This window comes from Megalobrama amblycephala, linkage group LG1 (assembly GCF_018812025.1).
Source record: "Megalobrama amblycephala isolate DHTTF-2021 linkage group LG1, ASM1881202v1, whole genome shotgun sequence".
In the NCBI taxonomy this organism is placed as follows: Eukaryota; Metazoa; Chordata; class Actinopteri; order Cypriniformes; family Xenocyprididae; genus Megalobrama; species Megalobrama amblycephala.
Genome location: NC_063044.1, coordinates 22,838,363 through 22,957,121, shown reverse-complemented (window position 1 = coordinate 22,957,121; position 118,759 = coordinate 22,838,363). Strand labels below are relative to the sequence as shown.

Sequence of the window (118,759 nt, the reverse complement as noted above, 5' to 3'; positions counted from 1 at the left end):
CAACTTGAAAAAAACACATCAAGCTTAGTCAGATTCATGTACTGTCACGGTTTCAGTCAGTTCCGGACTACAATTCCCAGCATCCTCCCTGTCTATCACCTGCAATCACTCCACCAATTCGTAATCATCACATACAGCTGAGCTCCCTGCCTGTTCTGACATGGCCCCTGTGGACAAGTCAAGTCACCTTTATTTATATAGCACTTTTTACAATGTAGATTGTTTCAAAGCAGCTTTACATTGATAACTGGTACATTATTTTGGATGCACAGCAGCTCTTAAAGAATAGTGTCAATGCGGGCAGATCAAAGCACTGTTGAATATCAAATGTCAAGTGTCCCCAACTAAGCAAGACAAAGGCTTGAAAACGTGGTTAACATTAACCTCTTTAAGCACTGATTCAGTTCTACCTGATCCACCGTGGTGGTCGTCTGCTCTGCCGTGGGGGTCTTCAAGCCCATTTGTGCTGCTGTGATGGTTGTCTGCTCCACAGTGGGGGTCCTCAAGCCCTGCTCAGCCCTGACCACCAGCTCTGCCTCAGTCCCACCCCCTGGTTCACCTCCCTCCTGGACTTTTCTAGCCATGATAGGAGCGTCTGGAAGCTCCTTAGGAGAGGGGCTATCACCTGCGAGAGTGCCCGTAATTGCCACTAGAGGGATACTCCACCCTGGACTACTGCCACACCATTCATTAAGGACTTAATTTACCATAATTCATTGCCTGGTCTAATCATCCATGAGTGATTACAGCTGTTTCTCATTAGCTCATTACCTCACCCTATTTAAGCCTGGTTCACTCATTCCCAGTGAAATCTTGTACATGTAACACTGCATTTCTGAGTGTTCCTAGTTTATCTGTTTTATGGCCTTGACCAGGGCTGGGCGATATATTGAACATTAGCGATAATATCACAATATTTTTGATGACGATGTAAAATTTGAAAATATCATGAATATCGAATATTTCAAATTCAAGCATATTTTCCCAAAAGAATGTGCTGAACGTCCAATGTTACGTCCCCTTAAGGCCTTTTCACACAGGCGCAGAAAAAGCTGTGCTATGATTTCAATGGTTTGGGCTGCGTGTTGACACTTTGTTGCTGCGTTGACCAAAGTGCACGGGCTTTCGTCAACAAAAATTATGACTAAATATCATCGTCAACGAACCTTTATCACGTGACGAAAACGAGACGTAACATAAATGCTGTTCATGTGACGATGACTATAATTAAATGTATAACGCAATATTGTTGACAAATAAAAACGAGACTAAATGTGGTTTACAAAATAAAAACTATGCTAAAATGTCTCTTCATTTGCGTTGACCAAAACAAGACCAGACGAATTTTGCAGTATATCTATTTCTCACTTCAGGGGCCGCATCAAGCCACACTGCGCAGACGCAGGCGACGTCACTTCCTCAAGCCCCACTCGTGGCATTACTTAGAAGATGCAGCTGCAGTGAGTTAGAGTAAATGACAACAAACAAAGTTAAATCTGACACAGAGAAAGGGACCGATGGCCAGCCAGCTGGCCAGCCAGGGCTTGTCTTTGGTAAAAAAGAAGAAAACAAATTTGGAAAAACTTTCATTACTTTCATTAAGTGGAAAAGAAAACGGAATGTGTTGTGGAAAAAGATGGGGAGAAATGCGGCCACAAAATCACAGGAAAAAACACCACAAGCCTTAAGAAACATCTCAAGGCATTCCATAATGAAAGTAAGGTAAGTCAAGGCATTAACGTAACGTTACTTTCTATTTTAGAAAGCTCATGCCAACTCATGAGGCTGTGGTTAATGTGTCTCATTTTAACGTTAGCTTTAAACATTAGCCACTGGAGCTGAAAACGGCTGAGACGTGTGTGTGTGTGTGTGTGTGTGTGTGTGTGTATATTTGATTGTGTGAGAGAGTGTAAAGTGGCTTAATGTATGTATGTGTGTGTATTTGTGTGAGACCGTGTAAAGTGGCTTCTTAGTTCCTACCTGACTGACTGACTCCATGTCAGCATCCCTTAAGCATCCCTTGTTGGCCAAATACTGTAGCTAGTTTTGTCATTCACATAGAAATCAAACTGAACTGAATTTGCCATCAACAACATGACTTTGAATACCTTATTCTAGACCAATACATACATTTAAACAAATGGTATTGGCATTAACATGCCTGCCAAGACTACTGCTTAGACTACTTCTGTTTTGATCATGTAGACACTATTTTCTTTTACGGACAGTCAAGTCACTCAATCAGACGTTGATTTACTATGGTAAAAATCATAGCAAGGATTTATGCTACTTAATATTTACAACAGATTTTCCAGAGGCTGAATCTGTCCTGAGACAGGACTCGCAGCACAAATTGTCAAAGATGAGGAGTACATTGCCATGATGGTAAATGTGATTGAACCGATTTGGTTCAGTAGTAGGCATAATTCAGTACTGTTTGTTCTTTTCTGTCAACAAATTCCACTGTATGCAGCCAGTACTTCCCATCCCATTATATCTCTCTAAGGTCCAAACCATTTGTAGTGTTATATCTTTTAATAGATTTTATGATTCAAAATCTGACTTCAGTTTACAAGCAATACAAGTAACAGACACACACATTTTATTTTCACTTTTTAGTATGTTATTGTAGCTCAAGCATTCAAGCACCTTGTTTCTCTCTGTTAAACTTGAATGTATTTTTTTTCTGGCATTGTCATGTGATGCTATTTTATTTATTTTATTTAAATTTATGTCTTCCATGTCTGGAATGGATGTATTGAGTCTATAAGGTAACAAAAATATAATAAGATAACCTTGTTTGAAATGGGTTTAGCTAAAAGAAAATGTTGGTTTTGTCTATACTAGGTACTTGTACTATATTGACTGGGTTAAATAGAATTCCATTACTAAAAAGAAACTAAAATACAATTTTCATTGACTAAAACTAGACTAAAATGTCATCAGTTTTTGTCGAATAAAACTAGACGAAAATAGTCATGATAATTCTGACTAAAATAAGACTAAAATGCTTAGACTTTGTTGACTGAAACTTGACTAGACTAAAAAGAGTATGAACGTGACTAAAACTAATAAAAACTAAAATGACAGCTTGACACAAAGACTAGACTAAAACTAAAATTAAAACAGGCTGCCAAAAACAACACTAGCGGAGCTTACCCGAGCGGCCAATAGAAACGGAGGGTTTCCTGCTTGATTGTTGTTCCACCTTTCGGTCAGCAGCAAAATATGTATATGTCTCATGCTAAAATTAAGTAAGCGATAGCACTAGCCCTGCTAGTAAGAAGACAGAGAGCAGCAAGGAAGAAGAGGCTGTGGGTGCATGAAACCCTCAGGTCCAGAAAACAGTTTGAGAATTCAGGCTTGCAAAGGAGCTTTTAAGTGCTTAAATTTGCACTGAACATTTTGTATTTACTTTGTAACAATAGCTGTTCTATCTAAATAGTTTTTCTTAATGGGGGCAAAGAAAATATTTTTTATTATTATTTAAAAGCAAATGCAAACATATTGAGGTATATATTGAATATCGTAAAAATTGTGACAATATCGAAATATAAAATGTTTATATATATCGCCCAGCCTTAGACTTGACCCGGTTGCCTGTTTTTTTTGCTTATCCCTATTCACCTGTCTCTTGGATTACCATGTTTACCTGGTGTATGACCTTGTGGCTGTTTTTGACTACAATTGTGGATTACCCTTTCAATAAAACTGCATTTGGATCCACAACCTTTAAGTCTCTGAGCCGCACGTTACACTAACATTTCAAATGATCATGGGGATTTTTTTTATGGTGTTCTCCTTAGCAGATACTACCCATCATCCAGCATCCCTTGTCAAGTGCCCTGTTGAAAAAAGGAAAATAAATCTCACACAACAGCCCTCAAAACACACAATCCTCAACCCCCTTCCATGCAGTCAGTGTCAAGAAACCCAACACGGTATGTACTATTTCAAAATGTACTATCCACTATCTGTAAAAAGTTAATCTCTCACAATTATAAACTGTTGTTTTCACAGATTTGACAACACTGCTGCTGCTTGACCTCACACAAATGTATCTGCATCTGTACTACAGAAATGTAATGTTTACAGTCAGCCACAGGCTGTATCTCTGTAATGATGCATCATTGCAAATATGGGCTTCAGCTGGATATGGGTCATCCTCCATATCATCCTTCTGCTGATCCTCCTCTAGGTGGTCTTTGGATTCTAGGCAGATGTTATGAAGAATGCAACAGGCTGTGACTGTGGAAGAAATGTTCATGTGCAGACATTTGAGTCTCCAGAATTTTGATTTTAATGTACCAAATGCCTGGCAGTCAAGTGGCCGTTCTCTCTGTATGGCTTCATTAGCTGAAGCAAAGAGTCACCAAATATATGCATGCCCTCTGGAACAAGGGAATGTGGATCTTCCTCAAGAAGTCGGCCTACCTCTGACAAACAAAACGCCCTTAAAACTACCAGGGTGACCCACGCTGACAAGACAGAACAGCTGCTGACTGTCACAGAAACATGGAAGGCAAGGCAAGGCAAGGCAATTTTATTTGTATAGCACATTTCTTACACAATGGTAATTCAAAGTGCTTTACATAAAGAATAATAATAAAAATAGAACATAAGGAATAGAAATAACAGTAAAACAGAGAATTTTACCGCAATATTTAAAATGCATTAAAAGTCAGAATCAAGATGATACATAAAAGATATAAAATACATTAAAAATGAAATAAAAACAGGAAAAGGAATTTAAAGAATAAAAAGATAATACGTATAAAATAAAGTGCAAACAGTTCGGACATAGCACAGTGCTCAATCAGCAAATGCATACATAAAAAGATGTGTTTTGAGTCTGGATTTGAATGTGGCTACTGTAGGAGCACACCTGATCTCTTCTTGAAGCTGGTTCCAGCTGCGGCTGGTGTAACAACTAAAAGCAGACTCTCCCTGCTTTGAGTGAACCCTTGGTATTTTTAAGTGACTTGATCCTGATGATCTGAGTGATCTGTTAGGTTTATATTCTATGGGCATATCTGCAATGTATTGGGGTCCTAGGCCATTGAGTGATTTATAAACGAGTAACAGTACTTTAAAATCAATTCTAAATGCAACTGGAAGCCAGTGCAAGGACCTGAGGACTGGTGTGATGTGTTCATGTTTTCGGGTTCTGCTCAGTATCCTGGCAGCAGCGTTCTGTACGAGCTGCAGTTGTCTTATGGTCTTTTTGGGAAGGCCAGTGAGGAGCCCATTACAGTAATCCACCCTGCTGGTGATGAAAGCATGAACAAGTTTCTCTAAGTCTTGACTGGAGACAAAGCATCTAATTCTTGCAATATTTTTGAGATGATAATATGCTGATTAAGTTATTGTCTTTACATGACTACTGAAACTCAGGTCTGACTCCAGAATCACACCAAGATTCCTGACTTGATTTTTAGTTGTTTGACCCCTAGAGTGAAGGTACGTGTTCACTTTGAGAACTTCGTCTTTGTTTCCAAACGCAATGACTTCAGTTTTGTCTTTGTTTAACTGAAGGAAGTTTAGGCACATTCAATTTTTAATTTCATCAATGCATTGGCACAGGGAGTCAATGGGGCTGTAGTCGTTAGGTGAGAGGGCTAGGTAAATCTGGGTGTCATCTGCATAGCTGTGATATGCAATTTGGTTCTTTCTCATTATTTGGCTCAGTGGCAGCATATATAGGTTGAACAGGAGGGGTACAAGTATTGAACCTTGAGGGACTCCGCATGTCATGGATGTCCACTCAGACTTATGGTCACCGATACTCACATAATAACCTCTCCCTTCTAAGTATGACCTGAACCATTTAAGGACCATCCCAGAAAGCCCAACCCAGTTTTCGAGCCTGTCAAGAAGAATGTTGTGATCAACAGTGTCAAACGCAGCACTGAGGTCGAGTAGAACCAGCACTGATAATTTACCTGAATCTGTGTTTAGGCGAATATCATTTATTATCTTTATGAGTGCTGTCTCTGTGCTGTGATGCGATCGGAAACCAGATTGAAAGTTGTCAAAGTATCCATTCAAGCTTAAGAACTTGTTCAGCTGATTGAAAACAACTTTTTCAATGATCTTGCCTATGAAAGGAAGATTTGAGATTGGCCTGTAGTTGCTCAATATGGTGTTATCCAGGTTGCTCTTTTTCAGGAGGGGCTTAACAACTGCAGTTTTCAGGGATTTTGGAAAAGTCCCAGAGAGAAGTGAGGCATTTACCACTTCTAGGAGATCTGCTTCTAAACAGTTAAACACTCTTTTGAAAAAAGATGTGGGAAGTGTGTCAAGGGCGCAGGTTGATGTTTTAAGGTGCTGTGCTGTTTCTTCCAAAATTTTTACCATCAATTGCTTCGAAATCAGACATAATAGCTACTTTCTGAGGTTGTGATCTGATCTGTTTTACCCCAGTGCAGCTCAAGGATGTGCTGATCGCCTTTCTGATATTATTCATTTTCTCAGAGAAGAAGGAAGCAAACTCGCAACATTTGCTGTCTGAGAGCATTTCACTAGGAATCTGACTTGGGGGGGTTGTTAGTCTCTCTACAGTAGCAAAAAGAGTGCGGGTGAAAGCATGAAGAATATCTTTATAGATGTTATAATGAATTTCAAGTTTTGTCTTTCGCCACATGCGCTCAGCTTTTCTGCATTGTCTTTTCATATTTTGCACTGCTGTTGAGTTTCTCCACGGTGCTTTTTGTCTGCCACTTTTCTTCCTGACTTTCACAGGAGCAATGTTATCAATAACATTCTGTACTTTTGAGTTAAAAGAATCAAGGAGAAAATCAACAGAGTCTGCGGATATGCTTGGTGTTAAAGATATAGCCTTCATAAACAGTGCACTAGTATTCTCATTTAAGCATCGCTTTTTGACTGAGACAGATCTAGCTTCAACAGTCGGACAGATCAATATTTCAAAGAAAATACAGAAATGATCAGATAGCGCTACATCCTTAATGACAATGGATGAAATGTTTAGACCCTTACTAATAATTAAATCTAGAGTGTGTCCACGATTGTGTGTAGGTCCATGTACATGCTGAGTCAGATCAAAAGTATTCAGAACAGTTATGATTTCTTTTGCCATATTGGATTCTGCATTTTCTATGTGGATGTTAAAGTCCCCAGTAATAACAAAACAGTCAAACTCTGAGGAAACTGCTGATAACAGTTCTGTAAAATCCTCCACAAAGGCTGGAGAGTATTTTGGAGGCCTGTAAATAACTATAAGTAGAATGCGAGGAGCACCTTTTAACACAATACCTAAATATTCGAAAGACAAGTAATCCCCAAATGACTCTTGCTTGCATTGATAGACATCTTTAAATAGAGCAGCAACACCTCCACCTCTCCTAACAGCTCTGCAGACACTCATAAAAGTAAAGTTAGGAGGGGCTGTTTCATTCAGGATTGTTGCACTGCAGCTGTCTTCAAGCCATGTTTCATTTAGAAGCATAAAATCTAGGTTGTTTGTGGTTATTAAGTCATTGACTAGAAGTGATTTATTTTTAAGTGAGCGGATGTTTAAAAGTGCTAACTTAACAGTCTTACTTTCTGTCTCTACAGTAATCTTAGTTTGACGTGTAATAGGTAGCAGATTAAATGGGTTTGCCAAACGGTTTGAAAAGGCCTTAGGCTTTCTATAACGTAATAAAACAGAAATAGAGAAAGCTACAGGCACACTGGGTTCCCGCTTGTTCTGTAAACAATTGATAAAGTCACTGTTATCGTAGCGGGGACTCGACACACATCACATCACTGGAAGTATAATAGAATAGAACTGTTCTCGCCACTCGCTTCTAACCACTGTACCCCATCTCAAGTCCTAAGGTCAATAAATACGTGAAACTACTAAATGTGACCCGTCACGGAAACCAGGGACACAAGTCGGCAGCACAACTATCGAGCAAAATGAGAAAGAAGCATTTTTTTTCAAAATTGGTGATTTTCGTTTTTATTGCAGAATCTGTTAGTTGAGATCACGAAGAAGTCTCTCCATGTTTGAGATAGCAGTTTTGGTATATTTAAAAGCATACATTTTGAGGTTAAAATCGGCTTGTTTTTCAGAGATTCTAGCACGCAGTAGGGCATTGTCATTGTCTGTGTGTATTTCCATACTGGATAGCCGGTGTTACAATTTATTCGGTTCCTGAAATATTCTGTTCCACTGGGTGGCGCTTACGCGAATATTCATGATATCCTCATTTTGTGGGCGTGTCCTTGAGAGAACACGAAAGCAAATGGAACTGAAAATATTAGTAGACGCTTCTCGTTTTGAATCGGTTTAATGGATTATTTCGAAAAGGTAATAAAATATTCAATGTTAGTCAACAGTTCACATGTTCAAAGTAATACATAGTTTGTATAATATGATAAATCGTCTGAGCTATTTTGCCTGATTGAGTGCAGGCATTCAGATAAACAGAAGGATACAGCAGAGCAAACATGAGCGAATAACCTTGTTTTACACTGATGTGTTTTCTGTTTAGTGTTTTTATTTGTGAGGCTTTAAAAAGTTTTTGAATAATTTCAAATTTTAATTTAAAAATTTTCAGTGTTTACCACCACAGTAGGCCTAACACTTAAGTAGTAGGCTACCTTATCAACACTAAACTACAAATATTTCCTGTTCCCTTTCGATACTTCACTCGTACTGCGTATGGGGAAAAGTCTCCCTTTTTCCCCGTTACTGAAGCCTTTTTCAATAACACAGTGTAACTGCACCGTCATTGGTTCACTCATAGACAAGTTGTTGAACCAATGACGGCGCGGCATAGCTGCGCGACCTATGGCGAGAAAGCGCGCAAACTTTCCCGCCGAAATGGGCGGGGTTAAGGGCTATATAAGCAGGCGTTTCGCCATAGGATTTCAGTCCTTTCTCCTTCAGCGACGACAACGCATCTCCTCGCTGATCTCCGTCTGAAGCCAGAAGAAGCTCGCCACCTTGAAGAAGCTCTCGCCGCCGTCTGAAGAGGCCCCTCAGTGGACCCAGCTGAACTCGCCGGTCGGAGACAGCGCCGGCGCCCTCGCTGACTGCCGCCCCGAGCGCCGTCCTCGAGACGCCCACCTCCCGCTTCCCGCCGCCTTCTCAGCGTGTCTCCTGCCGCCATCCGGCGCGCCCATTGAGAGCTTTTCCCGCGGCTTATTGCCGCTCTAAGAGAGCGTTTCCTCAGCGGTTCAACCGCTCTAAAAGAGCTTCCGCGGCCCTCACCGCTCTAAAAGAGCCCCCCAATCGCCGTTATAACGGCGGCGGCGTTGCTGCAAATGCCGCGCCACTCTTGTGGCACGTGCAGAGCCCCTCTGCACGATGACGACGGACACAGCGAGTGTGTCGCGTGCCTGGGCAAGTCCCACGCCGACGGCGCGCTCGCTGGAGCCTCATGCCCGCACTGCGAGAGCATGAGCCTCGGTTCTCTGCGCTCGCGGGTCGCCTTCTTCACTGAAGGCGATCTCGCCGCTCGCGCCCTCCCGTCTCCTTCCTCCCGCGAGCCGGCCAGGAAGAGACAGCGGGGTAGAGCGACTCAGCGCCCGGAGTTGTGCGAGCTCACGTCGGCCCAGCCCCCGCGTGCCTCGCCTTCTCCCCCAAGAGAACAATCCCCCGTCATGTTCTCCCGTCCCGAGCAGCGTCCCTCTGCAGATGCGAGCGACCTCGTCTCGTTTGGAGGATCTGACAAAGAGCCGGATGACTCCATGTCTCTTGCGGCTTCCGAAGCGGAAGGATGGGCTGGCGAGCCGGACGACCCCGCTCCCCCGCCTCCTCTGGAGCCCATTGATCACGGCCAGGGTATGGATGCCGAGCTCTTCCGCATCCTATCCAGAGCAGTGGAAGAGCTAGACCTCGACTGGGCCCCTCTGGAGGAGCCATCGCGTAGCCGCCTGGATGAGTGGTTCCTGCCAGGCCGCCGCCAGGCCCCTCGCCAGCGTTCCGCTCCATTTTTTCCTGAGGTGCACGAGGAGCTTACGAAGTCTTGGCGCGCTCCGTACTCCGCCCGCCTCCACACAACACACCGTTCTGCCCTCACTGCTGTCGACGGCGTGGAAGAAAAGGGCTACGAGCATTTGCCGCCCCTGGATGAAGCGGTGGCAGCTCACCTCTGTCCTCCCACGGCTGTGGGATGGAAGACCAAAAGAGCTCTACCTTCCAAGCCCTGCAGAACCACCTCTACTCTGGCTGGAAGAGCCTAGACCTCTGCAGGCCAAGCTGCTTCGGCGCTTCACACCATGGCGATCTTCCAGGTGTTCCAGGCCAAACTCCTCCGCTCCTTGGACGAGTCCGGCATTGATGCACCTGCCTTCAAGGATCTCCGCAGCGCCACCGATCTAGCCCTGCGGGCCACAAAGGCCACTGCCCAGGCCATCGGTCGTTCCATGGCCAGCCTGGTTGTGGTTGAGCGCCATCTTTGGCTCAACCTTTACGGAAATCAAGGACCTGGATAAGACGGCCTTTCTGGACGCCCCGGTCTCCCCTTCTGGTCTTTTTGGGTCAGCGGTGGATGGTTTCACCGAGCGCTTCACAGCGGCGCAGAAGTCGTCTCAGGCCATGAGACACTTTCTGCCCAAGCGCTCCAGCTCTGCCTCTGCTTCTAGCCGCCCCAGGACTGCGCCGGCTCAGCAGACCAAACCTGCCCCATCCACCTCTCAAGCAGCACCGCCTAAGGAGCATCGTCAGCGCCCTCGCCCTGCTAAGCGCCAATCCTCCTTCCCGAGACGCCAGGGACCACAGCCCAAGATTGTGCTGGACCCGATGACTCCGAAGACGTCCTGATCCAGCAGGAAGGAAGAGGGTTGGGGAATGTCCCGTTGCGACCGGACCACCCCAAATGCTCCCTCGTGCAGTCTCCCCTCCGCCTCGTTTAATTCCGGGCATGGGAGAAATGCTCTGTGTTGTAGCTGGGCCCACACATGTTGCGCCCAAACAAAACGCTGTTTTCACGGCGAACACTATTTTATTTCCTCAAAAAGAGAGCAAATTTCCTCTTCCACCTCCCTCGGTGTACGGCCCCCTACCCGGCGGCCTGTCATCCGACATCATTCAACCCCTTGTCACTCAGGCCGAGGCCTGGCAGGCCATCCCCGACGTGTCAAGCTGGATCCTCGGGATCATAACGCAGGGCTACTCGCTCCAGTTTGCATGACGGCCCCCTCGCTTCGGCGGGGTGCTTCAAACCTTGGTGAACTCGGGCGACGCTCTCGTCCTCCGGGCCGAGGTAATGACCTTACTGAAGAAAGGGGCTATAGAAATAGTTCCCCCTTCAGAGAGCGAGTCAGGCTTTTACAGCCGTTACTTTCTGGTCCCCAAGAAGGATGGCGGCCTCAGGCCCATCCTAGATCTCAGACTTTTGAATCGCTCCCTCATGAGACGGAAGTTCAAAATGCTGACGCTGAAGCAGATCCTCGCACAGATTTGTCACGAGGACTGGTTCTGCTCGCTGGATCTGAAAGATGCATATTTTCACATCCAGATAGCCCCCCATCACAGATGATTCTTGAGATTCGCGTTCGAGGGGGTGGCATACCAATATACGGTCCTGCCCTTCGGGCTGTCTCTGGCTCCTCGCACTTTTACCAAGTGCATGAACGCAGCGCTTTCCCCTCTGAGACAGATGGGAATCCGGGTTCTGAATTACCTCGACGATTGGCTCATTTTGGCCCATTCGCGAGTCGAGCTGGAACGCCACAGATCCGTGCTCCTCAGCCATCTTCAATGCCTGGGTCTCAGGGTCAACCTAGCCAAGAGCTCGCTGCTCCCCAGCCAACACATTTAGTTTCTGGGGGCAGTTTTCGACTCAGTCCGCATGACGGCAGTGGTCTCGCCAGAGCGCGCCCTGGCAATACAGCAGCTCGCGGCTTCCATCAAGAACAAAGCCTATCTTCCTCTGAAGCTCTTCCAGAGGCTCTTAGGGCTGATGGCTTCCGCCTCCCCAGTTCTACAGCTCGGCCTTCTTCGGATGCGGCCGCTGCAATTCTGGCTGAAGTTCCGGGTCCCTCCACACGCCTGGCGGCACGGCCGCTTGTGTCTCAAGGTCAATCGGGCCTGTCTTTCAGCCCTGAAACCTTGGATGAACCCTGCTTGGTTCAGTCTTGGGGTACCCCTACAGGCGGTCTCACGAAGGACGGTGCTCTCGACGGATGTATCCAACTCAGGTTGGGGGGCTCTGTGTGAGGGCAGACCGGCCTTCGGCTCGTGGTCCCACGAAGAGAGCCATCTTCACATCAACTGCCTCGAAATGTTGGCAGTGATAAAAGCCCTGCAGGCGTTTCAGGTTCACTTGGCGGGACGCCACGTCCTAGTCCAATCGGACAGCATGACTGTGGTGTCGTACATAAATCACACGGGCGGTCTTTCGTCCAGCCGCCTATGCGCTCTGGCGAAACGTCTTCTGGAGTGGGCACTGCCAAGGCTTCAGTCGCTCAGGGCGACTCACATACCTGGCAAGACCAACCTGGGTGCAGATATGCTATCACGGAGCAACGTCCCCTCAGACGAGTGGATGCTCCATCCCCAGACGGTTCTCAAGATTTGGGAGTTCTTCGGGAAGGCAGAGGTAGACCTCTTCGCCTCAGAAGACAACTCTCACTGCCCAACATATTTCTCAAAGGAAGTCGATGCGCTGGCCCACACCTGGCCCAGCACACTCCTTTACGCATTTCCCCCGATCGCACTGATCCCGCAGGTCATCAGGCGAGTCAGGGAAGACAGACACAGAGTCCTTCTAGTGGCCCCGCTCTGGAGGAGCCAGACTTGGTCCTCAGAGCTGTTCAGGCTCTCCACGAGAGCCCCGTGGCCCATTCCTCTGAGACGGGATCTCCTCTCTCAGGTAAACAGAACAATCTGGCACCCCCAGCCAGAGCTCTGGGCTCTACACCTCTGGTCCCTCGATGGGAGCCGACTGACCTCCCCAGGGACGTACTAGATACCATCCACGAGACGCCTCTACGCCCAGAAATGGTCGGTCTTTGTTGATTGGTGTTCCACACGCAACATAGACCCCGTGGAGTGTGAAGTATCTCCGATACTGTCTTTCCTCCAAGAGCGTTTAGACCTGGGGCGCACCCCTTCAACGCTCAAAGTATACGTAGCAGCCATCGCGGCATTTCATGCTCCTATCGCTGGACAGTCAGTGGGTCGAAACAACCTTGTGGTACGTTTCTTAAGGGGTTCTAGGCGGTTAAATCCACTTGGGACCTTTCTTTGGTCCTTAGGGCTCTCAAAGGTAACCCCTTTGAGCCCCTGAGTTCAGCTGACCTCAGGCCTTTAACCCTGAAGACCGCTCTGCTGCTTGCACTAGCATCGGTCAAGCGTGTTGGCGACTTGCAGGCCCTCTCCGTGAGCCCTGCGTGCCTCGAATTTGGGCCTAACGACTCTAAGGTCGTACTGAAATCCAGGCATGGCTACGTCCCCAAAGTGCTCTCTACTCCGTTTAGAGCTCAGGTCATCTCGCTTTCTGCTCTTCCTCCCTCTGCGGATGAACAGGAGCTGGAGTTACTCTGCCCTGTCAGGGCATTGAGGACCTATGTAGAGCGATCACAGCCTTTCAGGCAGTCAGATCAGCTTTTTGTTTGTTTTGGTGGCCGCACCAAAGGGTCTTCGGTCTCAAAGCAACGTCTTTCGCGTTGGATAGTCGACGCGATTAATCTCTGTTACTCCTCCTTGGGCATTGAATGCCCCATAGGAGTTAGGGCCCATTCCACTAGAGGAATGGCTTCCTCCTGGGCCTGGTCTAATGGAGTTTCCATTAAGGACATCTGTGAGGCGGCCGGCTGGTCCTCGCCGTCCACTTTTGTCAGGTTCTATCATCTGGACGTTCCGACCTTACAAGCTCGGGTCCTCTCGGTGTAGTCAGGCGGCCTCTTCGAGTTCCGCCTCTCACCTATTCAGGAGTTATCTCCTCTTGTAGTGTAACAAGGGTTAACGACGGCTTTGGCCTTCTTACTTGCTCTCTTGGTCCCCTCTCGGTGTCCAAAACAAGTTATGTCGTTCCCTGCCGTGGCACGGCGCGGTTGAATTCGTTCCCCATACGCAGTACAAGTGAAGTATCGAAAGGGAACATACTCGGTTACTAACGTAACCTCGGTTCCCTGAGATACGGAACAAGTACTGCGTTACTTGCCGTGCCACGAGGCTGCGGCTTCAGTGTCGTCGCTTCAGTCAATTGGCCTGAAATCCTGAAAATCCTGAAAGCACTCGGGAACAGCCTTCATTATGTCTGGATCACACACTGCCAGAACTATCCAAGACTTCAGCTCTCACATCCAATCTGAAACAGACAGGGACTTTACAAGATGATGAGTATGATGTGGAAACATCACAAAAGCAAAACAAAACCATACGACATTGGTGATAATAACAAGTATAATGTCATCTTGTAAAGTAGCTGTCTATTTTTTTCTGTGCATTTGTGCTGTATTACCTCACAGAAAAAAATGATATTATTATTATCAGAATAATTTTATTTGACTGCTTTTTAAATTGTTTTAAATCAGGTAGGCCTACATAAGGTTGTTTGAGTAGCCTATGTGTTATTTGACACATTTCAGGGTTTTGTGCTGCAATATCCTGCCTTGTCAAACTTTAAATATAATGAAACTAAACTATAATTTTCTATCATAATTATAATATTTTTAACAAAAATAGCATTCTTTAAGTAGCTGCTGGCATGAAGACTGTCATCACAACAAAGTTCCAAAGGTATATTCCAAAGGAATATTTTATTACCTTTTCGAAATAATCCATTAAACCGATTCGATTTGAGAAGCGTGTACTAATATTTTCAGTTCCATTCGCTTGCGCGTTGTCTCAAGGACACGCCCACAACAGGAGGATATCATGAATATTCGCGTAAGCGCCACCCAGTGCAACATAATATTTCAGGAACCGAATATATTGGCTTTTGTTTCTTTTGTTATTGCCCCCGCCCTCCAAGGGAAGCGTGGCTACTTATTGTGCACATTGCAGCAAAACGGACTTAAAATACTCCGTCATTTTTTGTCATAGAGACATAAGTAATATATCAATTGAACCTTTAGAATGTCTTCTTTTATTTGTGTACACTCAGAGTAAAATCAAAAAGTTGTGCTTTTTGCAAAATAAGGAAAACTAACATGATGCGTGATCTCTCATCTCCCTCTGAATGAAGTCCAATCTGATAGTTCTCAGAAAATGAACTGTAACTTAGTGAATACTAATCACAAAAAAATACACTTATGTCTAAAGACACGTTGAAATGTCAGGTTTTAAATCGTGCAAGTCAAATCGAAAACAAACATTATGTGTTTATGTAATCTGTATGAAAAGAGAGCCATGTCAGTAGTCCGTAATTCAGCTTATTATCCGCTAATGCGGCCACGCCCACGGAACCAGCGCTATTCAGACGCAAATTCAGAGGCAATACATGCATTCATTGTCTCAATCATTTATTTATTGTCTTGAAAAGTGTTGATCTGTATGTTAAAGCCATGGTTAGCGACCTCTAGAAGACATGCCGTTAGTTCCTGGTTCCTGTTCTTCTTTGGATGAATTTGTGGACTAAAGGTGTACAGAGCGCCCTCCGGCTGCAAGTATGAATTGAAAACACAGTATCCAGCGCTCATACTATAGCTCATAGTGATGACAATAAATATTGAATAAATATTACTCCTCAGTATAGAAAATTGACATAAATATATAAGAATCCATCAATATTTCTCCAAATGTGCATGCTTTTAAGCTAAAAGCCTATATGAAATGCCACAGAGGTAACATAATTGTTCAGACACTTTGCATCACAGAAATACATTAGGCTATATTTTAAAGTATATAATACCATTATTTGAAATTGTAATAATATTTCACAGTATTGCTGTTTTTTCTGTATGTTTGATATACACCATCACAGAGGGGTTTTTCACAGCCTTCTTGACTGAAAGGCCTCATTATTATGCAAGTCATTTCAGGTCATTATCATGCGATTCTTTTGTCTTCTCAGGTGAGAAAATTTCATTTCATGATTATAGTGACCAAAATGATCACGGTTATCACAGAATCCTGTTCAAAAAGTCCTAATGCTACACAATGAAATCAATTCACCAAGTTTTATGTAGAAAACCAGCAAATAACAAATAAAATTAGCATCAATATGTACTTTTTCTTTACATAAACATTAAAATAATAACGTTAAAAATGATGGCCAGATTTTAAAGGAGTGTCTTGCAACATGTTATCTCTAAATCATTTTCAGCCTCTAAATCATTTTTATAAAAGTCAAAAAAGATAAATTACTGACATTTACAATGCACATTAAACTTTATTATTAATAGTATGCGGTCCATGCAGCTTTACAGAGAGGAGCTTTACAGGAGGTATGGCTCATCTAAATGAGATGTAAATGAGCCCTATTGTCACTCCCAGCAGGTGAGAACAGGTGAGAACTGCAGAAACTTTAAAGGGGTTTTTCTCCCTTTAGAGCTTTTTTGAGTGCCTACCTTCGAATGGCCACAACTTCTCCAAATATTATCAGATTTCCATGTGTTACAAGTCATTGGAAAGCTTGGAGACTGCACTTTCAGAATCTGTGAATAACTCAAAATGCCCCAGAACCGACTTGTGTCCCTACTTTCCGTGACTGGTCACATATGAGTAGACAAAACGTTGTTCTTATCCATAGACGAGACCTGACAGTGAATGGAGTGTGTGAGGACCTTAGGGCTGCATTTACACTGCAAGTCTTAATGCACAGATCCGATCTTTTGACCATATCCGATTTTTTGGCCACTGCGTTTACATTCACTTTAGACGTGACTGGTATCCGATATCTGTGTTTACATTACTTCCAGCCCCAAAATGAGTGGTATTGATAGTTTTAGATGCACATAGTAGATCCTCGGGTTTTGAATGGCCGTGCTATTAAAATTATTTATATATTTCATGTCGAGTGGCCATGATTACCTGTCAGAATAGATAAGTTAACAGCTGTCAGTGTCATGGATATTGCAGCGCAAATTCTGACTGAACGGATATAGAACGGAAAATAAAGGTAATTTGCATTTGATAATTTATCTACAGTTATCGGTTATAGAACTCAATTTTTTTAAATGAATTCAAGCAAGCTAGGGAGAGTGCGAGAGAGAGAAGCTACAGTGAAGGTTTTGACTTATAAGAAAGAGAACATGGCGGTCTCTTTTAAATTAAACAGGCAAAGGTTGAAATTCAGCTGTTGAATGTATGTGTGTGTGCACAACTTCTTTCTGGAAAAATAGATAACGTGACATATAAAGTTCCCACCTCAATAATAAAGCTGCGAATTTTTAGCGCGAGTGCATACAAGCATGTCTGCTTCATAATACAACATTAAAGCTACCTTTTAGTGAGCAAACGTGTCGCCCTCGCCTTGTGGTGGCTTGACATTCCAATGGGAATCGGTTATGCATGTTTAGACGTAGGTCACGTCCACAGATCGGATATGTATCGGATTTAAAACCACATTTGGAAGTGGCTCAGATTGGATGTGAAAAAAATCGGATCTCGTGCGGATTTTTATGTTTACACGTGTGCAACTAATTCCGATCTGTGTCAGATGTGAGCAAAAGATCGGCTTTTTTGTGCCAGTGTAAACGCAGCCTAAGAGATGTGCAGAAGATGAGTGGCAGCTGGTAGTGATCAGTAATTGGAAATGGAGTGCAGGTGAGGAACCAGAGGGATGATGGAAAGTGGAGTCCGGGGAAGGTGAGACAGACGGTGACACCAGCAAGAAGGCAATCACATGCAAAGGGTTAAAAAAAGAGAGATCAACATTACATAACTGCATAGATGTGACCATAGAGATTTATATGATGGAAAAGATGCATCATCTTGTTAATTTAAAGAAGGATGTGCTTCTGGAAAAATGGAGGATATGGATTGAATACGTATCAGAAATAAGGTCTGATTTTGCTGCTATACATAAATAGTAGATTAATATATAAACGTGTAAATCTCAAATGGCATATAATACACACATGCAAATAATGTATGTTTGCATGTGTGAATATATGCCATTTGAGATTATAATAATAATAAGTCATTTGAGGTTATTAAGGATGGAATTTATCTAGGACATGTTATCTCCCTGGATGTGCATTGTTACCTTTTTAACTCTTATTTATTTTGTTTTATTTATTTTTATTTTCTTAAAAAAAAAAACATGAAAAAAGTTTATAATCTGGAGTACAATTTATATTTAAAACACATTAGTTTTTTGTTCATGTTTGTATAGTGTAAAGTTATTTTGTGATTGTGTTGAGCACTATATGTAAACCGAAATATACTATGATTGTACTCATAGAAATGATCAAAATAAAGAAAGTAACAAAAAATAACTAAAGCGTAGAGTAGTTTTTTGTTCATTGTTTTTCTCTTATGTTGTGTGAGAGTTTGATTTCAAAGGAAAAGATCCTCTTGTTCCTGTCATTTCTGCAGGTAAGATATTTTGTTTAAATTGGTTTCCTTTTTGTAATTGTGTTTAGTGATGCAACCTCTTGTCATATTCTGTTGTCTTTATGTATTTAAACTCACTTCTGTAGATGTTTTTTTTATTGAATTAATTTTTGTATCATAAAAAAAAAAAAAAAAAAAGTTTCTATTTTTATACTGGACCCATGTCTGTTACCCTCATTGTAGAAGTGAAATCTGCTTTAGCTAGTGCAGGTTTTAAGTTCTATCAAATATTTCCCTGGATGGAGGAAATCCCAGGGTGTTGTAGTCAATTATTTCTTTAAAGCCTAGAATTTATTTGTGTAACCACATCCTAGTTTCATTCCCTTAAGATTGAAAATGCCCGTTATTTAAGCATGAAGTTTCTGGCAGTGACACACAGGGCAGGTTCCAACAAGGAAGTATATTAGCGAGTAAACTTATTTTGTTAAAAAGTAACAAATGAGTTGTTAGTGATCAGCTCAGACTATAAGTACATTATGACAACACTGTAGAAGGAGGATGTTTCTGGGGCTTTGCAGAAGAGCAAGAGATTCACCGTAAACTGTTGAAGTGTATGGAGGATGGCGAAGTGTAAAACAGACTGCATTGAAAGGCCTCTGACTCTGGCCTTTGAAAAACTTGGTGGTGTTGTTGGTAGACATCCATGTGTGTTTCTTTTATTACCTTTATATGTGGCTGCTGCTCTTGGAGCTGGTTTCATCTTTCTTCAGGATGGGAAGGCCAATGATATTGAAGACCAGTTTACACCCATCAATGGACCTGCCAAGTTGGAGAGGGCGATCGTGGTGGAAAATTTCCCACAATCTGAAGAGTTTTCTCAGTTACGACTTGCGTCTGATGGCACTTATGCCTCTTTGATCATCACAGACTTCCATGGAGGAAATATTTTAAATGAAGCAGCTTTTAACGACATTATAGAGTTAGACAGATAAGTGAAAAATATATCGACAGGAAACACTTTTGAAAAACTCTGTGCCAAAACAAAAGGAAGGTGCATGTCAAATGCAATTTTAGACATTATAAATTGCAGCGTTACTGAAATAGTTTCTTCAAACATAACATATCTGATGAATAATGGCACATTTTTGGGAACAACCATCGGCGGTGTAGAGCCGAATAGCTCAAAGCTCACCAGTGCCAAAGCGGTCAGGCTTTTTTATTTCTTAGACGAGAAGATGACAAAGGAAAACCCTTACTGGCTTGATGGCTTTCTAAAACTCCTCTCAAACTACACACAACAGAAAACGTCAAGTAAGGTAAGTCAAAGAAATGATTCTGAGTTATATCTACGTGCAGATACATAATGACCATTGAAGAACCTTAAAAATCATTAATCAAATCATTTAGAATAACTGTAACTCAAGCACCAAAAGTCATTTGGACAACAAAAATATTTTGATAAAATTACCAAATTAATGTAAATTTGCTTGATTTTTCTGCAGGCTATTCATGTCCTGTCATAAATTGTTCAGTATAGTTACTGTACAGTGCACAGTGAAGAAATAATTAAGACAGTGTTTTGTGTTGAATTTCTACAGGTCCATGTGTCTTACTTCACATCAACATCAAGACAGAATGAGTTTGAGACCAATTCAGACTCTGTGATCCCCCTCTTCTCTATTACGTATATCCTGGCTATTAACATTTCTGTTGTGTCTTGTTTGAGGTATCACAAAGAATTAACATGAATCAAATAGGCACTGTTATTTCTATCACTAGTTAAATAAATTATTCTTTGTATCCTTCCACAGGTTAGACTGTGTCAGAACGAAGGTGTGGGTGGCCATGTTCGGCGTCGTCTCCGCTGGTATGGCCGTGTTGGCCAGCTTTGGACTGCTTCTGTTCTGTGGGATGCCATTTGCCATGACCGTGGCCACAGCCCCCTTTCTGATCCTCGGTAAGTTCATTTATTTCATCACCTAGTAGGTGTCTCACAGCTGATGTTCACAGTCTCTGGATTTCCTCCAGGTATTGGTGTTGATGACATGTTCATGTTCAGTACTGGAACCCAACTGCTCGCGACAGTCTTGACTTGTGTTTGGAAAGTTTTCAAAATCTGCCAGTGGCAGATTCAGGCATTTCGCCTCTTTCTTGGCTGACTAAATACATGCAGTCTGGACTGAACTTGGGTTCAAACAATGAAACTCAATTCAAAAGCCATTTAACTGCATTTCTTAATCAGTCTGGTTTTAGTCAAGATGTTAATTTCACTAACAATACAATTCATGCATCACGCATGTTCATTCAGACTGTGAACATCCGCACAGCGATCGATGAGAAGAATATGCTGGCTGTGTTTAGAGAAATCGCAGAAAATTGTGGGAGGTTGCAGACACCCGTTGATCTGATAGTGTACCACCCTGCATTCATCTATTTCGACCAATATGCCGTCATAATCAGTAATACAATCCAAAACTTAGTGGTTGCTACATGTGCAATGTTAGTCATTTCACTCCTGTTGATCCCAAACCCTCTCTGCTCTCTCTGGGTGACATTTGCCATTGCATCTGTCATTGTGGGAGTGGCCGGGTTCATGGCATTATGGGATGTTAGTTTAGACTCTGTATCTATGATTAATCTTGTTATCTGTATCGGGTTTTCTGTCGACTTCTCTGCTCACATATCCTATGCTTTTGTGTCAAGTGAAAAATCCTCAGCGAATGAGAAAGCCACGGATGTCCACTATTGCAGGTGTGGTGGTGCTTGCAGCTGCAAAAAGCTACATCTTCAGGACCTTCTTCAAAATCATGTTCTTAGTCATTCTGTTTGGGGCCGTCCATGGCATCGTATTCATACCTGTGTTCCTGACCTTCCTCAGCACTTGTAGTAGCAGTCGTGAAAAAAACAAACCAAATTATCCAGAGCCCAGTGACAAAAGCGAACAGCGAGTAAAAGCAGTTGTGATGCAGAATGTGTGGTGTGCTGATCCTGACTGTCCTTAGGCTCTGTGACCCTACATAGGACAAGTGGTTTAGAAAATGAATGGATGAACTTTTTTCTTTTTTGTATGGGCTTAACTCTGTATGACACTGATTTGACCATGCAAGTACATAGCAAATCATTCTATTATGTTCTTATGTATGCACAGCATCTTACATGTTTTTATGTATTTATATTTTAATCAAGTTTATGTTTTTGATGTTTTCTTTTTATCTTTGTCATTAATATGATTTTCAATGCAGTTCTATTTAATATGTACATCTTTTCATTTAAACATGTCCATGCAAACACAACTCCAGTTACATTCATGTACATTGATTACTGGACATTAGGTATTATATGTTTGATATTAAAATAACTTGACCTAGGTATGAGTGAGTAATTCATTGACACAGTATTTGCATGAATTAGCATCTCTGCCGTTAATCTTCTCTCCTGGATGCCATGTTAGACGTGAGCAGAGGCAATATTTCCGGGGCAACATTTCCTTGTTCCTGATCCTGGAAAGATAAAGAGTAATCCATCTATCCTGTGTCTTAAGTTCAATTAAACATTAGCAAATAGATCCAAACTGAAACACTGAACAGATAATAAGGAAATAATGCACTTAACTTGTCTGTAATATGGTCACAGGATCTATATGCAATCAGTTTACAGTATTAAGAAGCAAAAATCAACAAACGCAACCAAAACCAATGAACACATATCAACTTTGAACATCACAAAACAAGCTACTACAAAAACAACCACAAAAATAAAAGGAAATAAAGGAAATACTAAGACAATTTAGCTGCAAAATTTATTCATGCTGCAATGCATACTGGTAGCCATGGATGAGCTTCATACTATACTGGTACCCAGCATGCATTGCGGAATGAAGCTTTCTGTTGATTGTCAGCATTGAGTTTCATTCTGATTGTTGCTGTCTGAATGATACAGCAGATCAAAGCTCTTTGTGCTCAACATGTTTTAAAACTCTTGAATGTCACAAACACTGCTGTAGTATCAGGTTTACTGTTATTAATAAAGTTAATAACACAGATGGCAGACCAACAGTAAACCAACTCTGGATCAATGTTAATCTTGCTTCATGTACAGCAGGATTCTATGCCAGTAAATAATATCCGTATGACTTCTTTCAGTCACAGACCATGTAGGGCAGAAATTAACACAGTTTTGAACCAAAAAGTCACTAACTCAAATAACGTCCTTCAATTTACATGTAAATGTATTAATTTATGCCCCCACACCATTTGAACAAGAAAATAACATCACATTAAGGAAAAAAACAAAAACCTAAAGTACAACTTATATACAGGTTATGTTGAACTGGATGACAAAGTGATTTAAAACAGTTAGATGGAATTGTTAATTCTGAATCAATAAAGCAGAATCTAACTGCCAGAAATCTAAGAGCCTGGAAAACCATGACAACATATAACATATGCAACCTGCATCAGCAAAATGGAAGTAAATGGAAATGGAAACTCAACAACTAAGACAGAAACATCACAGTACTACAAACTGAAACATTACTTCAGTTCACTGTTCAGGAATACATAGAAACTAGTAATTCCCCCAATCAGGGGCACGTTTTTGCACCGTCACAGCTAAGACAAGCTCTGAGGCCTCCTTTTTCTCAGCTTTCAGTTGTTGTAAAATATCTAACGAATAAAAAAGGGCACGGTACAAGACAACCATGCCTAGTGTGAGTACACCCTTAAACGCAGTCAGTTAACATAAGTGAACATAGACAGTTGGAAAAGTAATCGAATTCTAGTCAGTATATTAAATCTGTACATTTGGTCTTAAAGTGACAGCAGCCTAAAAAATCTACTGCTGTCTCTGTCATTTAATGTTAATCAAACAACAAAAGAAACAAGAGAATCATTCACTGCTCTCCACTGATTCACTTTAGTAACTTTAATTAGAATCAATTAATCAATCAATCAATGAACTTTCTGAAAAGTTTCACTAAAACACAGCAGGCTACTTTACCTTTCTAACATCGAATTGTGCACTGATTCTAAATTTTTGAACTTTATAGTTCGAAACATTTCTTTAAACATTGTGTATTTTTCAAAAGTAGGCTACAGTTATGTTTAAGGTTCTTTTTGTCAGATTTTTTTTTTTTTAACCTTTACAAAATATAAAAACAAAGTTTGCGTTTTATGTTTTGTCATATATTTAGTACATCAGGCTTTTTATGGCCCATTAAGTATGATATGGTGAGAATAGGGAGGGGGGGGGGGGGGGGGGGGGAGCTGATTCTAGATCATTAGTTTTCTTCTACATATTAATTTTACAAAGTAATATTTTCACCGTTTACAGCAGGTGAACATATCGCTGATAGTATTCTATGTATTGAAAGCAATCAGATTTGATATTGCTACTTTTATCCAACTTTCCGACCATCCGCTACTAGCTTTAGCCCTAGCACTGTCTCCCCTACCACTCGTCTTGATTAAACTCCTAAAACTCAAAGAAATTACTGTTTATTTGTTCTAATGGTGAATATATCGGATGTGTGTCTACCTTTGAGTGCAGGTGAGGACACATTTGAGTAACTCTACTTTAGGAACAAAATGGCTTTCTATAAAAAAAAACCCCTACAAACTGCGTTCTCACAAAAGGGGTACAACTTGTCAAGTGAAAAAATTCAGGAAAAAAATAGCAAACATGTTAACCAGGCGAGTAAAGGACAGATGCTTTGCAACTGGGGTGGGGATAGCACACCTGGGAGTACAATACAGTAAGTTTAAAACTGCATTATATTGCTTTAAGTATCTGAAATAACATTGCCATCTCTTACAAGACTGAAATATTGGTCATTTTCATTGTACATTTGACAGGGCTACAACTACTACTCTTCCTCAAGACCAGCCAGCAGGTGCTGTTATGGATGAACAGCCTGGAACCTCTGCCATGCAAAATACAAACCTCACAAGCAGGCAGAGACAATCATAACCCTCAGAATTTCTAGATGCTTATAAAGCACATGCAGAGAGAAGGACTGCTGTGCTTGAGTTCCTGCTGAGGCAAGACTTGGAGAGATGGTGGCAACTAAAGGAGAGGTGCAAGGCGATCCTTTGATCTGGTCGTTTTCGAATTTTCTTTAGCTCCTCCACAATTGTTCCCAAACTGGTCAACATCTTTTTTTCAATGTATACAGCTATTACAAAACCCACATGAACCTCAATAAAATGATAATGTAAACTTTCTCTTTTGATTTACACCTTTCCCCAAAATATCCACAACACATTTGACTTCACAGGGTTTTTTTTATGTTCCTAAGTTACACCATTTCTAATGACAACTAATTTGATCAAGAATATACATTTATTCTCATGTTCATTAAAATATATTTTTTCCTTTCTTTTAGCGTAGGGAGATACAGGCATCCAACAACAACAGATTTGGATTAAATGATACACAATCTGATACAAGCGTTTATTCTACCGCAAGGTGTAAATACATTTTCAGTTTAAGAAATGCAGAGTTCAGGCATGAAACTCTAACCGAACGCTGATTGGTTCTTTCTATGCCGTGGCACTAGCCAATCAGAAGTATTTCCAAATCCACGCAACCATATATATCATACCCTAGCCTGGGATCGACACGCTGCGCAATGTGAAAGCTCTGTTAGCCCTCCTCCCTAGCGCCACCTGTAGAGATCTGCTACGGGGGTTCTGTTATTCTTGCAGCAGCCTTTCCTTTGTTTGTTATTATTGACTATGCTGAACAAATAATTGTATTTGCTCAGCAGCAGGAGCAGCGTAGCAGATCTCGTATGGCAAAATCAAGCCATGTATATTTCATGCCCTATTCCAATAAATGCTGGTTGAATTTAATCCACTCCGAGAGTTGAAATGACTGAAATATGATTATGCCACATTAGGTGTGTACTAAAACCTGTGTTCAGTATTGACCTGTCTGCATGTTTAGAACAGTATTTACAACCATTTTCATTATTTTTACTACATACACCCTCTTGCTAACCCCATTTATCCATATATATATATAAAAAAAAATCTATTACATAACAAATGTCAAAGACAAAGTCTCCCAATGAAATGTCCAACCACCACTTAGAATTATCAAATTGTGTCCAATTTGCTTTCTGTGTTCAGCCAGTAAAGGAAAAGTCACCAACTTTCAAAGAGAACAAGAACATTATTACTAAATTAACAAAAATGAATTGGATCAAAATTAATATATATATATATATATATATATATATATATAAATTAAAGCTGCAAGCAGCATTTACCGGGGTTCAGGCACTTAAGGCCTTTAAGTACATTTGCATAAAAAGATATTAAGTTTTATTTAGCAAGCATGTAACCACTTAAATCACAGCATGTAACCACTTAAATCACGGAAGGACCGATCTCCATAAAAGTTAGCATTCTTCTTTAGAGTCATATGCTGCATGTGCTCACATAATTTTGTGAAGTTCTGTGCTTTTGTTTAGGATTTATAGGCTTTTGAGTATATTTTGCCACGCCCATTTTCCAAATGACCCTGTTATAGCGACCCAAAGGGTAAAGTTCAACTTTTTTTTTTTTTTGATAATTATTGATCTAGAGAGAATCCAGAGAATTGTCCTGCACTGGTTTGGTTCGGGCGAATTGCAAAAGTAGGTTTTTCACATTATTAATGAACGATTTGATTGACACCATTAGTTCTTGAGGCAAAGTTGTTCAGTATGATGATGAAAAAAAAAAAAAAAAAAAATGGAAGGGTATCATTTGCCAAATATTTCTTTACATTCAAATATTACTTTTACCAAAAAAAATATATATATACTGACATAAGAACAAAGTTTTAGTTCAGGTAAAAACTAATTTCTTTTCAGCTTTTTATATGATCAATATATACATTCAAGTTAGATCTGGCCACAAATCTGGTCTAATGACATGTGTGAGTCAAGCACAATATTTTATCACCAAGTGGATTTTTTATTCGATAACCAATTGTTAATGGGAGCAATCGAAGCAGATACCAGTTCTGAGCTGCATGTCCTGTCAACTTTCCACCATCAAGTTTTACTTCAAATGGCATATTATTCATGTCACATCCACAGTAATTGAAGCTAGATATTTTTCTGTTCAGCTAAACATAGTTGAAGTGTTTCCCTACAGTGACAAGCTATTTTATGTATAAAGCCAGATCTGTTGAAACAACTCTGTTGCCACACTGTTTTGGTAACTCTGTTTTGTTCTTGTTGGACTTTACTCTGTGCCTTTGCTTTCAAACATGTATCTGTTTTTTTAAGACAGTAACACCAGAAATGTCTACTCTTACTGAAATTCTCAGTAAACCCTCTGATGCTATGTGACCCCAAGTTATCTATTGCGATGGCAATCACTATTTCCCTCACTGTCTCTCCATTCTCCAGTACAATTCCAAATTCCTCCTTGTCCTTGAGATCACTCAGAGTTGTGAAAACTTGTTGCTGCCAAAAAAACCTAAAATCTTCCTCTCCACAAAGCATGACCAATTCCATAGGCTCATTAGATGATCTATTATGAGGACAGATTTCTGAAAGTGTCATGTACACAGCAACTAGTTTGTTTGTTTTTTCTTCCAGAGCCAATTGGATTAACTACATCGAATGCATCTTGATATAAAATCAGAGACATGGACACTTTCAAAAGAGTGTTTTCTTTAGATTTTGTGGTGTTTTGACCCTTGGCATTAAACATGCAGTTATACCACATGCTCTTTAATTGATCTATTTTTCAGAAATCACTTCAGAGTTTCTTTCACTGGTATGTACTGACAATAGCACTCTTTCCCTGATGCATTGCAGCCTAGGTACACCTGCACAGGCTCCACATAATTTAAATGTTTTTTTTTTTTGAAAAAGGACTTCTGGGTCTGATCTGACATGTCATGCTATTTGTATGCATCTCCATGAACTCATCAATTAAAGTCTGAATTGTTGTAGCTGGCAAAATCATTTTTGACTGCATCCTCAAATAAAATAAAGCCAAATTTGTCAGAAATTTGTCTTTGTCAAGCTGAATGGCTGGACCACTGTCTTGAAACCCCACATCATCAAATCCTTCAGTATTCACATCAGGCACAGCAACAGAAATCTCCAGTAGCCCCTCACTGCAGAACACTCGAGATCCAGAGGGCGGAGTCGGGTAGGTTTAGGAATATGTAAAGTGGGAGGAGTTGGATCTAGATCCAACCTCGCCCCCTGGATCTTGTGTTCTGCAGTGAGGACCATCTCGAAATCTCAGTAGCCGCGTCTCCACTGCTGGGCCAAAGGCGGGCGTGCTAGTGCATGCCAGGGCCGGTCGCGTTTCCACTGTCACTTCCGGGGCTTGATCGTGCCTCTTCGGTGCTTCCTCGGTGCCAAAGGCACGGGTTTTTCAGCCCGCCGAAAACCTTGGTCCAAAGCGGGCCAGCTGGGGCTTGAGGCGCGGTCGAGGTGAAAGGCGGAGCTAATCGTAGTCAGGTGATGGTCTACACGCTGAAATGGGTTGGGTTGTGTGACGTTTGATCAAGGGAGGTGTGTTTAAGGGCGGTTTTTAGATCAACGCTGCGGAACTAGCGGACCAACAGTGGAAACGCAACTTGATTTTGGCCTCGGTGCCTAAGGTCTGTGGCCATAGGCCCAGCCCGGCACGCTGTTAGCCCTGGCTCGCACTGGCCCGACAGTGGAAAAGCGGCTATTGATATCTGCACAGACAGACTTCTCAAAAATCACCTTTATGCTTTCTACTGAAGTATTCAGCATTTGTACAATCTCCATCCCTGGACTCTGCTACTGTCAAAGCTGCACTTCTGAATGTGTGGTCAGTGAGAAATAAAACATATACATATACATACTGAAATCCGTATCGTGTCATATGTAACGTTAACCGATCAATCATTGTTTCAACTGCGGAAAAGCACCAATAAAATAGCTTGTAAAAATGTCACATTTACAGTAACATTTACCTCAGAAAAGCCATTCAATATCAAAAAACTCAAAAGCTAAGCTACAAAAATGAACTTAGGAGTATTTTGATATATATCCACTGAGACTGGATGAGACTCCATTGCATATTCATGTACTTAACAAGTGCTTCAATAATAAAACCATTTTATGATGGCCACCATTTAAATGTTTAGGCCGATATTAAAAACAAGTAGAAACATAATTATGTCATTAAAAATGTATTATAACGTTATTATAAAAACTTCTTTGTGTAATTTATATGTAAGTAGCTTACAAATCAGCCTTTATTTTTTGCCATATAAATTTGCCATATACTTGTTACGGTTTGGTGTTCTAGACATGAGGCGTTCACGGAGATCCACAGAACAAGGGTATTTATTAACAACGAAGGAGAGATAAACAGCATCACACACATAGATTAACATTAAGAACAGACAAGGAGTGAAGGGAGTGAGTCCATAATAAAGGCAGTGCTGATGAAGAAGTCCAGGTGCAGATGATGAGTGCTGATGGGGAGATGACGAGGGAAGTGAGTGCAGGTGTGGAAACAGGAGGATCATGGGAAATGGAGTCTGGGAGACACGGGAACTGTGACAGTACCAGGGTGGGTGCCCTGGAGACCTCATGCAGGTGCAGGGAGAGGAGCGGACTGGAGTGGAGGTCTCCAGGGCGGATCCATGAACCATGGCGGGTCAGGAGCCTCGGCAGGCCATGGCTGGTCAGGAGCCTCGGCAGGCCATGGCGGGTCAGGAGCCTCGGCAGGCCATGGTTGGTCAAGGGCCTCGGACAGCCATGGAGGGTCAGGGGTCTTGGCAGGCCATGGTGGGTCAGGAGCTACAGCAGGCCATGGTGGGTCAGGAGCTGTAGCAGGCCATGGTGGGTCAGGTGCTGTAGCAGGCCATGGTGGGTCAGGAGCTGCAGCAGGCCATGGTAGGTCAGGAGCTGCAGCAGGCCATGGTGGGTCAGGAGCTACAGCAGGCCATGGTGGGTCAGGAGCTGTAGCAGGCCATGGTGGGTCAGGTGCTGTAGCAGGCCATGGTGGGTCAGGAGCTGCAGCAGGCCATGGTGGGTCAGGAGCTGGATCTGGAGCCCTGGTGGGCTCTGGCAACCCCGAAACCCCGCCCAGGAGATCCCCACCCACAGGTACTGGGTCCCCCCCCAAAAAAATACTTGGGGAGTTTCAGGGTTGGCTCAACTGGAGTGGATGCATGGGCTGGAGTGGGCTCGTGGACGCCGGCAGTGGGCTCATGACAGGCTGGAGTGGCTTGTTCAGCGGCTGGCTCGGCGGCGGCGGCTGGAGCAGAGGGCTCGGCGGCTGAGACTGGAGACGCTGGCTCGGCGGCTGAGACGGGAGACGCTGGCTCGGCGGCTGAGACGGGAGACGCTGGCTCGGCGGCTGAGACTGGAGACGCTGGCTCGTTGGCAGCTACTGGAGACGCTGGCTCGTTGGCAGCTACTGGAGACGCTTGAAGAGGGGTCCAGTCCATCCCCTCATATTCAATTAATTGCCCCACTGGTTATATCATTATATACAACCAGAAAATACACATTACATTCAAATATATATATTAGTCTATGTGTAAATTGATTTTTTTCTTCACCGTTATTTCTAAATAAAGTGTATCACAGATCACATCAGGTCATCTGTAATGTATCTGCTTGTTTTACACTCTTTGACCACCAGGTGGTATTGTGAGCAAATGAAGCCTCGAGAAATGAACCTTTTTGTGAACCACTTGGCTGAAAAGCTTCAATGCTTCATGAGGCTTCATCTCGCCATCACTACTTCGGGGGCTCAGGAAGCAGGTTAGTACCCATAACTAGGTTGCGGATCTCCGGCGGTATCGGTCTGTTCTTCTGTTACGGTGTGGTGTTGTAGAGATGAGGCGTTCACGGAGATCCACAGAACAAGGGTATTTATTAACAACAAAGGAGAGATAAACAGCATCACACACATAAATTAACATTAAGAACAGACAAGGAGTGAAGGGAGTGAGTCCATAATAAAGGCAGTGCTGATGAGGAAGTCCAGGTGCAGATGATGAGTGCTGATGGGGAGATGACGAGGGAAGTGAGTGCAGGTGTGGAAGTAGAAAAATTATGCTCCTTCTTGCAAAAAAACACTATGAAAAATTTCAGTCAGGATTCAGATCTCATCATAGCACAGAAACTGCGCTCGTTAAAATTACAAATGACTTACTTCTAGCTTCTGACCAAGGCTGTGTCTCAATACTAGTGTTACTTGATCTCAGTGCTGCATTCGACACTATAGATCATAAAATACTCCTAGATCGACTACAAAATTACACTGGTATTCAGGGACAGGCATTACGGTGGTTTAGGTCGTACCTATCAGACAGACACAATTTTGTTTATATAAACGGGGAAAAATCTAAGATCACGATAGTAAACTATGGAGTGCCGCAAGGATCTGTGTTAGGCCCTCTGCTATTTTCAATATACATGCTGCCACTCGGCAATATTATAAGAAAACATGGAATTAGTTTCCACTGCTATGCCGATGATACTCAATTATATATTTCAACACAACCAGATGAAATCTCTAAATTATCCAATCTGACAGAATGTATTAAAGAAGTAAAACATTGGATGACTAGTAATTTTCTTCTATTAAATTCAGATAAGACCAGATAAGGTCCAATATTACTTATTGGACCAAAAACCTGTACACAGAATCTCTCAGACTACAATCTGCATTTAGAAGGATGTACTGTTACACCATCCTCGACAGTTAAAGACCTGGGTGTTATATTAGACAGCAACTTGTCCTTCGAAAATCATATTTCATATGTTAAAAAAACAGCCTTCTTCCACCTCAGAAACATTGCTAAGATATGGAATATGTTATCTATTTCTGATGCAGAAAAGTTAGTTCATGCTTTCATGACGTCTCGACTAGATTACTGTAATGCATTATTAGCTGGTTGTTCTGCTTCCTCAATAAATAAACTACAATTAGTACAAAATGCAGCTGCTAGAGTTCTTACCAGGTCAAGAAAATATGATCATATAACACCAATTTTATCATCTCTACACTGGTTACCTATTAAGTTCCGTATCGATTATAAAGTATTGCTAATGACCTATAAGGCTCTAAATGGTTTAGCTCCTGTGTACTTAACTGATATTCTATCACCCTACAATCCTTCACGCTCTTTAAGATCACAAAACTCTGGACTTCTGGTTGTACCTAGGATATCTAAGTCCACTAAAGGAGGGAGAGCATGTGCACATTTGGCTCCGAAACTCTGGAATAGCCTTCCTGATAATGTTAGGGGCTCAGACTCGCTTACCCAGTTTAAATCTAGATTAAAGACGCATCTCTTTAGCCAAGCATTCACATAATGCATCTCATATCAGATCAATTGCACATGATTATCTTTGCTTAATGTTATGAACAGCAGCTACGCTAATTATTACACCCGTCCCGAGGTGACTAGAGGGGACTTCAGCTTCAGTTTGGATCCAGCCTCTTAAGAAGACTTCAGATGACTAACACCTATGAAGAGACGGCGCCAACTCCTGCGAGGACTTCAGAAGACGCAATCATCTGGATCAACATGCACATTGCACAATTTCTACATCTAATCTATATGTAATTATTTTTTCCAAGAACTCATTGCTTCTACGTTCAGTTAAACTGCTAACAGTGATTGTAAATTAATTGCCTAAATTATTACATTATTTGCTAACTGCATTCTTTAAATTGTAATGTTGACATACATTCTCTGTAAAGCTGCTTTGAAATGATATGTATCGTGAAAAGCGCAATACAAATAAATGTGAATTGAATTGAATTGAATTGAAATGTGAAAAACAGCAGTCCGTTAGAGAGTGCGCACGACTTTGAAAGGTTCGTACGCGCTGAACTGTGCACGAGATGGAGCGGGACACAGAAAATGAAGTAAGGTCTGGCTATAGTCTACCCGCGGCTTAAGACAACTTTTATTTTCTTTCACACACAGCACAGAGAAACATCTTTCTAATAAACCGACCAAACTGCCAAGTGATAGACGAAACTGACAATGATTTTATCTTTTTTAAACAAATGAAAGGCAATGTGGATAAACATTCACAGCCACGTATAGAACACTCTCAAAGATATAGAATAAAATGAATAAAAACATTTTGGATCAATAAACTTTAAAATATATTATAACTGCAGAAAGGCCACACTGCAGATAGATATACATTTCTTATGTTGGCAAATCAAATTACATCGGCTAAATTGCCTGTGCGAGCTTTAAAGCAGAACTAAGTAACTTTTTTTACCTTCATAAATAGTTTTCTAAGTCCTTACGATGGTTAATTGACTTGTAGTGGTGTGTTTGAGGCGAGCACTAACCCCTTCTGGCACGTCTACGCCAGAATACAGCACTTGCAACTTGAGCTGCACCGACCCGAAACAATCTCGCCTCATGTTCACGTTCACGCGAGAGTGACAAAATGCTTTACGGTAATTCAAAAACAATGTATATATTATGTCTTTATAAGACAATTTCGAAAATTACCCACCTCCATCGAGTGTACTGTATTTGCAAATTACCCACCTCCTCTTTCTTGTACTGTATTTGCAAAACTACTGCGCTGGCGAGTGTTGTAGTCGTTGTAGTCCAGAGCTGCGCTTGGAGTATTTATGACAGTGTCATTCACTGAAGGAAACTGTAGGGGGAGCTTCGCGAATCTTGCTTAGTTCTGCTTTAACTAATACAGCGCAACATTGATGCACCAAAAAGTAAAAAAAATAAAAAATAAAAAAATAATTTAATTAAAAAATTATGTTTTTTATCAAACATTAACAGAACAGAATATACCGTTCTAATAAATTAAAATAGCCTACTTAAAAAAATGAAATATGATCAAGTCAAAGTACAAAATGCCTGAAGTGCAGGGGAACATATATTCAAAACACAAGCCAGAAATAGTTAAATTAGATAACCCAGAGTGATCAATAAATAAATTAAAATTAAAGAAATTATTAAAATAACGAAAGTAAAGCTAGAATTGTCAACTTGTCTTTTTAACTGCAGAGACAATGACTGGAGTGGCAGTCTTTTTAGCTAAACATTAACAGCATCCAAAAATCAAATTACATCCGGCTGAAATAGTTTGAAATCACTTGTAGCTACCCTACCTGATTGAGAGACAAAAATCCTCGTCTTTCACACGATCTGCCTGTGTCCGTTTGAGTCTTTTCAAATAGCGCGCTAGTCAGCTAACATTAGCAAAGACTATAGAATAACATTAGTCAGCTCGTTGGCACACTGGGTTTGTCATTGTTGAGTTCTAGGACATGAGCTGTTGGCACAACTTGCATCATACGTTTTTTTAATCATCTTTTACCATTTCAAAGTGCATCCAATTGTACACTTTATCCCAGACATTGTTGAAGATTTAATCCCTGCCGTGAAGATGGATCACGGATCATGGAAGTGAAACTTAAATCGGTCACAATTTGGATTTATTCACGCACATTAAAAAATATTTATTAAAAGCTTCTTTCTTTTCACATTTTTATTTATAGTATTAAAATAATAGGCTGTATATTAACCTACTGGGAAAGAACCGGTAGGTCTATGGAAAATCAGATATTGAGCGCCCCCATATCTCGTCTCATAACACCTCTGCGACGATTCGACTGTATAATTAGGCTATATATAATATTAAACCTGCCAAAGTAGCTAGTAGGAGTAACAGTGTTACACACCACTGCTGAAATCTACGCGGATTTAGCAGGTGTTAATGTCAAACCCTGGTCATACCAGTGTTCCTGACCTCCCTCTGCACTTATTGTAACAGTCATGATAGATGTAAACAGAGGCAATATTTCCTGGTCAACATTTCATTGTTCCTAATCCTGGAAAGATAAAGAGTCATCCATCTATCCTGTGTCTTAAGTTCAATTAAACATTAGCAAATAGTTCCTAACTGAAACACTGAACAGATAATAAGGAAATAATGCACTTAATTTGTCTGTAATATGGTCACAGGCTAATAGCCAAACCGCTAAAACTGTGCAGACCACTCACAAAGTGAATGAGATCTTGGATCGTTTTGCTGGGGACAAAGGAGTGCACTTGAGGTGAGGATCTATGTGCAATCAGTTTACAGTATTAAGAACTCAAAGCAAAAATCAACAAACACAACCAAAACCAATAGACACATACCAACTCTGAACATCACAAAACAAGCTCCAAAAAACTTGCAACAAAAACAACGGGAAAAAATAAAAGTAAAAAATAAGGAAATACTAAGACAAATAGCTGCATAATTTATTCATGCTGAGAGCCATGGATGAGCTTCGTACTATACTGGTACCCAGCATGTATTGTGGAATGAAGCTTTCTGTTGATTGTCAGCATTGAGTTTCATTCTGATTGTTGCTGTCTGAATGATACAGCAGATCAAAGCTCTTTGTGCTCAACATGTTTTAAAGTCCGCGTGAACCGGAAGTTGCAAACGTCTTTTCTCCAGTGCTGTGACGTATTTCCAAGTGAAACGGAATATTGAATAGAGGGCAGAGTTTTACTTTAGCGCTCCTCCTCTCCTTCTCTCACTCATAGCAGACTAACGGTTGGAGGGGAGTGGTTTAAGCGATTTCAAACCAAGCCGTCAAACTGATGTCATCAGAGTAGGTGCACCGTTGCAGAGGGGAGGAGCATTTTCAGATTTTGATTAAATATTATGAAGCCAAACAATTTTTTTGTGTGGATTGAATTGCACGGATGAATTGTTCACCACAAAACTAGCAATTTGAGCTAACAAAATAAATAAGGTCAATTTTGATTTCATGTGTACTTTAAAACTCTTGAATGTCACAAACACTGCTGGATCTCATGCTGTAGTATCAGGATTACTGTCATTAATAAAGTTAACACTAAACCAACTCTGAATCAATGTTAATCTTGCTTTATGTACAGCAGGATTCTATGCCAGTAAATCATATCCGTTTTGACTTTTTTTTTTTTTGTCAGAAACCATATACAGCAGAAAATAACATGACTTTGAACCAAAAAGTCACTAACCAGCCAGTATCTATAAATTTTGATAATTCTTAAAGATAATTCTTAAAGATAATTCTTTTCAACACATTCTTTGTGTGTTACTATGTTACTAAGTTACTATGGTGATTTTAAGTCACTTTCATGGTACCTAAAACCCAGGATTGGTGCAAACTAATCTGAAATTTACCTGGCTAGCCAGCTAATCCAGCTTCATGGTACAGGCCCCAGGCTCCGTGACCAGCAGATTTGATTAGCTGAATTGCCTGGTCAACATCAACCGGAATTGCCTGGTCAACCAGCTCCACATCCGGTTGGTGAGGTCTGATCGCGATCTGACAACGGCAGTGGCTCACTGAAGCAAAGCGTGAGCGATCAGTTCTGTCATCAGAGCGCATTTTTTGACCTCACTAACCGGATGCTGAACGCAGTTGGACATAGTGGTGTTTTAGAGGTAAAAAATGATATAAATACTGTTCGGTTTCTCGCACAAACCGATCGTTTCGTGTCTTAGGACATCAATTTGTCGTCACGAGCCACAGAGTTTAATTTGGATTTGTCTGTGCATGCTTTTTTTACTCTTATAGACGAATTTCCCATTGCCATGCATTATACGACTGACAGACTGCAACGGTTGGAGTTAAAAATCATCATTTGTGTTCTACTGAAGAAACAAATTCACCTACAACTTGGATGCCCTGGGGGTAAGCAGATAAACATCACATTTTAATTTTTGGGTGAACTATCCCTTTAACATTGGCGGAGGTTGGCTGAGGGCTTGGGGAGTTTTGGATTTGAGGGCAAGAGTGGGACTGATAATCGAGCCGATAACCTAACCCTAACCTGCAGATGGCACATGTGATATTGCGGCAGCCCAGAAAAACTCTGTTTGAGTTCTGTAGAGTTCAAAGTCCAGGGCTCCCCAATAGGGGCATTAATTCCAATGCGCGATTCTTGTTGCGCATTTTGCAGAAAATAATTTATGGTATGTGTAGAAGTGCCTGCTGCCGAATGAAAATGAAAAGTCAGCAATTATGGATAGATAATCGTTCAGTTCTTTACGTCTGTTTGGAAAGGCTGAACAAATTACATCAGAATATTTTCCAAAAGCTATAACAAATTCAGCTAGGAAGAGGATGCAATTTGAATTGGAGTGTGAATCTTTGAGGATGACCAAATATTGGGGTGGGGCAAGAGGGCTTGAGCACCTGCCCCTTTGATCGCGAAAGTGAAAGTGCCCATTGCAGTCGCAACGCATTGCCCCCGCGTTCCTTTTTTTTTTTTTGTCCACATAATGCTTTACAATAAGGCAGAGTAAAGCATTCTTGAAATTTCTTGAGCTTTTGATAGCAGTGTCCTTCCTTTTATGGTTAAGTCCCTTTGAAGCCATCCATTGAAAAAAGTCTTAGTTTTCACACGCTTCTTTTCAACATCTTTGCGTCCGACTTGATCTCCTTCGACTTGATCTCCTCTGACACGGACATTGGATCCTGGCTTCACTATTGATAGGGAATTGTGATTGGATGGTAATTTTGTTCTTCAAAATATGCTACGGTGTGATTGGCTATCTTTGATTAGGCTATTTTTTTGCGTGATAGAAGACTAGCTCTGTCACTCAGTACTGAATAAATTTTATGAAAGATGAAATACGGGACAAAACATTGCTTTTGCAGAGCAGAAAATGGCATTTTCTCAACATATACACAAACACGAGCCAGCTACAGGATTTGAGGGCAAGTCAAAGTGGATGCTGTTCACGGGTACCCAATGAAGACCATAGGTGGGCATTATGCAAATGTGTTACATTGTTACGTATGAATGTTACAGAAGTGAGACGAATTACTGACAACTTATTTCGGTAGTTCAGAATCGATTCTTTCTTTTGGGAGACAATAACTTTATTGGGCACTTTGATCTTAAAACTTTTCAGACCTATTGTATTCACAGACAGCGATATTAAGGAAATATTCGAAAAGCATAAATAGGGGTACTTTAAAAGTTATAAAATTTAGTCATATATGCAATGATTTTGAGTAATATAGAATATGGCTTTAGTTTTTAGTCACATATACAGGTGCTGGTCATATAATTAGAATATCATCAAAAAGTTGATTTATTTCACTAATTCTATTCAAAAAGTGAAACTTGTATATTATATTCATTCATTAAACACAGACTGATATATTTCAATTGTTTATTTCTTTTAATTTTTATGATTATAACTGACAACTAAGGAAAATCCCAAATTCAGTATCTCAGAAAATTAGAATATTGTGAAAAGGTTCAATATTGAAGACACCTGGTGCCACACTCTAATCAGCTAATTAACTCAAAACACCTGCAAAAGCCTTTAAATGGTCTCTCAGTCTAGTTCTGTAGGCTACACAATCATGGGGAAGACTGCTGACTTGACAGTTGTCCAAAAGACGACCATTGACACCTTGCACAAGGAGGACAAGACACAAAAGGTCATTGCAAAAGAGGCTGGCTGTTTACAGAGCTCTGTGTCCAAGCACATTAATAGAGAGGCGAAGGGAAGGAAAAGATGTGGTGGAAAAAAAGTGTACAAACAATAGGGATAACCGCACACTGGAGAGGATTGTGAAACAAAACCCATTCAAAAATGTGGGGGAGATTCACAAAGAGTGGACTGCAGCTGGAGTCAGTGCTTCAAGAACCACTACGCACAGACATATGCAAGACATGGGTTTCAGCTGTCGCATTCCTTGTGTCAAGCCACTCTTGAACAACAGACAGCATCAGAAGCGTCTCGCCTGGGCTAAAGACAAAAAGGACTGGACTGCTGCTGAGTGGTCCAAAGTTATGTTCTCTGATGAAAAGTAAATTTTGCAATTCCTTTGGAAATCAGGGTCCCAGAGTCTGGAGGAAGAGAGGAGAGGCACACAGTCCACATTGCTTGAGGTCCAGTGTAAAGTTTCCACAGTCAGTGATGGTTTGGGGTGCCATGTCATCTGCTGGTGTTGGTCCAACTGTGTTTTCTGAGGTCCAAGGTCAACGCAGCCGTACACCAGAAGTTTTAGAGCACTTCATGCTTCCTGCTGCTGACCAACTTTATGGAGATGCAGATTTCATTTTCCAACAGGACTTGGCACCTGCACACAGTGCCAAAGCTACCAGTACCTGGTTTAAGGACCATGGTATCCCTGTTCTTAATTGGCCAGCAAACTCGCCTGACCTTAACCCCATAGAAAATCTAGGAAGATGTGATATGCCAGACCCAACAATGCAGAAGAGCTGAAGGCCACTATCAGAGCAACCTGGGCTCTCATAACACCTGAGCAGTGCCACAGACTGATCGACTCCATGCCACGCCACATTGCTGCAGTAATTCAGGCAAAAGGAGCCCCAACTAAGTATTGAGTGCTGTACATGCTCATACTTTTCATATTCATACTTTTCAGTTGGCCAAGATTTCTAAAAATCCTTTCTTTGTACTGATCTTAAGAAATATTCTAATTTTCTGAGATACTGAATTTGGGATTTTCCTTAGTTGTCAGTTATAATCATCCAAATTAAAAGAAATAAACATTTGAATATATCAGTCTGTGTGTAATGAATGAATATAATATACAAGTTTCACTTTTTGAATGGAATTAGTGAAATAAATCAACTTTTTGATGATATTCTAATTATATGACCAGCACCTGTAGATGCAAAATAAATTTCAGACACAATTTCATGATGTGAACTAAAGTTAATGTGAAGGATTATAGCACAAAAGATGGTAACATAAGTAATTAGGGGCTAGACCATTCAAAGCTTTAATAATTATCAGAATTTTAATACAAAGCCTAACAGGAAGCCAATGTAAAAACTATAGTTTTGGGCTGATATGATCATATTTCTTAGTTTTAGTAAGCACTCTAACAGCTGCATTTTGAAGCTTAATGAGTCTGCAGGACATCCATCTAATAACACATCACAGCAATCTAATGTCATTAATGTCTGTTTTTCAGTATCAGAGACAGACAGCATATGTCAAGTCACCTTTATTTCTATAACACTTTATACAGCACAGATGGTTTCAAAGCAGCTTCACAGTAATAAACAAGAAAAATAAGTCAAAGATGCATATTCAAATTCAGTACTGTAGTATTCAGTACAATACAGACAATGGTGTTATTATTCAGCTCTAGTCAGCACTGCCTCAGTTCAATCACAGAGTCAATGTTTCAAACTTTGTCAATTATGAAGTCAAATTGATAAATGCAGTATTACTCAGTACAATGTGTCTTTACACCTCAACTGATAAAGTCAAAGGCAACAGTGGCAAGAAAGCCAAATTCCATCAGGTGACAAAATAGAGAAAAAAGTCAATCGGCTCAGTTCTCCTCTGCCCTAAAATATTTAGTCTTAGTTTAGCAACATTTCTGAGGTGGAAAAAGCATTCAAACGTATCACCCAGTTTCTTAACTCTAGAAAATGGCATAACAGTAAACCCATAAAAAAAAGTTATATTTACTTATCTAATGTTCTTAGTTTTTTGATGCAACTAATCCTTGAGAAGAAGAAAAATACTAACCATTCAGTCTTTGATACCATTAATACATTATGCTAACTTGGCAAATTGAGAGGTCATTAAGTCTTAAGTGAATTTGCTTAGGTTATATCTAAATATGTGATAAAGAGTCAAGTCAGCTTTATCTATTCCAGTGTAAATGACAGCATCTTCCTTAAAGAGATGCAAAACAGCCAAAGGGATTTTCTTAAGAAATTATTTCATGAGTTTACAGGAAGCCTCCTTCAAAAAGCCTTAAAAACAGGTAATGATTTCCAGCTAAATAAAATGTTGTACTGGGCAATACTAGTCAACACTAGCCAATCATTACCTTTAACTTAATAAATACTGGGTAGACTGAGCCTCATGTAAGCATTTTCAACAAGACAGGATTCAACATGAGCATCCAGGCAAGTCAATGTTTTTCATTTAATTTGCTTTACATTTTTTTTCATTTTTTGAGCCAAAATTGGAAAAAAAAATAATACAAAAGAAAAACAATTTAATAAAAGAAAATTATAGACAGTTTCTTAAAACAAATATAAAAACTTAGAAAAATAATTTTCATATACAGTGAAATCTATATGTACTTTTAAAATGTTTATTTATCTTAGCTATATTTCAAATTAGATTCCATATTTTATCAGATTCTCAGATTGTCTCTACACAATACAGGACATTTTTTTCTGGTTGACCAGTAATAATTGTCCATTCTGTATCAACTCAACCAGAGATCGCTGGCTAAAAATGATTTTTTTTCACCTTTATTTAATTTTTTTTCAGCTGAAAGAAAGCTAAAATATTTAATGCCATGGATGAATATTTAGTTAACTGCCTCAGTGTCTGTTTTTGCTATCTAGATTGTAAAATCAAATGTATTTGCACATTCGGCATATGAAACATAATGGATGATGATACAGAAATCGCTGTTGTTGGCATTGGATGCCATTTTCCTGGAGGTAATTGTTAATAATTTACAGTGTTTCATTATTTGTTCATGTTATGATTTTGACCTAAATTGTATTTACATTGTATGTTCTCATCTATTTTAGGTGAAGGACTTGAAAACTTCTGGCAAGTCCTCCTTCATGGAGAGAACTGTGCAGTTCAGATACCAAACGACAGGTTTAATCTCTCTCAATGGTATGATCCAAATGAGAGTAAGGCAGGAAAGACACACACAGCAAAGGCAGCACTTATTGATGGGTAAGTCTTCGATTAATTTGCCCTCATTAAAAGAACTTATGATATTCACTTATGTTTGACAAGATCAAAAATGGCAAACATCCCTTAACCCAGTGGTTCCCAAAGTGGGGGTTCACTTATATGTAAAGTGTGAGGAGTTGGATCCAGATCCAGGGGGTTGAGGTAGGTTTAGATTTAGGCGGAGATGAGTAGGTTTAGGGATATGTAAAGTGGGAGGAGTTGGATCTAGAAACTTCACCCCCTGGATATCCTGTTCTACAGTGTGGACTATCTCAGATTCCAAGCAAAACGCACTGTGTTCATACTAGCAGCTCATGATTGGCGTCTAAATGCTGGTGCATACATTTTGTTATTGCACTGATGATACATTTGTACTTTGTACTTTGTACAATTTTGTACTTTGACAGACAATTTGAGATATAGGCTATATTTGAGTATTGTGTGTATTGGATAGTTTACAAAATCAAATGATTTGGGACAGTTTTTGCCATTGAAATGACTGGAAAAAAATGTTCCAATCAAGCTGAATTTACCCTACTCTTTCAAATCATAATTACATTGCATTATGTTGTTTTAAATCACTAATATTTTACTTATTCTTCATTAACAATTATTCAGTTACTTGTAACAATGTAATTGTAAAAAAAAAAAAAGAAAAGAAAAGTTTCAATGTAGCTAGCTACTTTTTGATAGTAACTTGTAATTTATTATTTAAAATTTAATGTAATTTAACTACTTTAATGTATAACTACTTTATGCCAACAGTAGAGTTAAACAAATGAAGAAAAGAAAGAAAAAGAAAACACTTGTATAACATCCTATTTGAGCCTTATGTACTGTATATATTGAACTAAAATGACAAATGTTGGTAAAATAACTTGAATGGCAAAAAAGATAAGAAATTGTCATAAAAGGCTATTTTCACTAACTCTGCCCACCATTGCTCAGACAAATACAAATACAAATAACAAATTTATATTTACACTTTATATTCACAGCATCAATCACTATTTGCACTTAAAGGAAACAAGATGCTATTTGTTGCTATTTATACCTGAAAACAGTATCTACCACTATTTACACTCAGAATGAATTGAATGTCTGTTCTTTACACATAGCGTGAATAGCCGCTAGCTTATTGAAATTAGCTGACCTACTGTATGCTTGTGAAGCATTGTAACTGTGATGCCCGAGTTGTGTTTAACCCCTGGGGTCAGAGGGTGTTTTTGTTGGGCCCTGATGCTGTTCCAAAACTTTATGGCTTTCATGTTATTTTGCTTAAAGGGTTAGTTCACCCCAAAAAATAAAATTTCTATTAATTACTCGCACTCATATCGTTCCAAACCCGGAAGACCTTCGTTCATCTTTGGAATACCATTTAAGATATTTTTGATAAAATCCAAGGTTTTTTTTCTCCCATAGAAAGCAGTGGAATTATTACATTCAAGGTCTAGAAAAGCAGTATAGACATTGTTACAATAGTCAACGTGACTAGAGAGGTTCAACCTTAATGTTACGAATCGACGAGAATATTTTTTGTTTGCTTCCATATTCTACGTCCGGACGCCTACTCATTATTGGCCGGCTCCTACGTCAACATCACACGCATGATTCATGCTGCTCCTGTGTACAGCATCAGCCAATACTAATCAGGTGTTCAGACATAATGCATTCACTGCATTCACTACGTCAACTGTGTTTGACAGTTCAAATTATTAAATAAAGTCTTTTTTTTTTCTTATTTTTGCACACAAAAAGTATTCTTACTGATTCATAACATTGAGGTTGTACCATTGTAGTCACACTGACTATTTTAACAATGTCTTTACCGCCTCTCTGGACCTTGAATGTGGTAATTTTGTTGTTTTCTATGGGAGATTAAAAAAAACCCTCTCTGATTTCATTAAAAATATCTTAATTTGTGTTCTGAAGATGAACAAAGGTCATACGGGTTTGGAATGACACAACGGTGAGTACATAATAACAGAAATTTAATTTTTGGGTGAAGTAACTTTTAATGTGGGTTTTTCCCCATACAGTGAAAGTCAATGAAGTCCAATGTTGTTTGGAGCCCACTGACTTCCAAAGTATCATCTTTCGTTTTCTGCTGAAGAATATAAGTCATACAGATTTAGAATTAGATCATGTGAGGATGAGTGATGATGCAATTGTCCTTTTTGGGTGAACTATCCCTGTAGTATCTGAACTCCAAAAGCAATAATCCCATCATTTACCTTTTATGTTTGTGTAGCTTCAATGAGTTTGACCACAAGTTCTTCGGCATCACTAATGCTGAAACAATCACCATGGACCCTCAGCACAAACTTCTGTTGCAGTGCACCTACAGGGCCCTAGAGGATGCTGGGATACCAATGGAAAAGGCCAGTGGAACGCGAACAGGAGTATTTATGGGTAACATATAAGCTAAATATAAGATAAATGAAAAAAGTAACTATTGGTGTCTTTTAATCCAAGTGAAAAAGTATATGTACTAACTGCATGGAAAGTACCTTCTGAGCAACCTCAGGTTAAGATGCATTGCTAAATAGCACAATCATTTTTTCTGTAATTCCCCAGTTCACTAGAGGGATCTAACTTGTCCTGGCTTCAATATGTGCACTTGTGCTTTAATTCCTTTATGGCACAGAACAAATAGAAATGTTTAAAAGCTGCTTGTCCGAGCCCTGCCGCAGATGTTTCCTTGAGCAAGGCACTTAACCTCAGGTTGCACTGCAATAGGTATACAGTAAATGGCTATGGATAAAAGTATATCGCCAGCTAACATGTTTTTTATTTGCTTGTTTTTCAGGCCTAATGAACAGAGAGTTTGAGCTGGCAAATGTGAGGATGAATCCAAAACACATAGACCACACCAACGCCACTGGTGCTGCTATGAGTATAGCTGCCAACCGCATCTCATACGTATTCAACTTCACTGGCCCCTCACTGTCCATTGACTGTGCCTGCTCCTCATCCCTCGTTGCCCTTCACTTAGCTTGTCAAGCCATAAAACAAGGTAGATATGTATGTAAACCCTGTGGATCAACTTATTTGCACATTTTAAGAAGATTCTCCATATACTTTATATTGTATGTGTACTAATATACACTACAGTAGTGTGCTGAAGACATTAAAAGTTTCATGTATGTTTTGCTTGTGAATTAATCAAACAAATTATTAGCCATTAGGCTGCCCTCACCCCCCCTAAGTTTTGTGGTTCTCTGTATTCCACTCAACAGGAGATTGTGATATGGCCTTGTGTGGTGGTGTGTCCTGTATATTGGAGCCGACACTTTTTGTGACTCTCTCCAAGGCAAAAATGATCTCCTCTGATGGAACAAGTAAACCTTTCAGCAGCAAAGCAGACGGATATGGCAGAGGTGAAGGATGTGGGGTTGTTCTATTAAAGCCTCTGAAAAAACTAAATACAAAGATTGTCTCATATAAACACAGCACTATGACAGCAATAAACATAATGATAAACTACTACAAGAAACACACATATGTTGTCTGTATTTTGACAGGCTTTTGAAGACCATGATCACATTTGGGGCATCATCAGCAAAACTGCAGTAAATCAAGATGGCCACACCGTTAGTCCAATCACCAAACCATCCATGGTACAGCAGGAGGAGCTGCTTAGAAAAATCTACTCAACAGAGACTGACCTGACTAGTGTCCAGTACATTGAGGCTCATGGGACTGGGACTCCAATTGGAGATCCAATAGAGGCAGGTAGCATCTCAAAAGTCATTGCCAAATCAAGACCTCAAAAGTCAGGGCCACTTATTATTGGTTCAGTTAAGAGCAATATTGGACACACAGAATCTGCCGCAGGTGTTGCAGGGCTCATAAAGGTTTTATTGATGATGCAGCATGAAACCATTGTGCCATCATTGTTCTACTCCATTGAAAACTCCAGCATAGACACTGAATCTCTCAATATGAAAATCCCCACCGCAGCAGAAAAATGGATCAGTAACTGCAGAGCAGAGAGATCTGCAGGAATCAATAACTTTGGTTTTGGTGGAACAAATGCACATGCAATTGTCAGACAATATGTGCAGTCAAAAAAGCCAAAAGCTCAGCTGATCAGCAAATCCCGTCAGTATTTTGTGGTCTCTGCAGCCTCAGAAAAATCCATGAAAAATATGATTGAAGATACGGCAGAACAGATCAGTGCAGGGAAAATATCAGATCTACAGTCTTTACTGTACACATCCGCATGTAGAAGAAGTCACTTTAAACACAAATACAGAAAAGTATTTCAAACATCATCATTGGCAGATCTGCAAGATAAACTTTCTTCTGTTGTAAATAAGAAGCTTGTACCTTCAAAGACAGACTCCAAGCTAGTTTTTGTGTTTTGTGGCAATGGTGTTACATATCAGGGTATGTGCAAGCAGCTCTTAAAACAAGAGCCAGTTTTCAGAGAGGAAATTGTGAAGATTGAAACTCTGTTCAAAAGCTATAAAAGTTTGAATCTGATAGAGATGCTGGAGAGTGAATCTGAGAAAAGTACAGAGCTGTCTGATCCAAAAATTGTCCAGCCTCTTCTGTTTGCTATTCAGGTTGCTGTTGCCAAACTTCTGAAACACTGGGGCATCAGTCCTAATGCTGTTTTGGGGCATTCTATTGGAGAAGTTGCTGCAGCTCATTGTTCTGGTTTGCTGTCACTTGAAGATGCAGTGAAAGTCATCCACTATCGCAGTTCTTTGCAAAGCACTGTGACTGGAGGAAAGATGCTGGTAGTCAGTAATATGGCTGTTTCTGAAGTCTTGAAAATTCTTCCATCTCATTCAGGAAGGGTTTGTCTAGCTGCTTATAACAGCCCTCAGTCATGCACCCTCGCAGGAGATGCAGATGACATTGACATGTTGCAAAAGAATTTGATCAACTCAGCCAGTGGAAAAGATTTGTTCCTTCACATTTTAGATGTACCTGCAGCATACCACAGTCACAAGATGGATCCCATTTTATCCAAAGTGAAACAGAGTATAGGCTCATTGCAGGCACATAATTTGGAGGCGGAACTGTTCTCAACAGTGACAGGTGTTACTTTGTGCTCCTCAGATTTTACTACTGGTGAATATTGGGCAAAGAATATCAGAGAACCAGTTGAATTTGAAAAAGCTGTAAAGTCTGCAGCTAAAAATAAAAGGAATGTGATATTTGTTGAAATTGGTCCAAGAAGATCTTTGCAGAGGTACATCACTGAGACTCTGGGAAATGAATTCACTGTGATTCCCTCAGTGCAGCCAGATAAAGATCACGAGACAATGCTTGCAGCTGTTTCCAAACTGTTTGAGCTTGGGGTCAAAGTGGACTGGGAAAAATTCTTCAAAGGTTTTGAGACTGTGCCAATTCCCTACCCACGATACCAGTTTGATGATGTGAAGAGAGATGTCTTTGCTTCAAATTTGCAGTTGATCAGTCCCACTGGCAACCATCCAGTAGTTACACAAATTGGTACAGACAGTTCAGTGTTCAGCTGTGATTTATCCTCTGATTCAATGGCCTTCCTAAAGGACCACAAGCACAGTGGGGTTGCCATCATTCCTGGGGCATTTTATGCAGAGTTAGGTTTAGCAGCTTACATGGCATATGCAAAACCTAAGGTTCCATTAAGTTCTCTGCAGCTCAGCATAACATTCCAGAGTCCATTCGTTTTCACCCAGAATGCCCCAGATATAAAAATACAGCTGGATCATTCAGACCATTTGACTGATAACTCATGTAACTTCAAAATACAGTCTACATCTGCAGTCTATGCATTTGGCACAGTAGAAGCAAAACCAGGTAGAAGTCCTGAAGAACAGTTCATTTCATTAGACTGTATTTCTAAAAGATGCACATTCCACATGAGTACTGAAGAACTCTACAAACTTCTAAGTCAAGCAGGATTTGAGTATGGGTCTGTCTTCAGAAATAAGGCAGATGTTTACTGTGGGGAAGAATTTAGAGAGGCTATATCTGTTGTGAAGGTCCCAAAGGAAATACTGCCTCAGTTACATGACTATCACCTTCACCCTGTGGTCTTGGATTACGTCATGCAACTTGTTCTTGCAACTATAGGGGGTGTATCAACAAGACCCCAATATCCTGTGCAAATAGGACGCCTGACTGTATTTGAACCATTGCAAGAGGAGATGGTTGTATATCTGAGAGCAGTACATGTGGGAGAAGATGATTTTGACATTTGTGGCTGCTTAGCCAACAAACAGGGTAGGGTTTTAGTTGAACTGAAGCATGTGAAGGTTAAAATGCTAGGAAGTCATCCCCAAGTAGTCAAGGAGTACTTCTTTCACAACAATTTCAGTATCATCTCTGAAGTTGCCACTCTTGATACACAGATTAAGGCACTGGTCTTTTCTGACCAGAAGGGAATTTGTAAATCTTTGCAACAGTACTTGGACCCAACATCTAGATATGTGTCTTCTTCAAGTGGTAACATACTGTTAGAAGATGGAGTTGAACTTCTTTTGTCAAAACTGAAAATTTCAAGTGTAAAGAAAAACTTCCAGGAAATTTTGTTCATGTTGGGTGATGCAGACCTAACCTCGTGCAAATCAGAGAAGATCTTGGACTGTATGGTGGGGTGTTGTGAGATTTTCCGAAAGCTTGTCAGATATCTCAAGGCATTACGTTTCCCAGGTGATATCAGAGTAATAACCTATAGGTGCTCTGAGAGCTTAGTGGACCACATAAACCCTGGGTTTGTTCTGTCAGGCATGACAAGAGCATGTGCAGCTGAATTGTCAGAACTTTCCTTCCAGCTGATTGACATGGGCTCTGCCACTTTTGAAGACATCAAAGCTTTGGTTCAGGTCCTCAGGTCTTACCCCTGTAACAAATATCCAGAGCTAGTATTGAAGGAGGGCAAAATTCTCAAACCTGAAGTCACCCACACACCTTTGCCAACCATGGCAATCTCTTCAAGGAACCTCCACATGGTGGATGAAGTCTTCAACTTGCAAACATCTGACCCATATATAATGACAAATCTGTCAGCAACTCAAATGGATAAATCCATTGAACTGATTCAAGGAAAAAATATTGAGCTTCATCTCAGTAAAATTTGTGTTCATTCATCAGATTACTTTCCAGTCAGCATTTCAGGCCTGAATTATGGTCAGACATTGTACTGGAATAAGCACACAACTGGAAACCATAAGCTCTTAGCCCTTGACTTCAGTGGCATTGTCACAGCTGTGGGTAAAGATGTCAGCAAATTTAAAGTTGGAGATTGTGTTGTGTCTTGTTACCCTGTGACTGCCACCTCTAAAGTAGTTCTCCCAGCAGCCGTTTGCTGCAAAGCAAAAAGACTTTCATTCCTGAATGACATACCTTGTGTCTCTTATATGGTACTGGCTTGGGAGATCTTCCATGAGGCTTTACCCAAAGCTAAACAGCAATGGAAATTGGGTATTTTCTCCACTGTTCCTGACTCAGCTTTGATTAATGTGTTAATTGCTATTGCAAACAGATCAGGCTGGAATGTCAGCGTGAGCGCGGAGGCTGATCAGCTGTCTTGTGATTTTAGTGAGGTTGTGGGAGCTGTACTTCTACCTCCTTATAATGTAGAAACCACTAAAATAGCTAGCAGTGTTAGAGGCATCAAAGACATTGTTCTTATCTATGACAACCAGACAGAATTTCCATTCAATACTACAACATTCCAAGGTACAAATGAGGAAGTCCGCTTCCATGCCCTTCTCATGTCCCAAATAATGCAAAAAGGCTCTCTGCAAATGCAAATGCCACACATCTATCATTGGCTGAAATCCATGCATTTGGACAGAAAGTCCTTGTCTTTGGACGCAACAGCTGTTCAAAGAGTAAAATCTCAAGACACTGATCTTCTGTCTGTAAAAGAATCTGAATCATACTTCAGATGCCAGATCCTACCCATTATCATCCTGAACAGTGTAGACAAGAACCAGCTGTCTGACATTCCAGTGATGTCCAAACACAGTCTATTCATGACAAATTCAGTCTATATTGTCACAGGTGGTCTAACAGGGTTGGGCTTTGAGACAGTAAAGTTCATTGCTCAGAAAGGAGGAGGGAACATTGTCATTCTGTCTAGAAGAAATCCAGACCCTCAGATGCAACAAGAGTTAAGTCAATTCAGTAGCCGTTGGGGTTCTGTCATTAAGTGTCTGCCGTGTGATGTTTCTGTATCTAAGCAAGTGGACCAGACAATTGTAAATATTGGAAAACTATTTCCATCCAGTCCCATCAAAGGGATATTTCACAGTGCGGTTGTCCTGCATGATGGGTTGATTGAACATCTTGACAAATCTCTTTATGAGAAAGTTATGAGGCCAAAAGTAAATGGAGTGATTAACCTTCATCGTGCTACCATACAGTGCAATCTGGATTATTTTGTGTGCTATTCCTCCATCTCTGCCTTCGTTGGCAATGCCTCACAAACTAATTATGCTGCGGCTAATACATTCATGGACATTTTCTGTCAGTACCGCAGAAACATTGGGCTTTCTGGACAGTCTATTAATTGGGGAGCTATGAATCTTGGTCTTTTGTTGAACAAAGTCCAAGTCCAAAGATTTCTGGAGGCAAAGGGAATTATGCTTTTGGAAATTCCAGAAATCCATGAAAGTCTTGAGCAGTGCCTCTTGATCAACAAACCTCAACAGGTTGTATGCAAATTCAACTTTAAAAACAACATTCTCAGTCAGAACAAAACACTAGTTGCAGTTGTTCACAAGTTGCGGTTGTTTAAAATAGGACATGAAGCTATTAGTAAAACTGGAGTGGATGTATCTAGACCTGAACAACCCAAGAAATCATCCTCACCACGTGATTATCTGAATTTCATGATTAGTGAAACAACTGGTATTGACATGGATGAGCTGAATGATGATGTTCATCTTTTCGATTTAGGCATTGACTCAATGTTAGCTATGACTCTGCAGAATCGTATTTTAGATGATAGAGGTGTGAATGTCCCTCTAGTGACTCTGCTGGATCCAAATAGCACACTCACAACTCTCATTAAAATCCTGGAGGAGAACTGTGTAGACGGATATCAGGGTGAAGATGAGGGCAGTTCCACATACTTGTGATTTGTAATTTGTATTTCTTTGAAGCACAAGGACTCTGTTGGAAAGTCAAGACATTTTGATGTGAAATGGGGTATATTTAGTAATATAGTATGATTAAACATTGCAATTAACTCAAATTCATATATCTTAAAAGGTTAATATAAATTTCCCTCCTGCCTATTGAAATATTGACATAGAGAGGCAACTCTGTCTAACTAACTACTCTGTGTTAACACCACATATCATTAACGTAGCAGATTGCAGACTTAACATCTTTTGTCATTGTTTTAATTTTATTTTTGTTCTTGAGATTACACTAGGTTTAAACACACATTGAGCACTTCATTTCGGTTTGTAAAATTGCCTTCTATTTTAATGTACTTGAAGCAAATGATTTTAATGTAATGAATCAAAGCTGTATGAGTAAATAATTTTATACTTATAAATGATCATATCATACTGACATCTAATTTTGCACTACTAATTCAACATTTGATTTGTAAATTATCACAATGAAAGGAATAAACTGTAAAATATTGTTGTGATTGGGAATCAGATGTGACTGTAATAGTATATGATGTGTGGGTATATATACATCAACCTTGTTATCCAAGGCAAATATTTGAGAAATAAAGATTGTAATGTTACAAAAAATGTAATGTTACATTTTCATTGTATTCATGATTTTTATGTATTTTCACAGCTCTCTGTATACCTAGTTCTGGGCCCTGTTCTTTGGATGTGGATTACTCAGTTATCTGGATTTTACTGTTGACAATTTGACATGATCCAGGATTATTAGGTTCTTCAAAGCTCATCATGGAGTTAGTGTCATAGCAACAGTGTTAGGTTGTTAGGTTCTTCGAAGCTCATCATTGCATAAACCAATTTTAATTTTCCCTTAAGATCACCCTTATGTTTCCCTTAAACTTAAGTGAGTTGCAGAAAATAGGGTATCTTTAGGTGAAACATCATAAACCCTAAGAATTTTCCTTAAGAATCTATTTTTTCACTTAAGTAATCCCTTAAAAAAGATAAGTGTTGCATGAAACTTTAACCCTTTAACTGCCATGTTCCTAATTAGCACAAAAGGTTTGGAAAATTTCACTTTAAGTTTTAAATGACGTGAGCTGGTTTAATCCAAGTCTTCTAACGAGACACGATCGGCTGCTTTATATGATAAACAAATTTTAATTTAGACATTTATTCACATAAACATTGATCAAAATATATTTGTAACACATATATTATATGGGCAATAGAAGCGCAAACGTGTGCATCACATGCAAGAACAAACCTCATTGGTTCTTGTGCTTTTGTGCACGTTTGAGCTTCTGAAACGGCCTGAATCATATGCATTACTTTATTGTCTTTCAATGAATGGACATAAATGATGAGAGAATATTAAGATATTTTTGTTGAAATTCGATGGCTCAGTTAGGCCTGCATAGCCAGCAATGACATTTCCTCTCTCAAGATCCATTAATGTACTAAAAACATATTTAAATCAGTTCATGTGAGTACAGTGGTTCAATATTAATATTATAAAGTGACGAGAATATTTTTGGTTTGCCAAAAAAACAAAATAATGACTTATGAGTGTAATATGTATAATGGATCTTGAGAGAGGAAATGTCACTTTAAGGTCTCACCGACTTATTTAGTGATGGCGGATTTCCTAACACTGTTTCATGAAGATTCTGAGCGTTATGAATCTTTTGTATCGAATCATGATTCGGATTGTGTGTCAAACCTAAAACTGCTGAAATTGTGTGACTTGCGCTCCAAACCGCTGATTCGTGATAGTGTAACAGGCCACTGGTTTCACAGACAGGTCTTAGATTAAGCTAGGGTTAGACCATTTAAGTAGCTTTTATAAACATGCCTTAGAAAAAAGCATTTCTGTTGACTTGACTATTTTAATAATGTTTTTACTACTTATCTGGACCTTGAATGTGGTAATTTCATTGCTTTCTATGGAAGATGAAAAAACTCTTGGATTTCATCAAAATATCTCAATTTGTGTTCTGAAGATGAACGAAGGTCTTAGGTGTGGAACGACATGAGGGTGAGCAATTAATGACAGAATTTTCATTTTTGGGTGAACTAACCCTTTAAACGCAAGTGAAGGAACAACTCTAGGAAGAGTGTATGCAAAGTCAGGAAGACATTCAGATCATGTCTGTATAACGTCCATAAGTTCAGAGTCAGACCCACTTTTGTACATCTGCTGGATGTGCACTACAGGTTCAATATCTGAACATCTGAGTAGGACCCCTTTTGGATATCTGTGGAAGTGCAAAAGTGGTTCAGTATCTAAACATCTGGGGCCGTGTTCACAAAACATTTTATCTTACCACTGAGAGTTCTCCTAAATAGCAGTAAAAGCTCTTAGCTAAGAGTTTTCTTTTAAAACCTATTCACAAAGCTGCTGAGACCAACTTTTACTAAGGAATAGACTGAAGTCTTAAGCTAAGAGTAAGGGCGGGGTTGACCTCGTTGCTATGGAGTATACACACAGTGATTGGCTGATGGGGGAGGAGTCAGCGATTTAATCATAGAAATATTGTAGAATGAGGTGTCATGTTATCATATTAAAATAAAGGTTTTAAAATACAAATGTTGCCCTATTCAAATAAAGATTTTTTTAATAAAAATGTTGCCATATTCAAAATAAAATGTTGCCATATTGTTACCATAAAGGTTTTAAAATGTAGGCTAAGTTTCACTAATTAAACTAGTATATACACTTAATTGTCCGCCTCTTGGATGTCTGCATCTTAAGAGAATGCAGAATTCAAGTGATACATTTTGTTTTATAAACAAAGTTTGGGAGAAACACATTCAAACGGTCTTTCTAATCAGCTCGAGAGATCTCTCCGCCACCCTGCTCCTCACTCACGGCTGGGGATACAGGGAGAACTTTGGGTTTGGGCTAAATTACAAGCTCGGAGGCCTCGATCTCCACAGCACACCAAATATATATTTGTATATCGTGTAAGTGTGAACTCATGAAAACCATTGCCACAGGTAATCAGACAATATGTATTTATTTGTTAAAGATTTATTTTTGGCGCCTCATCATAGATTCAAATCTATAAATCAAAATGTATTGCATTTATGAAGAAAAGGTTCAGCACCCAAGGCTCTGTCGCTATTGCCTCAATGGTGAACAGTGTCTTTGGGTGGATTAGGACTGTTTGTGATTTGGTCTTAGTGATTTAGGAGTCCTCTTGAATACTCCTAATGTTTCACAGATTTAGGAGCTAGTTTTAGTGCTAAAATGCTTTGTGAAATACTCTTAGAGCAAAAATTTAGGACTCCTAAAATTAGGACTGACACGGCCATTATTTTTAAGAGTTTCTCCTAAATTGGCAATTTAGGAGCTACTTTTAGCCTTAAGGTGTTTTGTGAATACGACCCCTGACTAGGACCCTTTTAGGACATCTGTGGATATGCAAAACTGGTTCAATATCTTGATGTCTGAATAGGGTTGTTGGATGTAGATATGTAGTTATTTGAACGTCCAACTAGGAGTTTTCTTGGATGTCTACAAGACGTGCAAAACAAGTTCAGGAAATCGCTTTTTAATACAAAAGAAAATGACAAGCAGTCCTATGTGTCCTGAGTCAAAAGATGTAAATATCACATGTTCTTTTGTGTCACTCTTTAATATTATTTTTTCCTTACACATACAGAAAGCGTAACGCCGATGTGTGATTTACAAAGCTTTTGGTCAATTTAAACATGCACTCGCACAAGGGGCATTATTATGTTATGACACAGTGATGTAAACGTGAAATATATGTTGATCTCTTTTAGTTATTTAAATTTGTCACTTAACACATAACATCACAATAATATATTTCATATTTTATAAGCTTTATCTGGTGTTCTTTGCACTCACATGAGCCTGTAAAAGGCTGCTTAAAAATATAGCTAATTCAAGAAATACTAAATTTAAAATACATTAAATTGGCATCTTTTGGTAGTGTCTTTGCTTAGTGGGAAGTCACCTATTAGAAGGGGAAGAAATCACAACAGATACTACATTTGTGCTGCGCTGACGCATGGCACTGTTGGGGTTTCAAAGTTCATGATTTGACAGGACTGATGGTTTATTGTACACTATCAACAAGACCATAATCAAAGCTTGTTATCCTGTAGTTTACAGTATCCAGACTAATGTAAGCTTCAGCTATGAGTTCAGACAGTGCTATTTTCACCTCCAGAAGACCAACACCCTCTTAAAATATCAGGTGTAACATTGTCATCTATGACACATCTCCATTTTAAACCAATTTCTGTAGGATGTTAGTCTGTAAATCCGGACTATAATTCAGTGCATTGCCCAGCAAATTTAGATCCTCTGCTGTCTGGCTGCGGAGAACTTGTTTGTTAGTTTTGCACAAACAACAGTCACTATTTGCTCAAAAACTCCCTGAAAAACCAAGAAGAGAATTCAGGGCAAGACTGTCCCCACAAACCTGTGCAACACCAAACTTTATGGTACCACTGAATTGTTCGGTCTCATTTTGAAGGCCATTTTGTTTTAAATCCCTCAAATCTTTAATTATGCAATCAAGAACTGCGCCCATGCCATATGTCTTGATGTCCTCTGACTTTATTACACAAAGCCAACAGAAAGCATGCTGACATGGAAGCTGACATCTCATTTGGAAGTAAATTAGTCCCAGTTTGTGAATTGAAGTCTTAGAACCGATGGGATTTACAGTTTCACAGTCGTCATTACACAGCAACAGTGAAACAGATTTCTTTGGAAAACAGGTGGCTGGTTTTGTACAGCACACCTTCAGTGTGATCAATGAGGGCAACATCTTTATTTTGCTTCTGAGAAAGGATTTTTTCCATGGTACCTGGTCTTTCTTGTGTTTTTTAAGGACAGGCTGCAAAGGAACATATTGAAAGGTGTCCTGGACTGCTTTTGTTCTCAAAAAGTTCTTTTGTTTCCCTTGAAATTCCCTTATTGCACTTGAAACAAGTCAACAAATAAGTGATCAAAAACAGTCATTGTTTAGCTAGTATAAACTTACTTCCAAAAGTTCTGAATGAAATTTCTTGAATTTAACCCTGAGAGCAGTTGCTGTTATTAGCGCAGCAATGCTCGCGTCATCCAGCAGCATAAAGCTTTCTTCATCCACTCCTTCCTCTGTGTTAAGATGAAGCAGAAAAAGAATAATTTAGTCTATGAAAAGTAAACTAGTCTTTAAAAACAGTCAAATTCAGTGGAATTAATGTGTATAGTGTTTTTTCACAATGCATATGTTTTTTTTAATGCAGCTTTACATAAAGTCATAGGCTTGGTTTCACAGACAGACGGACAGATTAAGCTATGATTAGGCCTTAATTAAACTAGGACATTTAAGTAACTTTTATGCACATGCCTTAGAAAAACATTAATGGTGTAACTGGTTCTATCAATGACGGCCATGCATAATCTGCAGTCAGTAGTGGTAAACAGATCAGTTAGTTTCTTTAGTGTGATAGTGGAAAATGAGTGAGTTTGTGGGATAGGGGCGGGGCAGTGGGGGAATAAGTCAGCAGTGGTCAATTGGTCACTTTAGTGGGTAAGTGGACAAATAGTGGGTTTGTGGGATGGGGTGGAGTGCCAAGGGGCGGGGCAGTGGAGGGAGGGGTCAGCAGTGGTCAATGGGACAATCAGTCACTTTATTGGGTAAGTGCGCAAACAGTGGGTTTATATATTTAGGTTTATAGCTGGTCTGGTTCTCACCTTATTGATGAACGGGAATCGTATTTCCAAGTAAAGCTGCAAATTCCTCCATCAACGCAGCTTCCTCTGTAATAATCTTCTGATACGTGCAGCACAATCAAGTGAAAGTAGCTAAATGACATAAATGATAACAATCAAAACATAAAAAGTTGCATTGTAAAGGATGTAAGCATGCTTTGGTTCGGAACATGAAGTGCAATGTGAGTGCAGGCCAGCGTGGAAGAGGGGAGGGGGGATAATCGTGCTCGGGCTTGGTACAAGGGAACCGTGTGAGTACACCCTAAGTCTGCTTCTTTGGGAATGTAACCACTGTACTAGTCACCCTGAGACATTTTGAATAATACCAAACATGACTGTTAAATCACTTGCATTGACTAAAGCCCAATTCGGACGGGACTAGTTTTACATGGGGAGGTGGAGTAAAGTAATTTTACCTCAGGATGTCTGTAATATTAATTGGCCAATTCGCACGGGACAAGACATCTCAGTAAAACTAGCAGAAGTGGGAGGGGTAACTCGATTTACGCACCGCCGTCACCTCCCTGTCGTCATGTGGGTATACGTTGCTTCCTGAAATAATGTGCAAAAACACATATAATCTAAATATATGAACTATAAATAACAGTTAGGTTAATTAAATTCTGATTGGATTATGATGGTAATAGGCACTTAGCTAATGATAAAATTAGTTTTGTGCCTCTGACAATTGCTTCAATCTTCTTTTTGCTCTGAATGGTATGTGGAAAACACTTGAGGTTTGCCACAGACTTGTCCCACCACCTACAACACAAATGAATGTTTCTTTAAATGATTCCATGTTTGAAAAATGCGCAGAAAACTACTTTTAAACAGGAAATGACAGAATTTTACCATACATATTTACAGCGGGTCTATTCGAACGGCATTAGTATTACCTGAATTAATTTTTCCGGACCTTTTTACAGAAGGTAAAAGTCGCCGTAATCTTCATTGTCCATAATGATTACCAAGATGGCACATTCGGACGGGACTAAAATCTCTGAGAAGCTCTGGTAATAATTACTTTACCCCCACCTCCCCATGTAAAACTAATCCCATCCAAATAGGGCTATAGAGTTATAATAAATAAATATTAGGGCTGTCAATCAATTAAAAATTTTAATCTAATTAATTACATACTCTGTGATTAATTAATCTAAATTAATCGCATACATAATTTTTGCTGTGAAAGTATTAGATATTTCAATTCAAATGAATCAATGCAGGGTTTTTCCTGGGTCAAAAATGGTCTTCAGTGGTGACAGACATGGTCATCCACACAAACAGTAAAAAATGCCCTACCCACATCATCTGCAAGCCCGATACTGACAATAAAGTACCCGTCACTCTCACTGTAATAATTCTTTCTTGCCCTCTTTGCAAAAAAAAAAAAAAAAGTGATTTTATAGCTTTGTAAGAGAAGATGCTTTTTTGCTAAACCTGAAAAGTATTAAAAAGTAGAATTTAGAAGTTATATTAACTAATAATATAATTTTCTATCATATACAATTGAATGCACCTAGCTAACAACAACTTGCTTTGTTCTGGTTTCACCTCACTCCAGTCTAAATTAACTGATTTTATAGGTAGGCCTAATTTACTACACATTGTCATTTAAATAACCTGAAGATATTGTGGATTATTAAAGGTGCTAAAGTGGATGTTTTGTTGTATACATTTTTGCAATATTACTTGAAACTGTCTTTACTAACTGATAAAAGACTATTTATTAGGTGCACTGAAAGGAATATTATTAATATACATCATCTGATCATCGCGTAAACGATTGGCCCTCTGGCTTGTCAATCACTGCCATGACGTTCCTTGTGAGAGACGAGCGCGGCTGGGACACGAATTTTGGGAGGCGTTCCTTTGAAATGAGCTGTGAAGGAGGGGGGGCTGTTCTTACGCATGCGCTCATTTCAAAAACTCAGTAACAGTCTTTGGATTCTCAGTCGACAAAAAAATCCTCTCTATCACCTTTAAGGCTAATTTTACTAACCACTCTTGCTAAATGGGGTAAGCACACTTTTGTTCTCATTTCAGAGTTGTTTGAGTAAATGATTCATTATAGACCATGTGGCCAGATCAGTTGTTGTCATGATTCATTAAAATGAATCTGTTCAAATGAGTCATTAGGTCACGAATTGGACATTAGCGGAAGTTGACGCGTTGCGTGCGAATCGCGACTGTTATTAGGACATCGCAAAAGATTTGTAAACACAGAAAACACTTCACCACTGGATAGGATTTCTTTTTGTTTACTGAAAGTGTGGATTATGTCAGCTGCACGTGCAGGGCGCCTATCATTCTCCGAATGCGCCTCGTGAAACATGGATTCGGTCTTATAGCACTGTGTCAGTTGATTTAGATATTATGTGTGAGGTAGAGAGAGTGCAAAGACGGTGCTTACTTTCTCGCGCGCACGAGGAAGGAGCTCTGCTCATTCTGTCATTAGCGCAGCAGTCATCTCCCTCCTTCATTTTACAGTCGAATGGTGGCTAGAACGGCTCCAGGTCCTGCGTTATTTATTTTAATGCGTTATTTTTTCTCAGATTAATTAATCGAAATTAACGTGTTATTTTGACAGCCCTAATATATATATATATATATATATATATATATATATATATATATATATATAGAGAGAGAGAGAGAGAGTTTTCAATAATCATTGTGAGTGAAGAGAAGAATGGGTAAAGGGAAGGAAGTGGGGAAGAAGGAACAAATGTTAAGGAAGGACAGGAGGGAAAGAGCCTGACTCTGTAGGGTGGTGTATAGACAGATCACAGGTTCTTCCAGTCTTACAACAGTCACAATGGTTTGGCTAGTAGTGTAGTATTAACATTTAATAAGGTGCTGTATTGGTAGATTGATAATTTCTTTAATATGGTTGCTGATTATAGAATATTCATGTCCAGAAAAAAAAGGTCCTGGAAAGAATAGTTGCTGTTGATTTCTTACTTTTAAAGGTGCCCTAGAATCAGAATTTGAATTTACCTCAGCATAGTTGAATAACAAGAGTTCAGTACATGGAAAAGACATACATTGAGTTTCAAACCCCATTGTTTCCTCCTTCTTATGTAAATCTCATTTGTTTAAAAGACTTCCGGAAAACACTCGGATCTCAACATAACACCGACTGTTACGTAACAGTCGGGATCATTAATATGTATGACCCCAATATTTGCATAATGCCAGCCCATTCGACGCATTAGACATGGAAAGGCAGTATTAACGGCTGGATCTGTGCACAGACAAGGTAAGGAAGCAAGAACAACAGCGAAAAATGGCAGATGGAGCAATAATAACTGACATGATCCATGATATCATATTTTTAGTTATATTTGTAAATTGTCTTTCTAAATGTTTCATTAGCATGTTGCTAATATACTGTTAAATGTGGTTAAAGTTACCATCGTTTCTTACTGTATTCACGGAGACGAGAGTCGTTGCTATTTTCATTTTTAAACACGTGCAGTCTGTATAATGCATAAACACAACTTCATTCTTTATAAATCTCTCCAACAGTGTGTAATGTTAGCTTTAGCCACAGAGCATAGCCTCAAACTCACACAGAATCAAACGTAACCATCTAAATAAATACTTTACTCACATAATTCGAAGCATGCATACAGCATGCATGACGAACATCTTGTAAAGATCCATTTGAGGGTTATATTAGCTGTGTGAACTTTGTTTATGCAATATATATATAGTCGAGAGCTCGTGGGGCAGAGGAAGCGCATCTCTTAAAGGGGCCGTGCTGAAAAAATCAGTGCATAGTTAATGATGCCCCAAAATAGGCAGTTAAAAAAATTAATAAAAAATTAATTAAATACAGTTTTGTTATTTACCTGCACCAACTGAATGTCTACCACCCTGTTGTCATCCAAGCTCATCATTGTGTAGCTACCATACTTAGATGTACACAATGTCCTTTAGCAGAGAAGGGGGGGAATAATGTGTTTGTTAAAAGTTTATCAAGTTAAATAAGTGACGAGATAATCACCAGCAGCCTTTGGATCTAAAATTCTCTCTAATTTGTCCTATAGAGTCATATTGGCATCATGAATAGTGTTTTCATGTTTCAACAGTTAAATGTCAACAAAAATATCAAACCTGGTGAATCAGCTCTCATATCACCTCCCAGAACTATGGCCTTTCCAGACAGCTTTGCCTGTTCCACAAGTGTTTTTTGCTCAGACCTCCAGTGCCACAAAATGGTTGGTACGAGGAAAGCCTTTTGATGGTTAAAAAATGTCCTTGGACACATACATTCAAGGCGCAGAGCTGAGAGAACCTTAAAAAAAACAACACCAACAACATTACTGACTGCACAAGTAGCATTTCAGAACTATGACCCATAAGATTTGCACACAGCAAGATTAAAAACAGACCTTGTGAACTTGTATATATGATGCCCCAGTGAAAGCTACTGCTGCTGACAAGTGCAGATTGCCAGCTGGGACATTTTTGATGTACGGCTGGCTGTTCCACTGGGTTTTGTGGACACACTGAGAACATATCTGTGCGTGTGCAATAATATTAAAATATTACAAATCTGATATATATATATATATATATATATATATATATATATATATATATATATATATATATATATATATATATATATATATATGAGCGTGTGTGTGTGTGTGTGTGTGTGTGTGTGTCTGTGAGAGAGAGAGTTGTGTGAGTGTTGTGATTACCTGTGTGATTGACACAAAGGTTCCAATCACGAATTTGTTTACGGTGCAGGTGTGCATACACGCCGGACACTTTCTAAATAGGTCCAACAAGTTGTCCTCGTACACCATGTATTTTGCTGCACTGTAGAGGGGTTGGCAAACCCTGTACAGATAGCAGAACACATACATATTAATACTATAAACTAACTAAAGTAAATCACACACACAGCATAACACCAATATGGACTTACTTGTGACTATCCTCTTGAGTGATATCAGGCTCGTATGTGGATTCCAAAGTTGCTGACTCCTTTGTTGTTCCCGACCAGGTGGTGTTGATCTCATCTGTGCTATTCTCCATCCGTGGCCTTTTGATCGGTGTAGATGTTTTAAAAGGAGGATCGAAGCTGAAACCCAAAACCATCACTGACTGCGGAAACTTTACAATGGACTTCAAGCAACGTGGATTGTGTGCCTCTCCTCTCTTCCTCCAGACTCTGGGACCCTGATTTCCAAAGGAAAGGCAAAATTTACTTTCATCAGAGAACATAACTTTGGACCACTCAGCAGCAGTCCAGTCCTTTTTGTCTTTAGACGCTTCTGACGCTGTCTGTTGTTCAAGAGTGGCTTGACACAAGGAATGCGACAGCTGAAACCCATGTCTTGCATACGTCTGTGTGTAGTGGTTCTTGAAGCACTGACTCCAGCTGCAGTCCACTCTTTGTGAATCTCCCCCACATTTTTGAATGGGTTTTGTTTCACAATCCTCTCCAGGGAGCGGTTATCCCTATTGCTTGTACACTTTTTCTGCTACTGCCGAAAACATTTGTGTCAATTTGACACATTTGGCAGCGTCTGCCTGAAGAGCCTATTTTTTTCTCTCACGCAGCCTCTCTGCACCTTCTTTGCGTTTCTTCTCCATGATCACACTGAAACTGCGTGCAGGCAGAAATCCCATAGATGGTGCTGTTCAAAGATATGATTGGGCCAGTCCAGTGTCAATCAAGAAAACAACCAGCTGAGCTACGCGTTTCATGGGCCGTGTCTGTCAGAAGGAAAAAAACCTAGCCTATGTGATATTTTTGACTAAAGTGTTTTGAGCCAACAGCCCAGTGTCAGTTGAAAAAACATTGGGCCGCTGATCTAGGCCTACCACTTTTATGGGCCTGTTCATGGGCCGAGAGAATTTATTTATTTATTTATTTTATTTTTTTTGCAGTCGGCCCACCGGGAAAGTGCCCGGTATGCCAGATGGCCAGTCCGCCTGTGCTGTTCACGATCAGCATTCTCATTGAAATGCATTGCTGCAAGATATAGCCTAGAAAGATAAATTGAAAAATGTTTACAAAAATGTACTGACAAGTACATGTACAAGTTTGAAAATAAGGCGATACATATATTTATTTTTTTGTCTTGACAACACTGGGTGTTGTAATGCTAAGTATTAGAACAATTATTACCTGCATAGCATTCCAATAAAAGGAAAAACAACATTCTTCAGGGCGAATCTCAGAATGACACTGTGGAATGCCTCAAGAGCTGAAGTCTGATATTGGTGGCTCAGCTTTTCCACATCGCAGAGAAGTCATGAGTTCATGAGCAGCTTCTCCACTTTATACAGGACCATGGTACCTATTAGAATAGACAACGAGGAAATGTTAAAAATACTGACATTCAGACCAATAGTAGGTTATTTGTTTTAAACACTAAAAATAACAGTCACAAGCCTGGTTGTAACCATTTACTAGGGTCTCTGGAGACTTTGTCTGCATGAGCGCACTTGGGGAATACGGGATCATCATGAGTCAACCAGTCTTTTAGCTGGCGTTGCACTGAGTCCAGATGTGGATGCCTCCATGTTTCATCCTGTGTAGTCTCAGTACTAACACTTTAAAAGGAAACTGTTACTTGCGTGCCTGACCGAGTAAAATAAATTTGTATTATTTGACTTAGTACATCTTAATATATAAAACAGTGAATTTAAAATGATCTATAAGGTAAATGTAGTAAGAACCATTTCACATATTATATACACTTGTGTTGATACAAGTTTTTTAAAAGTTAAAATGATTTTAACTTGAGTGCAGCGTTTTTGAACGCCATGTCATTTGTCTGTGTTTACTCATGGTTTTTGAGGACATGATTTGGTTTATGGACTATTGTATGTGACTTAGCAGTAGCAAGCAGAATGGTTTTGCACGTCAGACTAGTGCGTTTACATAGAAAAACTATGGAATAGTAGCACATTTGAATGAAGAAGAGCGCTATGGGTGAACGGTCCCTAGGTTTAATATGAAATAATTCATTTAGTTCAACATATTTTCCCACTCTTTGTGTATTGTTGTTTGGAGTGGTTTTACAATAAACAAACAGACACCTATAGTGGTAAACAAACCTACACACACACCATAAATCGCATGCTCCATTGATTAAATTTACTATACGTTCATGTTGTTTACTTTATGTGCATTTATGTGCCTATAGCCAACAACACACAGCCATTTGAAGCAGTTTTACTCACCGCCTGCGGTTCCAACACATGACCATGAACCTTTATCGCTGGGACCGCTTCATCTTCATCAGCATTAGATGATCTGCAAATCCGGAGTTGAACTGGGCTTTGTTTATAAAACAATCATCGCTGAAATGCAGGGAATACACAAAAAAAACGTTCTGCTCCGGAAAATCAAACTCCTTCCACTGTTCCCTTAACGCTGGGTTCTTTGGGAAGCTGTACAGTGTTGTCTTGCCTCTGACAACCAAAAACACACTTCTTTGGTGACAATGTTGATTTCCAGAAGTCCTGTGACCTGTGCAGCGTAGCCGACTTCCCTAAAGCTGAGCAAAGTGCGTTGATGGGCGTGCTTTTGCTCTCTCGTTCTGGTCGATGTGTGCGTGCACCCTTCCGGGAGAAGTGCCTGTACAAGGAAATTCTGCCCTTATTGACATCACACAGGCCCATACTCAAGAAAAAAAAAAAACTGAATCCTGTGATGATTTGGAATAGAATTTTTGGCACAGAAATACTCCGTCATTCGTCCAACTCAGATAGGCCATAGAGAGCAGAGGCCATAGGAAAATCTCATAGCTCTTAAAGCAGACTTTCTCTGAATTAATATATAGACCAGTGGTTCTCAACTCCAGTCCTCGGGACCCACTGCTCTGCACACACTCAGTTCAGTTCATGCAGACTCTCCTAATGAGCTGATGATCTAAATCAGGTGTGTTAAATAAGGGATACATACAAAATGTGCAGAGCAGTGGGTCCCGAGGACTGGAGTTGAGAAACACTGATATAGACAAACTGTTCTATAAATGAACATGCATCATTGTGTGTATGATTATCACTGTCTTGTGTAGTGTCTTTTGTATGGTATTTTGTCTTATGCATGTTAAATCTCACCTAATCCAAATTTGGTGTCTGTGAGTTTGTATTTTGAAGATTTAAATGTTTGTGTATATGATATGTTAATACCTATGTTGTGCAACCTATTAGTATGGCATGCATCTTTAACCCTCTGGAGTCTGAGGCTGATTTGGGGCTTGGAGAAGTTTTGACATGTCCTGACATTTGTGCTTTTTTCAGTTGTTCATAAACATATAAATGACAAAAGTGTCATTACACTGTATTCAGCACAAACTAGGCTACAATAATATGTGAGGAACATGTATGTACATGTTTGTATTTTTGAAGGAATAATGTTTATGCGTGGTTATTGAAAAAACTAAAAACTTAAGTCACTGAAATAAAGCCAAAAAAAGTATATTAAATCTGTGTTCACAAGACTTTTGGGTATTGGAGGTTGTAGACTAAAGTTTTTGCTTCAGAATTATGTAAAAATTATGCTTCCTACTCCTTCATATAAAACAATATATTGATTTAGTTTTTGTAAGACACTTTTTGTCAAGAAACACAGTATGCATGGAGGCGTGAATCTGCATGAATAATGGGCCATTTACACCTGAGAAGACAAAAGAATCGCATAATAATGACCTGAAATGACTTGCATATTAATGAGGCCTTTCAGTCAGGTAGGCTGTGAAAAAACCCCTCTGTAATAATGTCTCAGCTCAATTTAAAATAATGGTATTCTATTATATTCTTTAAAATAAAATGTATTTCTGTGATGCAAAGTGTCTGAACAATTATGTTACCTCTATGGCATTTCATATAGGCTTTTAGCTTAAAAGCATGCACATTTGGAGAAATATTGATGGATTCTTATATATTTATGTCAATTTTCTATACTGAGAAGTAATATTTATTGTCATCACTATGAGTGCTGGATACTGTGTTTTACACAAATGGATACAATTCATACTTGCAGCCGGAGGGCGCTCTCTGTACACCTTTAGTCCACAAATTATTCTAAAGAAGAAGAGGACATTTCAGGAATGGTGTTTTTAATTCATACTTGCAGCCGGAGGGCGCTCTCTGTACACCTTTAGGCCACAAATACATATAAAGAAGAAAAGGAACAAGGAACTAATGGCATGTCTTCTCGAGATCGCTAACCATTGCTTTATCATCCAAATAAACACTTTTCAAGACAATAAATACACGATTGAGACGATGAATGCATGTATTGCCTCTGAATTTGCGTCTGAATAGCGCTCGCTCCGTGGGCGTGGCCGCATAAGCGGATAATGAGCTGAATCACAGACTTCTGACATGGCTCTCTTTTCATACAGATTACATAAACACAGAATGTTTGTTTTCGATTTGACTTGCACGATTTAAAACCTGACATTTCAACGTTTCCTTAGACATAAGTGTCATTTTTTTTGTCATTAGTATTCATAAGTTACAGTTCATTTTCTGAGAACTATCAGATTGGACTTCGTTCAGAGGGAGAGGAGAGATCACACATCATGTTAGTTTTCTTTATTTTACAAAAAGCACAACATTGTGTTTTTACTCTGAGTGTACACAAATAAAAGAAGACATTCTATAGATTCAATTGATATATTACTTATGTCTCTATGACAAGAAATGACGGAGTATTTTAAGTCTGTTTTGCTGCAATGTGAAAAAAATCCTGCAAAACGCGCCGGCGCGTTTTCGGACCTCAGGGAGTTAATAGTTTCTTCTTCAACAACCCAGCCAGTTACATAGGCAAATGCCCTGCTACAAACACAAAAATCCATAAAACCCCCACGGAGGAATTTCCCCCCAGAAATTCCACCTTTCTCATTGGTCAGGTCAACCCTAAGAGGTGTGACTTCGCCCAGACCTTAAAAAGAGACGAACAGCTCTGTCTCCCCCTTTTCCTCCCGACTGATTTTCTGTAGCTCCTGGCTGCTCTGTGGGATCTCTGGCTAGGGCCGGAGGACTCACAGGCCTCGACCTGCACCCCAGCCATGTGCTTACCTAGAAGAGAGAGAGCCTTTTTCCTACTACAAGAGCCAAATTAACCACACAAGTTTGTCATTATTTTCTTTATTCAATGCAGGAGAAATCGATTCCAACTTCAGCACCATCAGACTGAACTTTTAGGACTTTCTACTGCAACAGTATATTTGGACATTCTTCATACAGCTGAGGCATAATGCAAGTATACTATATACTAAATATCTGCTAGTTAATTAAAGTTGTGAACCCCTTTGTTAACAAAAGTTTGTGGTGAGAAACTCATGAGGGACGAAGAGGTCCAGGAACTTGGTTCCAGAATCTAACCACTAGGATAATTCCCCCTGGGAACTAATTTCTCCCCCGGCCATGTCTCTGGTTGTATGCACACTGGGAATAGGAACTGTGAAGCGGAAGACAGCGGCATCTTTAAGCGCGGCATTTACATTATAACGGTAAATGGAGGATGCCGTGATCGGAGCTGTGTTTGTTGTGTGATGTGGGAATGTAAACACATAATCTACATGACAGAAAAAGCAAAAAGTTTGGCTAAGAGACAAAATCTACTATGACAAATTTCAGTGTCGAGGTGGAGAAAAGATCACAACCCTGCAGACAACAGGTAAATTCCATTTTCACTGTTTTCCATTAGTGTGAAGTAAATATGTTTACATGGCTTTTTAAAAATGCCAGGTGCAGTGTTTGACCAATCAATGTACACTTACGTCACTGATAGTTCCTATAGAACTGTTTTAGACCCTACTCTGAAGTAGGAGCTAATTTAGTTTCTGCAAAAGGAGTTTCTAGAACTAAAATCATTCCTAGTCCCCGCGGTGTGAACGCGACAAAATCCGGATACTTCAGCCAATAGTTCTAGAAACTATGAAAAGGTTCCTCTGTTGTGAAAGCCCCTATGGGTTCATTCCTGGTTAATGATTCTTTTCCATAGCTTCATTTACTGGTCCCACTTCTGGTTTCAATGTCACTTTTCATTTTACCTATGTACATGTGATTTGTGTGTACGTATGTGTTTGTTAATTTAGTTATGTTTTTATGATTAATAAAACTTGTGCACAATACTTATTTGGTTCTGACTCCCTGCCTGCAAATAACTGTTACATAAATGATCTTGATCTTGTTACATGCACTAAACGTTGTAAATGCTGAGAAATAATTATTTTTCTATGGACATGAATAATACCCTTTTCTTAGAATTAATTATAGGTGCAAAATGTAAGATTTTATGTCTGCTAGAGGTCACTAGAGGCCTATTCAAAACAAAAGCGTAGCTTGATGATGCCAAGTTTGAGCGCGGAATCTTGTGACATGTCTTCACATCACAACCAGTGGAAATAATCGCCAGTAATAGTCCCCATCATTGTCATCAGAGGGCACTCCACCCGGGACTATCACTGTCAAAGACTCAGTTTCCCATAATCCTCTGCCTAGACTGATTAACCATGATTGCGTACACCTGTGTCTCATCACCTCATTATCCTTGTGTTTCTGGCTATTTAAACCTGGTTCATTCAGTCACTCATCGCTAGGTCTTGCTTTACTGTTTGAACTGCACCTCTAAGCCATTGTTTATTGTTTTCCGGTGTCTTTGATTTTGGTTTTTGTTTCATCTCTGGATTTCCCTGTTCTTGCCTGAGCCCTGGACTCTATCTTTGTTTGGACTGCCCACTCTGTGTTTTGACCTTTTTGCCTGTCTTTGGTAGTGATGGGCAGATCGAGGCTTTGTGAAACACTGAAGCAGTTGAAGCAAATGTGCCGTGATGTGTTGAGGCTTCGAAACAATATGACACCTGTCTCCACGGTGACCCCAAGTGGTCACAACAGTGTAAATGCAACAAAACTCAGGCCAAACATGCATTAAAAATACCGTTTAACAAATGTATTGCAAAAGTTTTATTGAAAGTAAAATCAATCAAATGCAATTAACTAATCATCTAATAAGATTAAATATAGAGTGTCTGTATAATATGTGTTCTCTTATCAATTTTCAAGGCTTGTTTCTCTGTTCAAGCTAAACAGGCCAATAAGAGCTCTTAATAACTACTATTATTCATTTTAATTATTCTAATGTCTAATTAAAACATCTACAAATGTATAAAACTGATCAGAGATCAGGTAAAACCTTAGGGTAAAGCCCTAGACACTTGTTTAATAGTTCTCAGTTAATCTACATGATTCAAGGGTTCACTTTATCATTGCCCTCTACCGGTGAACCATTGAAATTGGTGAAACCATGAATAACTCTTTCGAAACAGTTATGACGTAATGAAGCCTCGTTTACAAAAGTCACATGACTTTGGCAGTTTGATACACGCTCCGAATCACTGATTCGAAACAAAAGATTCATGAAGCTTCGGAGCCTCATGAAGCAGTGTTTCGAAATCGGCCATCACTAGTCTTTGGTTTATGATTGTGGATTACCCTTCAATAAATACACTGCATTTGGATCCTCCGCCATTACTGTCTTGGAGCAGTCATTACAGAAGACCTAGCCCGCTATGGATCCAGCAGAAAAAAATCCTATTGCTGCGTCAAGGTACCAGTGCCACCAAAAATTACACCACTCCGTTCTGTGCCCTGGCTAATTGCGTAAATTGGAAGGATGCTGTTTTGAAGGACTTTTATTGTCATGGATTAAGCGAACCTATAAGATCACTCATGCCAAGTGGGGTAAATGACCTGACTTTAGTACAGTTTATGGACTATGCTGTGCTGTTGGCTGGTTCCTCCTTCACTGTTGGGGAGGTTGAGGAGGACTCCTAAACATTCTTTGGGGGGAGGCACCAAACCCCAAGCTCTGGTGGCCAAAGAGCTTGGCTCATCTTGGTCACCAGCATGTCCAGATTTAATGATTGCCAGTCTTGTGTTTTTGGTATCTTCGTGTCCTGTGGTTTCCTTACCAGAGCCTGTTTACAATGGCCCTGTCCCAAATGGCGCACTTCATGTGGACTTTCGGTCTCGTAGACTTAAATTGTGCATGCTCGCAGAGTCTAATGGAACATTACATATTATTACAACTGTATACATTATTTAAATAAGAATGTATATATTGTCTAATGCCCAGGTGGCATAAGCAAAAGCAGGCTGTGTAGTTGACATGGAGATAATATTTTGCAAAAGAAAAGAAACCTGTTCTTGATGCTAAATATTATCCCCAAACCTGCAGCTCCTGTTAAAAAACAACCAGACCATTATTTCCGGCATGACGATCGAGTCTGTCCCAAAAATACCTCTCAATGCGCCCTCTTGGACTCGCGCCAAGGGCCCTATAGGTCTGCACTACATGACGTCACCAAAGTGTGGACTCTGAGGAAGTCCACAAGTCCGGAGTGTGCCATTTGGGACAGGGCCAATATGCCTGAGCCCTCGGCCAAGATGGCTGCCACGGCTGAGCCCTCAGCCAAAATGGCTGCCACGCTGAGTCCACAGAGATTGCAGTGCTGGCCATTATGGCCACAGCCATTTGGTGTGTGTGGGCTTTGCACATATTGGCTCCAGTCCTTGAGCCTGCTCCAGCCCATGAGTCTGATCCAATGCCTGATCCAGCCCTTGAATTCACTCCTGTTTACTTCCTCACACCACCGGAGGGAGCCATCACCCGAATATTGACTGTTTCCATTCCATATTCCATTCTGTCTTCATTTCCCATAGGCCCTCATTCCTAAGACTGATTGCATGCACCTGCACCACATGGCACAGGCCCTGCGTTCCATTCAGAAGGGCTCATCCCTATGCCCTAATCCCTTGAAAAAGGGTTTACCCTCCGGAGTGAGAGCTTTGAAGGGATGAATGGTGTAGGGGTCAAAAAAAATATTTTTTTGGAACGCACTTCTGTGTCATTTTAACGAGACAATCAAAGAGGCGCTTTAGTCTTCCCCCCCGGTTTACTCTTTGTATTAATACGCATTAATTTACTGTAGTAACATTATAAGCTACTGCCAGTCTTTTACTTAGACATAATATACATTACATTTAATGTATTTGAAACGTTTGAATAGACTGATAAAGGGAGCTGTAAAGAATTTTTGTTGAAGTACAATGTCGTTTTGACCATAATATAGTACTAAATCTAACTTGTATAAATATTGCAGTAGTATAGAAAAATACTATATATACATTTATACGTAAAATCGAACTCCTAACCTCCTGTACCTATTCTGTGACGTCAAACAACTTCCCTGTGCAAAGGATCATGGTGGCCCAAAGTGTCCATCAGTTGTACCCTTCGAAATCTTTCATTCCGAAGGGCCCTTTGAAGTAGCCAGTTTTGAGCACTTCGGTTTGGAACGACCCTTCAATATGGCGGCCATGATTGGTTTCACTCTGAAGTGCCCTTCGGAGGGCGATATATCCCGTTTGGAATGCACTGACACACACTTCATTAGCAGCACACACACACACACACACACACACTGCGAAGTCTTGATTTGCCATGGTGATCATTTCTGAGTGTTTTCATTGTGGACTGTTATGCCTGTTTGAGATGTACGTCTCTCGTACCGGATTCTCTGCTGCCTGTTCCTGGACTTTGTTTGTTTGCCGCCTGTCCTGATCATTGCCTGTCCCTGTTTCTGCTTTTGTCTCGTCCTTGCCATTGTTGTGAATTTGACTTAAATAAAACTGCAGATGGATCCTCACTCCGTTGATTCATCATTGCAATAACAATGGCCTAGTGGTTTTTGGATATTTTACTGCAAAATTCTTACATATTGCACCTTTAATAATAATGAGTGTTCACGGGATGAACTGATATTGATTGTAATGTTAATGTAGCTACATCAAGTAAATCTGATTAACTGATTCAAATATTCATAATTAATCATAATAAGTTATGAATAATTATTAATATTCCCCTTTTGAGCTAACTCGCTAAACTGGGGCCAAGATCATCTTGGGGGACTGCAGGACATGAGAGATAAGGGTACCTCGTAAGGATTAAAACCATGCTGCTCACTGGAACACGCCTATGGGTTTTAGAGACACTAACTCGCAGCAGAATGGCATTCATGCCTATATGGTGGCGGTGAGTATACTACCTCGGGCTAGTTATAGTCAAGCATGTGGTTGGTTCTAACCCAATTTCCATGTGCTGGTGGTATGGGAGACAGGCTTCCTTTGCATGACTGCCTTCCATATTCTTCAAAAAGCTTACGCTGTATGCCCTATGCCTTCAATATACAACTTACAGAACTGACGCGATGCCAGTTCCATTTTTTTCCATAATTTGAATACGGAAGGCAGTCTGGCGGAAGCAACATATTTTACTTCATAACTTATTAAATATGGATATTTCTTTTTACACAAATGAATTGCTTCACTTAAGAAGGCCTTTATTAACCCTCCGGAGCCGTGTGGAATATATTTATGGTGGATGGATGTGGATTGAGACACTTTCTTCAGCTCATACTCATTTGGTAACGCATACTACCATTATAAAGCTTGGATGTGTCAGGATATTTAATAACATTTCTCAGATTATCTTCATCAGAAAGAAGAAAGTCATATGGCTTGAGGGTGAGTAAAGCTTGGGCTAATTTTCATTCGAAAGAAACTAATCCTTTATAGCTGCAATCCCGTCACTTTTGATGCTTCTAGCAGTTAATAAACAGAATGGCAAGCATCTTGTGGAGGAACACTGAAGCTGGAGATACTTCTCTCCATTTATGTCTATGGTGGTTTATGCAGTTACTGTGCTTACTCCGAGGTGGGTCCTACCAGACCGGTCTAAATAGTCCAAATATAAACACTTATTAAGTGTACCATAATGATTCAGGTTTACACAAAATCACAGTTTGGAAAATGGATTCATGCTATACATTGTCATTATATAATTTTTGTAAATTTTGAACACACAAAAAAGTTAGACAGCAGTTTTAAGTACAGTTGAAATCTGATATTCCAAGACTTTTACTCAAGTTGTATTAGAATTGGTGACTTGAAACTTGTAATGGAATTTTTTTGTTTTTTTTTACCTGTAAGGTATCTGTTCTTTTATTTAAGTATGGTTTTCAAGTACACTTTACACCTCTGCTCTTTCCACAGCAACGACTTCTAAAACTTCTAAAACAGTTCTCTTTTGAGTGAATCCTCATGTGGACCTTAAGGTTACCTTTAAATCTGAAACTCTTTCCACACTGTCCACATGTAAATGGCTTCTCTCCAGTGTGAATATTCATGTGTTCCCTAAGGCTTGGTTCCCGTGTGAAGCCATTCCCGCACAGAGAGCAGGTGTAAGGCTTTTCTCTAGTGTGAGTTCTCATGTGGGCTATAAGGTTTCCTTTTTGATTGAAACTCTGTCCACACTGTCGACAGGTGAAAGGTTTCTCTCCAGTGTGAATTCTCGTGTGGACTTCAAGTTTTCCTTTTCCACTGAAACCCTGTCCACACTGTTGGCAGGTGAATGGGCTCTCTCCAGTGTGAATTTTCATGTGGGCTGTAAGGTTTCCCTTCTCATTGAAACTCTTTCCACACTGTTGGCAGGTATACGGCTTTTCTCCAGTATGAGTTCTCATGTGGACTTCAAGTTTTCCTTTTCCACTGAAACTCTTTCCACACTGTTGGCAGGCGAATGGGCTCTCTCCAGTATGAGTTATCATGTGGACTATAAGGCTTCCTTTTTGACTAAAACTCTGTCCACACTGGTGGCAGGTGTAAGGCTTTTCTCCCGTGTGAGTTCTCATGTGGACTTCAAGGCTACCTTTATGTGTGAAACACTTTCCACACTGTTGGCAGGTATTAGGCTTTTCTCCAGTGTGAATTCTCATGTGGACTATAAGGTTTCCTTTATGTGTGAAACTTTTTCCACACTGTTGGCAGGTGAAAGGTTTCTCTCCAGTGTGAATTCTCATGTGGGCTATAAGGTTTCCTTTTACAGTAAAACTCTTTCCACATTGTTGGCAGGTATAAGGTTTTTCTCCAGTGTGAACTCTCAAGTGGACTTGAAGGTTTCTATGTTGATCAAAATTCATTCCACACTGTTGGCAGGTGAAATAACTTTTATTTCCAGTCTTTTGAGCTCTTTTTTGTGAGGAAGTCTTTTTAGCCTGTGTTGATCTTTCCCCAGTCATGAAATCGTTATGTTTATCATAATATTTTTTCTCTTCTTCTCTTTCATTATGTTCATGACTCGCCTCTTTCAGTGCCATTAGGTCTAGGGCAAAAACAATTTTAACATTTAATGCATAACAACAACATGAATCCTCTTTACCAAGGGTGTCCAAACTCGGTCCTGGGGGGCCATTGTCCTGCAAAGTTTAGCTCCAACTTGCCTCCACACACCTAACTGTAAGTTTCTAGTATGCCTAGTAGGCCTTGATTAGCTGGTTCAGATGTGTTTAACTGGGGTTGGAATTAAACTTTGCAGGATGGTGGCCCTCCAGGAGCAGGATTGGACACCCCTGCTCTATACTCTATAATATCCTATGGATCAGGGATGGGCAGCTTTGGTCCTGGAGGGCCACTGTCTTGCAGGGTTAAGTTTTATCCATAATAAAATACACCTAACTGTAATTTTCAAGCAAACCATGCAGAATAGTGTCCCTCCAGGACCAGAGTTGCCCATCCTGTCTATAGATCTTATACTCAATACACCAGTGGTTTTCAAACTTCGTCCAAAGGGACCCACCCCTACACCTTTTATACATCTCCTTTATTTATCACATCTGGTTAAGATCATCATCTTGTTAGAAGAGAGCTGACATTGATGGAGGAATTTGCCGCTTTAATCACAAACTACAATGAACAAAATTATAAATGCAAACACTTGTTTTTGCTACTATTTTTCATGAGCTGAACTCAAAGATCTAAGACTTTTTTTATGTACATAAAAGGCCTATTTCTCTTTAATATTCTTCACAAATCTGTCTAAATCTGTGTTAGTGAGCACTTCTCCTTTGCCAAGATAATCCATCCACCTCCGGTGTGGCATATCAAGATGCTGATTAGACAGTTTTCAGTTTCTTCTTTCTGATGAACATAATTGAAGAAATATTAATAAATATCCTGACGCATCTGGGCTTTATAATGGCAGTGAAAGGCAGTCATTGAGTATGAGCTGAAGAAAAAGCTTCACACATCCATCCATCATAAATATGTGCTCCACACGGCTCCAGGGGGTTAATAAAGGCTTTCTGAAGCAAAGTGTTTGTGTAAAAAAAAAAAAAATCCATATTTAAACAAGTTATGAAGTCAAATATCGAGCTTCCGCCAAAACGCCTTCCGTATTCAACGTATGAATAAGTGTAAAACTCTTGCAGTTCACAAAGCTTACGCTACATCCTACCCCTTCCCTATTCCACTTACGGAAAAAAGTGTAACTGACAAGACGCCAGTTTACACTTTCTTTGTAACTTGAATACGAAAGGCAGTCTGGTGGAAGCGTCAGGACATTTATTAATATTTCTTCGATTCTGTTCATCAGGAACAAGAAAGTCATATACACCTAGGATTAGCTTGATGGCGAGTAAATCTTGGACTAATTTTCATTTGAAAGTGAACTAATCCTTTAAGGAAGTTTGCAATTATGTGTCTGAAGTGAAGCAGAAGAAATTTTAGCAAACGGTGCAGAGTAGACATGACCTGGGAGGATCATATATGAGCTAATTTCAGTATAAAAATCTACCTGCTTCTAAAGATCCTCTTGTACAAGATGATTTTAGACATTTGTACATTATTTTAGGCAAAATGGTTGAAAGATCATTCATTTTGGAGTTAGACATTTATATTTATGAGCACATGTCGAGAAAACGACTTATGTCTGACTTTGATTGCATTTTTTTGACACTTAAAATCAAATTTTTGACATTTGGCTTGAAATATTAATGGGCTAATAATACAAATTCTGTCATCTACTCACCATTATGTTGTTCCAAACCTGTAGGAGTTTCTTTCTTCTGTTGAACACAAATTTTGAAGAATGTTGGTAACCAGACAGCTGACGGTTGTCATTGACTTCCATAGTACTTTTCTTCCTACTGAGGAAGTCAATGGGTGCTTTCAACTGTTTGGTCAAGATTCTTCAAAATATTTTCTTTTGTGTTCAGCAGAAAAAAAAGAAACTCATACAGGTTTGGAACAACATGAGTAAATGATGACAGAATTTTCATTTTTGTGTGAATTATCCCTTTAATGTTTATTCACTCAAAAAATCCATGCTAATTTAATTAGTTTAATACAAAACTTTTGAAATTATTTGTTTGTATTAGTAATTTTTGAACATTTACAGAACATTAGCAAAAACATGAAATGAGAACCATGATAATTTTGTAATTTTCATACCATTAATTTTCACATCTAGCCTCAATCTGCCAATTCTTATTGATTTCCAACCTACACCTGAACCATGATTGACAAGGTAAATATTTTTCACTGATATAATATTATCAGTTCACTCGGTTCTACTTCAAAATGTTTTACACACTTCCCCTGCTGACTTTCCTCCATATGACACACACACACATGAAATGGTTATTGATGTAAAATGTTTCAATCAGGACTTATTTATTGCTTGATTTAAAGGTACAATATGTAATTTTTTTGCAGTAAAATATCCAAAAACCACTAGGCTAGTGTTATATATTTTGTCCAGCTGATTACAAACAGTATCTCTAATGTTTTCAACTACTTGTAAATCATGAGAAAATTCCCATTCTAAACAGTGACACGGGGCAGTGCAGTCGCCTGTCAATGACGTCAGTTACCTTTGTTACCGCCTTTACTGACGTAGAAACCACATGACAACAGTGCCGTGGACAAATGCGGAAGTAGTGTCTACCGTCCAGCAAACCACTAGCTTGCTTCAAGCAGTTCCTTATTTACTTCTTGCACGTTTTATGGTGGATTGTGTTACTTATTTATGGAACATAATTACTGTTTACCATCTGCCGCTGGTTCTGTCGACAAGGACAGCTCCCGTAAACTCATGACCGGAAAAGCGGAAGCGGCGCCGGCGACTGTGTCATAATAAAAGTCCCGCTGCTCGTGAGGCGTGTGTTGATCAATCGCTCCAGCTCCTCGTTCAGCTCCCGCAACACACGGTCCTGCTCTGCTTCATACTACAGTAACGTTAATAATCGCATCCACGAACATGAGTTCTTCCAGACTCCAATCCCTATTCTTTTGCACCGTCCGTTGAGATGGAGACCACATGTCCCAAGTTTCCGCTCTAAAACTTGGCGTCATCAAACTACGCCTTTGTTTTAAATAGGCTTCTAGCGACCTCTAGCGGACAAAAATATCACAAATTGTACCTTTAATGTTCAATTACTGCTATTCATGTTCAGGTATGTTAAAATGTTAGTACAGCACTTTTGAGCATGAACAGAAAAATCTTACTTTTCCATTGTTCGCTATTCAGAAGAAGATATTGGGTTTAATGTTGCAGAAAATAATTGTTTTGTTTTATCTACTTCTGTATATTCTCTATTTCTGTAGAGCTGGACATTTTAATAAGGATCAAATGACTGAGTTCAGCTGTGAGAATAAAACCAACCTGTGTGTTCCTCAGTATCTTCATGTTTCACACTGAATGTTTCTTCAATCTTCATGTCTTCAGTTTCCTCTTTAATTAACGCCATCTTTAAGAAGAGAATAATTAACTAATAATTAACTATTTGATTCAATTGACTCGGAGTTGAAAAGTTCAGTTCCTCCATCATTACTCTCCAGAGACTGAACTCGTGTTCATGATAAACTGATTTATGATATAGAGAGAGAGAGAGAAATGAGACGCAGATATACTGTTTCTCATCAGTGGATGAGTTTTTACTCACACAAATATCCTCCATTACACTTAGATAAAAAGAATCATGTTACATTAAATAGTAAATAAACTCATTTCACATCGCTTGTAAATATATATATATATATATATATATATATATATATATATATATATATATATATATATATATATATTTGTTTTTAACTAACTTTTTTGTCGATTTAAACAGCTTAAATTCTTAAAACAAACCTTTCTTCAGCAGAATCACAACAGATGCAGGAGCGCGGCGCAGTCTTATGACGTCACATCGTTACTCCAAAATAAAAGTCCTGCTCACACGCTGCACTGTCTACAATCACAGAAGTGCATAGAAATCCATTTTTATTAAAATGAGAACAGTGACAAATATTATACAAACACACGTTAATTAAAAAGGTTGTATGACTTCATAAAGCAGAGTTTATTAATATGTCCAAATTAAAACATTTAAAGTTGGTGTGTTTTACCAATATAAAAAATGTGGACAAGTTCATTTGAGTCTAAACATAGGTATAAAATATGTAAAAATTTATCTTTCAAGAATCAGTATAAAAATGACAGAAGCAATGCTCTTAAAAGAGACTTTCAGTTCTCATATATGCTTTTATGTGGTTATCAAGTTTGTTGTTTAGAGAAAATCAAAATGGAAGAAAAAATAAATAATCACCAAATATCTATATTTCATAGGTGTGTTCATTTACTGAGAATTTGGGAGAGTGTGTAAGTTAGTATTGTGTTTACACTCCATAAATCCTCGTTTGTGTTGCTATTTTAGACTTAAAGCTTTTAAAATACATTTAAAAAAATACTGTTCATTGACTGTAATCAGCAATGGAAAATACAATAAATAAAATTGCAAACCCATTTTGTTATAAATGTAAATAAAATGTAGTTAATTATTTCATATTTAAGTTTTAAGTAGTAAATTTCCTCATAAATTTTCATTACTTTACTAACTAATGGAAGAGGCTAGTCAGCCGTTATGTCTGCTAACTGTGAGTTTACATCTGTAACCTGTTGATCATCATTCAATGATTTGATTTGGACTTTCTGCATGACATACTGATATATATGTCGTAGCATCAGTGAAGTATTATTATTCAGCAGCAGATGAATTTTTGAGAGTCTAAATCTGTTGATTTTCTCCACCCAGTTGAACTGCTAACATTAACTCACTGTCCCAATGTTTGGGAACATTTCAGCTCATACTGAGAGCCAGTTTAGTGTCTCTGCGTCTGTCCCATGAAATAGAGGAGCGAGTTTGTTTTTCTCCCCACAGTATTTTAATATTTATACAGGCGAGACTGTTATTTTACTGTTATTGTGGGTCATAATCAGCACATGAGCATTAAAGCTGTGTAACTAATTCAAATCCAGAAGACTGGGAACCATTGGGACATTGCTGGAAATTTCCACATGGGAGGATTGGACTTGGGTAAAGTTGGTTTTATATTTGCACATTCGGACATCCGTATTCAATAGCCTTGTTAATCACACTACATTGGACATTCACAAGTAAATATGCCATTAAGACAATACTTGCCTATTTTGATCGACTGTGAAAAATGTTGTAAGTTGACAATCGTTGGTTGTCAATATCATGCCGCTGCTTAAATTTCGCAAACATTAATTTATTGCACATTTATTGGAAAGTTTGAATTTATCAGAAGTCCGAATGTGCGAATATAAACCAACTTTACCCAAGTGAGGATTGGGAGGATTCACTGTTTTATTTCTTGTTTTAGAAGTATGAACCCGAAAAGGAACCTCATATGAAAATGATTTTGCGCATGTAGGGTAAACGTACCTATTAAGCTCAAGTACCCATTAAAAACACTACCATCTTAAATCTTATATTATAAAAAGAAAAATTAATTTACAATCCTAGATCCTTGATGTCTTAACCAATTGATGTGTTTGTTACTACATCCCTCCTGCAATTTCAAGTCAATCAGACCATTGCACACTGAGATATGGGTATCTATGGCCACATTCACACTGTCAGTTTTTGGGATTGACAACTGCATTTACTTACAGGTGTGAGTCTCGAAATGTCTCGTACACACAGCAACTTACAGTAGCGTCTCAAATACTGTCTGTATCAGTAGTATGAACGTGCAACAAGAGTCAAGCCCATATTCTCTTACTAGTAACCATAACAATAGTGACGAACATAATATTAAAGATGGTGACGTCCATAAAACTGAAAGGTCTCACCACTTTTCACATGACAAGAGACTAACTGTGAGTTCATCCATCAAAACTTTATTAACCAACATTAGCATGTAAACAAGCACTAGCCGTAATCTTTAACCGATGTACATGCGTCACGTCCTTTGCGATGTCTCGTGCATGACATGGCACTTGAATTTGGAAAAGAATCAAAACGGACGGGAGCCGTTTCGGTGTAGAACAGTGACTGTATCTAACACCTTAAGATGACGCACAGCTCATATCTCTGTCGCTGTAAGTTACTGAAAGCGAAACCACACACAAAACACCGGCTCTCTCGCACTGTATGACATGACAGACAACTAGTTGTTCAGTCCGGTTCCGTTCACACAGCGCATATATATTCCGGGAATGCGGTTGTGAGTCCTGAAAATTTACAGGTGCGAGTTCGGTTATAAAATGGTTGTCACACCCGTAAATAACCGTACTGCGTGTGAACGCAACCATATTAAGGACTCAAATACAGGACTGACAACCGTATTCTGCTGCTGTGTGAACATGGCCTATGTGTTTACATTGTATGGTGGCCATTTTGAAAGCTGTCTGAAAACTAGGAGCCTCTTATTTAAACCTTAATTTTTGGTGTAGTTATAACTACTTACTGCAAAATTAAGAGATTAATGTTTACACTTTTGCATATTATAACCTGGAACCTGGATGTGGAAAATAATTACAGTTAGATCCAAAAGATAGTTTTAGCAACATGCTACAGATGCTACAGAACATAGTTAGCTTACTAGCTGTATAAGATTGTTTGTTACACAAACATATTACTTTACAGGCATTAAGGGCTTGTACTTTTAAATCCATAGTATTATAAATGTATAGTTTATTGATGGTCTGTGGGTTTACAATGCTGTAATTTTTAAAGAAATAATATTATTGTTAGGTGAGCTTAAAGGGTGCACTACTATGAAAATCACACTGCTTCAGAGTGACATCTATAAAAAAAAAGTATAATTTCATAGATATTGTCAATAATAGTTGTTCATATTAAAGGTCCTCTAAGCGATGTCACGCGTTTTTAGGCCAAAACATTTTTTGTCACATACAGCAAACATCTCCTCACTATGCGCTAACTGCCTGTCCCCTGAACACACTGTAAAAAAAACGCGGTCTCTGTAGTCGCCACAAGCTCCGAAAACGGCAACAAAAACAAACTGGTGCAGCCTGGACCACAAATCATAATAAACACGCTCCAGCCAATAACCGACAAGAGTGATTTTAAATGCGCGTTCATGACTGTTTCAGGAAGCACGGATGGGAGGGGAGGAGGAGGCGGAGGGAGGGTCTAGCTAGCCTCTGTTTTGTTTGACAACACTTCGAACGTCAACAGGAAGTTACTCCACTCAGGATCGCTTAGAGAACCTTTAAAATATGTACAAACCTAATACATGACCTAGATTATTAAATTTATTAAAATCGTGTCTTGTAATCGTGAATTTAAAGTAATATTTATTAATTAAAAATTGTTGCTGTTCCAATTTAATCTCAGTGTGCTCCCTTTAAGCTCATTCACATTGAACGTCTATGTAAATACTAAATAAACAGACTTTAAATATTAACTGATAGTTCTCACTTTAAGTTAATCTTTATAAAATGATTAACTTATTTTCACAGCCTTAAGATGACAAAATCTAGGAACTATAGTTCCCATTCAGTCAGTCACGTTCGACGTTACATCGATACTGACGTAATGGGGTCTCGCTTGGGAGCCCAGTTACCTCCAATTGGTACAAAACAAGCCAATGGGAATTGAGTGAGATTTACATGCCAGGCCACACCCCCGGCATCCGGGTATAAATAGGACTGCCATACTCATGCTTCAGAGCCAATCGGTTGTGGATCGTTCTCTCACCTTCAAACAAAGAGTGAATTTCTCAAAGAGCAAAAACAGCAATTTTAATTGCTTGGAGTGATCTCCACAAACAGCAATTCTCATTGCTTTTATTGTTTTTGTTCTGGTGGCTGCAGCTTGCGGATCTCTCTCTAGCTGGTGGGAAGGCACATTCAGCTGTGGGTGTGTGACAGCATGCTGGCACAGGACGGTATGGCACTCATCCCTGTGTGCTTCAGCTGGAAGAGCATTCTAAAAGAGCAAAGCATGGGCAATCAGCGTCTTTTTCAAGATGTCTTTTCATCCATGTGTTTCTGGATGCAGTAGTTTCCTGACCTCATCTGACGGCCACGATCGCTCTCTCACTTGTCTGGGTAAGCAGTCAGCGCTCGTGGATGGCACATGCCTTCACTGCGAGGGCATGTCCATGTTGCCGTTGCGATCGCAATTCTCCTTAGCATGATCGCAACACGGAGGCACAAGTCCCCTCTGCTGCTACCCATTCACCCGCAGCTTCAAAAGCTGCCGGTCTGGTTAGCACTCTGGGAGAACTTACTCTGGCGAGTAAGACGACAGGAGCTCTGGCTGCTAAGGCTTACTCTGCCGCTGGACAGGCGGCCTCCGCCTTGCACGCCATGGCCATCTTGCAGGTCCATCAGGCGAAAGCTCTCAAGGAGCTGCACCAGGGTAGTTCTGAGACAGGGCTTCAGCAAGAACTGCGCACGGCGACTGACCTCGCCCTCCAGGCGACGAAAGTCATGGCGCGGGCCCTGGGTCAGACGATGCCCTGGTGGTCCAGGAACTACATCTTTGGTTGGACCTGGCCGAAATGAAGGACGCCGACAAAGTTTGCTTTCTCGACGCCCCCATTTCCCAGGCCGGCCTCATCGGCGACACTGTTGAAGACTTTGCTCAGCAGTTCTTGGCAGTGCAAAAGCAGACGGAGGGCATTAAACACATCTTGTCCCGGTGTGATGTTGCCACCAATCCGCTGCGGGCTAGCCCCCAGTCTGCCCCTTGCCAGTACTTAAAGTACTTTTTCTAGACTCTTAACACAGCAACACATCTACATCACACAATTAGCCAAATAGTTAATTTTCTGCCCAAAACCATATTTTGTTAAATAAACCCAAACTATACATTTCAAAATGATAAAAACCTTTTTCAACACATACTAACTCTATCAAAACACAGCAAACCTGATTAAAATAGAGTCGTTCTGTCAAAACATAGCACTAGTTTTCTGTCCAACATGAACATATAGTCAAAGCGCAATGACTGTCAAAATACTAACAGTTGATGGCATTATGAAAACTGCATTACTGTCATGTTTCAGTTCTACCTGCAGAAAATATAAAATCCATTGTTTTAAAAATTCAGTTTCCTTTTACTGCAGTAATAGTAGAATGCATGTAAGCTACTCTACATTTTTGGTTGAGTGTTGAATGTGTGCATTCTTGGCAACAGAAGTGAGTCATTATTTTATAGAATGTACAGTAGAAAAAAGAGAAGAGGAAAAAAGTAACAGAATTGCTCAGGGCAGCTACTGGTCAAATGAGTCCCTTATGCAGAACTTCAGTGTCCCTTTGGTTGAAATCTCTTTCTGGGGTTAGGTGTGTGGTGTTGAGGTTGCCCCCATAGAGGGAGGGATGGTGTCCCCTTGGTAGTAGACCACATATTTTGTAAATATAGAACAGTAGTAGTGGAATCGTTGTAGTAAAATCGTTGTAGAATAAAGCTTTTACTGAAATGAAAACATGAAATTGCTGCCATTGATCAACAACAAATCCAACATACATGACCTTTGGTTATTATGGAAGCTTTTTTTTCCACCTCAGAAAAAAAAGGTAACTGTCACTTTTTATCAAAAATATTTTTTATTTTGCAATTGTGAGTTTTACAATTCTGACTTTTTTCTCAGAATTGTGATATATAAACTATGAATTGAGAGAAAAAAGTCAGAATTGTGAGATAAATAGTCACAATTACCTTTTTTATTTTCTATTCATGGCAGAAATAAGCACAATCAAACAGATGCACAATCCAGCACACAATCTTGCTCCTCTCCTATACCTCTTCTTCTCCCTTGTCCTGATCCAACTTCTCCTCTCATCCTTCATCTATTCCTCTCCCTTACCCAGATATTATTTTCTCTCTGCTCCTCTGTGTTGTTCTTCATCCACACTGAACAAATCCGATTCAAAGAGTCCTATTTTACTGTGTCTCCATGTAATGAACACTTGACTGTGCCTCCAATTTCTAAATATTTCAGTGATCTGCTAATTAAAAATGCTTATCAATTGTTTCAGTATTTGTTTTATATTTTTCCAGTACTTTTCCAATACTGCTGTTGTTGCAAAAGCATAGGTTTTATCCTATATTTAAAGATTGGAACATTAGGTCTTCATTTCTGACTTGCTGTTTTTAAGCATTTGCAAATAAGATGAGAAAGATCCATGATTTTGGTATGAGGTAAGCTTAAATGAAAAGAAAATGTAAGCATTTTATAAACGAGTTAACTACATTTTGTGTGAAAACGACATGAATTGTGTTAATGGTATGGCCACAACAGACGGATGTTCTGCTAAATGTGTTTAGAGTTTTGAAAATGTGACTACAGAAGTGAAAATTTCTGAAGAATAGTTTACAGTTTCATCAGCAGAAGCCAGCTCCAAGTCTCACAATGAGTTTGTATAGGCCGCTCTGCATACATTCACATTTCCACAGCAATTATACTCTAACAGAGTCTACTAACTATGTCATTACTTGGGTTAAAGTACACAAAATTAGTAATTTTCCATACATTGACAGATAGTTAGAAGTACATGTCTATCCATCATGCCCTCTGGCCTTGTGACCTTCTCCAGCCAAAATGCCTGCACAGAACACTAGCACACACTGGATTCAAGGCTGAAGTTGGCCCAGGCTTTACAACAGGAAACATTCCCAAAACATACTGATAAAACTCTACACACATCCCTTCATTTCTCATTGCACTACAGACCACACCATGTTTCAGTGTTGGGAGCAATGCATTACAAAATTAAATATATTACAGTAATATATTACTGCTTTACAGCAAAAAGTAATGCATTACCAATACATTTTTCATTTAGAGTTTTCTTTGACCTTTTAGGCCTTTGCATTTAGACTGCTGTATGTTTCTAGTATGTAAGTGCTGAATGTACAGACATTTAATACATAATATTCAATATAATACTTTACTTGCAGTACATACAGTATACTATATATTCACATTACATAAAATGTATAAAAATCACAATTAAGTAATGGCAAAATGTGTTTACTGTGTTACAATATACTCTTTGTAACCTCATGCTCTGGATGTTGTGTTTTCCATTAATGTAGTGTCTAATGTATACACACACACACACACACACACACACACACACACCTACCTACATGCATACATACACTCTGTGCATACATGTATATATGTGTGTGTCAGAAACTTTTTTTTACTCCTTTATACTGTTTCACAGCAGCAGGGGCGTGTCTAGAGCATTTTCAGTGGGGGGGCCATGCTGGGGCACTGCCTCCAAATGGGGTGGCCGCCAGTGACCAAAAAAAAAAGCTAAATTCTACAGTATATTACATAAATCCTATTGATTTTATTATTTTTTTAAACTTGAATAAAGTTACTTGTAAACAAATGTAGTAATAAAGCACATTTTTGACTTAGTTTTTTTGTCATCCCTGTATATATCCATTAAGTAAAATTTGAGAGCCAGGGTTTATTATTTTTAGTGTTTTAATAAAACTAACAAGTTTATAAAATAAAAGCAATTTTAATAATGAGCAACTTTAAAAACCCAGAAGCAGAAACGATGTCTACTATTTGCTTTTAATAAGTAGTTTGGCCATTGCAATATACAGTAGTTTTATTCACCATCTCTTTCAAATAATAATAAATAAATTTAAAACAAATTCCCCCCACTGTAATAAATCAAATGGTTTGGCCAAAACATCATAGTGTTTCATTCAACATTTCTTTCAGATTAATTTACAAAAAAGCTGAGTAACACAGAGTTAAAGTTTTAGCACTGTAACAGTTCAAATGAAAACACCACAGTTTAAAAATAAAATATGGAACCATTACATTGTGCTCTGCTAACATATTAAAGAACAGTCTTTAGTTTATCTTTACTTCTTTTCATGGCTTGGCACTGCTCTCTTCCCTGCCTTCAAAAGAAACACTTATGTTTCAAAAATTGTTCAAATTGTGAATGAAATGCACAGAATGCATCCATGTCATTTCACGTGTAAATGACTAACATTAAGTTAGGCCTGACAATTGAACTGACTATCTAACTGACTTACTCTCATGCATTAACAAGTAACGTGTCAACAGACAATTATTATTATTATTATTTTGGAACATTCTGTGCATATTGTCATTTGGTGCAATCTTGCTATGTGGTCACTGTCACAAAATAAACTGATACAAATTATGCAAATCACCATGACAGTGTTTACTGTTTAATAGCGCCCAGCGTATTTTACTTTTATTGTGTTTTATTAAACGTTGACTGAACATTCGATTGAAATCAACCACGACCAACGCGAGCAGAGCTTGACGGGGTAAAAACATTGATCTGAGAAAACCATACAAACATATTAAACCATCTATAAAGGTTACCTACCAGCTCTTTGTTTGGTGTGTGACTTCCCACACTTGATAAACAGTCCCTCCAGAAAAACGCGGAATTTTTTTGTGATTGTTGCGGGCTAAAATGCTTGATTTTGCGGCACGTTTTCTTAAAAAATGCAATGGAATATGCGGGATATTTTTGCAATTTTATGCGATGAAATTGCAGGAACTTGCAAAAACTGCGGTTTGATGTACGCAAGCATACTAAATCACAGAATATATAAGTTCTCATTCTGTTTTATTTCAGACCTTAATTAACACATGGCTCAAACTTAAAAAACATTGAGTCAAACAAGTTCTGTAGCTTTACAAAAGGAATATGTGTTTGTAGAAAGGCGCTATATAAAATAAACGTATTATTATTAATATCCAACAACTTCTATAAAAATGAATAAATAAAATATTTAAAAAAATGTGTGCTTCTTCCTGCCTGCTTCCGCTGCTGCTTTTACCATCCTTGGCGGTGGCAAAGTGAAAGTGGTTTCATGGTTTGCAGATGATGTTCACGTCGCGTAAGTACGTCACTTCACAAGGTTCCCACATAGACAGTAAAAGAAATGGACACAGCGACCCCATTGGAACTCAATTGAGAGAAGTGAAGCCCATTTTTAGCAATTTTTAGCACTTCCGTTTCTGACGCGCAGACTCAAACTAAGCTTGATGACGTCCGCAACCGGTCTGACAGATGTAAATCTTCTAGTAGCTGTGCGTGCAAACTGCCATCGTTAATCTTGCAGAGACGGCGAGCTTGAGCGGGGAGTTCTTTGGCGTGAGTGAGCAGGAGTAAGTATTCTGATTAATTATTTTGTATAGTATTTTAAAATGTAACGCCAGTACGCCATCTCTCTTGACATCTCCCCGATTGCCTGCGAGCTTCTCCTCCTGTCTGTACGGTAATTTCTCTACTGTGCGACAGAGAGTCGAGTGGTTATGACGCAATCGTTAGCCTATTTTTACAAAAACTGTATCTACGGAGCCATAATGTAACATAGAAGGTAATGGAGCCCTTTATACATTGTCGTGTATCTTTAGAAATAAATAATGGACAAATGGAGTCTTTAAACGCCTCAGATGTAAAGTTATTCACTGTCAAAGTGACGCCAAAATGAATGGGAGTCAATGGGGATGCTAATGCAAGTGAAGTTCTGCTACAAGATGGCGGCACCCGGCCGACTTCAACTTCCGGTCGACTTCCTTGGGCACTGGGTTCCCATGGCAATAGGGGGAAAATAATGGCGCTTTACTAGTGTGAAGTAAACGCAACATTTTTCAACTTTCTGCTAAGATATATGTGACTTTTTTGCAACGAAAATGCAGGGATTATGAAATCATGCTAGCCCCGCATATATTTTGCTTGCTGAAATCGGCAATTTATGCGGCGTATTTGAAAAAATGCGACCCCCGCATAAATATGCGGACTTTGGCTGATTATGCATGAAATCAGGCGATCGCATAATCGCGTTTTTCTGGAGGGACTGGATAAAGTAAAAGTCCAAGTCCGCGACGACCGTTGTTTCTCTGACGCTGCACTTCTTTGAATCGCGAACTTCAGTAGAGTCTATAAACTGATTGGCCGTAAAATGAACCAATCACAAGACATCTTATAGGGGGGGCACCTGGGGTGGCCAATCGAATTTCAGGGGGGGCCGGTGCCCACCCTGGCCATCACGTAGACCCGCCCCTGCACAGCAGACACAAAAGCAGCTGTCCCAAGCAAACATGTTGTGTCTTCAGAAAAAGATAACAGCACTTTCCCAGGACAACACTGGTATAAAAATCTGAGTACTGGTCAAATGTATTCGGAATAACCACAGTCTGTGTGCGAAATGGGCAGATTTAAAAAGGGTAGCAAACAAAGAAGATCAAATCTATGGGAAAAGGCAGGAGGAACCCATTCTATAATTGAAAAACTGCAGAAAGCTGATATTTTGAATAGAAACACTGAACGTTCCTCAGATATATGGTCAGAGCTTGCATTGAGTTTTTTTAATGATGACTCACAAACAAATCGCTTTTGGTCATGGAGTATTTGGACCACAAACCGAGAGGGCGTGAGAGAAAACGTAGCTGCGGCCGCAGGTGTGAAATGTCAACAGCATCAAAGAGCGACACAAGAAAAGCCAAGACTTGAAGGTAAACATTTTTTTTTTTTTTTTTTACAGTGGGCTTAGTAGTTATTTGTTTAAGATTACAAATTGTAAGGGAAACAAAAATAATTTACTTAATTAATATTACAGTTTTTTTTTTTATTCACTTTAGTACTATTTTCACAAGTAAGGTGTACATTTTCAAAACTCTTAGTTCAAAACTCCAAACTGATCACACTTTTAACACAGCTAGTCATTCTTTCAAAACCTGTTCTCATGCTTTTGTTCTAGTTGTACGTGTTTTCATTCTACATAATCACCGTTTCAAAACACAAGATCATTGTGATATGCAAAGATAACATTTGGTTTAATCACAGAAACACAACAGTTTGATCTTTCAGTTTAGTACTTGTAACATTCAGTTAATTCAATAGCAAACAATGCAAGATACATGTTTCACATCACCCTTGTTGCTGGACTAATTAGTTACACAGGATAGAGATGCCACATTAGAAAATACACTTACATTACCTAAATTACATTATTGACATAAAATCAGTGTTATCAAAAGGTGTGAAGTATGACACAGTCATGAGGTTTTGTGTAGAACAGTGTTCTAGCAATACAGTAAATGTTCTCACTGTACCATATGAATGAATCTATACTGTAGTTGATCTTTACAGATGAAGGGTGAGTTACAATAATGAGGCAGTCTCTCTCTACCTTGGTAATGCCTCTAATCAGTCTGATGTTATACAGTCAGTCCTTACAGTCAGTTATACAGTCACTCTATCCTGCTCTGTTCACAAATTTCAACAGCACAAATTCCCCCCCCCTCCCTTCCCCTCTCACGTTAACAATTGTGGTCATCATATAAGATAAATTGCTTATAATGTAAAAAGAATTCATTACATTTGGTTACCCATATTGGAAAATGCCAACTAATTCTATAGAAACTATGCCTATAGAATCAATATCTATAGAAATCTATAGGTGTACCAAATGATCCATTGATTAATCATTAAGTCCAGTTGGATTAAATAATAGACAAATGTATTAAACTGAACGAGAAGAGATGCAAATTAAAAGTTTGATAGTAATAGCATTATGAAAGGCAGTTACTGTGAATATAGATGAAACACTTATGTTGTGTAGTGAAAAGGATACTTTGTATTTTTGTGTATTGTAATAACACAATTGAAGACATGCTGAAATGTTTGAAAAAAGTGCACTTTTGATGATCTGTTGTGATAATAGAGATTCAAGTCCGCAAACCTGCTCAGGAGGAGGTCAAGAATGATGTGCAAGGTCGGTATCTAGAATAATGTCATTGATTGCACCAGTTGAGCCAGACATCTTCAGAGATAAATCCTACAGTACTTTCGTAACCTTAAGGAATTAGTTAAACCAAAAATGAAAATTCTCTCACAATTTATTTTCCCACATCATCCAAGCCTTCCTTTATTCCGTCAAATTTATATGAAAATTTTTAGGAAAACAGCTCTCTAAGGTCATTTCAGTGGGCACCAAAACTTCAGTGAGTTCAATCTTTTCTGAAGCAATCCAAATGGTTTTAGGTGAGAACAGCCCACAATATAACTAATCTTTATTGTAAATATTCGTATCAACAGCCATCAGCATTCTTTATAATCAAAAAACATGTGGATGACTGAACATTTACAGTATAATGCCTTCATGCACAACCAATCCTGAGCCAATCCTGCTCCACTCTCTCCACCACTCTCTCCACCAAATGCTTTTCTGTCTGATCTTTACTGTCCTGTCCATATAAAGCACAAAAAGCCCATAAAAATAACTAAAAAACAAACAAAACTTTAATAATGTATATCTGATGCAAATATTTCATAGTCACCTGCACAATTTGTTCATGCCTACATATTTTTCTTTGATTTGTCTTTTAGAAGAAGCTCCAATTGCCCATATAACTCCTTCCAAAACAAAACAAACAGTTGAGATGCTCAAAGAGAAGATCCATGCTCTGGAGGATAAAGTGGAGTCTTTGACTGAAGAGAGAAACTTTCTCAGAGAGAGACTGGAAGATGGTAAGTTCCCCCTCCACACCTGTGGCACAAATTGTGAATTACTGATTATTGTGCAACTGAAAAGAAAGGTTGCTCAAACACTTGAAATATAAACTAAAAGTAATTAACCCATACTGTCCTCTTGGTATGTTATTTATTTAAAAACAGTTGCATTTGGTTGATTTCTGTGTGAATAATACATGTACTTCCTGTGCGAGGATGCAGTAAATGGGGGCAATACAGTGAGAGTCCAAACAGCTAAATGAAAACATTAAATTACTCTGTGTGACACAAATTGATCAGTTAACATCTTGTAAAGCAGAAATTTGACAAGAAATCCATCATTAATACATTCTGAACTTTAAACCATCTCTTTCGATTTGAGTCCTCCATTCATAATATCAAATCCTCAGCACACCCTGGATGTTTAACATAGCTAGCTATTATATTCATTCTTATGTTTATTAAAAAAACAAAGAAACAAAAAAATTAAAATAGATAGATATATAGAGAGATAGATAAACAGATGCTTTATTTCTGTAGTTCAAGACTCAAAGAAGATATAATTATCTGTACATCCTGTTTTGTCTGTCACAGCCCTTAAACTGAAAGCTGAAATTCCAAAACAGTCCCAAAACACTACAGCATTCCAGATGGAGTCATCTGAAGATACAACATCTTCAGACGACTCCAGCTCTGATTCATCTGAGCCTTCACGAAAGAAGAAGTATAAAGAGAAATAAAAAAAGAAGAAATCAAAGAAAGCACGGGCCGGAGATTTCAAAAGAGGTACTACATGACAAGTTACCATTGTCATTTAATGTATTCACAGAGACTATAGCTAGTTTAGGTTAGGTTGATTTCAAGCCAATGCTATGGACTTAAAGGATTAGTTCACTTTTAAATAAACTTTTCCTGATAATTTACTCACCCCCATGTCATCCAAGATGTTCATTTCTTTCTTTCTTCAGTCAAAAAGAAATTAAAGTTTTTGATGAAAACATTCCAGGATTTTTTTCCATATAGTGGAAGGTCAAAATTAGTTTCACTGCAGCTTCAAATTGTTCTACACGATCCCAGATGAGAAATAAGGGTCTTATCTAGAGAAACAATCACCCATTTTCTAAAAAAAAATTTAAATTATATACATTTTAACCATAAATGCTCATCTTGAACTAACTCTCTTCTTCTTCTCTATTAGAATTCCGGCAGTGTAGACGCTGCTAAGTGTATTACTGCCCTCCACAGGTCAAAGTTTGAACTAATTTTTATATACAATATGCTAGTTCAATAGTATAAACAATTAGTTCAAACTTTGACCTGTGGAGGGCAGTAATACAATTAGCAGTGTCTACACTGCCGGAATTCTAATAGAGAAGAAGAAGAGAGCTAGTTCAAGATGAGCATTTATGGTTAAAGGTACAATATGTAAAATTTTTGAAGTAAAATATCCAAAAACCACTAGGCTAGTGTTATATATTTTGTCCAGCTGATTACTAACAATATCTCTAATGTTTTCAACTACTTGTAAATCATGAGAAAATTCCCATTCTAAACAGTGACACGGGGCAGTGCAGTCGCCTGTCAATGACGTCAGTTACCCAGTTATCCGCCTTTACTGACGTAGAAACCACATGACAACAGTGCCGTGGACAAATGCGGAAGTAGTGTCTAGCGTCCAGCAAAATACTAACTTGCTTCAAGCAGTTCCTTATTTACTTCTTGCACGTTTTATGGTGGATTGTGTTATTTATTTATGGAACATAATTACTGTTTACCATCTGCCGCTGGTTCTGTCGACAAGGACAGCTCCTGTAAACTCATGACTGGAAAAGCGGAAGCGGCGCCGGCGACTGTGTCATAATAAAAGTCCCGCTGCTCGTGAGGCGTGTGTTGATCAATCGCTCCAGCTCCTCGTTCAGCTCCCGCAACACTCGGTCCTGCTCTGCTTCATACTACAGTAACGTTAATAATCGCATCCACGAACATGAGTTCTTCCAGACTCCAATCCCTATTCTTTTGCACCGTCCGTTGAGATGGAGACCACATGTCTCAAGTTTCCGCTCTAAAACTTTGCGTCATCAAACTACGCCTTTGTTTTGAATAGGCTTCTAGCGACCTCTAGCGGAAAAAAATATCACAAATTGTACCTTTAAAACGTATATAATTTTAAAAAATTTCAGAAAATGAGCGATGGTTTCTCTAGATAAGACCCTTATTCCTCGTCTGGGATTGTGTAGAACGCTTTGAAGCTGCACTGAAACTGTAATTTTGACCCTCAACCATTTGGGCTCCATTGAAGTCCACTATATGGAGAAAAATCCTGGAATGTTTTCATCAAAAACTTTAATTTCTTTTCGACTGAAGAAAGAAAGACATGAGTGAGTAAATTATCAGGAAATTATTTACTAAATTATTTATTTAAAAGTGAACTAATCCTTTAAAAGTACCTTATTTATATATATTAGTGTTAGTAGTGGTAGCATGCTTTGTCTATGGAATGATTTGTCCTCATTTGCATTTCTGTTCTTTCATGCATTTATTCCAGTAAGAACTCCTGAGTAGTGTTGTTTTTGGCGGCCTGTTTTAATTTTAGTTTTAGTCTAGTCTTTGTGTCAAGCGGTAATTTTAGTTTTTATTAGTTTTAGTCTAGTCAAGTTTCAGTCGACTAAAAGTCTGAGCAAAAGTCTGAACAATTATCCATGACTATTTTCGTCTAGTTTTAGTCGACGAAAACTGATGACATTTAGTCTAATTTTAGTCAATGAAAATTGTATTTTAGTCTCTTTTTAGTAAAGCAATTCTATTTAACCCAGTCAATATAGTATAAGTACCTAGTAGTATAGACGAAACTAAAATTCTTTTAGCCAAACCCATTTCAAACAAGGAAATTATATTATTGTTACCTTATAGATAATACCTTATAATGCCTTGAGATGTCTCTTAACCCTTTAAGACCTGAAGGCTTTTTTAGAGGTTTTTTTTTTTTCTGAGCGACACAAAAAAGTAAAGACTCATAACTCCAAAACTGTAGCAAGGAGAGTCAAAATGTAGGTATCATTTGATAGAACACTTTTTAATTTTTTAGAAAATATAAATTACACTACATTTAGACATTTTCATGCTGAAAAACTGCTGATAAAAGACAAAAATAAAATTATATATATATTTTTATAATTTTTCATTTTTTTTGTTTGACATGGAATAACTCAGGAAAGCAATAAGATCAGAGAAAAGTTATTTTTTGGTGATGCTCTCCTACATGTGAGCTGCATCTGGTTCAAATTTTGTGGCATAAAGTATAGTTAAATTAAAGTTTTATTCATTTTTCGCCACTAGATGGTGCCCACGGACGTTAAACTCAGGTTTAAAAGGCACTTCTCAGCACTCGTTAGGAGTTTTTCAAAATGGTTAGATGCATTAAAAAGATGAGATTCTAAGATGATACCCATTTTGTGTTATTTCACGTGTTTAGCCAAGTATGTTAAATCATTTCCTGTGTAATATCTTGTAAACAACGCAATATATTATGCTGATTTGGGATTCATTTCGTAAGAATCTGCTTTAAATAATGATCTGTGCATTTTTCATTAAGTTATGAGCAAGTGAAATCTACATATTTCCATATCGGTCCCTTTCTCTGTGTCAGACTTAACTGTTTGTTGTCGTTTATGCTAAAGTCACCGCAGCTGCATCTTCTGAATAATGCCGCGAGTGGGGCTTGAGAAAGTGACGTCGTCTGCGTCTGCGCAGTGCGACCTGATGCGAGTCTGAAGTGAGACACAGGAAACAGAAATACTGCAAAATAATAATAACGAAAATTAAGAGACATTTTAGCATAGTTTTTATTTTGTAAAGCACATTTAGTCTCGTTTTTATTCGTCAACAATATTGCATTATACGTTTAATTATAGTCATCGTCACATGACCAGCATTTACGTCACGTCTCGTTTTTTTCGTCATGTGATAAAGGTTCGTTGACGGTGATATTTAGTCATAATTTTCGTTGACGAAAGCAACACTACTCCTGAGGAGTCTGTTTTTCGGTACCAGAAAGTCCCCTGACTTGTCAAAGTGGCTCAACAAAGCGGATGCCTATAACAGCATGGGGTGGATCGCAACACCATTGTCAACCAAGCACCAATTGCCAAGCTGGCTGCTGTTAGCCCTGACATATTCAAGGTCCTGAGGGCTGGTTTCAAAAAAGGGACAGTCTGCAAAAATTTGCAAAACATTTTAAGCAGTGTTGTTACTGGTTATGACTGCTTTTGTTCTTGTGCTACTAACAAAAATTTAGAATAATCATCTTCCCTTTTTGATTTAATTTTTTTCTTTTTATTACAACTCATCTAAGGAGCTATTTTTTTAATGTTTAAGCTAACATCATAGAAAGGGAAGTATATATTTAATTTTGTTTTGTACATGTTTTAATTATTTGTTTTAATGTATGTGTTATGGAAACGTGTTTTGAAAGTGCTTAAATGTTTAATAATCTGCGTTTAATAAATGGCTTTTATAAACAAAGTGATGGTCATTAATTAATTATTAGTTAATGGTTTGTGAATATATATTTCCGTTGTGACTTTACTTGTTGAGCCACATCATTATTAACTCATCATTTAGTAATTGTATTAATTTATAAATACAAATAACGTGGTAATTAATCATGTATTAATGCATATACTTTACCTGTTTTGCCTGGAAGTTGAAATACAAGGCTTTGGCTCACTGTGGTAATTAACATGTTAATTAACACTATTAGTTAATAAAATAAGTTATGTAATTAATCCACATTGACATATTTAATTGATAATTCATATATGAACTAATATATTAACCAGACACTCTTTATTAGTTGCTAATGTGGCAATCATTAACGAATAGCTTAGATAATCATGAGTTATACATTAATTCAGTATTATCTGTGCATTATTTAAGCCTGAATTAATGCTTATTAGTGCACACGTATTGTAAAGTGTTACCGTCAGTTAATAGAATAGGTACTGAACTTTCCAAGGATTCTCATTTTCGATGGCCATGCATCACACATCTCCCTTGAGTTGGTTCAAATCACAGAGGAAAGCAATGTCAAACTCCTGCGACTTCCATCTCAACTCACTCACATTGTTCAGCCTTTGGATTAGGCAGTATTTTGGAAGGTTAAAAGGCAGTGGAGAAAGAAACTGCATGGGTATCCATGGACAAGATCAGGAGAGAAGATTTTCCTGCAAAGATCAGTGAGGTATTGGAGACATCTCTAAAATCCCAAAACTTGTGAAGTGGGTTTGAAGCCACTGGGATTTTTCCATGGAACGGAAATCAGGTGAAAAGCCAAATAACAGACGCCTTTACACCATATGCAGAGGCAATCACTGATTCTTCAGAGAGTGTTCCTACACTGCATCAACCACCAGAGCCCACTACTGATCAGAGTACCACCAAAAGTCTGCAGACTAACAGAAGTGTATCTCCACTCCCGACATTGCCAGTGAACTATGTGATTTCCATGTCTCAGATTGTTCTGAGTGTGGAAACAATCCATGGATAAAACATTCTAAACATAAAAAACATCCATGTTACAAGTCCACCACAAGAGATAACTAACATAGCTCAGGCAAGCACTTTAAAGGGCACCAACTCTGCTTCTAGCATTAAGGATTTTTTCTTGAAGTACATTAAACCAAATAAAAAAGAAAGTGCTCTTCTCATTTAAAATAAAATGATATATTATTGCGTGAGAGATTAATATTTTATTTTTTAACATAACTTTTTGTACTGAAACCAAACTCCTGTGCACTAAAAATATCTCACTGTAGATTTTGGTGAGCTTAATAGGTACGTTTACCCTAAGTTTTGGTTTTATCCTACTATTTATTGATTAGTTTGAACTCTTGTTCTTAATTATCATTTATTGATGTATGATGGCATGTTCCAGTTAGTTTTAGACTGTTTTTAATAATAATCTGTATTATTTCTGCTCTTATACAGTATGAATTTTTGTAGCCGCTTGTAAATAAAGGTCATATTGGACTGGTTCTTGTTTCTCATCTCTGGTGTGATTCTCCTAGTGTTATCATCACATCCAAACTGGGCTCTCGGCAGTCTGTAAGACAGAAAGTGTTTGTTTGCTGAATAAAGTTGAGAGTGAAGCTTTTCCGTCACAAATGTACTAAAGAGCGCTGAGGCTTCTAGACTAAAGCTCTCCGCATTAAACCATCTGATGCAGAAGTCAGAAAGATTTCACCCAACTCCAATACTACGGAAACTGAATTCAGGAAGACTCTGCTTCACTCAAAAATGTCACAATAGTAAAGTTGTTTTTTCTTCTTTGGTGTTTTATGACAATTAGCATCTGAAATGGAAAATCTCTGAACCTTCATCAAGTGTCTATATGGTTTGTGCCTGAACTCAGACCAGTCTTATTAATTTGTAGACATTTGAATGACACATTTGTATAATGAAAAGGAAGAGCTGTAGTTAATAGTCTCTTATTGGCCCGATTAACCTGCTCTCTATAAAACAAACAAAACAAGCCCCGGAAATGAATAAAGAACACATTATACAGAAACTTCATAGTTAATGGTATTCAGTGATTTTGTTTTTTTCATTTAATAGATTAAACTTTCAATACAACATCTTGGTTTGTATAAGCTGTGATTCTGCATGTTTGAGCTGAGTTTTCATTCCATTTACCCAGTTTTGACAAGCAGGTGTCACCAACGTGTGGTGTTTTGAGCGATCCACTGAATCAGTTTGTGAAGCCATTGGTTCAACTGATGCAGTGTTTAATTTCTCTGGTTTTCATGTTGGTTACACTTCTAACTATAAATGTACACTCAAAAAAATAATTCTTTGAACGAGCATAAAAAAATCATGGAAAGGATTTCCACATGATTAAGTTACTTTATTTCAGCATTATGCAATTCTGTTATTCCAATTTAATGTACTTACGTTGGGTCAACTTAATTTATTAAGGTTGATTCAACTTATTTACTATGGTTGGACACAGCTTAATTTAATAGTGTCAGCCCAACTAATTTGAAATGTTTTGGAAAATAAATAAAAATCAATCAATAAATAAATAAATAATAAATTGTTTTCATATACATTGATTTTTACAATTAATTCTTCTTGTTTAATTTTGTGATGTATATAACTTTTGTGATGTTCTGTGTTAGAAATCTAGACGTGATACTGGATTCATCCTAAATTGCCTTAACCAAAAACATTGTAAAGCCTAAATTGATCATAAGTCCATTGATGGCAATGGCTTTACAATCAACATAAGATTACAATGTTTTGGGGAAATGCAACCCAGAACACTACCACAGTGATTATTTTCTTATTAAAGTAATTTGGAAGTTTGTTAGCAGGTCCTCAACCCAAGCACAAGTGCAACAATTCACCACAATGGTAACCCTAAAACTATTAATTAACAGAAACTTTTAAATACCAACATAATAGAACAGTAAACATTAAAAAGTCTTTCTATTTTCTCATCTTCCTAAAAACTGCTTAAAATAACACTTTATTTCAACATTTACACTCCTAGTTCAGCCCCTTTGCTAAGCATGATGGGAAGTGAAAATCCTGTTTGATTGAGTCCTGGTTGGATTTACTTGATTGAAACATGTTATTTCAATATGAAAACATCAAGTTAAGTCAAAGAGTAATCGTTTCAAGTCAATGTAACATGAATCAATCACATTTAAACCAGAAACCTGATACAATAGTGTTGAATCAAAATAAATTGTTTAAATAAACTGAACAGCATCAAAAAATCTTTTTTTGAGTGTAGTCTGTACAGGCAAAACCCAAATCTGTTTTAATCTGCCTGGAAATTGCAAAAAGGCTTTTGAGAGAATCTGGTGAGAAAGTTTTTTTTTTTTTCCTAATTTTTATAGCCTAAATTACCTTTATTTATACATTTTTTCTGGGCATGATGACTTCCTCTACATATTGTAGATGACCTTCCACAGCTCTGTCCTTCATGTGGAAAGAAGCATAGGCAAAAAGGCCAAACTGAACAATGGGTAAGAACAATTTATACATATACGTTCCAAAACACACAAGTAACTGTTATTCCTTAAGCCCGAAGTGTCCCACTGGCATAATAAATGACTGCACCAAGGGGAGGGACATAGCATCACTAATAATTTGTTTATTTTGCACAAGTCAATAAATCGTTTTATTTCTTTTGTTGTTTTTGGAATACTTCTTTCATGTAATGGACAATTGTAAGATTCTGGTCTATTTTTGCGTCCATGTCTTGTTTTAATCTAATGGAAAGAAAACTTCCAAAATACACATTTAGATGGTGTTTGTTTTAAGCCTACTACCCTCTGTTTGCATCTGTAGATTTCTTATAAATTAACCAAAATAAGCTAATCTACATATTTAAACACATCAAGAGTGTTTTTCTCCTGAAATGTTACATAACATATATTAGTACATAATATATAACATATATTACTGTGGCGAGCAGGGTGGGCGAGAGCCGTGAGGGAACGGCGCAAGGCCGGTGACACGAGAGTTAACGAGCTCCACCTGGGAGGCACACCGGCCTTGAGTCTCTCACGGAGGAGCTCCGGGAGCATAAAAGGAGGAGCGATGACAGTGAAGGACGAGAGAGGAACAGGCCTGGATATTATTTTATGTTTTATGATGTTCGTGTGGCCGGCAGGCGTCCGCGAGGGTCTGCCGGCATTACTTCCGTTTTGTATTTGTTTATTTTGAATTAAAGTTTTGTTGAATGTTCACCGGTTCCCGCCTCCTTCTTCCCATACTTACGAACTGTGTTACATTTACATATGTACAAAATATACACTATATTGCCAAAAGTTTTGGGATGCCTGCCTTGACGTGCACATGAACTTTAATGACATCTCTGACATTCTTAATCCGTAGGGTTTAATATGGAGTTGGCCCACCCCTTGCAGCTATAACAGCTTTAACTCTTCTGGGAAGGCTTTCCACAAGGTTTAGGAGTGTGTTTATGGGAATTTTTGACCATTCTTCTAGAAGCACATTTGTGAGGTCAGGCACTGATGTTGGATGAGAAGGCCTGGCTCACAGTCTCCACTCCAATTCATCCCAAAGGTGTTCTATCGGGTTGAGGTCAGGACTCTGTGCAGGCCAGTCAAGTTCCTCCACACCAAACTCACTCATCCATGTTTTTATGGACCTTGCTTTGTGCACTGGTGCGCAGTCATGTTGGAACAGGAAAGGGCAATCCCCAAAATGTTCCCTACCCAGTTGGGATCATGAAATTGTCCAAAATGTCTTGGTCTGCTGAAGCATTAACAGTTCCTTTCACTGGAACTAAGGGGCAAAGCCCAACCCCTGAAAAACAACCCCACACCATAATCCCCCTCCACCAAACTTTACACTTGGCACAATGCAGTCAGGCAAGCACTGTTCTCCTGGCAACCGCCAAACCCAGACTTGTCCATCGAATTGCCAGACAGAGAAGCGTGATTCGTCAGTCCAGAGAACATGTCTCCACCGCTCTAGAGTCCAGTGGCGGCGTGCTCTACACCACTGCATCTGACGCTTTGCATTGCATTGGTGATGTAAGGCTTAGATGCAGCTGCTCAGCCATGGAAACCCATTCCATGAAGCTCTCTGCACACTGTTCTTGAGCTAATCTGAAGGTCACACGAAGTTTGGAGGTCTGTAGCTATTGATTCTGCAGAATGTTGGCGACTTCTGCTCATGCGCTGACTCCGCTCTGTGATTTTACGTGGCCTACCACTTCGTGGCTGAGTTGCTGTTGTACCCAGTTGCGTCCACTTTATGATACCACTAACAGTTAACCGTGGAATATTTAGTAGTGAGGAAATTTCACGAATGGACCTATTGTACTGGTGGCAACCTATCACGGTACCACTCTTGAATTCGCTGAGCTCCTGAGAGCGACCCATTCTATCACAAATGTTTGTAGAAGCAGTCTGCATGCCTAGGTGCTTGATTTTACATACCTGTGGCCACGAAAGTGATTGGAACACCTGAATTCAATGATTTGTAGGGGTGTCCCAATACTTTTGGCAATATAGTGCATATTGAAGAGAGAAGGGAGAAGGAAACCAGTTTGGTAATAACAACTGAGGATTGGGAAAAAATTATGTAAACTACAATGGGCACCCTTCTGCTCCTTGTACTGGAAAGAATTTTGCTGGAGAAACATTATTGTACAGTACTACTCAGAGCATGTAGTCAGGATCTGCATGAATAGGGACTCCAGTATGAGCGTGAAACACAGACAACTTTACATGTAACAAGAACAAGACTTTATTAAAGGGATAGTTCACCCAAAAATAAAAATTCTGTCATCCATAGTATGTTTTTTTCCCCCTACTATGGAAGTCAATGGTGCCCCAAAGCAGCCTGCTTACAAACTTTCTTCAAAATATCTTCCTTTGTGTTCAACAGAACAAAGAAATTTATACAGGTTTGGAACAACCTGAGGGTTAGTAAATGATGACAGAATTTTTATTTGTGGGTGAACTATCAATTTAACTAGACTGAACACTTAACTACTCTAACATTCACACACACACATACATGCATACAGTTTACCAAGGATAAGAGAGAGCTGAAGCAGAGTACAGGAAGCAAGAAGTTTACAGCATTGTTTGAAATTCAGCCTAGAGCAAACCATCAGTTTAGTTGTAACACGCCCTTCTTTAAAAGGGGTAAGGATACTCAATGTATCAAATAATGAGACTAAGTTTGATACTTGCATGTCTTGTCCATTTGAATTTAAACTGTCCCGATGCAATTTGTGGAGGCTCCCGTTGAATCTTTGCCGATATTGTCTTGATGAAAGAGAAACAGATGGATTCAGAGGATCTTTGGTGAATGGAAGGTCTAGGCCGAGGCCTGGGACAAGCTTGGGGTTCCTTAGAAGCTTCTAGCTTCTTAGCATCATCTTCACATCAGCATTTTTCAGTACAGGAAAAGAGGGGAAAGAGAAGAGTGATCTTATGATAAATAATTTTAAAGGGTGAAGATGTCACACCCTCTTGAGGTGTCTGAGCCAATAAGGAGTTGTCCCCTCAGAGTGAACTTTACGAGTCTTTGTGCCATTGGCAGGATATTAGCATAAGACACTGGATTGGATGAATGAGAAAAGAACCTTCTAAATTACCAAATAGGAAACTAAAGTTGGAGTCCGTAGATACCAAACATGCTACCAATGTGATTTCAGTTAACTATAAATTTGCAACAACTCTAGAACATTAATACCAAAATAGTAGAATACTGTGGGATTACAAATTTAAGAATCTGTTTAAGATCTGCTGATCCTACATCCTGACATAACCTCATATGAAATACTAAGGTGAAGTACATTGTATTTAGCATTTTACGGTAAAGATGACGACATCAGATGAATGATTCTGTTTAGCAAAGTTTCCAGCAAGAGTTTTCTGCTAGTTCCTGTTCTCTTCATTGTATGTCTAATGAGTCAGATTACTACTCTTACCTTTTCTCGTTAATGGCTCTTGGAGCCCCTGTCCCATTCTTTGAATAGGTATGCTGATTGTATTAGGACTTGCAACACTCTAGAGACTAGGACAGGTTCCTATACCTGAATACTTTATTTGCATGCTTTGTTTAAGGTCGTCTCCCTGGTGCTTTGTCTCTATCCCTAAGCACTGCCCCCGAAAATGTATATAAACTTCAGTGTACACTGCCTTAGTTAGACTTAGTTAGAGTTATCAGTTTTCCTGTGCCCTATAACAGGACACCTAGTTCTGCCTGTGTGTTAGCTACGTTTGGGATGCTAGTTGCAGTTTTAAAGGGATGGGTTCACAGAACTTTGATAGAGTGAGTATCTGGATAATTCATTAAATATAATGAATAATTGTGTGTCTGATTGGTCCAGACGCTACAACAGTATACTAGAAACACTTCAATTGATTGCAGTTTTGAGGTACTTTATTTGGGCATTGTGCCGATGGTTTCCTAGTGGTGTATTTGAGTAAATGTACAGTAATTAGCATAATGCAAGTACACATTACATTTTGCATGGCACCTAACTTTTTCTGCAGCAGTTTGTTTCTGCTTTAACCCTTTTTCACACGTAACTTTAAAATATTCTGGCTGAGTCCCCAGCATGAGTTTTTCAAGGCCACTGTTATTTAGAACACATCACTTTATTGTTTCCATGGTGACACGTCATTGCTCGTCACGTCACACACCGCAGCGCTGTATGATGATCAGCTTTTTTAATTTTTCCTTTTTTATTCAAAATATTCACAAATGTGCTAGCTATAACATGAAATATCTGATATTCCGATTGTCAAATATGAGTAAGTGGATGTGGAACCTTTATAATGATCGTGTTAGTTGAGCTGTAGCCTATGTACGATGGGCGCCACCATGTTAGTTTTGCAGTACAGAGAATTGGAGCTGTTGGATTTACAACAAGTGAATTCATCAACTTCACCCAAACTACATAAAAGTGAGTGAGCCGATGAACTGAGGAATAAAAGAATAAACTTTACTTACACAATGTGTATCTGATATGAATAAAACGTCGTCTAATTATAATGGAAAGGATTGTTATTGCCACTTCTACAGACATCAGTGTGTATTTTACAAACTCTAAATATATTGTTTTGTTAGAACTTATGTGTATTTAAATGTCTGAAACCTAGAATAAACTTTATTTGGTTAAAAACACTGCATATTTTTTATATATGAAAAGGCTCGGCACAAGCCAAACCATGCAAGCACATTTGAATTGGGCAGTTGATCACGTGATGCACTGAACGTTCTAAATCACACCGGTATGATCGTATGCGTCAATTGGTTAAAGAAGGGGCGGGGAACATTGATCCTGGAGGGCCATTATCCTGCAGAGTTTAGGATCAACATTTCCCACCCCTGATCTAAAGGCATTGAAGATACTATATCTTGTGCATTTTGCCGTTACTCACCCAAACTTGTAATCAAGGCTACTTTAAATGAATGTAGGTGTATGAGTGAATGAGCAGGTAGTTGCTGAATTGCAGATGTTTCATATATGAGATGAGGTCATGACTGCAGCGGTGATGAGGTTGAAACCAGCACATCCAGTGCTTTGACTACTTAATTTTACTTAACATTATTTTATCAACTATATTGACAAGACCTTTATGAAGGATATTGGTTTACTTATGGTGTTTTTTTACACTTGACCTTACCTGAGTCTTGTTGACTTGTGAGAGGCCATTGTGTTGACCTTGATTTATTGCAATATTGAGGTCTTCAGTTTTTTTATTTTAGAAAATAAACATGATTTCTCATCAATCAAATCAATTGTTTCTTATTTTCACTGGCATTTCTCTCAGGTGTTGAGGACTAGTAGATCTTTGAGCCTACATTCAGCATGAGTAAAATACTTCAGTAATGTTAAAATCAGATACTCTAAGACCTTTACTCATGTTGTATTATAATTGGTGACTTGTAACTTGTAATGGAGTCATTTTTGCTGTCAGGTATCTGTACTTTTATTCAAGAATGGTTTTCAGGAACTCTTTACACCTCTGCTCTTTCCACAGTGATGACTTCTAAAACAGTTCTCTTTCGAGTGAATCCTCATGTGGCACTTAAGTTTACCTTTAAATCTGAAACTCTTTCCACACTGACCACATATGAATGGCTTCTCTCCCGTGTGAACATTCATGTGTTCCCTAAAGCTTGGTTCCCGTGTGAAGCCATTCCCGCACAGAGAGCAGGTCTAAGGCTTTTCTCTAGTGTGAGTTCTCATGTGGATTTTAAGGCTTCCTTTTCGACCAAAACTTTTTCCACACTGTTGACAGGTGTAAGGCTTTTCTCCAGTGTGAGTTCTTATGTGATCTTCAAGGCTTCTTTTATGTGTGAAACTCTTTCCACATTGTTTGCAGGTGTAAGGCTTTTCTCTAGTGTGAATTCTCATGTGGACTTTAAGGATTTCTTTTCGACTGAAACTTTTTCCACACTGTTGGCAGGTATAAGGCTTTTCTCCAGTGTGAATTCTCATGTGGTCTTCAAGGCTTCTTTTATGTGTGAAACTCTTTCCACATTGTTTGCAGGTGTAAGGCTTTTCTCCAGTGTGAATTCTCATGTGGACTTTAAATTGTCCTTTTCCACTGAAATTCTTTCCACACTGTTTGCAGGTGTAAGGCTTTTCTCCAGTATGAATTCTCATGTGGACTGTGAGTCTTCCTTTTCTACTGAAACTCTGTCCACATTGTTGGCAGGTGTACGGCTTTTCTCCAGTGTGAATTCTCATGTGGTCTTTAAGGCTTCCATTTTGACTGAAACTCTGTCCACATTGTTGGCAGGTGTAAGGCTTTTCTCCAGTGTGAATTCTCATGTGGACTGCGAGTCTTCCTGTTCTACTGAAACTCTGTCCACATTGTTGGCAGGTGTAAGGCTTTTCTCCAGTGTGAATTCTCATGTGGACTGTGAGTCTTCCTTTTCTACGGAAACTCTGTCCACATTGTTGGCAGGTGTACGGCTTTTCTCCAGTGTGAATTCTCATGTGGTCTATAAGGCTTCCATTTTGACTGAAACTCTGTCCACATTGTTGGCAGGTGTAAGGCTTTTCTCCAGTGTGAATTCTCATGTGGACTGTGAGTCTTCCTTTTCTACTGAAACTCTGTCCACATTGTTGGCAGGTGTACGGCTTTTCTCCAGTGTGAATTCTCATGTGGTCTTTAAGGCTTCCATTTTGACTGAAACTCTGTCCACATTTTTGGCAGGTATAAGGCTTTTCTCCAGTATGAATTCTCATGTGGACTTTAAGGTTTTCTTTAAGTGTGAAACTCTTTCCACACTGTTTGCAGATGTAAGGCTTTTCTCCAGTGTGAGTTTTCATGTGGACTTGTAGGTTTCTATGTTGATCAAAACTCTTTCCACACAGCTGGCAGGTCAAATAACTTTTAGTTCCTGTCTTTTGAGCTCTTTTTTGTGAGAAAGTCTTTTTAGCCTGTGTCGATCTTTCCCCAGTCATGAAATCGTGATGTTTATCATAATGTTCTTTCTCTTCTTCCCTTTCACTAAGTTCATTACTTGCCTCTTTCAGTGCCATTAGGTCTAGGGCAAAAATAGACATAAAACAATTTAGACATTTAAAAGCATCAAAACCAGCAACATGTATGATCTATAAACTCTCCTATGGATCATGGATGGGCAGCTTTGGTTCTGGAGGACTCTTGCAGAGTACAGTTTTATCCCTAATCAAATACACCTGCCTGTAATTTTCAAACAGTCCTGAAGACTTAGGGTTATATTTTGGGTTTGGGTTAAATTTTGCAGGTGTGTTTGGATCAAGGATGGAGCTAAACTTTGTAGAATAGTGTCCCTCCAGCAGAGGCATGCGATAAAAGCTTTCATCAAGTAGATGCAAACTAACACAATCATAAAACATTAATCAATAGGGATGCACGATACCAAGCTCATGTACTTGTACTCATACTCGTAAAAATACCCCCGATATCAAAGACCGATACCTCACGTGGCGTAACTGACAGAATTTTTTGTGCACAGAGACACCAGTGGCAGAAGCAATATCAGCCTCAGGGCTGTGGAAATTGTTCAAATTTAATGATGACAACCCACACATTGCAAACTGCATGCAAATCACGCTGAATGACACAGACCAGAAACGCCCTCTCTCTTTCTTGCACGCGATCCCAGTTCTCTCAGACAGCATGTGATCAGTTCTCCTTGCGCCTGAATGTTCAAATGCACAAAATGTCTATAGTTGTCAAAATGTCCATCATGTTGAGTATTTCACGTAAATACAGTCGGTTATGGCTTAAGTGGACGTAAACAGGTGGGTGAAAACAGGACAGGTGTCAGTATATTACATCTATGGATTCTGTCTTAAAATGACAGTAGCCTAATTAAATCTTTGTCTGTCATTAATGTTAATAAAACAACAAAATATGTTAAATGAATATAAATGTAGGCAGTTTAAAAAAAGACGATGTTTGTTTTTTTATTTTGACTTTGGTAATTATGCCTTTTGAAGGTAATTGGATACAGTGAAATTTGTGCTTTAAGTTTGTGACAAGCACAACAAAATTATTACTTTTTTCATTAGAGTTATAATAAAGAAACTGTCCTAATAAATGTAGCTGTATTGGTGAGTACAAGGAAAAAAAATAAATAAATAAAATTATATATATATATATATATATATATATATATATATATATATATATATACACATGCTCGTACTCGATCCTTAAAAAGGGTATTGTGCATCCCTGTTATTCAACATAAAAGTCAAAGCTTTTTAACGTTATTGAATGAAATTTTGAGCCCATGAAGTGGTGTAAGAATATACAGTATCTCACAGAAGTGAGTACACCCCTCACATTTTTTGTAAATATTTTCATGTGACAACACTGCAGAAATGAAACTTTGCTACAATGTAAAGTAGTGAGTGTACAGCTTGTAGAACAGTGTCAATTTTCTGTCCCCTCAAAATAACTCAACACACAGCCATTAATGTCTAAACCGATGACCACAAAAGTGAGTACACTCTTAAGTTAAAATGTCCAAATTGGGCCCAAACGCATAAAAGTATAACATGCAAGCTTTTGGGGGGCAAAATTTTTGTTCAAAATGTTGCTATTTTTAAATGAAACAGCCACATTAAAGTGTTATGGCCTGTACACACCAGGATGAACATTGCACACGTTTATCGCCAGCGTTTTGAGACGTTTTTTGTGTTCATACCCAAGCAATTTTCAAAGTTGTGTTTTTCTGTAACTTCAGCAGCTCCAGGCCCGTGAACAAAAGCAATCTCATTGGTCTGCCAGTTTTTAACACGGCACATCAAACCAGAAAAACAAACCCAAGGATTTTTTTTTAAAAATGACGTTTTTACACCTGCCATTTTTCGCGTCTGTGTGCACACTCACATTGGCGCACTTTGTTTAGTCACAAGGTGTTAAACATGATATTTGTCCCAGTGTGTACAGGCCTTTAAGATTGCATGAAATTAGAATAAAATGTTTGTTTTTATTATTAAAAGCAGATGCCGTGTTCTTTATTTTGACATTGTATGTTCAGCTATTCATATAAAAAAAAATATTCTTGGAAGTTTTATGAAAAATCATCAAAAATCCTGCTGGTGGCTTGTAACTTAAAAAGAACACTGACAGGGAAAAAAAATAATGCTTATGAGATGTGCTTTCCTCTGCACAAAACTTACATTTTACAGTTATACTCTTCCCTGTAAATGTTAGAAAATCCTGCAAGTGTGTATTTTCTGACAATGGGCTCCGTTAAACTTCAATGAACAAACGCAAGTGAGCACATGCACGTCAAACAGACAGAGCGCAGTTGAATAGGAATGAAATAAACACTCTAGATGTCCTGGTCCTGGAGAAAGGTTTCCTGCAGAGTTCAGCTCCAATCCTGATTAAACACACCTGAAGCAGTGAATTACTGCGTGCATCTCCCCCACCGGACGAGAAGTTTATGCTGGACCTTTATTTTCATTAAAAGGGATAATGTCTGGTTTTGTTGGCACATTTTGTAAATGTAAGCAACTAATTAAGACTCAAAAACTGTGTGCCAGTGTGTTGAAACATACATACCTCCTATTCACGTGAAGAGTTACAGAATTTCCCATGCACACCGCTAGGTGAAATGGGTTCAGGCGCACTCAAAGCACACTTCACCATTTTATTGTGTGCACCCAAGTGAACTTGTGGACGCGTCAAGTATAAATCAGGAATTAAGATTCTCAGGGGCACTTGATAATTTCAGGCAGGTGTGTTCGATCAGGGTTGGATCTGAACTCTGCATTAGGGCTGGCCGATATATCGCATGCGATTGTCACGCGCATTTCGTCAGTAAAGCCGTAGTTCACTGACAAGCTACGCAATATCGCGTTCATTAGGCGATTCATCTGTGATATGAACGCGATATTGCGTGGCTTGTCAGTGATCTTCGGCTCTGTCTATTAAATGCCGCTTCATTTGAAAGCAGGTGATGGCGATTTAGCGGTAATCAGGGAACCGGCTTTACTGACGAAATGCGCGTGACAGTCACATGCGATATATCGCCCAGCCCTACTCTGCATGTATGTAGATCTCCAGGAACAGGATTGGGCATTTCTGCTCTAGGTTCAACTCATCAGCCCATTATTAGAGACTCAAGATCGGAAATGGCTGCGTTCAAGTTCAGATGTGTATGTCCTTCCCTCGCTAGCTTCCCTCCATCTTGTGGACTCGGATGTCTATCACTGTTTACACTGAACGAGTGCCCAATACTGGCAGAATCTGTCTAGCTACTTTAAATGTAACTCTCTAAGCTGTTGATTGCTGGGAATCTACTATGGAGCTGACTTGTAGTCAGATGCAACTTATGTTCCATAAAATACTGTAATACCAGCTTCCTACGGTTCTGCCGCTACCTACGAAGATGCAGGAATCCAGCGTGTAGCGGCTGTACAATGTCATGTTGTAAATAAGACAACATCTGTATTGCAAATCCTTCTTGTTGCTGTTTTTGGCTTATGCCTACCAATGCAATGTCATTGCCATAGAAACCAATGCAGATGTTCCAGAAAATGAAAGAGTGGCATGAACACACACATCGGATCTGAACAGCTGCGATACACAGTTTGGACATCAATAACTTTAGATCAGATTCCAATCGGATACACAAATAATCGGATTTGGACTGACAGTGTCACATTCACACCTCATGCAAAGACTGCACGGCAGCACGTAGCAAGAACAGGAGCAGCAGTGCCGCGATTGTTTCAGCGTTGGGTATATTTTTGATAGACGCTAACGCTCAATTAAAGTTAAAGTACACCTTTGATGGACAAAATAAATGCATGTGCATCAATCACTGCCATGCGTTGATCACTGTAGCCAATCACAGGCATATCCAATGAACAACAATGGCCAATCAGAGGTGTTTATGAATCTGCTCAACAGTGCTCAAAATGTCAGATTTCAGCACCGACATGGTACCAAAGTGTGTACTTTTGTCAATTCTAGTTTGCAAATGTGTCTGAAGTGAAGCAGAAGAAATTTGTCCAGCGGTGGAGAGTAGACATGACCTGGAGGATCACATATGAGCTAATCTCAGTATAAAAATCCACCTGTTACTAAAAGTCCTCTTGTATGGGACAAGTGAATTTTTGAGCAGGTAAAAGAATTGTACTTGCCTGACCGGGTCACTGAATAAGTAGCTTGATTTAAAGGTGCCCTAGAATTAAAAATTGAATTTATCTTGGCATAGTTGAATAACAAGAGTTCAGTACATGGAAATGACATACAGTGAGTCTCAAACACCATTGTTTCCTCCTTCTTATATAAATCTCATTTGTTTAAAAGACCTCCAAAGAACAGGCGAATCTCAACATAACACAGACTGTGACGCAATCGGGATCATTAATATGTATGCCCCCAATATTTGCATATGCCAGCCCATGTTCAAGGCATTACACAAGGGCAGCCAGTATTAACGTCTGGATCTGTGCACAGCTGAATCATCAGACTAGGTAAGCAAGCAAGGACAATAGCGAAAAATGGCAGATGGAGCAATAATAACTGACATGATCCATGATAACATGATATTTTTAGTGATATTTGTAAATTGTCTTTCTAAATGTTTCGTTAGCATGTTGCTAATGTACTGTAAAATGTGGTTAAAGTTACCATCGTTTCTTACTGTATTCACAGAGACAAGAGCCGTCGCTATTTTCATTTTTAAAACACTTGCAGTCTGTATAATGCATAAACAACTTCTTTCTTTATAAATCTCTCCAACAATGTGTAATGTTAGCTTTAGCCATGGAGCACCATCAAACTCATTCAGAATCAAATGTAAACATCCAAATAAATACCATACTTACGCGATTAGACATGCTGCATGACGAACACTAAAGATCCATTTTGAGGGTCATATTAGCTGTGTGAACTTTGTTTATGCACTGTTTAAGGCAAGCGCGAGCTCCGGGTGCGGAGAGTGCGAGATTTAAAGGGGCCACAGCCTGATCGGCGCATATTTAATGATGCCCCAAAATAGGCAATTTAAAAAAATGAATAAAAAAAAAATCTATGGGGTATTTTGAGCTGAAACTTAACAGACACATTCAGGAGACACCTTAGACTTATATGACATCTTTTAAAAAGACGTTCTACGGCACCTTTAATAATAATAACAAAAAATAAGTATATTTCCAAGCAGCAGTTAACAGAGCCAAGCACAACAGAGGCAAAATGAGGAGCAAAACACACATGGAGCATTAACACCAAATGCAAAAATAGCAATTATAGACATTTGATAATGACAATTAATGATAATTTTGTCACGATAATCACAATATGTAATTTTAGGTAAATATTGTTCACTGGTTTCATCAAATATTATCAGTTCACTCGGTTCTACTTCAAACTGTTTTTCACACTTCCCCTGCTGACTTTCCTCAATATGACACACACACATGAAATGGTTATTGATGTAAAATGTTTCAATCAGGACTTATTTATTGCTTGATTTATTGTTCAATTACTGCTATTCATGTTCAGGTATGTTAAAATGTTAGTACAGCACTTTTGAGCATGAACAGAAAAATCTTACTTTTCCATTGTTCTCTATTCAGAAGAAGATATTGGGTTTAATGTTGCAGAAAATAATTGTTTTGTTTTGGCTACTTCTGTAATATTTTCTGTAAGATTATACTTCTGTATAGTCTCTATTTCTGTAGAGCTGGACATTTGAATAAGGATCAAATGACTGAGTTCAGCTGTGAGAATAAAACCAACCTGTGTGTTCCTCAGTTTCTTCATGTTTCACTCTGAATGTTTCTTCAATCTTTATATCTTCAGTCTCCTCTTTAATAAACTCAATCTTTAAGTCTTCAGTCTCCTCTTTAATTAACGCCATCTTTAAGAAGAGAATAATTAACAGAGTTAATGGTCCTCAGTGACCTGGTTAAAACAACAACTCAAAACTAATGCTGCAAATTAATAAAAACTTAATATTTAGACATTTATGATCTACATTTGGGGGCGGTTTCCCGGACAGAGATTAGGCCTAGTCCTAGAATAAAATGGCCCTTTAAACCAGATTAACAGAAATCTGCTTTCTCTGTCATGGTGTAAAATAGTCCTAAACTTACTATAGTCCAGAGTTTAGTAAACTGATTTCCTGGAGGAAGACTAGAGCTGCTCCAGGACTAAATTGAGGTTTAAATTAAACCTACCAGGAGGAGGTTTAACTTCAGATTAACGTTGTGTTTCAAAGAAGACGTATGTATTACTTTATATATATATATATATATATATATTTTTTTTTTTTTTTTATTTTTTTTTGATTTAACAGCATTGTTTCTGGTTCAAATGTGATTTCTTCATGTTAAATTGACTTGAAATGGTTACTAGAACTCACTTGATGTTTTCATTTTGAAATAACATGTTTCAGGCAAGTAACCCAATCAAACAGGACTTTCACTTCCCATCATGCTTTGCAGCAGGCTGAATTGAGAGAGTAAATGTTGAAAAAGTGTTATTTTATATATTTTTTAGAAAGATGAGAATATGGAGAGACTTCTTACTGTTTATTGTTCTATTATGTAAAAGTTTTTGTTATGTTAGTGTTTTTTGGAGATTACCGTTGTGGTGAAGTGTAGAGCTTGTGTTTGGGTTGAGGACCTGCTAACAAGAATTGCCTTTTTTATACATATATATATATATATATATTATATATATATATATATATATATATATATATATATATATATATATATATATATATATATTATATATATATATATATATATATTTTTATATATATATATATATATATATATATATATATATATATATATATATATATATATATATATATATAATATAAATAAATAAATAATCAATCAATCACTATGATGGTGCTTTGGATGAAACCAGTATTAATTCTAGACTGCCAACATGATTATCACATGTGTAAATAGTTACATTTAGTTTGTTGCAATGTAAAGACAAAACAAAAGCATTAATAATTGATTATTATATATACAGAATTAATCTATTTAAATAGAGTTCATTACAAACAGATTTCCAGGCATTTCTCTTTTTCCACAGCTTGCTTCCAAATGTATTTTGCTTGCTTTAAAAGAACTGTCTCTTGTTTAGTTAAGTTTTTTTGATTGCAGTCTTTTTCTGCTGCCATTGTTTTTCTTGGATTTGTTTCTCAGTTCCATGCAATATTAAGCTTTTCTTGGTTCATTCCATGTTTTACAGGCAACCTCTCTCATGCTAATAGAGCGCCCCAGGGATGACGTGTTTTTGTAGGCCAACCCGGAAGTTAGCGGCGCACGGGTTCCCTCGGTTGAAAGCCTATTCATTTTTCCCATAGACTTTTGGAAAATAAGCTCTGTGTTTAACAAAGGGTTATGACACTTACACGTTTTGTCTATCAAGATAATCTTTACAAGTTAACACAACATTTATAGATTTTGAAGCCTAAATAAAGTCGTCAGATATAAAAGGCTAACAGTAGGCTATAAACGGACTACAGCAAACCATGGTCGCGGATCAACGTCGTCACCACCAAGCGTCCTCAAACTTTATTTAGAAAACAACTCTATTTAAAAACATGCTCGCTGATTATGATCTGTTCTGTTATGAATACTTATCCACTTTTTCATGAGAAATGCTGTCCAAATGTCCCGTTTTTAAAGATGACGTCTAAAGTCCCCGCCAAAGGAAGTAGTCCCTATTAGCAATTTGTTAGCAACCCCCGATTTTAAGACACAGTAAAAGTTTTAAAAAAATCACAAGTGGGTTATAACTGGTGTGTTTTATGTCATAGATCAAAACGTGAAAGTATGTAGAGGCTTTGTTAACCACAGACCTTATTTCAGGCGATTTAGCAAAAACCCATTCAAAAAACCCATTGACTTTACGGCGTTGGAACCGGAAGTCCTAAAATGCTAACTCGCTTCCGGATTTTGCCTACAAAAACGCGTCATCCCTGAGGCACTCTATTCAGATTAGCACAGTTGGTTTTAAATTAATCTGGTTTATTTTAATTCAGGACTCCATAGTCCAGGTTTTAATAATCTGTACTTAATCTGTGTTTCAGAAAGCCATTTTTTAAACCACGATTAACTATTCTAGATTAAGGCCTATCCTGGCATAAATTAAACCCTGTCCAGGAAACCGCCCCTTGGTATTTAAAAAAATACAGCTTATTTTAATGATTACACTGATGAAAACATGAGCAGTTTGTAAAAGTTCTCATCACACGTGGTTTTGTTGTTCTGTTTGAGAAATGATTCAGTGAATCACGACACGTGCTGCTCAGTGTTGCCAGATCTCGCGAGACAAATAAGCAACCAGGCCTGTGAAAACAAGCCCAAAACAAGCGACTTTTTCTACGGAGCCCCCCCACCCCCAGGTTCCGGTAAGAGGAAAAATAAATAAACTGTGTGCACGTTTTTACAATCCGTGAGGACGGATTTTAAACTGTGGGTACAGATTGTCAATTTACATCCATGTAGACAGATTGGTAAACTGTGCGCAGTTTTACAAAACTGCACACATGGTAACGTTACAGTTTTATTTTTCTCCCCCCTGAGCAAAAAGATTAACCTCGGTGTAGTTAAACTTGAAAAAATGTGTATATTGACGTCTTTCCGCGTTTGAAAGAACATTCAATTCTCATGTTCACTCATTATTTGACGCTATAAATGGACTAGTAGGAAGAGATGATCGGTTTACGAGCCTCTTGAGCAGAGGCGCTAGCAATCCGTCACGACCATGGTCACGACACATTAAAGAGCCACAAAACGGATTTTATTGTTTGAATTTCTTTAATAACTACACAGTTTGAAAGCTGGAACTTTGTTTAATATCGTAAGTAACCTGCTCTGTCTTGTCTGTCGACGTGTTGCCAGTATCCTCTTTGCTCCACGATGTATTTTTCACTGCGTGTGACGTGACAGCGCCACGGCTTGTCGGACAAAGCAACAGTAACTAAGGGGGCGGGTCTTTGCGAAGGGCCAATTAGAAGCAGGATGTGGGTGGGGAAAAACTCTCCTGTGTGTATGGGGAAAGGGGAGGACAGAGAGAACAGGCTAGACAAACTCCTACATTTAAACAACATATAGAAAATATCTGCTTGACAACTTATTATGGAGCTGGGATCAAGCCCAAAATAAGCAACTACACTTTAGAAACAAGCCCAAAAAAACGCGACCCGCGACTACCAATATTTGTAAGCGACTTTACAGAAAAACAAGCCCAAAGTCGCTTATAATAAGCGGACTTGGCAACACTGGTGCTGCTCAAAGTGTTTGGTTCAATTGACTCGGAGTTGAAAAGTTCAGTTTCTCCATCATTACTCTCCAGATACTGAACTCGTGTTCATGATAAACTGATTTATGATATATATATATATATATATATATATATATATATATATATATATATATATATAGAGAGAGAGAGAGAGAGAAATGAGACGCAGATTTACTGTTTCTCATCATTGGATGAGTTTTACTCACACAAATATCCTTCATTACACTTAGATAAAGAATCACAATGTTATATTCTAAACTAATTTCACATCGATTGTAAAAATAAAAACAACAACAACTATAAATCATTGAACTGTTTCTATCGATTAAAACAGCTTAAATTCTTAAAACAAACCTTTCCTCAGCAGAATCACAACAGATGCATGAGTTCGGCGCAGTCTTGTGACGTCATGTCGTCACTCCAAAATAAAAGTCCTGTTCACACGCTGCATTGTCTACAATCACAGAAGTGAATAGAAATCTATTTTTTATTAAAATTAAAACAGTGACAAATATTATACAAACACACGTTAATTAAAAAGGTTGTATGACTTCATAAAGTAGAGTTTATTAATGTGTCCAAATTAAAACATTTAAAGTTGGTGTGTTTTACCAATATAAAAAATGTGGACAAGTTCATTTGAGTCTAAACATAGGTATAAAATATGTAAAAATGTATCTTTCAAGAATCAGTATAAAAATGAGAGAAGCAATGCTCTTAAAAGAGACTTTAGGTTCTCTCATGTGCTTTTATGTGGTTATCAAGTTTGTTGTTTAGAGAAAATCAAAAAGGAAGAAAAAATAAATAATCACCAAATATCTATATTTCATAGGTGTGTTCATTTACTGAGAATTTGAAAAGTGTCAATTAAAATGAATACAGACGCAATGGCTTGTTTTCAGAAGAATAAAAAAACATAACTGAATAAAATACTAGCGTAGCCTTTGTAAATACATATAAGAAAACACATTGTTTGTGAAGTGCTCTACCAATGACTATGAATTATGAACTGACATAAACATAAGGAGATTTAAGAAGAGTGTGTAAATTAGTATTGTGTTTACACTCTATAAATCCTCATTTGTGTTGCTATTTTAGACTAAGCTTTTAAAATAAATTTAAAAATTACTGTTCATTGACTCAGCCTGTATCTGTTAAAGGTCCCGTTTTTCGTGGTTTTTTGAAGCTTTGATTGTGTTTATAGTGTGCAATATAACATGTGTTCATGTTTCGCGTGTAAAAAAACACAGTATTTTTCACATAATTTACTTATCTGTATACCGCTGTTTCCACTGTCATAAAAACGGGCTGATGACTTCCTTGTTCTATGAAGTCCCTCCTTCAGAAATACGTAACGAGTTCTGATTGTGCCAGCGGATCCTGTGTTGTGATTCGACAGCAGCTTAGCGTACCCAGAGCCATAGGCTGCGTTCCAGTTCGGTTTTTAAATGCCCTTCCCTCGCTAACTTCACTCGGTCTCGTTGACTCGGATGTACGTCATTGCTTACGTTGCACGAGTGTCCACTTCTGGCGGAACCTTTGTATGGGCTCAATTGGAACGTCCTAAGCCCTTGATCACTTGGAATCCGCAATGGAGCTGATTTATTATTTATTTTTTCCCCTTACAAAATTGTTTAATACAGCATTCTATATGTATATATGTGTGTTTTAAATGTTTAAAAAATAATTAATATATCATAGAGTTGTTTGTGGTGGGGTAAATTAAACGCGATATGCGGTGACGTCACAATCGTGTTGCATTGTGGGTTATGGAGCTGCCTGAAGTGTACATATGAAGTAGACTCGCTCCCTCTGTCAAAATCGAGGGAGCGAGGGTCTGTCCATATAAACTTCCCTTGTCCACTTCACGAAGTGGAACGCACTTCAAAATGGCGGCAGGGATTCCCCCGAGGGGAAGTGTTTAGGGAAGTTCGCGAGTGCGTGTCTAAAACCGAACTGGAACGCAGCCATAGAGAGAGCGCACCTTGCCCGGAAAGGTCACGCCTCTTACCATAACGTGTGCTGCACATAGTTTTACATGTGGATTATTGTGGTGTCGTGCCGAATGAACACAAAAGACAATAATTCCCGAGAGACTGAACTCTTTAATCACCACAAGCAGCGACAGAAAATGTACAACGTTAGCACTCACTCAGAAGAATACCTCATACGGAAAATAGCCATATACATAAACATAGTCCCCTCTTGTGGCCATTATGTGCACTGCAGTCCAACATTAACTATTGCAGTAAGGATACCACAATTAAAATTTTCGGGAACCGAGTTAAACATAAATTGTAACCATTGAGCTCTAAGTACAGTGTCCCTGGGAAGGCCAAACAAAGGTGATTGGACTGCGGGATGAAAATAACAGCGTTTCGACGACATGGCGACAAACACACTCTACAAACGCAACTCTTGCTCTTCTCCGTGGGAGCGCAACAAGACCACGCCCCCTTTTTGTGTATTCCTGTGGGCGGAAGTTAGTCAAAAAACTGTTTTAGTGACGTCATTAAAGAAGGAAGTAGAGGGATGTAGTCCAAACTGGCCGTTCGATGTAGGCGACTTCTGTTAAATAAAATATCTCGCTTGGCATTGAACTTTGAGCTTTAAAATTTTACAGATTTTATTTATACTCTAACAACAACATTACACACTAACTAAAGTTTGAAACATGGGATCACGAAGAACGGGACCTTTAACTGTGTAAGCAGCAATGGAAAATACAACAAATAAAATTACCAACCTATTTTGTTATAAATGTAAATAAAATCTAGTTAATTATTTCATATTTAAGTTTTAAGTAGTAAATTTCCTCATAAATTTTCATTACTTTACTAACTAATGGAAGAGGCTAGTCAGCCGTTATGTCTGCTAACTGTGAGTTTACATCTGTAACCTGTTGATCATCATTCAATGATTTGATTTGGACTTTCTGCATGACATACTGATATATATGTCGTAGCATCAGTGAAGTATTATTGTTCAGCAGCAGACGAATTTTTGAGAGTCTAAATCTGTTGATTTTCTCCACCCAGTTGAACTGCTAACATTAACTCACTGTCCCAATGTTTGGGAACATTTCAGCTCATGCTGAGAGCCAGTTTAGTGTCTCTGCGTCTGTCCCATGAAATAGAGGAGCGAGTTTGTTTTTCTCCCCACAGTAGTTTAATAATTATACAGGCGAGACTGTTATTTTACTGTTATTGTGGGTCATAATCAGCACATGAGCATTAAAGCTGTGTAACTAATTCAAATCCAGAAGACTGGGAACCATTGGGATATTGCCACATGGGAGGATTTGCCGTTTTATCTCTTGTTTTAGAAGCCTTAACCTGGAAATTAACCTCACTTTAGATATTTATGAAAATGACTTTGTGAATGTATGTTTTGGTTTTATCCTCCTATTTATTGATTAGTTTGAACTCTTGTTCTTAATCATCATTTTATTGATGTATGATGGCATGTTCCAGTTAGTTTTAGACTGTTTTTAATAATAATCTGTATTATTTCTGCTCTCATACAGTATGAATTTGCAGCTGCTTGTAAATGAAGGTCATATTGGACTGGGTCTTGTTTCTCATCTCTGGAGTGATTCTCCTAGTGTTATCACATCCAAATTTCTGCTTCACTAAAATGTCACTGTAGTTCACTGAAGAGATGTAGTTAATAGTCTCTTATTGGCCTTATTAACCAAGCTCTCCATAAAACAAACAACAAGTTTTCTAGGTTTTCTAATGTATTTGAGCATTACTATGCGTTTCATTTCCACTTTAAACATGGATTTTGGGTTGATCTATTTTTGGAGTTAAAGCATTTTATTGTTGTAAAGTGATTCATTGAGTCGAGGCTGTAATGTGATTGGTTTATGAGGTACAGGTGATCCAATCAGAGGATTGATCTCCTAATATAAGAAGATCTGGAGGAATTAATGGCTGTCGTTCAGGTGAGCTCTTATTTTATTATTCTGATATGCAGCCTGTTTGTATGAAATATTAAAACTGTCATATCATGACATCTTTATAAAGCCATGTGTGGGAATAAATCCTCCTGAATGAGAGTTGTGTGTGATTCAGAAGTCTGTTTGTCAGGTGTACTTCCGGGCCGAGAACGCTGTGAATTACACAAATTAAATCTACATAGTACACAAATATTACACAATTACACCATGACAGTCACATCTTTGGCAACATACAAAACAAAACTAAATACTTAACATCATGTGCACAGCTGAAAGCTGCCTGGGCAACCACCAGCTGCTGAAGAGCATTTTGCAATTTGTTCTTTGTACTTTGGAGCTCTTTAAAAATGCAACTTTTTGCTCAGCAGATCTCTTGAGGTGGACCTGATGGACCAGGAGTTCCATTGCCCTTTTATTGACACTCAGGGTTTGAGAGTAAACCTCCTGCTGAGGCATTGCTGTATCCAGACATGTATACTGTAAATACAAACAAAAACTTGAACAATACATGAATACCTCTCATAAGTAAAAATTAAAATTAAGGCTTTTTATGGCCTTAAATTTAAAAAATCTACTTTAAGACCTTTAAGGATCCTCAGGAAACTTGTAACTGGGTTATTTCATTATAAAATTTTAGGTAGGCCAACATGCCACAAGCACTATATAGCATCTTTTACAAAACTGTTTTTGTGTTCCAAATTTTTTTTTATCAGTGTTATTAGTCATATATATATATTTTTTTTTTTTTCAATTTTGCCACATAATTACACCAATTCATAAATTACATTAATCACCACATTTATAATTTACGGTTGACAACTGGAAATCATGCCTCACCACCTCCACCTCT

At 38.8% G+C, this 118,759-nt stretch overlaps 3 protein-coding genes, 1 long non-coding RNA gene and 1 pseudogene across 8 annotated transcripts; 2 read left to right on the top strand and 3 right to left on the bottom strand.

Annotated features, from left to right (window-relative positions):
• The first annotated feature begins 18,894 nt into the window (after positions 1-18,894).
• On the top strand, positions 18,895-21,530 carry LOC125262691 (annotated as a pseudogene).
• Positions 21,531-21,568: 38 nt separating this feature from the next.
• Positions 21,569-61,217, bottom strand: LOC125244907. Of its 4 annotated transcripts, XM_048155296.1 has the most exons (8): positions 60,892-61,217; positions 60,662-60,803; positions 60,347-60,475; positions 60,069-60,249; positions 59,804-59,885; positions 55,929-56,039; positions 55,231-55,346; positions 21,569-21,903 (listed from the first exon to the last, which is right to left on the bottom strand). In XM_048155296.1, the coding sequence occupies exons 1-5, from the start codon at positions 61,188-61,190 to the stop codon at positions 59,848-59,850; spliced, it is 789 nt and encodes a 262-aa protein (XP_048011253.1). In that variant the 5' UTR covers positions 61,191-61,217; the 3' UTR covers positions 21,569-21,903; positions 55,231-55,346; positions 55,929-56,039; positions 59,804-59,847. The 4 variants fall into 4 exon arrangements, with proteins under 4 accessions (XP_048011253.1, XP_048011268.1, XP_048011276.1 ...); XM_048155311.1 differs by lacking the exons at positions 21,569-21,903; positions 59,804-59,885 and having other exon boundaries at positions 53,454-55,346; XM_048155319.1 differs by lacking the exons at positions 21,569-21,903; positions 60,347-60,475 and having other exon boundaries at positions 53,454-55,346.
• Positions 40,102-51,630, top strand: LOC125245210 (probable polyketide synthase 16). The gene is made up of 6 exons (XM_048155736.1): positions 40,102-40,861; positions 40,955-41,108; positions 43,360-43,520; positions 43,918-44,124; positions 44,348-44,544; positions 44,633-51,630. Exons 1-6 carry the CDS (start codon positions 40,807-40,809, stop codon positions 50,195-50,197), a joined length of 6,339 nt encoding a protein of 2,112 aa, XP_048011693.1. The 5' UTR covers positions 40,102-40,806; the 3' UTR covers positions 50,198-51,630.
• Positions 61,218-61,325: 108 nt separating the features above from the next.
• On the bottom strand, positions 61,326-63,767 carry LOC125245334. Its single transcript, XR_007179492.1, has 3 exons — positions 63,162-63,767; positions 62,101-62,272; positions 61,326-61,958 (listed from the first exon to the last, which is right to left on the bottom strand). It is a non-coding gene; the product is annotated as an uncharacterized LOC125245334 (long non-coding RNA).
• A 7,590-nt stretch (positions 63,768-71,357) lies between these two features.
• On the bottom strand, positions 71,358-110,827 carry LOC125244129 (gastrula zinc finger protein XlCGF57.1-like). Of its 2 annotated transcripts, none has more exons than XM_048154112.1 (3): positions 110,412-110,827; positions 103,378-104,703; positions 71,358-72,924 (listed from the first exon to the last, which is right to left on the bottom strand). In XM_048154112.1, exons 1-3 carry the CDS (start codon positions 110,530-110,532, stop codon positions 72,017-72,019), a joined length of 2,355 nt encoding a protein of 784 aa, XP_048010069.1. In that variant the 5' UTR covers positions 110,533-110,827; the 3' UTR covers positions 71,358-72,016. The 2 variants fall into 2 exon arrangements, with proteins under 2 accessions (XP_048010069.1, XP_048010080.1); XM_048154123.1 differs by lacking the exons at positions 103,378-104,703; positions 110,412-110,827 and adding exons at positions 76,498-76,582; positions 76,978-77,032 and having other exon boundaries at positions 71,358-73,158.
• Between the last annotated feature and the right edge of the window lie 7,932 nt (positions 110,828-118,759).

What these genes read in the sequence shown, in the direction of transcription:
- LOC125245210 (XM_048155736.1), top strand. Translation starts at nt 40,807, where the DNA reads ATGGATGATGATACAGAAATCGCTGTTGTTGGCATTGGATGCCATTTT. An exon ending in TGGATGCCATTTTCCTGGAG is followed by an intron (nt 40,862 to 40,954) that starts GTAATTGTTAAT and finishes CATCTATTTTAG; the next exon opens with GTGAAGGACTTGAAAACTTC. An exon ending in AAAAACTAAATACAAAGATT is followed by an intron (nt 44,545 to 44,632) that starts GTCTCATATAAA and finishes GTATTTTGACAG; the next exon opens with GCTTTTGAAGACCATGATCA.
- LOC125244907 (XM_048155296.1), bottom strand. Translation starts at nt 61,190, where the DNA reads ATGTTCTCTGATGAAAGTAAATTTTGCCTTTCCTTTGGAAATCAGGGT. An exon ending in ACTCAAGAGGATAGTCACAA is followed by an intron (nt 60,804 to 60,891) that starts GTAAGTCCATAT and finishes CTATCTGTACAG; the next exon opens with GGTTTGCCAACCCCTCTACA. An exon ending in CATATATACAAGTTCACAAG is followed by an intron (nt 60,250 to 60,346) that starts GTCTGTTTTTAA and finishes GTTTTTTTTAAG; the next exon opens with GTTCTCTCAGCTCTGCGCCT.
- LOC125244129 (XM_048154112.1), bottom strand. Translation starts at nt 110,532, where the DNA reads ATGGCGTTAATTAAAGAGGAGACTGAAGACTTAAAGATTGAGTTTATT. An exon ending in AGAAACTGAGGAACACACAG is followed by an intron (nt 104,704 to 110,411) that starts GTTGGTTTTATT and finishes TTTTTGCCCTAG; the next exon opens with ACCTAATGGCACTGAAAGAG. An exon ending in CCACATGAGAACTCACACTA is followed by an intron (nt 72,925 to 103,377) that starts GAGAAAAGCCTT and finishes GAGTTCACACTG; the next exon opens with GAGAAAAACCTTATACCTGC.